The sequence below is a fragment of the Salmo trutta genome, chromosome 17 (genome assembly GCF_901001165.1).
Source record: "Salmo trutta chromosome 17, fSalTru1.1, whole genome shotgun sequence".
In the NCBI taxonomy this organism is placed as follows: domain Eukaryota; kingdom Metazoa; phylum Chordata; class Actinopteri; order Salmoniformes; family Salmonidae; genus Salmo; species Salmo trutta.
In genome coordinates this window covers 53655589-53799767 of record NC_042973.1, presented here as the reverse complement: position 1 = coordinate 53799767, position 144179 = coordinate 53655589, and the positions used below count along the sequence as shown (strand labels likewise).

General features: G+C 42.5%; 1 protein-coding gene across 5 annotated transcripts; it reads left to right on the top strand.

Annotated features, from left to right (window-relative positions):
- The first annotated feature begins 49839 nt into the window (after positions 1–49839).
- Positions 49840–134268, top strand: LOC115152421 (PHD finger protein 21A-like). Of its 5 annotated transcripts, none has more exons than XM_029697284.1 (17): positions 49840–50099; positions 59311–59363; positions 62522–62620; positions 69813–69845; positions 79450–79515; positions 100233–100391; positions 101202–101459; positions 113716–113997; positions 114208–114303; positions 117617–117668; positions 117779–117858; positions 118169–118229; positions 129496–129668; positions 130349–130504; positions 130905–130980; positions 131147–131250; positions 132472–134268. In XM_029697284.1, the coding sequence occupies exons 2-17, from the start codon at positions 59322–59324 to the stop codon at positions 133213–133215; spliced, it is 2481 nt and encodes an 826-aa protein (XP_029553144.1). In that variant the 5' UTR covers positions 49840–50099; positions 59311–59321; the 3' UTR covers positions 133216–134268. The 5 variants fall into 5 exon arrangements, with proteins under 5 accessions (XP_029553144.1, XP_029553147.1, XP_029553146.1 ...); XM_029697286.1 differs by having other exon boundaries at positions 49841–50110; positions 101205–101459; XM_029697283.1 differs by having other exon boundaries at positions 49841–50110.
- Positions 134269–144179: the final 9911 nt, after the last annotated feature.

The window sequence follows — 144179 nt, the reverse complement described above, 5'->3', positions numbered from 1 at the left end:
AAATGCATGGCTGCGCTCTGAAACTAATCGTCGGATTACTTTCGATTTCTAGAAAGTGTTTTACCTAATTATTTCGATCAATGGTGAGCTCACCTGTGATGTAATTAATTATACATAGTAATTGCTATTAGCTAATTCATATTGTAGTTTATGTCAGCCGAGAGTTAGAAAATATGACTGCTTGTGTTGGGCCAATCTTTCCTCAGTTAGCGCTAGGACAAATGTAGCCCACATTTTTCCGGTTAGGATGATTGTGTTGTGCTATATATACACTTCTGTGAATATCTAAACATTGCATCCAAAAATAAACTGCTCACATTCTGGACATAACTTTGTAAGGACTGTGTTTGTGTATATAGTTTCTGAAAAAAGTGTGGCCAGCTCAAATGCTGATTGTTGCGTCATTCGAAACTGGCCGTTCTAAATGAGCGTTCTAAATGAGTGTTCTAATCACACGGGGTGTGATCGTACGCTTCAGGGACCACTGTAGAACGATCACACCCCGTGTGATGGTACGTGTGAAAGGGTTAAAGCCTATTTATTTTTGTTACAAGCCGTGTTTCGTTAAAGCCTGTGTAAAGTTAATTTGTTTCAATGTACCGATAGGCACCTGCGGCTTATAGACATGTGCGGCTTATTTATGTTCAAAATAGATATATATTTTTAATTCAGTGGGTGCGGCTTATATTCAGGTGCGCTTAATAGTCCGGAAATTACGGTAATTTCTACGGGCATGTTAAATGTGCAACCAGAGGGGAAAAAAACTAGACCACCTTTACTCCACACACAGACATGTACAAAGCTCTCCCTCGCCCTCCATTTGGCAATTCTGACCATAATTCTATCTTCCTGATTCCTGCCTGATTCCTGCTCAATAAGAAAGTGGTCAGATGAAGCAGATGCTAAGCTACAGGACTGTTTTGCTAGCACAGACTGGAATATGTCCCGGGATTCTTCCGATGGCATTGAGGAGTACACCACATCGGTCACTGGCTTCATCAATAAGTGCATCGATGACGTTGTCCCCACAGTGACTGTACGTACATACCCCAACCAGAAGCCATGGATTACAGGCAACATCCGCACTGAGCTAAAGGGTACAGCTGCCGCTTTCAAGGAGCGGGACTTTAACCAGGAAGTTTATAAGAAATCCCGCTATGACCTCTGACGAACCATCAAACATGCAAAGCGTCAATACAGGACTAAGATGAGCCGGCTGAAGTGTAGACAACCTGGCGAGCCGGCTGAGGAGTAAAACCCTGGCGATTCGGCTGAGGCCTGAAGTGGGATGGCATGGGTGCCTACTGAGTCAACGGGGACAAGAAAGCTGGCTCGAGAGGTTAAGGTGTGGAAGCCCGATGAGCTGGCTTAGGAACCCCTGGTTCCATTGGCGGCGGCCCTTGGACCCGACGTCACCACCAACCGGAACGCCACCACTCCCAGATGCTTTGTTAGAAGGCTGCTGCATTCTGTAAGGACCGACCCTGGAGATGAAAAGCACGTACGGGGAGTCAACATTTAATAAGGACCAGACATGAAACAAGACAGGCACAGCGTCAGCACACGGTCCAAACAACAACATTCGACAATCAATGCTGAAGCGGAGAACAGAGTGGGGGAACAGACAGATATAGGGGAGGTAATGTCAGAGGTGGCTGAGTCCAGGTGAGTCCAATAATTGCTGATGCGCGTGACGGGGGAAGGCAGGTTTGCGTAATGATGGTGGCAGGAGTGCATAATGCTGGGGAGGCTGGCGCCCTCGAGCGCAAGGGGGGAAGTGTGGCAGCAGGCATGATACTTTGCCGCAAAACTCCCTGATCTTCTCAAAAATATATGTTTGTCTAGCTGTGTCCGGTCCAGGTGGTGCTTGTACAGGCAGGCCATCTATGGAAGGAAGGATGTCAGCGTTGCGCAGCAGCTGAAACCTGGTCCCGACTGAGTCCGAACGCTCCTTGGCTACAACAACACCAGGCTCCAGAGCATCAAAGTTGTGAAAGAGGAAATAACAAAAAAAATGATGTGAGATCAATAAAAGTAGTGCCAATCATGTTGGAGGTAAATTAAATAATCAAAACGTCTTGTTTGTGCTTTACATACAGTGCCTTGGGAAAGTATTCACCCCCTTGGCATTTTTCCTATTTTGTTTTCTTACAACCTGGAATTAAATTAGATTTTTGGGGGGTTGGTATCATTTGATTTACACAACATGCCTACCACTTTGAAGATGCAAAATATTTTTTCTTGTGAAACAAACAAGAAATAATACAGAAAAACAGAAAACTTGAGCGTGTATAACTATTCACCCCCTCAGTCAATATTTTGTAGAGCCACCTTTTGCAGCAATTACAGCTGCAAGTCTCTTGGGGTATGTCTCTATAAGCTTGGCACATCTAGCCACTGGGATTTTTACCCATTCTTCAAGGCAAAATTGGATTGAGGTCTGGCCTTTGACTAGGCCATTCCAATACATTTAAATGTTTTCCCTTAAACCACTCGAGTGCTGCTTTAGCAGTATGCTTAGGGTCATTGTCCTGTTGGAAGGTGAACCTCGGTCCCAGTCTCAAATCTCTGGAAGACTGAAACAGGTTCCCCTCAAAAATGTCTCTGTATTTAGCGCCATCCATCATTAAAAAATATATATACAGTGTGTGCAAATGAGGTAGTAAATAGGCCATAGTGGCAAAATAATTACAATATAGCAATTAAACACTGGAGTAATAGATGTTCAGAAGATGAGTGTGCAAGTAGAGATACTGGGGTGCAAAGGCGCAAAATAAATAAAATAACAGTATGGGGATGAGGTAGTTGGATGGGCTATTTACAGATGGGCTATGTACAGGTGCAGTGATCTGTGAGCTGCTCTGACAGCTGGTGCTTGAAGTTAGTGAGGGAGATATGAGTCTCCAGCTTCAGTGATTTTTGCAGTTTGTTCCAGTCATTGGCAGCAGAGAACTGGAAGGAAAGGCGGCCAAAGGAGGAATTGGCTTTGGGGGTGACCAGTGAACTATACCTGCTCGAGCGCGTGCTTAAAGTGGTCCTATGGACAGATACTCCAGTCTCCCCTGTGGAGCTTTGCAGCTCCTTCAGGGTTATCTTTGGTCTCTTTGTTGCCTCTCTGATTAATGCCCTCCTTGCCTGGTCCGTGAGTTTTAGTGGGCGGCCCTCTCTTGGCAGGTTTGTTGTGGTGCCATATTCTTTCCATTTTTTAATAATGGATTTAATGGTGCTCTGAGGGATGTTAAAAGTTTCTGGGTTTTCTTTGTCCCTGACCTGTTTGGAGAGCTCCTTGGTCTTCATGATGCCACTTGCTTGGTGGTGCCCCTTGCTTCATGGTGTTACAGACTCTAGGGCCTTTCAGAACAGGTGTATATATACTGAGATCATTTGACAGATCATGTGACACTTAGATTGCACACAGGTGGATTTTATTTAACTAATTATGTTACTTCTGAATGTAATTGGTTGCACCAGATCTTATTTAGGGGCTTCATAGCAAAGGGGGTGAATATATATGCACACACCACTTTTCCGTTTTATATTGTTTCGAATTTTTTTAATAAACAAGTTATTTTTTTCGTTTCACTTCACCAATTTGGACAATTTTATGTATGTCCATTACATGAAATCCAAATAAAAATCCATTTAAATTACAGGTTGTAATGCAACAAAATAGGAAAACTGCCAAGGAGGATGAATACTTTTGCAAGGCACTGCACCAAGTGTTGTCATCGATTCCTTGTAGAGACACCACAAAGCTGCTTTTGTCACATGGGATGGCAACAGCTTTCCACCAAGTGTTTGTGTCCTGGGTGGCATCCTGGTAAATACTATTGCATTATCCTCTGCGTTGTTGTTGATGAAGTTCACAACTTGCTGTAAGTCCTCATGGTTCAGGTGTAACCTGTGTTTGCTTGGGCCAGCTCTCTTTTTGATGGGAGGCATTAGACCATTCTCCTTGTATGACTGGTGGAGGAGAGTCAATCGTGTTCTACTGATGCTGAAAGACAAATTCCAGATACAAATATTTTGGAATTATTATACAATAGATAGCCGTAATCACCGTCAGACACACATCTGGCGAAGTGGAGTCTTTTGTTTAGACATGCTAGCTAAACAATGAATCATAATCATAATACATTGAGTAATGTTCCTAGCAATACAAACCGATTGTCATAGCTAGCTAAAGTTAACCAAATAGGTTCAATGTTAGCTAGTTAGCTAGCTAACATTAGGCTATTATGCTATAACTATTAGGCCATTAGGCTGTAACTAGCAATGCGAAATGGCATTCTGAGATAACATTACTACACACAGATCAAAAACGTAATGTTAGCTCGCGAGTCAGCCATCTAACATCAGCTAGCTAACTAACAGTAAGCTTTAACTTGGGGGATTTTGTTAAGACATGTAGCTAGCTAGCTAAACAAACAATGAAGCATAATCTCAATCCATAGAGTACTAGCAATGCAAACCGATTTCATAGCTAGCTAAAGTTAACCAAATACGTTCAATGTTAGCTAGGTAGCTAGCTAATATTAGGCCATAACTAGCAATGCGAAATGGCATTCTGAGAATGTTACTACACACATATCATAAACATAATGTTAGCTAGCGAGCCAGCCATCTAACGTCAGATAGCTAACTAACAGTAAGCTTTAACTTGCAATGAAAATAACTTTCTGACAAAAATAGAAACATATAATATCTGAAACTATAGCTAGACTCTTACAATGGAATATATGGATGAATGCTTCACGGCAGACTGCAACCCCTTTCATTAAATAAGACGTCCTGTGTCATTTCCGTTTTGTTTGTACAGCTTTCTTGGCCCGTTGTGTCAAGTCACTCTGGTTCACACTGACCATGTGTGATGCCATAAGAATCATCTTAAGCTTTAGCCCACACCCAACTCTGACCATTTTATTCACCCTAGCAGAGCTGGTTAGGCTGTTTTCATGTTATCAAGAGCATTGGTGACTGTAACTGTACTCCTGGCAACAATTTAATTATGTTTTATGCCGTTGTTAATTGTATTATTATGATAGGGCTCTGAAACCCATAGCCGAATGGCTTCAGACTGAGCATTTCACACTTGAAATGGCTACAGGCAGTGAACTCAAGTTAGGGTTAGGGGTTATATTTCACTTTATATTTTTACTAAACGCTGTTAGCCAAATTACTTGAAACCATGCTTGAAACGGAGCAAGTCATTCGGCTATGTGGAGAAATCATGTGGCACAATGGAATGAGCCACAATTGAAAGTTATGATGTAATTTACAATGCACGGCTGGAATGGGTTAAGTGTATATTCGATTCATTAAATTATTTTCATCGATACACTGGGTCACATTTATTTGGATGGTCTGGATTTTCCATCTGTCGATGCTCTACAGATACGTAGTCATACTATTAATAAACTATGTGTTGATAAGCAACTGCTTGCTACGGTTAGAGTAAAGTTTAGAATAAGGGTAAGGGTTAAGGTTAGTGTTAGTAGATAATTAGTTGAAATGTTACTGATAGTATCAAGATAAAGTGTTAACGTAAACTTATTAATTTTGGCAAACAGAGACACAAGTTATATTGTAGTAGTATGTCAGTGGCACTGAGTAACATACAAAAGCATGCTCCTGGTCTCCCGAGGTGTTTTATTACAGTTTTTTTCAATAACTAGTGCAATTTATGTGGTATATTTTCACAACTATTAGCACATAAAATCAACAGATCATCAAAATGGGACATGTTTCAAAACAAGTACATTTTCAATTGACTGAGTACAACAAACATATTCACAAAGTCACTTGTTCACTGCACCAAATCAATCCTACAATTGGCATACATATTCCATTAAGTATCTGCTTTTCACAATGCATTATTCATATAACTTTTGACATGATTTTCTTGTAATTTGTTAAAATACATACTAAATATGACTTAATCAATTAGCTCAAAACTGATAACTAGTAAAACAAATTGTATAGTCTATACCAAAAGTAAAGTCGATAGTTTACATATACACAGTGCACAAAACATTATGAACACCTGGGCCCAGATTCACAAAGCACTTTTTACAGAAAAACCTAAGAAGCTTCTTAAGAAAATTATTTGAATGGTTTAAAATAACCAATACTGAAACTTTCAGATAAAGTTTGTGAGTAAATTAAACATGTTCAATTGCTTTCATGAGGTTATTCTCTCACTGCCCAAAGTTTAAGACAAGGATTTAGCTATCTTGGAATTAAGAACAAATCCAATAACTTTATTTTCAAGAATCTAATTTCTTCTTAACCATTTGCTTAAGGAGAAACATAGGAAATAGGAGATTAACATTTCCAAGAACCTTTTTGAGGAATTGCAACTTTGCTTAACATTCTTCATAAGTCTATAGATAAAGAAAAAATGGCAGTTAAGGAGAAACTCATAAAACCTTAAGGTTATGTGAATCTCAGCCCTGTTCTTCCCATGAGATTCAGTAGACTGACCAGGTGAATGCTATGACCCTGTCATGATGTGCCCTGGCAAGGGTTCAGTCTCCTCGCTACCCGGATGTACTCCAGATTGCGGTGGTCAGTCCAGATGAGAAAAGGGTGTTTAGCCACCTCAAGCCAATGTCTCCACGCCTTCAGAGCCTTGACAACAGACAACAGCTCCCGGTCCCCAACATCATAGTTTCGCTCCGCCGGGCTGAGCTTCTTCGAAAAGAAAGCACAGGGGCGGAGCTTTGGTGGCGTGCCCGAGCGCTGAGAGAGCATGGCTCCTATCCCAGCCTCGGACGCGTCCACCTCCACTATGAACGCCAAAGAGGGATCTGGATGAGCCAGCATGGGAGCCGAGGTAAACAGAGCCTTTAGGTGACCAAAAGCCCTGTCCGCCTCAGCCAACCACTGCAGTCGCACCGGTCCCCCCTTCAGCAGTGAGGTAATGGGAGCTGCTACCTGAACAAAACCCCGGATAAACCTCCGGTAGTAGTTGGCAAACCCTAGAAACCGCTGCACTTCCTTTCCCGTGGTGGGAGTCGGCCAATTACGCACGGCTGAAATGCGGTCACTCTCCATCTCCACCCCTGAGGTGGAAATGCGGTACCCTAGGAAGGAGACGGACTGTTGGAAGAACAGACATTTCTCAGCCTTGACGTACAGGTCATGCTCCAACTGTCGACCAAGCACCCTGCACACCAGGGACACATGCTCGGCACGTGTAGCGGAGTATATCAGAATGTCATCGATATACACCACTACACCCTGCCCGTGCAGGTCCCGGAAAATCTCGTCAACAAAGGCCTGGAAGACTGATGGAGCATTCATCAACCTGTACGGAATGACGAGGTACTCATAGTGCTCTGAGGAGGTACTAAATGCCGTCTTCCACTCGTCCCCCTCCCGGATACGCACCAGGTTGTAAGCGCTCCTGAGATTTTTCTAAGGCGTCAAACTGCCGACGCGTTCACGTCACGTGACACATACACGTCATGTAGACGTAGTGTTCACGTTGTGTAACGTGGCACTGACATGTCACGTGTCAGTTTGCTTGTAAGTTTATTATGAACCATCTTACCATGAATGCCTTAAACATCTATATGTGTTATGCGTCATGTTAGTTTAAGTGTCTGTTAAGTTTAATATTAAAGATCTCACCAAATGTGTACATGATTTTGTAAAAAATATTTTCATTGCCAGAGTAATCTAATCAATTTCATTTGGCAATTTTAGCTAAAATAGGACTGTCACCTCAATACAAAAATGTAGGCTTGTTGATAGCGTAGCCAGCCGCCCCTACTGTGTAGATATGCCTATTTCTCACATCAATACAGACACAAGGGCTTCGTTGTTGGAGGTAGCCCTATTCAGAAATAAGAAGTAGCCTACAGTAGGTCTCTAGTGGCGCATTCAAAACAACTTGGAAGTCGGAAAATCTGACTTCAGTGCGTTCAAGACAACTGGGAACTCTGAAAAAAATGAGCTCAGCCTGGGATTTAAAAAAAAATGTATGATCATCCAACTCGGAATTCCAGATCAGAAACTCTGGCATCTTTCTCTGACCTGAAAATCACTGATGTCATGATTTCACCTTGTTTCCCCCCCACCCACCACCCAGTTTACTGGATTAACTGACACAATCACGGTCACCATGCAATCCTTAGGCTATACATTTCTGTGGAGATGTCTTATGGCTAAAAGCTAGGTTCGAACTGAGGGGGTATGTGAGAATATAGGCCTAACCCTTGTTATAGAGATGGGCAAAAAGCATACAGTGATGGAAAAAAGTATTTGATCCCCTGCTGATTTTGTATGTTTGCCCACTGACAAAGAAATGTATTTGAACAGTGAGAGACAGAATAACAACAAAAAAATCCAGAAAAACGCATGTAAAAAATGTTACAAATTGATTTGAATTTTAAATGAGGGAAATAAGTATTTGACCCCTTCTCAATCAGAAAGATTTCTGGCTCCCAGGTGTCTTTTATACAGGTAACGAGCTGAGATTAGGAGCACACTCTTAAAGGGAGTGCTCCTAATCTCAGCTTGTTACCTGTATAAAAGACACCTGTCCACAGAAGCAATCAATCAATGAGATTCCAAACTCTCCACCATGGCCAAGACCAAAGAGTTCTCCAAGGATGTCAGGGACAAGATTGTAGACCTACACAAAGCTGGAATGGGCTACAAGACCATCGCCAAGCAGCTTGGTGAGAAGGTGACAACAGTTGGTGCGATTATTCGCAAATGGAAGAAACACAAAAGAACTGTCAATCTCCCTCGGCCTGGGGCTCCATGCAAGATCTCACCTCGTGGAGTTGCAATGATCATGAGAACGGTGAGGAATCAGCCCAGAACTACACGGGAGGATCTTGTCAATGATCTCAAGGCAGCTGGGACCATAGTCACCAAGAAAACAATTGGTAACACACTACGCCGTGAAGGACTGAAATCCTGCAGCGCCCGCAAGGTCCCCCTGCTCAAGAAAGCACATATACATGCCCGTCTGAAGTTTGCCAATGAACATCTGAATGATTCAGAGGACAACTGGGTGAAAGTGTTGTGGTCAGATGAGACTAAGCTCTTTGGCATAAACTCAACTCGCCGTGTTTGGAGGAGGAGGAATGCTGCCTATGACCCCAATAACACCATCCCCACCGTCAAACATGGAGGTGGAAACATTATGCCTTGGGGGTGTTTTTCTGCTAAGGGGACAGGACAACTTCACCGCATCAAAGGGATGATGGACGGGGCCATGTACGGTCAAATCTTGGGTGAGAACCTCCTTCCCTCAGCCAGGGCATTGAAAATGAGTCATGGATTGGTATTCCAGCATGACAATGACCCAAAACACATGGCCAAGGCAACAAATTAGTTGCTCAAGAAGAAGCACATTAAGGTCCTGGAGTGGCCTAGCCAGTCTCCAGACCTTAATCCCATAGAAAATATGTGGAGGGAGCTGAAGGTTCGAGTTGCCAAACGTCAGCCTCGAAACCTTAATGACTTGGAGAAGATCTGCAAAGAGGAGTGGGACAAAATCCCTCCTGAGATGTGTGCAAACCTGGTGGCCAACTACAAGAAACATCTGACCTCTGTGATTGCCAACAAGTATTTTGCCACCAAGTACTAAGTCATGCTTTGCAGAGGGGTCAAATACTTATTTCCCTCATTAAAATGCAAATCATTTTATAACATTTTTGACATGCGTTTTTCTGGATTTTTTGTTGTTATTATTCTGTCTCTCACTGTTCAAATAAACCTACGATTAAAATTATAGACTGATCATTTCTTTGTCAGTGGGCAAACGTACAAAATCAGCAGGGGATCAAATACCTTTTTTCCCTCACTGTATGCTAGCACTTGTTTATTTCGCTGTAGGAAAAATAACGGTCCAGATGTTATAAAGCGATCTAGGCTATAACAATGATTAACCACACGATTATTTACACAGTCTACTAGCTTATCGACGGTCTTGTTCAGCCTCAACATCACAGGAAAATGTGGTTGGTTTATTAAATGGTCTGCAATTTAGAGCTATGCCTACTGCAAAATACCAAAAAGTTAGAATTGGTATAGGTCTATGCATAGACCAAACACCTTAACAGATAAAAAAAACATTTATTAATCAGGAGAATTCCATTGAATCAGGCTATTCATTTCAGTGCAGTTCAGTGCAGTTTCCTTATCTACACTGAAATATTATTTCAGTAGTCCTCTAATATGATTTTTTTTAAATCATAGCTCATTAGTACACCCTTGTGGTTTAATTATGATACAACAATGAATAATGTTGAACTAACAAATACCATCAAGGGATACTTTACAATTGTATCTCTTGTGATACAGCAATGAATAATGTTGAACTAACATACCATCAAGGGATACGTTACAACTTTAATGAACACCTTAATGAACACCTGGGAAAATGACTTCATTTTGGATCCTTCTAATAACCATTTCTTTGACCGGATTATATGGTGGGGACGCTATATTGATGATGTTTGCCTTTTTTGGTCCGGCTCAGAAGATGAACTTATTTCCTTCCACCAATACCTTAACAGCATTAACCCTAACATCAAACTAACTATGGAGTATAGCAAGGATAACATTCATTTTTTGGACCTCGACATCAGTAAAAATGACAAAGGTTGTTTGCACACATCAATCTTTAGGAAGCCTACAGATGGGAATACCATTCTGAGAGCAGACAGCTTTCACCCCAAAAGGCTAAAAGAGAATATTCCATATGGCCAATTCCAAAGAGTCCGCAGAATTTGTGATCAGGAAACAGACTATGTTGTCAAATCTGCTGAATTGGAGAATCGTTTCTTGAATCGGGGCTACAGCGTCCAGGTCCTGAAAGATGCAGGTATAAGGGCTGGATTACTTGACAGAGAGAACTTGTTGCGAAGGGGAGTGCCTCGTGATGCATCAGAGAGAGTGTATTTTGTTACAAAATACAGCACTGAAGCAGAGAACATTAAAAGAATCATTAAAATAATTGGGGAATCATCCAAAGTGATACGCTACTACGCCAAGTCTTTCCTGAGCCACCAGTCATAAGCTTTAAGAGATGTCCTACCCTAAAGGACAAATTAGTCCACAGTTATCTTCCGGGTGACTCTCAAAAAACTTGGCTTGGCCACAAACCCAAGGGCTCTTTTAAATGTAACCAGTGCAACCATTGCAGAAATATTGCACAGAAAAAGTATTTCGTTGATACAGCTTCCAAAATGGAGTATTACGTCAAGCATTTCATTAACTGCAAAACCACTCATGTCATCTATAGATTGGAATGTCCACAGTGCAAGGTGTTCTATATTGGACGGACAAAGAGACGCCTTCAAGATTGCCTAGCGGAACACAAGTACGCCATACGGGTAGGCAATGAAGACTACCCCATGGCAAGGCACTACAAGTCCTTACACCATGGCAACCCTGCCTCCCTACAAGCTATGGGTATTGATCATATCCCGGCCTCTATTAGAAAAGGGGACCGCCTTAAACAGTTAAACCAAATGGAAAGTTTTTGGATTTACAAACTACAGGCCACTAAATACCCGGGTTTGAATGAAGATATGGATTTCTCACCCTTCCTGTAGGGTTGTGATGGGTACATTTGCTGTCATCTAGTGGATATCTTTGCTCAATTGCCCTCAGCTATGTTTAGACTCTTGTTGTTCATGTTTTGCTGTGTTCTAGTGTACTATGGAATGTATTGCTTTCTTATTCTTGACACTTCGCCCAGACATATTTAAGGTTAGAACTACCTTTCTAAGTGTTCTGATACTTTTAGTTTGGAGTTACATTTTTATGATAACATAGCTACAGCATTTCACTTTAAAGTGTGTATACTATTGCTTACTAGGTGTGTCCAATCAATTTTAACCACTCCCCCTTCTAATTAGGGTTAATTGGAAAAGCTGTTAAACAGAGAACATTGTATTATTTCTTTGTACACCCTGATGAAGGCCATGCAGCCGAACGCGTCGGTTTTTTAAAAACATTGTTTCTATTGAACATGCCATACTAATAAAGGCATTTTAATCAATTATATGAAGAGTGCCTTGGTCCTCCTTTCTTTTTGAAGACCTTATAAAACAGCTGTGAAAACCAATCTGGCAATATCTTAGATTTAAATACATAAACGTTTAGATTTGTTTGGTACGTTTGTCAATTTACTTGCAAATGTGTGCTAAAAGTGAGGATGTTTCATAGTATTTCTGATTATCTTAACTCATCACCAGCAATAAATTACATCTTTTACAGAAAACCACGGAACCACTACTTCAATATAGGTCTACACTCAGATAAAAAGGTTCTATCTACAAACTAACCGGATTCTTCTGCTGTCCCCATAGGAGAAACCTTTTTGGTTCCAGGTAGAACCCCTTCTGAGTCTATGTAGAACCATTTTGGGCTCTATTCCACAGAGGGTTCTACCAAAAAGACTTCTACCTGGAACCAAAAAGTGTTCTCCTTTTGTAACAGCCAAAGAACCCTTTTGGAACCCATTTCTCAAAAAGTGTACTCAGCAAGTTTAGCCTGATAAGTTTACACCATTTCATTCTGTACTCACACATCTGCCTGGTATTCAAGATAACACTCAACATAGCACCAACACCTTTGAAGGTTTTCATCAACCTCTGCTCAGACTTAAATCGCAGTGTTCCAAGAATCTCCACCAGGGGGCGACTATAGTATCCTCAAACGGACAAAAAGGAGATACAAGAGGTCACCCCACACTTATTTTAGATCCCAAGGGGTCTTTATTTTCATACTGTATGCTCTTATTCTCATCACTATCTCCTTTGACATCTTCTCATGTATTTTCTTGGAACTCCATCCATACACACATACAGATAGACACACTACTGTAGCATCTTGTTTACATTTCTCACATTTTAAGCATCCATCTTTGGCCTTGGATGGATCATGTTGCAATGAGATGGGCACAGAGGTATGTATGTACAGTCCTTCTCAGTGTGGCAGCAAATTAGTTGAACAGGAGGAGAGGATGTGGTTGCTTGTCAAGGGAGAGCAGTGTGGATGCTGATTGGTTGCTCTGGCTAATCACTTCTTGACTAAAAGAAAGAGATTTAGAAATTAGTTTGACCTTGCCATAGTTCAACAGCTTAAAAGCCTACATTAACATAGTGCCAGAGATAGCAAACATAACATATGAAGAAGCCTCCCCATCCCCATTTACAATTTCATTCATCAATGAAATACATTATACAGATCACTGCACCTGTACATAGCCCATCTGTAAATAGCTGTAATGGAAATTATATGATTAAAGGTTTGACTAAATGATTTCACTCAGAAACTATATAACCTGTTGAAATGTATTAGTAATTATAAGGCTATAATAATATGTTAAAAACTATAATCCAATACTGTGTGTGAGGAGACTGTTTAAGACTAAGACACTGTTACCACTTCAAAATGAGCAGGGCAGAGTTGATAAGACGACCTTGGGAAAGGAACAGGAGAAGAGGCCTCCCTAAGTTAGGGAGAGAAACAACGGCCTGGGAACGGCTTAGTTGGCAGGAGATTAGAAGACAGGTGGCAAGGTTTGATAAGAAATGTATGTGTACTGTCGAAAAATACAGCCGCCTAAAGCGGGGTGGAGTTCTCTACTGATGCGAGTTCATTTGGGTGTGTGTGTGTTAATATAAAAGGCTTTGTACATTGTATGGATTTGAGAGCTCTCATAAATAAACGTTTTGACCATTGTAGGCTGGTTCTCTGTCTGCTTCATTCAACCTGAATCTTATGTAACCGATGTGAAATGTCTAGTTAGTTAGCGGTGTTGCGCGCTAATAGCATTTCAATCAGTGACGTCACTCGCTCTGAGACTTGAAGTAGGGTTTCCCCTTGCGTTGCAAGGGCCGTGGCTCTTGTGGCGCGATGGGTAACAATGCTTCGGTGGGTGTCAGTTGTTGATGTGTGCAAGGGTCCCTGGTTTGAGCCCGGGTTGGGGTGAAGAGAGGGACGGAACCTACACTGTTACATTGATGCTGTTGACCCGGATCATTGGTTGCTGCGGAAAAGGAGGAGGTCAAAGGGGGGGTGAGTGTAACCGATGTGAAATGGCTAGTTAGTTAGCGGTGGTGCGTGCTAATTGCATTTCAATCAGTGACGTCACTCGCTCTGAGACTTGAAGTAGGGTTTCCCCTTGCGTTGCAAGGGCCGCGGCTTTTGTGGCGCGATGGGTAACGGTGCTTCGGTGGGTGTCAGTTGTTGATGTGTGCAAGGGTCCCTGGTTCGAGCCCGGGTTGGGGCGAAGAGAGGGACGGAACCTACACTGTTACACTTACACACTCTGGGGGGGGGTCAGCAGACTGAGTAGTTTAATTGAAGTTCGGTTTAAGAACATTGATAACTTAATTCACGTAACAATAGCCCATCCAACTACCACATCCCCATACTGTATTTATTTACCTTGCTCCTTTGCACCCCAGTATCTCTACTTGCACATTCATCTTCTGCACATCTACCATTCCAGAGTTTATTGCTATATTGTAATTACTTAGCCACCATGGCCTATTTATTGCCTTAACTCCCTTATCTTACCTCATTTGCACTCACTGTATATAGACTTTTTGTTTTCTTTTTTTCTACTGTATTATTGACTGTATGTTTGTTTATCCCATAGGTAACTCTGTGTTGTTGTATGTGTCGAACTGCTATGCTTTATCTTGGCGAGGTCGCAGTTGCAAATGAGAACTTGTTCTCAACTAGCCTACCTGGTTAAATAAAGGTGAAATAAAACATAAAAAAAGACTATAGCACATTCAAATACATTTTATTGTAAACTATAGGCTACTCCTGTATCTGCCTTGTACAATACCATAATCATTTAATTAAGTGGTGTACCCATCCACATTTCCAATTTCATTTATCAATTAGATATATAATACAAACACATACAGTTACGTTACTGTAGAATAGCCTACTCCTGTATCCACACTTTATTTGGACACCATTATGATTTCATTGGTCTTGTCAGGCATGATTTTAAGGTCTTCGATTGAAGTTGTATGTTGTACCTCGTTCCCTTCTTCAGTGAACAGTAGTTATGCATCCACCATTCAGTTTGTGTGAATGTGTAGGCCTAGTGACAATGGAAAAATAAACCCAAATGTCCAGCGCAAAATGGCATGTAGGGGTGGTGTATTACAATGTCAAATATGTATATATCCCATAGTACAATGGCATGTTGGGGTAGTGTATTACAATGTAAAATATGAATATATCCTATATCATCACATGTGTATATTTTCATTTACAATTTAATTCATCCATTAAATCAATAATACTAGCACATCAAATTACATTATTGTACACTAGCCTACTCACCTATCGACACAGTAAATAATACTGCCTGCGTGCTTTCGACAATATGTTATAAACTCAAATAAACCAAATTTGCCTTATCTACACAGTAGACCTAAATATTTCCTAATGATATCACTACTTAAATATAGCCTACTGTAACGGTTGTCGTCGGGGATAGAGGACCAAAACGCAGCAGGAATGTGGATGCTCATCTTGATATTTATTTTAAATAAAGAGAACACCAAAACAACAAAACAAAGAACGCACGAACAACAAAACGAAGAACGCACAAACAACAAAACGAAGAACGCACAAACAACAAAACGAAGAACGCACAAACAACAAAACGAAGAACGCACAAACAACAAAACAGTCTTGTCACGCTCACACAGGCAAAACAATAAACAATCTCCCACAACACCAAACCAAACAATTACCCATATATAGGACTCTCAATCAGAGGCAACGAGAAAGCACCTGCCTCCAATTGAGAGTCCAACCCCCCATTAACCTAAACATAGAAATACAACAAACCAGAAAGAACATAGAAATACAAAACATAGAACATAGACCAAAACCCGGGAATAATAAATCAAACACCCTACTAAATAAATCACCACCCCGAACCACATAAACAAAATACCCTCTGCCACGTCCTGACCAAACTACAATAACAAATAACCCTTATACTGGTCAGGACGTGACACCTACTTACTTCTCAATTGGATCAAGGACATCTTGGTAATTCTTTTCATCATCTCTAAGGAAACTATCTGCTGCTTGTAAAAAAAGTATTTTTCAAATGAACGTCTGTGTTGCCGCCGAGCTCTCAAATACCGTGCCTGTCTCTCACTCTATGACCGGTCACTGCTATCCGGATTCCTTGAGACGTCCTTACCCTGAACCCTAAACCTCTAAACTAACACTAAACTTAACCATTTTACATTTATACTTGATAGAGGTAGGGACATCCCAAGGACCCCAAATAGCACAGACCCTCTGGGAAGGCCTATGAACTCCTCTATTCGACTGAAAGCCACGCACACAACTCTTATTGGTTGTCTGATGTAGGCTATTGGGAACTGGTAACAACACAGTCTGAGATTAGCTAACAACATTTCGATCTGTATATAGCGAGATAAGATAACATACAATGCCATGAGGTGTTGAGGGAAAGACAGATTACCTATAGATTGGACATAATATTTTCTAGGCAATTAGCAATAACAGGAAATACACAAGACGTAGGCTACACTCGGAGGCTACTTCGGAATGTCGGCTGGCACTGGAAAAACGGTGGGTTTCTAACATTATGGTTGAGATTCATTAAAATGCAGACATTAGTAAGGAGTTGGTATGACGACATGTTAGTTAACATTACACGCAGGCGTCACGCAGACGTTAGTAAGGCAGGCACACGGTGTTACGGTTGCCTAGGTTTAATTAATGCAGACGTTGGAAGTACTGCTCTGTTTGATTTTCAGGTTAAAAAAAAAGAAATTCAATCTGTAGATTTTCCCAAATACATTTTGTGCCAGGATGTAAAACAGCTGTTTTGTATATTTGTGAAGATATCAAAATACTTAAACTTACATGCAAAATACCTGCTGTTAACTTTAAAATGATTGGAATGATATATCCAAAGAGAGTGTAAAGAAGATTTTGGTTGCCTAGGGTTAATTAAGTCTCTTATCACCCCCCATAAACGTCTGACTGACATGACAGAGATGGAAACTTGAGTCTGAGACTCGACTCAAGTCGCATTTAAGTCGCAAAGTAAATGACTTGCGACTTGACTTAGACTCGTGACCAATTGACTTGAGACTTGACTTGGACTCTAGATGAGAGACTCGTGAACAATGCAAGTCAGTACTGGGCAAGTCAGTTTGTGTTGTGCATTCTGTCAGATAACATGGAACATGCGGCATTGTAACACAGAGACAGTTGTTTAATACAGAGGGCTGAAAAGTGTTCTAGAACGTCTGTGTTCCGCAAAAAAATATGCAGAAAATGACATATTTATTTCAATGGGAGGATAGTGGTTACTCATATTTGCACTTTGTCCATATTTGATTGAGAGGACATTGTGTATGCCATTGCTATATAGATCAGAACATTAAAACGCAAAGCAAAAGTTAGCTAGCATTTATCGTAGTATGTGAAATCATGTCATATTTAAATAATATGCTGTAAATTATATAATTATGACAGTGTTTTGCAACTAACTTTATTTATGATATTTTTTTATATATTTTTTAAGCACATTGACTGTTGACCTAGTGAACCACGTTAGTAAACTTAAAGAGCAACCATCCCTTTTAAAAAAAAATTAAATAGGTTATTGGACTGGTCTAGGTGTCATTATTAAAAAGGAGAAAATATTTCTTACATTTTTCTGGCCACTATGATGAAAAAAGAAGAGTTTTCTGAAGGAGTTTTATCCGTGCGCCCTCCAAAATTCCGTAAAAAATGTTTGTGTCTGGTGGTTTCTCCAAATTGTATGGACAATTTAGATTTCCAAGTGTTTAGATTTCCAAGCAAATAGAGCACAACTTTTCAGGCTTGGGTGAGATTTGTGCAGGTGAAGAGGCTTGAATTCACTGCTGCCTCTGTGCAGCCCAAACAATTCGTGGTGTGTGTGGTGCACATTTCACAAATGAAGACATGTGGCTAGTGACATGACTGAGTACAACATAGGATTCAGGACCAAGGATCAGTGCTACCTCAAGATAGGGGTGCCGTGTCTGCACTCTTGTCCATCGTATGAAAGGCCGCTTTGTTACAAGATGAGGCGTGTATGTTGTGAAATTGCCTGTGAGTGAGTACAACCTTCTTGGTAGTTAAGAAAGTTTAGCTCGTTTGGCTAACTTTAGCTGGTGGCATTATCTTGGAACCCATCATCGGGCAAATTTCACATTTTGTCCCAGTTTTCTAGACTAGATTGTAATTTACTGTTAATGAATGTTATCTGTGAACAGTAACGAATGGTAACTTTAGCCTATGTGCAGACTGTTGCTAAATTACCTAATGTTAGCTAAATAGATCCAACTACCTAGGAATCTAGGGGTCTTTTACTAACATCTAACGACTAGATAGCTGAATAAATACTCTGTAGCAGCAGCCACGTTTTCCATGATTTCCTACCTGGGCTGACGTTCTAGCTGAGGCCGCTCACCTTCTTCTACGTCATTGGAGATAAGCTGTTTTTAATGTGAGCGCCTAATAAAATTATTTAATGATGTATATCTTGAGTTATGTAAGTCATATGCGGGGAAAAAAGTCAGATGATGTTTCCACCTTCATTGGCTACATTTGAATTAATTGGAGGTGTTAACTTCCAAGATGCTTCTTTAACTTCTATGGGCTATGTGGGATGCTGCGGGACACCTGCGGGACAAGCCAGTGAAATATCAGGGCGGCAAATTCAAAACAACAAAATGTCATAATTCAGCTTTCTCAAACATACAAATATTTTACACAATTTTAAACATACACTTCTCCTTGATTTAACCACATTGTCCTATTTCAAAAAGGCTTTACAGCGAAAGCAAAACATTAGATTATGTTAGGAGAGTACATAGACAAAAATCACACAGCCATTTTACAAGCAAGGACATGTGTCACAAAAACCCAAAACACAGCTAAATGAAGCACTAACCTTTGACGATTTTCATCAGATGACACTCCTAGGACATTATGTTACACAATGCATGTATGTTTTGTTCGATAAAGTTCATATTTATATCCAAAAACAGCATGTTACATTGGCGCGTGATGTTCCGAAAATTTATTCCCACCAAAACGTCCAGTGAATGTGCACATCAACTTACAAAAATACTCATCATAAATGTTGACAAAATATCTAACAATTATTTAAAGAATTATAGATAGACTGCTCCTGGATGCAACCGCTGTGTCAGATTTTAAAATAGCTTTACGGAGAAAGCACATTTTTCAATATTCTGAGTACATAGCTCGCCATCACAGCAAGCTATACAGACACCTGCCAAGTTCGGGGTCACCTAAACTCAGAATTAGTATTATAAATATTATCTTACCTATGCTGGTCTTCATCAGAATGCACTCCCAGGACTGCTACTTCCAGGAAACAAAAATGATACACAGTATGATGGCAAAGGTAACACAATTTTGCAGCTTAATACATACTACCTGTGGTCTGAAAGAAGCATTTGATGCTGAGTTCGGAGCCAATAGTAGTGTGTCATCAAAGCTGTCATCAAGGCAAAGGGTGGCTGCTTTGAATAATCTCAAACATAAAATATATTTTGATTTGTTTAACACTTTTTAGTTTACTACATGATTCCATATGTGTTATTTCATAGTTGTAGAAAATAATCAAAAGAAAGAAAAACCCTGGAATGAGTAGGTGTGTCCAAACTTTTAACTGGTACTGTATACAGTCCCAGTAGCCTACATCAGACAACCAATAAGAGTTGTGTCCATGGCTTTCAGCGAATAGAGGAGTTCATAGGCTTTCCCAGAGGGTCCGTGCTATTCGGGATCTTTGGGATATCCCTACGTCAACCATTTTCATTTCTACTTCATTAAGTTTAGGTTAGGTAAGAGTTCTAGTGTAGGGTTCAGGGTAGGGACGTCCCAAGGAATCTGGATAGCAGTGACCGTGAGAGACGGGCACGGTATTTGAGAGCTCAGCGGCGTATGTTGGAAATTACAAGATTATGTTATAATACTTTTATTGCATCAAATGGTTGTTTTATGCAACAGAATAGAGGGTTCTTATAACTCTATTGTGTCTGTGTGAACTGAAAGTGGGCCTCTGGGAGATAACACTGACAGGAGATTTATGATGTCTTTTGGGTGATAAAACCTAAAGAGACTGCATTCCAGAGCATGAGTTAATGTTTCTGTTCTATAAGGAACCAGGGAGAGATGACCCCAGGGCCAGACCCTGGTCTGTACACAAAGAGTACTGTTTGTACAGCAGATACTGTCTGCTGTGAATTATAAGTATCTTTCATACAAATCTTAACCTTGTGACCCATTCCATACATCTGTTGTTCGTCATGTAGACTGAAAGGGGTGTATCTTGGCTATAAAAGACCTTTGTACTTTTGTCTCGAGGCTCTCATGTCACGTCCTGACCAGTAAAACGGGTTATTTGTTATTGTAGTTTGGTCAGGGCGTGGCAGGGGGTGTTTTGGGGTTTTATTCTATGTCCTTTTTTCTATGTTTTGTATTTCTTTGTTTTGGCCTGGTATGGCTCTCAATCAGGGACAGCTGTACTTCGTTGTCGCTGATTGGGAGCCATACTTAGGTAGCCTGTTTTCCTTTGGGTTTTGTGGGTGGTTAATTTCTGTTTAGTGTTGTTACCTGACAGAACTGTTTTGGCTGTCGTTCGTTTCTTATTTTGTTTAAAGTGTTCCATTAAAATATTATGATGAGCACTAATCACGCTGCACCTTGGTCTACTCCATTCAAAAGCCGTTACAGAACCACCCACCACCAACGGACCAAGCAGCGTGGAAGGGAGCAGCACCAGGAGTAGATCAAGCAGCGTGCTCGGGAGGTGATGGCATCCTGGTCGCTGGAGGAATTGGAGGGAAGAATAGACTGGACTTGGGAAGAGCTATTGAACCATTGCAACAGCCTGCCGGGGAAGCAGGTGGAGGTGAAGAGGCAGCCCCAAAAAAATTATGGGGGGGCACACAGGGAGATTGGCGGAGTCAGGCTTTAGACCTGAGCCAACTCCCCGTGCTTACCGGAAGCGGCGTGTTACTGGTCAGGCACCGTGTTATGCGGTAGAGCGCACGGTGTCTCCAGTGCGCGCTCATAGCCCGGTGCGCTACATCCCAGCCCCCCGCAAGTGCCGTGCTAGAGTGGGCATCCAGCCAGGTAGGAGTATGCCTGCTCAGCACATCTGGCCACCAGTGCGTCTCCTAGGCCCAGGCTACCCTGCGCCTGCTCTACGCATGGCATCCATCATGCCTCAGCACAGCCCAGTTCGCCCTGTGCCAGCACTCTGCCTGTGCAGGGCTACAGTTACAACCCAGCCAGGACGGGTTGTGCAGGCTGTGCGCTCCAGACCTCCAGTACATCCTCAAGACCCGGTCTATCCTGTGCCTGCTCCCAGAGCCAGGCCTCCTGCATGTCTCCCCAGTCTGGTGAGTCCTGTGCCTGCTCCCAGAGCCAGGCCTCCTGCATGTCTCCCCCGCCTGGTGGGTCCTGTGCCTGCTCCCAGAGCCGGGCCTCCTGCATGTCTCCCCAGCCTGGTGAGTCCTGTGCCTGCACCCAGAGCCAGGCCTACTGCTAGTCCCGCCAGTCCGGAGCCACCCGCCTGTCCGGCGCAGCCAGAGCTGCCCGCCTGTCCGGCGCAGCCAGAGCCGCCCGCCTGTCCGGCGCAGCCAGAGCCGCCCGCCTGTCTGGCGCAGCCAGAGTCGCCCGCCTGTCCGGCGGCGAGGGACCCCGCTCTAGAGGAGCCACCTAAGTGGGGTGAGCCAGTGGTGGAGCGGGGTCTGCATCCCGCTCCTGAGCCCCCTCCATAGGGGGGAGGATTTTGAAGGGGGGGGGGTGTAGCACAATAACCGTCATTGACGGTGACCACCCTCCCTTCCCTCCCTTTAGTTTGGGGTTATTGTTTTGTGAGTTTTTGTTTCAGGTGCATTCGCGGTCTGCACCTTTGGGGGTGGGGGGGTACTGTCACATCCTGACCAGTAAAAGGGGTTATTTGTTGTTGTAGTTTGGTCAGGGCGTGGCAGGGGGTGTTTTGGGGTTTTATTCCATGTCCTTTTTCTATGTTTTGTATTTCTTTGTTTTGGCCTGGTATGGCTCTCAATCAGGGACAGCTGTACTTCGTTGTCACTGATTGGGAGCCATACTGAGGTAGCCTGTTTTCCTTTGGGTTTTGTGGGTGGTTAATTTCTGTTTAGTGTTGTTACCTGACAGAACTGTTTTGGCTGTCGTTCGTTTCTTGTTTTGTTTAACCTCTCTAGGGCCGGCGGGATGAAATCGTCCCACCTACGTAACAGCCAGTGGAATCCTGTGGCGCGTTATTCAAATACATTAGAAATGCTATTACTTCAATTTCTCAAACATATGACTATTTTACACCATTTTAAAGACAAGACTCTCGTTAATCTAACCACATTGTCCGATTTCAAAAAGGCTTTACAACGAAAGCAAAACATTAGATTATGTCAGCAGAGTACCCAGCCAGAAATAATCAGACACCCATTTTTCAAGCTAGCATATAATGTCACATAAACCCAGAAGACAGCTAAATGCAGCACTAACCTTTGATGATCTTCATCAGATGACAACCCTAGGACATTATGTTATACAATACATGCATGTTTTGTTCAATCAAGTTCATATTTATATCAAAAAACAGCTTTTTACATTAGTATGTGACGTTCAGAACTAGCATACCCCCCGCAAACTTCCGGCGAATTTACTAACAATTTACTAAATTACTCACGATAAACGTTCACAAAAAGCATAACAATTATTTTAAGAATTATAGATACAGAACTCCTCTATGCACTCGATATGTCCGATTTTAAAATAGCTTTTTGGTGAAAGCACATTTTGCAATATTCTAAGTAGATAGCCCGGCATCACAGGGCTAGCTATTTAGACACCCAGCAAGTTTAGCCTTCACCAAACTCCGATTTACTATTACAAAAGTTTGATTACCTTTGGTGTTCTTCGTCAGAATGCACTCCCAGGACTTCTACTTCAATAACAAATGTTGGTTTGGTCCCAAATAATCCATTGTTATGTTCAAACAGCGGCATTTTGTTCGTGCGTTCAAGACACTATCCGAATGGTAAATAAGGGTTACGAGCACGGCGCATTTCGTGACAAAAAAATTCTAAATATTCCATTACCGTACTTCGAAGCATGTCAACCGCTGTTTAAAATCAAAATTTTTTATGCCATTTTTCTCGTAAAAAAGCGATAATATTCCGACCGGGAATCTGCAATTAGGTAAACAGACGAAAGAAAATAAAGCACGGGGTCGACTCGGGCACGCGCCTAAGCCCATTGTCCTCTGATCGGCCACTTGTCAAAAGCGATAATGTGCTTCAGCCTGGGGCTGCCTCGATATCGTTCAGCTTTTTCCCGGGCTCTGAGAGCCTATGGGAGCCGTAGAAAGTGTCACGTTACAGCAAAGATCCTCAGTCTTCAATAAACAGAGGCAAGAAGAACAACAACTTGTCAGACAAGCCACTTCCTGCATGGAATCTTCTCAAGTTTTTGCCTGCCATATGAGTTCTGTTATACTCACAGACACCATTCAAACAGTTTTAGAAACTTTAGGGTGTTTTCTATCCAAAGCCAATAATTATATGCATATTCTAGTTACTGGGCAGGAGTAGTAACCAGATTAAATTGGGTACGTTTTTTATCCGGCCGTGTAAATACTGCCCCCTAGCCCTAACAGGTTAAAGTGTTCCATTAAAATATTATGATGAGCACTAACCACGCTGCGCCTTGGTCTACTCCAATCAACAGCCGTTACATCTCAACAAATCATCTGAGGGTGATTCGTCAACCAACCATCATTATCGTAGAGCACTCAATCGATTCACTTTATATGTGTGTGCTGTATTGACCTGCTCCCTTATTAATAAGTGGGCCACTCTGTGGCCCAAAAGAGTTCTACCTATGCACGGAACGGGTTCTACATGGAACCAAAAAGGGTTCTCCTATGGGGAGCATGAAGAATCCTTTTAGGTTGTAGATGCACCTTTTTTTCTGAGTGTAGGCCTATATTGCAGAGGTGGTTCTGTGGTTTTCTGAAGAAAAAACAAACAATTGGGTTCCTTGTTGGTGGGAAGTTAAGATCATCAAAAATACTATGAAACATCCCCACTTTTAGCACACATTTGCAAGCAGACAAAGTAACCTCATATGCGTGCTGAGGCATGTGTGATCACTCAACATTCACAGGACCGACAAAAGACATGCTCACATGCAAACAAAAGATAACGTGTCTAACTTGCACCGTTATGCAATTATTAAGAGACTAGATACAAATAGTTAATCCTGGCTACCAATGTTCTAGCATTAATTTATTGAGGCAAGCAGATCAGAGATGTCAAGGTGGTACCCAAGCATATGCCATGTGTATATGTGACACACACACATATGTATGGTCATATTTTTGTATGTTTTATTTTGTTTGTTATTTTATGGAGCCATCCCTTGTATCATTTTCTACGCCTCCCAGGTATTTGCATTTAAAGTAATGTGTATGATTACTGCCGCTAGGTGGAGCTGTGATGTCAATGGGGAGCATTTGTGAGTTCTTGGAGGTTTCTTCTTCAATCTTGGAGAACATCTACTACTGAAAAAGAAAGTATCTCCGTCTCGTCATTTTACCCATATTAATTCAGGTATGTAATGTGCAAAAGTGTAATATGACTTTCAAAATATTAAGGTAGCATGGTAAACTACATAGTCCATGAGTTTGGTGATGTTTGAAGACAATTGAAGGGAATTTTAACCGAGTGAAAAACTGGTTTGTATTTTCGCCGTTGTAAGTAATGGAGGTTGGCTAGGTTACTAACGGTTTACATGTAAGAGAAGAGATTAAGATGGTGTCCGAACTTTCTGTAATTTATTTCAACAATGTTCTAAATCCTATTTGTTTTATTTTCTATGAACAAAGGCTCAGCTTAGTTCAGGTGGTTATGTAAATATTGGATGTCTTGATAAAATGTGTTACTGTTAATATTTGTATGAAAATAGCATTTAACAGTTCGCTAGCTTGATGCTTTGCCAAGTTAGATCTCTTTGCACACAACAGCAGCATCCAGGCCTCCAGAGTACACACCCTATCACCTTCTGTAGGGACGGGAGCCGCAGCTGTTTACTGAGGTAAACAATGCAATTGTATATACAATTATTGCATATACTGTAGTATTAAACATTTGTGATTGACTTAGTGTTGTCTATTGCTATTTTTGTATAATGTACTTTGAGATCACTGAAACGCCTCCTGATGTTGTCGAACCAGATCAGAACGCTTTCGAGGACCACCTTCAGGCATTGGCTGAGAAGGATTTGGAGGAATTTGACCAGGAAAAATGATTGTCCGCTGTTAATAATTTTCTTTTCAGGCCCTCCAAGAGATATGTAAGAGATGTATTTATAATAAGATGAAATATAATTGTATTTATTTCTATTGTCAATGAAGGTGAGCCTGAACATGGACAAGGTTCAGGAGAAACAGAAGGAAAACCACCAGAGGAGAATCAAGAAGGGGACCAAGTGCTTCGACATCCGGTCGAATTACTTGGCTTGGAAGAAGGATGAAAGGAAGGCGAGATCTTGCTGCTCTTTCGCTCCTAGCTGGGGTCACGATCCGTTCAGGTGAACATAGAAAATCTCAGATGATAACTATTCGCATTTGCCTCCTCGTTTGTGGGTGGCATTGCCATGTTGTCAGCAGTACCAACACTGGCCCAGGAGTTTCTCCAAATAGTAAATCTCAAAGCTAACCACTGTGTCATGTTAAGTAACCTCTGCTTCCAGGTAGGTGCTGTTAAGGTGTATGACTCCAGTGGTCATAACACCACCCTGGAGTTTCTCTCACAACTCACCTCTCTCTTATCTTTTCCAGGGACCATCCCTCACCTCCCTCATCAACCCCACTGACATAAAAAAAATACAGACAGGTATCCTTTTTTTTCTGTCTGCCGTTAACATTATTGCATGTCTAATCAAACATTTTAAATTAAATAATTCAATAACTGTATTTTTACATATCTGATCAACCTGTAACCTGTGTGTTTGCTTGTTTACGTCTCTGTCTCCTACCCTGATCCCTGCTGGGACAGGTAGTACATTCAGTGCTATTGGGATTTTTACGAATTATCTTTGAAAGACAGCGTCCTTAAAAAGGAACATTTCTTTTTTTGCTGAGTTTATATATATTTTTATTTTTATTTTTATTTTTTCATCATAATAGTGGACTTAATGAAATAATATTATTTCAGTGTAGATAAGGGAAGGCCAGCTAAAAATTAAAACATGCCAGCCAGACAAGCCAGTGTATGAATCAAATGTACAGTGCCTTGCGAACGTATTCGGCCCCCTTGAACTTTTCGACCTTTTGCCACATTTCAGGCTTCAAACATAAAGATATAAAACTGTAATTTTTTGTGAAGAATCAACAACAAGTGGGACACAATCATGAAGTGGAACGAAATTTATTGGATATTTCAAACTTTTTTAACAAATAAAAAACTGAAAAATTGGGCGTGCAAAATTATTCAGCCCCCTTAAGTTAATACTTTGTAGCGCCACCTTTTGCTGCGATTACAGCTGTAAGTCGCTTGGGGTATGTCTCTATCAGTTTTGCACATCGAGAGATTAAAATTTTTGCCATTCCTCCTTGCAAAACAGCTCGAGCTCAGTGAGGTTGGATGGAGAGCGTTTGTGAACAGCAGTTTTCAGTTCTTTCCACAGATTCTCGATTGGATTCAGGTCTGGACTTTGACTTGGCCATTCTAACAGCTGGATATGTTTATTTGTGAACCATTCCATTGTAGATTTTGCTTTATGTTTTGGATCATTGTCTTGTTGGAAGACAAATCTCCGTCCCAGTCTCAGGTCTTTTGCAGACTCCATCAGGTTTTCTTCCAGAATGGTCCTGTATTTGGCTCCATCCATCTTCCCATCAATTTTAACCAACTTCCCTGCCCCTGCTGAAGAAAAGCAGGCCCAAACCATGAAGCTGCCACCACCATGTTTGACAGTGGGGATGGTGTGTTCAGGGTGATGAGCTGTGTTGCTTTTACGCCAAACATAACGTTATGCATTGTTGCCAAAAAGTTCAATTTTGGTTTCATCTGACCAGAGCACCTTCTTCCACATGTTTGTTGTGTCTCCCAGGTGGCTAGTGGCAAACTTTAAACGACACTTTTTATGGATATCTTTAAGAAATGGCTTTCTTCTTGCCACGCTTCCATAAAGGCCAGATTTGTGCAGTATACAACTGATTGTTGTCCTATGGACAGAGTCTCCCACCTCAGCTGTAGATCTCTGCAGTTCATCCAGAGTGATCATGGGCCTCTTGGCTGCATCTCTGATCAGTCTTCTCCTTGTATGAGCTGAAAGTTTAGAGGGACGGCCGGGTCTTCGTAGATTTGCAGTGGTCTGATACTCCTTCCATTTCAATATTATCACTTGCACAGTGCTCCTTGGGATGTTTAAAGCTTGGGAAATCTTTTTGTATCCAAATCCGGCTTTAAACTTCTCCACGACAGTATCTCGAACCTGCCTGGTGTGTTCCTTGTTCTTCATGATGCTCTCTGCGCTTTAAACGGACCTCTGAGACTATCACAGAGCAGGTGCATTTATACGGAGACTTGATTACACACAGGGGGATTCTATTTATCATCATTATTCATTTAGGTCAACATTGGATCATTCAGAGATCCTCACTGAACTTCTGGAGAGAGTTTGCTGCACTGAAAGTAAAGGGGCTGAATAATTTTGCGCGGCCAATTTTTCAGTTTTTTATTTGTTAAAAAAGTTTGAAATATCCAATAAATTTCGTTCCACTTCATAATTGTGTCCCACTTGTTGTTGATTCTTCACAAAAAAATACAGTTTTATATCTTTATGTTTGAAGCCTGAAATGTGGCAAAAGGTCGAAAAGTTCAAGGGGGCCGAATACTTTCGCAAGGCACTGTATTTGCAAATTAATGGAGTGGAAATTAGCTGACTTTGTGATCTGTAAGGTAAGTAACATTAATGTCTGTGGGGGGTGATTTTTTTTTGTTTTACCCCGATGCCTGTTTATTCTTAAAGCAGAATATAGTAAATATTATTAATCGCAATGGGTAGCCTATGCAAATAAATAGGAAAACATTAAAAGCTTATTAATAGGACTATATTTAGCCTAAATGGGAACAAATATAACTTGGGGAAAGTCAAAGGATCCTAGTTGGACTATTGTTTGTCAAATCCAGATTAAATATAGGTCTTCATGTGTATCAAATCTGTAGGCGATTGTGAGCTAAATCAATGACCAATATAGCTGAAATGTTCAGGCTTCATCATGATCTGTGATCAAAACAGGTTGGGGTGTTTTCGGTTCCGTTTAGGCAAATTTTAAGAATGCAACTGCACTGACATTTTTGGTCTTTTGCCTTAGGCATAGCCTACCACTAATATTTTAAATTGCGGAGCATTTAATAAAAGTTTGGCGGAGCGCAAATATGATGTGGGGGACCGGGAGTTGTTAGCGGTGGTAAAATCCCTGAGGGTGTGGAGACACTGGCTTGAGGGGGCTAAGCACCCTTTTCTCCTCTGGACCGACCACCAGAATCTGGAGTATATCCGGGAAGCTAGGAGACTGAATCCGCATCAGGCAAGGTGGGCCATGTTCTTCACCCGTTTCAGGTTCACTATTTCCTATAGACCAGGCTCCCTGAGCACGAGGGCCGACGCGCTGTCCCGTCTCTATGACACTGAGGACTGGCCCATCGATCCTACTCCCATCATTCCAGCTTGTAGGCTGGTGGCACCGGTGGTATGGGAGGTGGACTCGGACATCGAGCAGGCGTTAAGGGTGGAACCTGCGCCTTCAGTGTCCCGCGGGTCGCATGTACGTGCCACTTGGTGTGTGTGATCAATTGATTCGGTGGGCCCACACACTACCCTCTTCGGGTCATCCTGGTGTGGCGAGGACAGTGCGGGGTCTCAGGGGAAGTACTGGTGGCCCATCTTGGCTAAGGACGTGAGGTTCTACGTCTCTTCCTGTTCGGTATGCGCCCAGAGTAAGGCTCCTAGGCATCTCCCTAGAGGGAAGTTACAGCCCCTCCCTGTTCCACAACGGCCATGGTCTCACCTGTCAGTGGACTTCCTGACCGATCTCCCCCCGTCTCAGGGGAGCACTACGGTCCTGGTTGTTGTGGATCGGTTGCCCGGTCTCCCTACGGCCCTGCAGACTGTGGAGGCCCTATTTACCCACGTCTTCCAGCACTATGGGGTGCCAGAAGACATTGTCTCTGATCGAGGTTCCCAGTTCACGTCCAGGGTATGGAAGGCGTTTATGGAGCATCTGGGGGTCTCGGTCAGCTTGACCTCTGGTTATCACCCTGAGAGTAATGGGCAGGCGGAGAGGGTGAACCAGGAGGTGGGCAGGTTTCTGCGGTTGTATTGCCAAGACCGGCCCGGGGAGTGGGCGAGGTAAATTCCATTGGCGGAGTTGGCCCAGAACTCACTTCGTCACTCCTCCACTAACCTGTCACCCTTTCAGTGTGTTTTAGGTTACCAGCCGGTCCTGGCACCATGGCACCAGAGCCAGACCGAGGCTCCTGCGGTGGAGGAGTGGGTGCAGCGCTCCAAGGAGACCTGGAGAGCCATCCAGGAATCCCTGAAGCAAGCCAGTGGATGGCAGAAGAGGAGTGCTGACCGCCACCGCAGTGAGGCCCCCGTGTTTGTACCGGGGGACAGGGACTGGCTCTCGACCCCGAACCTGCCCCTCCGTTTGCCCTGCCGGAAGCTGGGGCCGCAGTGTGTGGGGCCCTTCAAAGTCCTGAGGAGGATAAACGAGGAGTGTTATAGGTTACAACTCCCTTCCTATTAAAGTATTAACCCCTCATTTCATGTGTCTCTCCTCAGGCCGGTGGTAGCTGGTCCCCTGCAGGAAGGTGAGGTGCCGGAGGTCCCTCCGCCCCCTCTGGACATCGGGGGGTCTCCGGCGTACACCATACGGGCCATTCTGGACTCGAGACGCCGGGTGAGGGGCCTGCAGTAAATCGTGGACTGAGAGGGGTACGGCCCGGAGGAGAGATGCTGGGTACCGGTGGAGGACGTCTTGGACCCGTCCCTGTTGAGGGATTTCCATCGCCTCCACCCGGATCGCACTGCGCCTCACCCTCTGGATCGCCCTTGAGGCCGGTGTTGGCGTGCTGCGGGAGCCGCGCGTCGGGGGGGGGGGTACTGTCACGACTCCTACCGAAAGTGGCTCCCCCTCCTGCTCGGGTGGCGCTCGGCGGTCGTCGTTACCGGCCTACTAGCTGCCACTGATCCCTTTTTGTTTCCCCCTTCCGTTATTGTTTGCACCTGTTCTGTGTTGGGCTGATTAGCGGGGCTATATTAGCCAGTAGGCCCGCCTGCTCTTTGTGCGGGATTGTTACTCTGTATTTTTTCTTGTGTACACGCTGATTGTGTTTTGCTCCAGTGCGTGGTTTTGCGCCGACTGTTTTCGGTCCCCTGTGTTTGGGGCACTTTGTTTTGTGTGCGCACTGATCGCTGTTGGGGTGGCTTGTGTTTCGCCATTGTGCTCATTAAAAGCCACAACCCTGTATCGCTGCTTCCTGTGCTTGATTCCTCACCCACTACACCCAAGCCTTACAGGCTCCCAGTGTCACGCCCTGACCAGGTGAACTCTTCTATTTTGGTCAGGGTGTGGCATTTCTATAGTTTATTTTCTATGTTTTTGGTATAGCCTTGCTTTGGGGCTTATTTCTATGTTGGGTTCTGTCGATTCCCAATCAGAGACAGCTGTCGCTAGTTGCCTCTGATTGGGGAATCACATTTAAGTTCCTTTTCCCCCCACGATGTTTGTGGGGTGTTGTCTCTTTTTGTTGGAGCAGTAACGATACGTTTATTCTCTGTTTTGACCGTGTTATTTCAGTCTGTAATAAATAACATGTGTTCGCTCCCAGCTGCGCCTTGGTCCACTTCTTCCTTCCTGCACGACGATCGTTACAGAACACCCCACCGAACCAGGACCAAGCAGCGGGAGGATAAGGAGCGCGAGAGATGGGCTCGCGAGGGGAAGGAGTTCTGGACCTGGGAGGAGATCATGTCGGGGAAAGGACCCTGGCGGAAGGATTCCCAGGTCGAGGAGGTGATGCCAGCCGGTGGAAGGAGTCGCAGGCGGCGGTCGAGGAGGCCCGGAAGACACCCCCAAGAAATTTTTTTTGGGGGGGCTAATGGGGTGGTCCGGAAGGGCAGAGGAAGAGCCCAGACCACTGCTCTCGTGGGGGATAACGGCGAAGGAGGAGGCAGAGATGTGGCAGGTCCTGGAGGACCTGCGTAGGGACAGCGTGGAGGAAGAGCCTTGGGTGGCAGAGGTGCGCACGGTATCGCCAGTGCGCCTGCACAGCCCAGTGCGCTCTGTGCCAGCGCCCCACATTTGCCGGGCTAGGGGGAGTGTTCAGCGAGGACGTGTTGTGCCGGCTCAGCGCTCCTGGCCTCCGGTGCCCCTTCTCGGTCCGATGTATCCTGCGCCGAGGACGCGCACTGTGTCTCCGGTACGGCTGCACAGCCCAGTGCGTTCTGTGCCAGCGCTCCACACTTGCCAGGCTAAGGTGGGCGTTGAGCCAGAACGGGTGATGTCAGCTGTGCACTCCAGACCTCCAGTGCACCTCCTCGGTCCAGGATATCCGGCGCCGCTTATGCGCACTGTGTCGCCGGTGTGCGGTCACGGTCCAGCACGTCCTGTGCCAGCACCTCGCCCTTGCCGGGCGAATGTGGTGCGTGTCCACAGTCCAGTCCGGCCCATCCCTGCTCCCCGCACCAAGCCAGTGGTGCGTGTCCCCAGTCCTGTAGAGCCCATCCCTGCTCCCCGCACCAAGCCAGTGGTGCGTGTCCCCAGTCCTGTCCGGCCCATCCCTGCTCCCCGCACCAAGTTAGTGGTGCGTGTCCACAGTCCAGTCCGGCCCGTCCCTGCTCCCCGCACCAGGTTAGTGGTGCGTGTCCCAGTCCTGTCCGGCCCATCCCTGCTCCCCGCACCAAGTTAGTGGTGCGTGTCCCCAGTCCTGTCCGGCCCATCCCTGCTCCCCGCACCAAGCCGGGGGTGCGTGTCCCTAGTCCAGTCCGGCCCGTCCCTGCTACCCGCACCAGGTTGGTGGTGCGTGTCCCCGGTCCTGTCCGGCCCGTCCCTGTTCCCCGCACCAGGCCCACGGTGCGTGTCCACAGTCCGGCACGGCCTGTGTCCGGTCCACCGGTGACCAGTCCTGTTCCGGTCGGCGGCTCCGCTCCGGAGCCTGAGCATGCCGCTCCACCGTGGTCCAGTCCGGGCCAGAGGGGTAGGGCTAGGGTGGAGGCAGGGGGAGAAACACGCCCGGGGCCAGAGCCTCCACCGAGGGTGAGGCGCCCACCCGGTCCCCCCCCTAATAGACTTTAGGGTGGTGCGCCGGGAGTACGCACCGTTGGAGGGGGGGTACTGTCACGCCCTGACCAGGTGAACTCTTCTATTTTGGTCAGGGTGTGGCATTTCTATAGTTTATTTTCTATGTTTTTGGTATAGCCTTGCTTTGGGGCTTATTTCTATGTTGGGTTCTGTCGATTCCCAATCAGAGACAGCTGTCGCTAGTTGCCTCTGATTGGGGAATCACATTTAAGTTCCTTTTCCCCCACGATGTTTGTGGGGTGTTGTCTCTTTTTGTTGGAGCAGTAACGATACGTTTATTCTCTGTTTTGACCGTGTTATTTCAGTCTGTAATAAATAACATGTGTTCGCTCCCAGCTGCGCCTTGGTCCACTTCTTCCTTCCTGCACGACGATCGTTACACCCAGGTGTCTTTTATACAGGTAACGAGCTGAGATTAGGAGCACACTCTTAAAGGGAGTGCTCCTAATCTCAGTTTGTTACCTGTATAAAAAGACACATTGTCACGGTTGTTGTCGGTAAAGGAGGACCAAAATGCAGCAGGACTGTGTTTGTTCATTTTGAACATTTATTAACTCAAAATGAACACAAAACAACAAAACAAACTCACGATCACCGAACAGTCTTCTCAGGCTCACATACGCTAGACAAGAAACAATCTCCCACAAAACCTACACAAAACAATTACCCATATATAGGACTCTCAATCAGAGGCAACGAGGAAACACCTGCCTCCAATTGAGAGTCCCAAACCCAATCAACCTAACATAGAAATACATCAACCAGACTACACATAGAAATAAATCAACATAGACCATAACTCAAAACCCGGAAATAATAAATAAAACGCCCTCCTAACTAACACACCACCCCGAACTACATAAAACAAATACCCTCTGCCACGTCCTGACCAAACTAAAATGACAATTAACCCTTATACTGGCCAGGACGTGACACACATGTCCACAGAAGCAATCAGATTCCAAACTCTCCACCATGGCAAAGACCAAAGAGCTCTCCAAGGATGTCAGGGACAACATTGTAGACCTACACAAGTCTGGAATGGGCTACAAGACCATCGCCAAGCAGCTTGGTGAGAAGGTGACAACAGTTGGTGCAATTATTCGCAAATGGAAGAAACACAAAAGAACTGTCAATCTCCCTCGGCCTAGGGCTCCATGCAAGATCTCACCGCGTGGAGTTGCAATGATCATGAGAACGGTGAGGAATCAGCCCAGAACTACACGGGAGGATCTTGTCAATGATCTCAAGGCAGCTGGGACATGTTCACCAAGAAAACAATTGGTAACACACTACGCCGTGAAGGACTGAAATCCTGCAGCGCCCCGCAAGGTCCCCCTGCTCAAGAAAGCACATATACATGCCCGTCTGAAGTTTGCCAATGAACATCTGAATGATTCTGAGGACAACTGGGTGAAAGTGTTGTGGTCAGATGAGACCAAAATGGAGCTCTCTGACATCAACTCAACTCGCCGTGTTTGGAGGAGGAAGAATGCTGCCTATGACCCCAAGAACACCATCCCCACCGTCAAACATGGAGGTGGAAACATTATGCTTTGGGGGTGTTTTTCTGCTAAGGGGACAGGACAACTTCACCGCATCAAAGAGACGACGGACGGGGCCATGTACCGTCAAATCTTGGGTGAGAACCTCCTTCGCTCAGCCAGGGCATTGAAAATGGGTCGTGGATGGGTATTCCAGCATGACAATGACCCAAAACACACGGCCAAGGCAACAAAGGAATGGCTGAAGAAGAAGCACATTAAGGTCCTGGAGTGGCCTAGCCAGTCTCCAGACCTTAATCCCATAGAATATCTGTGGAGGGACCTGAAGGTTCGAGTTACCAAACGTCAGCCTCGAAACCTTAATGACTTGGAGAAGATCTGCAGAGGAGTGGGACAAAATCCCTCCTGAGATGTGTGCAAACCTGGTGGCCAACTACAAGAAACATCTGACCTCTGTGATTGCCAACAAGGGTTTTGCCACCAAGTACTAAGTCATGTTTTGCAGAGGGGTCAAATACTTATTTCCCTCATTAAAATGCAAATCATTTTATAACATTTTTGACATGCATTTTTTTCTGGATTTTTTGTTGTTGTTATTCTCTCTCTCACTGTTCAAATAAACCTACCATTAAAATTATAGACTGATCATTTCTTTGTCAGTGGGCAAACGTACAAAATCAGCAGGGGATCAAATACCTTTTTTCCCTCACTGTATGCCTATTTTAGATAAATCAACAAATAAAATTGATTAGATTACTCTGGCAATGAAAAATATGTTTTACAAAATCATGTACATTGCCTCCGGCATGATTTTTCAGACCCCTTGACTTTTCCACATTTTGTTACGTTACAGCCTTATTCTAAAATGGATTAAATAAATACACATTTCTCAGCAATCTACACACAATACCCCATAATGACAAAGCAAAAACAATTTTAAATATATTTTAGCAAATGTAAAAAGAAAAATTAAAAAAATGAAATACCTTATTTACATAAGAATTCAGACCCTTTGCTATGAGTAGAAATTGAGCTCAGGTGCATCCTGTTTCCATTGACCACATTTGAGATGTTTCTACAACTTGATTGGAATCCACATGTGGTAAATTCAACTGATTGGACATGTTTTGGAAAGGCACACACCTGTCCATATAAAGGTCCCACAGTTGACAGTGAATGTCAGAGCAAAAACCAAACCATTAGGTCGAAGGAACTGTCCGTAGAGTTCTGAGAAAGGATTGTGTCGAGGCACAGATCTGGGGAAGGGTACCAAAAATGTCTGCAGGAATCAAGGTCCCCAAGAACACAGTGGCCTCCATCATTCTTAAATGGAAGAAGTTTGGAACCACCAAGGCTCTTCCTAGAGCTGGCCGCCCGGCCATACTGAGCAATCGGGGAAGAATGGCCTTGGTCAGGGAGGTGACCAAGAACCCAATGGTCACCCTGACAGATCTCTAGAGTTCCTCTGTGGATATTGGAGAAACCTCCAGATGACAACCATCTCTGCAGCACTTCTCCAATCAGGCCTTTATTGTAGAGTGGCCAGACGGAAGCCACTCCTCAGTAAAAGTCTGATGAAACCAAGATTTAACTCTTTGGCCTGAATGCCAAGCTTCACATCTGGAGGAATCCTAGCACCATCCCTACAGTGAAGCATGGTGGTGGCAGCATCATGGTGTGGGGATGTTTTTAGCGGCAGGGACTGGGAGACTAGTCGGGATCGAGGCAAAGATGAACGGAGAAAAGTACAGAGAGATCCTTGATGAAAACTTGCTCCAGAGCGCTCAGGACCTCCTACTGGGGTGAAGGTTCACCTTCCAGAAGGACAACGATCCTAAGAACACAGCCAAAACAATGAAGGAGTGGCTTCAGGACAACTCTCTGAATGTCCTTGAGTGGCCCGGCCAGAGCCCGATCAAACATCTCTGGAGAGACCTGAAAATAGCTGTGCAGCAACTCTCCCCATCCAACCTGACAGAGCTAGAGAGGACCTGCTGAGAATAATTGGAGAAAGTCACCGAGTACAGGTGTGCCAAGCTGTTACGTCATACCCAAGAAGGCTCAGTGCTGTAATCGCTGTCAAAGGTGCTTCAACAAAGTACTGAGTAAAGGATCTGAATACTTGTGTAAATGTGATATTTCAGTTTTCTATTTGTAATACATTTGCAAAACAATCTAAAAACCTTTTGTTGCTTTGTCATTATGTGGTATTATGTGTAGGTTGATGAGGGAAAAAAACTATTTAATTAATCCATTTTAGAATAAGGCTGTAACGTAACAAAATGTCAAAAAAGTCAAGGCGTCTCAATACTTTCCGAAGGAACTGTACATGTAAACGTCAAGGCGTTCATGGTGATATCTTTCATAATAAATTGACACGTGAACAGTTTTTTAAAACTTTAACCTTTATTTAACTAGTTAAGTTAGTGCCTGTTGACAGCATCCGGTGAAATTGGAGGGAGCACAATTCAAATAAATAATCTTAATATTAAACATTTATGAACATACAAGTATCTTATATCGGTTAAAAGATTACATTCGTGTTAATCTAACTGAATTGTCCGATTTACAATAGGCTTTACAGCGAAAGCATACCATGCGATTGTTTGAGGACGGCGCCCAACATCAACATATTCTTCAACCAGCACAAGCTTCATAAAATCCCAAATAGCGATTTAAATAATCACTTATTTTTTGAAAATCTTCATCTGTTTGTAATCCCAAGGGTCCCAGCTACAACATGCATGGTCGTTTTGTTAGATAAAATCCTTCTTTATATCCCAAAAAGTCAGTTTGGTTGGCGTCATTGATTTCAGTAATCCACTCGTTCAACATGCAGACAAAGGAATCCAAAAAGCTACAGATAAAGTTTGTTAAAACAAGTCAAACTACGTTTCTATTAAATCCTCAGGTACCCTAAAATGTAAATAAACTATAATATTTCATACGGAAAGAAGTATGTTCAATGGAAAAGTAAAATTAGCAATTGCGCATCCTCTTCGTCACGCGCCCACAGACTGATTTCCAACTGTGACTCCCGGTATCAAAACTCAAAATTCTTCCTCGTTTTGGAAGAAAGAAGACTGAAACATTGAACAAAGACTGTTGACATCTAGTGGAAGCCATAGGAATTGTAATCTGGGAGCTGGAATTCTATAGGACCCATAGCTTTCCATTGAAAGAGCATGGGATCTAAAAAAAAGAGATTCTGGTTGGTTTTTCTTAGCATTTTCTGCTACCATATCAATTGTGTTATAGTCTAATACATTATTTTAACATTTCTGCTAAATTCAAAGTGTTTTCTATCCAATGACAGCAATTATATGCATATCCTGGCTTCTGGGCCTGAGTAACAGGCAGTTTACTTTGGGCGAGTCAGTCAGGCAGAAATTGAGGAAAAATAACCCTATGTCTAGTTTCCTGAATCGGTCACATTTTATCTCTGGAACCCCCAGGGTGACAAATCAGAGCAAGATTACTGAATGTAAGTACATTATTTACCTTAAGAGGTGAATGTAGCAAACCAGTTGCCGTGATAAAAGGGTTTTGTTGTTGTGCACTATCCTCAAACAATAGCATGGTATTTTCTTTCTGTATTAGCTACTGTAAATTGGACACTGCAGTTAGATGAACAAGAATTTAAGCTTTCTGCCCATATAAGACATGTCTTTGTCCCGGAAAGTTGGTTGTTGTATGCAACATTTTCTAGTCATTATGGCATATTGAGCAACAACCATCCCAGTTTAGGGACACCGATCCGACAGAGTTTAAAACATCTTCAGGCTAGGGTCTACCTAGAAGGTCAGCATCCCGGAGTCACCTCTTCACTGTTGATGTTGAGACTGGTTTTTTGCGGGTACTATTTAATGAAGCTGCCAGTTGAGGACTTGTGAGGCGTCTGTTTCTCAAACTAGACACTCTAATGTACTTGTCCTCTTGCTCAGTTGTGCCTCCTACTCCTCTTTCTATTCTGGTTAGAGCCAGTTTGAACGGTTCTGTGAAGGGAGTAGTACACAGCGTTGTACGAGATCTTCAATTTCTTGGTAATTTCTTGCATGGAATAGCCTTCATTCCTCAGAACAAGAATAGACTGACGAGTTTCAGAAAGTTATTTGTTTCTGGCCATTTTGAGCCTGGAATCGAACCCACAAATGCTGATGCTTCAGATACTCAAGCAGTCTAAGGCCAGTTTTATTGCTTCTTTAATCATAACAGTTTTCAGCTGTACTAACATAATTGCAAAAGGGTTTTGTAATGATCAATTAGTCTTTTAAAAGTATACATTTGGATTAGCTAACAACATGCCATTGGAACACAGGAGTGATGGTTGCTGATAATGGGCTTCTGTACGCCTATGTAGATATTCCATTACAAATCTGCCGTTTCCAGCTACAATTGTCATTTACAACATTAACACTGTATTTCTGATCAATTTCATGTTATTTTAATGGACAAAAACGTGTATTTTCGTTCAAAAACTAGGACATTTCTAAGTGACCCCAAACTTTTGAACGGTAGTGTATATTTAATCCATTTTAAATTCAGGCTGTAACACAAATTTTTTTATTAGTTGAGGGGTATGAATACTTTCTGAAAGCACTATACCTGAAGGCTGTGTGTAAAGTGTAATATTGAACTCAAAAGTTATAATTTTACTTCATCGTATGTGTACCACAGAACAATTCAAAGTTGAACCAAACTGTAAACTGAACCAAATTTAATGGGACATTAACAACATCCAGCGTGATATATTCAGTTAGTTAAATCTAGAATCCTTAGTCGCTACATCGATTTTTGAACATAACTTATAAACTAATGAATGCCTCATGAGCTTAGTTAAACTGTTGTACCCCATCAGAACCCAAAATATAAATGTTTTACAACAATGTTTGTAAACAAAGTAAATGTAAACACTGCATCATTTTTATATCATCGATGGTCAGTCCTTGCGTCGATAGCTCTGTCTATGAATTTGAGAGTGATTACATTTCTCCCGGCCCGTACCTCAGCTTTTGACCAAAACAGAGGTGGGTGCCGCTTTGTTGTTGTTTCACCTGCAGATTATAGCTCTAAGTAAATTTTGGTCCTCTGTGGCTCAGATGGTAAAGCATTTTGCTTACAATGCCAGGATTCTAGGTTTGATTCCTGCTGGGGCCACCCATACCAAAATATACAGTGCCGTGCGAAAGTATTCACCCCCTTGGCATTTTTCCTATTTTGTTAGGGGTCATTACATTGGGGGGTCATTTGATTTACACAACATGCCAACCACTTTGGTAGATGCTAAATATTTTTTATTGTGAGACAAACAAGACAAAAAAACAGAACTTGAGTGTGCATAACTATTCACTCCCCCAAAGTCAATACTTTGTAGAGCCACCTTTTTCAGCAATTACAGCTGTCTCTTGAGGTACGTCTCTATAAGCTTGGCATTCGAGGTCGACCGATTATTATTTTTCAATGCCGATACCGATACCGATTATTGTAGGGCCAAAAAAATCCTATACCGATTAGTCAGACGATTTCTTTTTATTTATTTGTAATAATGACAATTACAACAATACTGAATGAAAACTTATTTTAACTTAATATAATAAATACATCAATAAAATCAATTTAGCCTCAAATAAATAATGAAACATGTTCAATTTGGTTTAAAGAATGCAAAAACAAAGTGTTGGAGAAGAAAGTAAAAGTGCCATGTGCCATGTAAGAAAGCTAACGTTTAAGTTCCTTGCTCAGAACATGAGAACATATGAAAGCTGTTTGAGGTTCTTATAGGCACTTTAGTATTGCCAGTGTAACAGTATAGCTTCCGTCCCTCTCCTCGCCCCTACCTGGGCTCAAACCAGGAACACATCGACAACAGCCACCCTCGAAGCATCATTACTCATCGCTCTACAAAAGCCGCGGCCCTTGCAGAGCAAGGGGAACAACTACTCCAGGTCTCAGAGCGAGTGACGTCACTGATTGAAACACTATTAGCGCGCACCCCGATAACTAGCTAGCCATTTCCCATCGGTTACACCAGCCTAATCTCGGGAGTTAGGCTTGAAGTCATAAACAGCTCAATGCTTGAAGCACAGCGAAGAGCTGCTGGCAAACCCACAAAAGTGCTGTTTGAATGAATGCTTCCGAGCCTGCTGCTTCCTACAATTGCTCAGTCAGACTGCTCTATCAAATCATAGACTTAATTATAACATAATAACACACAGAAATACGAGCCTTTGGTCATTAATATGGTCGAATCTGGAAACTATAATTTCGAAAACAAAACGTTTATTCTTTCAGTGAAATAGAGAACCGTTCTGTATTTTGGCATCCCTAAGTCTAAATATTGCTATTACATTGTACAACCTTCAATGTTATGTCATAATTATGTACAATTCTGGCAAATTAATGATGGTCTTTGTTAGGAATAAATGGACTTCACACAGTTCGCAACGAGCCAGGCGGCCCAAACTGCTGCATATACCCTGACTCCTTGCACGGAACGCAAGAGAAGTGACACAATTTCCCTAGTTATAAGAAATTCATGTTAGCAGGTGTTACGTTCCCCAGTTTCTGTGTTGTAGTTTGTATATTTGTGAGTGTGTTTCAGGTAATGGCTTCCTGAAATTCTCCAAGCAGCTGATTGGTCGGCCCCATTGCTGATTGGAGAGCTGACCCCGCCCCCTCGTCAGGACGCAGCTGTCTCAATTAACAACCCCAATATAAGCCAGTGTGCTGTTGCTCAGGGAAATAAAGAAAGAGAGACAGAGATGATTGCAGAGAGATATTTGTTGGGAGACCCAGAGATAATGGTGGAGAGTTAAGCATGTTGGTGGTTGCTAAGACATTTGGTATGTACTTAGTTAGTTGTTGCTGAGAAACCTTATAATGTTCTGTGTTAGTTTGTTGCTCAGAGAGAGCTTCTTTAATGTCCTGAGTTAATTGTTTTTTTCTCAGTTTGTTGTGAAGACATTTGTTTGTTATTCTGTTTCCTTTGTTCCCAGGGGGGAAGGGGAAGGCACCTAGGGAGTGCTTAGGCAAGAGGCCCGCGGGCATACATATACCCGTAGTAATTTATTGTCTATGCACACTAGGAAAGACCTGGGCGGACCATCCCCTGTATTTTGGTTAGTGCACCAGGTGGTGCTAGTTAGGTAAGTAGTGGGTAGGCAGGTAAGGTAGAAGAGGGGGTTTTGATATTTACTTTCTTTGCTTTGGTTCCGTCCAGCCCCTTTTCCCCAAACTTACAGTGTGAAGGAATAAATTCCCTGTTAAACGGTATTCTCTGCCTTTGTGTCATCCTTGCTCACACCTACACTTCCCTACCTTTTTCACAGCACGGAGAGTTAAGTTGTAGTAGGGTGTTGCGTTCCCTCTTTCTAGAGGCATGCGTAACAGCAGGCAATATTAATTAAATATGCAGGTTTAAAAATATATACTTGTGTATTGATGTTTATGGTTAGGTACAAATAGGTGCAACGACAGTGCTTTTTTTGCGAATGCGCTTGTTAAATCATCACCCGTTTGTCGAAGTAGGCTGTGATTCGATAAGAAATTAACAGGCACAGCATCGATTATATGCAACGCAGGACACGCTAGATAAACTAGTAATATCATCAACCATGTGTAGTTAACTAGTGATTATGTTAAGATTGATTGTTTTTTATAAGATAATGCTAGCTAGCAACTTACCTTGGCTTCTTGCTGCCCTTGCGTAACAGGTAGTTACGCAGGCTCCTAGTGGAGTGCAATGTAAGGCAGGTGGTTAGAGTGTTGAACTAGTAACCGGAAGGTTGCAAAAACAAATCCCCAAGCTGACAAGGTAAAAATCTGTTCTGCCCCTGAACAAGGCAGTTAACTCACCGTTCCTAGGCCGTCATTGAAAATAAGAATGTGTTCTGAACTGACTTGCCTAGTTAAATAAAGGTGTACATTTAAAAAATATATATATATATATATATATATATAAAAAAAAACAATCGACCACAATCGGTGTCCAAAAATACCGGTTATGGAAACTTGAAATCGGCCCTAATTAATCGGCCATTCCGATTAATCGGTTGACCTCGACATCTAGCCACTGGGATTTTTGCCCATTCAAGGCAAAACTGCTCCAGCTCCTTGAAGTAGGATGGGTTTCACTGGTGTACAGCAATCTTTAAGTCATACCACAGATTCTCAACTGGATAGAGGTCTAGCCTTTGGCTAGGCCATTCCAATACATTTAAATGTTTTCTTTTCACCTGTATGAGTGTGTTCGTATTGTGTGGTTGTTGTTTGGTCCCGTGTGCGAGAGGTCTCATTTCCAGGGTTCTGACGAGATCGATAACGGAGCAGATGGTGAGATACAGACCGATTCCAAGTTCAGACCAGTGGGACGACAAATACCTACCGCCGAGTCTGTGTCACGTCCTGGCCAGTATAAGGGTTAATTAGTATTGTAGTTTGGTCAGGACGTGGCAGAGGGTATTCGTTTTATGTGGTTCGGGGTGGTGTGTTTTGTTGAAGGGGCATTTGGTTTAAGTATTCCGGGGTTTTGGGCACTGTTTGGTTTTCAGGTATTCTATGTTTAGTCTAGTATGTCTGTTTCTATGTTTGGTTAATTGGGGTTGGGACTCTCAGTTGAAGGCAGGTGTTGTCTATCTGCCTTTGATTGAGAGTCCCATATATTAGGGTGTGTTTGTGTTTGTTATTTGTGGGTGATTGTTCTGTTTTTAGCCTTGTGCCTTACCAGACTGTTTTTGTTGATCGTTCGTGTTTTGTTATTTTTGAGCCTGCACGTACCTGCTGCGTTTTGGTCCTCCTTCACCGACGGCAACCGTGACAGAATCACCCACCTCACCAGGACCAAGCAGCAGAGGAACGAGGAGGAAGGATGGACGTGGGCAGAGCTCAGGAGGAGCGTTTCCAGGGCGATGGAGGAGTTTAGGGAGACCGAGAGGCATCCCCAATAATTTTTTAGGGGGGGGCACAAGGGCTGTTTGACGGGGCAGGAGCTGCCCGCCAGTCAACAGTCACCAGAGCTGCCCGCCAGTCAACAGTCGTCGGAGCTGCCCGCCAGTCAACAGTCGTCGGAGCTGCCCGCCAGTCAACAGTTGTCGGAGCTGCCCGTCAGTCAACAGTCGTCGGAGCTGCCCGCCAGTCAACAGTCGTCGGAGCTGCCCGCCAGTCAACAGTCGTCGGAGCTGCCCGCCAGTCAACAGTCGTCGGAGCTGCCCGCCAGTCAACAGTCGTCGGAGCTGCCCGCCAGTCAACAGTCGTCGGAGCTGCCCGCCAGTCAACAGTCGTCGGAGCTGCCCGCCAGTCAACAGTCGTCGGAGCTGCCCGCCAGTCAACAGTCGTCGGAGCTGCCCGCCAGTCAACAGTCGTCGGAGCTGCCCGCCAGTCAACAGTCGTCGGAGCTGCCCGCCAGTCAACAGTCGTCGGAGCTGCCCGCCAGTCAACAGTCGTCGGAGCTGCCCGCCAGTCAACAGTCGTCGGAGCTGCCCGCCAGTCAACAGTCGTCGGAGCTGCCCGCCAGTCAACAGTCGTCGGAGCTGCCCGCCAGTCAACAGTCGTCGGAGCTGCCCGCCAGTCAACAGTCGTCGGAGCTGCCCGCCAGTCAACAGTCGCCGGAGCTGCCGGCCAGGCTGCCCCGAGCTGCCGGAGTGGCCAGGCCGCCCCGAGCTGCCGGAGTGGCCAGGCCGCCCCGAGCTGCCGGAGTGGCCAGGCCGCCCCGAGCTGCCGGAGTGGCCAGGCCGCCCCGAGCTGCCGGAGTGGCCAGGCCGCCCCGAGCTGCCGGAGTGGCCAGGCCGCCCCGAGCTGCCGGAGTGGCCAGGCCGCCCCGAGCTGCCGGAGTGGCCAGGCCGCCCCGAGCTGCCGGAGTGGCCAGGCCGCCCCGAGCTGCCGGAGTGGCCAGGCCGCCCCGAGCTGCCGGAGTGGCCAGGCCGCCCCGAGCTGCCGGAGTGGCCAGGCCGCCCCGAGCGGCCGGAGTGGCCAGACCGCCCCGAGCGGCCGGAGTGGCCAGACCGCCCCGAGCGGCCGGAGTGGCCAGACCGCCCCGAGCGGCCGGACCGGCCAGAGTGGCCCGACTGCCCCCCGGCGATGCCAGAGTGGCCCGACAGCCTGGAACGGCCGGAACCAGAGCCACCTCCAGATATAGGTGGGTTGGGGAGGGGGGGTGTAGCACAGTGCCGTCATTGACGGCAGCCACCCTCCCTTCCCACCCTTTAGTAGAGGGGAATTTTGGTTTTGTTGTTTGGGGTTGTTGTTTTTTTGTTTTTTTTTGTTTTTAAGGTGCTTCCGGGGTTAGCACCTTTAAGGGGGTGTACTGTCACGTCCTGGCCAGTATAAGGGTTAATTAGTATTGTAGTTTGGTCAGGACGTGGCAGAGGGTATTCGTTTTATGTGGTTCGGGGTGGTGTGTTTTGTTGAAGGGGCATTTGGTTTAAGTATTCCGGGGATTTGGGCACTGTTTGGTTTTCAGGTATTCTATGTTTAGTCTAGTATGTCTGTTTCTATGTTTGGTTAATTGGGGTTGGGACTCTCAGTTGAAGGCAGGTGTTGTCTATCTGCCTTTGATTGAGAGTCCCATATATTAGGGTGTGTTTGTGTTTGTTATTTGTGGGTGATTGTTCTGTGTTTAGCCTTGTGCCTTACCAGACTGTTTTTGTTGATCGTTCGTGTTTTGTTATTTTTGTACGTTAATTTTGATAGTTAAATAAAACTCAAGATGAGCCTGCACGTACCTGCTGCGTTTTGGTCCTCCTTCACCGACGGCAACCGTGACAGTCTGGTGGAGGATTCGTTCAATTACGAGGAGCCCATGTTAAATGAGACCATCTTTAATGTTTAGGAAGACTGTATCTTTAAATGAAGATCATAACGAAAATCCTAATCCGAAGTGTTATGATTGGAGATAGGCTTAGAACAGTCATCGATAGGTATGTGTTGACAGTATATGCATTTGTTTTGTTTGATGTCCTGAATTAGTTTGATTTTGTGTGACATTTCTGAATTAGTTTGATTTTGTGAAATTTCTGAATCCAATAAAAATATATGTATTATAGTGTATGTGAAATATTTAGCCTATCGGGTGGATTGTAATGGAAATTATATGATTAAAGGTTTGACAATGATTTCACTCAGAAACCATATAACCTGTTGAAATGTATTAGTAATTATAAGGCTATAATAATATGTTAACTATAGTCCAATACTGTGTGTGAGGAGACTGTTTGAGACTAAGACACTGTTACCACTTCAAAATGAGCAGGGCAGAGTTGATCTGTCCCTGTCTTCCTAAGGTAACGCTCCGAAAACCGTGCATGGGTGGGTCATTGACTCGTAAATTAAAGACATGTCCCCTGAAATTGGGGTTCCATAACAGGCCGGTAAATATCTAAGGTCGACAGTGACGGTGACAGAATCCAACCTACATTCCTTTTCCCATCTTTAGAATGTTGTGTAGAGAACTTTTAAAGGCGACGAAGTATTCTATGCAATTGGAAGAAAGGAATTGGGGGTAGAGCCACCTAGGCAATGTGTGTAGGGGGGGGGTCCGTAATGACCCTAGGTATCTGTGGCCACTACCAATGTAAACTATCTAATTTTGAGACCTAAAGGTTAAACTGGTCGAGATACATTAGGCAAGCTAATGCGCTTAGATCTAAAGGATAACTGATCTAGAGTATATTAGCGGGGAGGGTTGTCGAGATCTAACAGGGCGCTAAAATTGGTCCGACTATTCTATGGAAGAAGGGAAACCTAATATAGAAGAGTGAGATGCGGGATATTAAAGTCAACAGTTACAAGGAGTAACAGATAAATAGGCCGTTAACTAGGGCTTTACGACCCCTGGAAAATAGCTTATAGTTACAGACGTATGCGACCTAATGTCCGATCAACAGACACCTCTATAGAAAAAGTTTAGAGAGAGATAGAATTGGAAGATAATTTGTCACGTGTGAGATGAATATATTGTTCAGTCAACAGTCGCGAGAAAAGACAGGTATTGGTTCGTCTACGCATGAGATATAGACAATGTGTCAGGGTCCATACGAATAATTATTCTAAAATTCTAGATTGTGAGAAGAAGACACAGATTGTGAGACATAGAAGGTTTAAATTGAAACAGAGTAAAAGTACACACACATAGATTAAGGATAATAACAGATTATAGAAACACACGCATAGATTGTGCAACATAATAAATAGTTATTGAATAACCATGGGTGGCAAATCCTCAAAGGAGGTGCAGGAATTAACTGGAGATGAGCGGTATATGGAGTTAAATGTTCTAAAATAAATATTTATTTCGGTCCAATGTGGAGAAGGAAGTATGAATTTGATGGAAGTTTGGACGTAGAAAAGTTGGGACTAATGGTAAGAAAGATACATAAGGTATGTGGGGACAAGACAGGAAAACAGCACGTCGAGGGTTAGACATAGCCAGGGTGTGGCTGTCTGAAGCCCGGAGAAGAAGGCAAGAAGGCAACCGTAGAGAAAGAGAGAGAGAAGGTTTTCAAGAAGGATATCAGCAGGGGAAAAAAATGATGTGCGTGTGAGATAGGGTTATTGACCAGCTAAACCACTTCAGTGTTGCTTTAGCAGTATGCATAGGGTCATTGTCCTGCTGGAAGGTGAACCTCCGTCCCAGTCTCAAATCTCTGGAAGACTGAAACAGGTTTCCCTCAAGAATTTCCCTGTATTTAGCGCCATCCATCATTCCTTCAATTCTGACCAGTTTCCCAGTCCCTGCCGATGAAAAACATCCCCACAGCATGATGCTGCCACCGCCATACTTCACTGTGGGGATGGTGTTCTCGAGGTGATGAGAAGTATTGGTTTTGCACCAGACATAGCATTTTTCTTGATGGCCAAAAAGCTAAATTTTAGTCTCATCTGACCAGAGTACTTTCCATATGTTTGGGGAGTCTCCCACATGCCTTTTGGCGAACACCAAACGTGTTTGCTTATTTTTTTCTTTAAGCAATGGCTTTTTTCTGGCGACTCTTCCGTAAAGCCCAGCTCTGTGGAGTGTACGGCTTAAAGTGGTCCTATGGACAGATACTCCGATCTCCACTGTGGAGCTTTGCAGCTCCTTCAGGGTTATCTTTGGTCTCTTTGTTGCCTCTCTGATTAATGCCCTCCTTGCCTGGTCCGTGAGTTTTGGTGGGCGGCCCTCTCTTGGCAGGGTTGTTGTGGTGCCATGCACTAGAGGTTCTGGGGGGGGGGGGCAGTGCCCCTGTGACAACAATTTTGGGCCCCTTGTGGCCCCCCTAAATATGGAGTATGAAATCATTTTTACATAACACATTTTTGCTATCGTTCTTTATTTACATCCGTTATTAGACAGTGGCAATGCGGAACATGCTCTTTTGCCTGTTAATGCCTGCAATGCAGTGAAGAAAACGATATGACAACAATAACGTCTAATGTAACTGGCCCCTCTAACAGTACAACTGGCCCCAGCTTGGCCCCCCCAGTTGAAATGGTCTAGAACCGCCACTGGTGCCATATTCTTTCCATTTTTTAGTAATGGATTTAATGGTGCTCTGTGGGATGTTCAAAGTAAAAAAAAAGTTATAACCAAACCCTGATCTGTACTTCTCCACAACTTTGTCCCTGACCTGTTTGGAAATCTCCTTGGTCTTCATGGTGCCGCTTGCTTGGTGGTGCCCCTTGCTTAGTGGTGTTACAGACTCTGGGGCCTTTCAGAACAGGTGTATATATACTGAGATCATGTGACAGATCATGTGACACTTAGATTGCACACAGGTGGACTTTATTTAACTAATTATGTGACTTCTGAAGGTAACTGGTTGCACCAGATCTTATTTAGGGGCTTCATAGTAAAGGGGGCGAATACATATGCACGCACCATTTTTCAGTTTTACATTTTTTTGAATTTTTGAACAAGTAATTTTTTTCATTTCACTTCACCAAATTGGACTATTTTATGTATGTCCATTACATGAAATCCAAATAAAAATCAATTTAAATTACAGGTTGTAATTTAACAATATAGGAAAAACGCCAAGGGGGATGAATACTTTTGCAAGGCAAAAGTAAGTCGCTTTGGATAGAACAGAAGCGTCTGCTAAATGGCATATATTATTATTAGTTAAGTGATTTCATTGTTTAGAACACAAAATGCACATTAGCAAATGTACTTTATATGTAGTTTTACAATAATTAGTTTTTAGTTACTAGTGTGCCATTCAATTACAACTGTATTATTTTGGAGAGCCTTCATGCATGCATTGTAACAAATGGAAATGTGTTTCCTGAAGGAGGCACCGTTAGCTTTTATTCAAAGGTCATCACCTGCTCTTGGAATCTTTTGGGCGTGTTTAAAAAGTAAATTAGCAATGGTGCGTCATTATTTGCCCAATACAAACCAATCAATATGACACAGTATTATCCCTACAACCACATTGCCCATGATGGTGAAAATAATTTGAACACTTGACTAGCAACTTGTAGCCTCATTAATTTATCATTCAATGTTTTTATTTACAAAACAGGTGACACTAAGTCTATATATTAGTCTATTGAAAGAGAATGTCCTGTGTTTTATTCTCCATAATACTCTAATTTCCCATTAGTATGGTCAAGTAAACACAGCAGTCCAATTTTGTTGGATTGTGGCTCTGAGATTTTAATTTTAGGTTAATGACAAATTAGATTTCAGAGCGCACAGAATTATTTTACGGTCCAGAGACAATAATGGCCAAAGGGACAAGAAGCTTGCTATAGCATGTTTTAAAGTTTGATTATTGTAGTCTAAAGCATTCAGGCCAGGGGGTAGCCCGAACAGGCCTCGAACCTGGGTCCTCACGGCTGTCAGCCCAATACATTAGCCATTACACCAAGCGGTTCAAACCTTTTGCAATATTACAGTTGTATAGACATTTTAACTCATGCAGGGACAAACAAATCAAATGACATGCATGAGAGGATATAAAATAGATTTATGTTATATCAGTTTGTTTTTACTGTAACTTTTAAGTACAGGGTAGTATGTTTAGCCTGGTAGCGTGCTTACCCTGCAGTGGTGGAAAAAGTACCCAACTGTCATACTTGAGTAAAAGTAAAGATACCTTAATAGGAAATGGCTCAAGGAAAAGTTACCCAGTAAAATACTACTTGAGTAAAAGTCTAAAAGTATTTGGTTTTAAATATACTTAAGTATCAAAGTAAATGTAATTGGTAAAATATACATAACTATCAAAAGTAAAAGTATAAATCATTTGAAATTACTTATACTAAGCAAACCAGACGGCCCAATTTTTGTTTATTTATTTATCGATAGCCAGGGGGACACTCCAACACTCAGACATAATTTACAAACCAAGCATTTGTGTTTAGTGAGTCTGCCAGATCAGAGGCAGTAGGGATGACCAGGGATGTTCTCTAAATAAGTACTTGAATTGGACCATTTTCCTGTCCTGCTAAGCATTCAAAATGTAATGAAAACATACATTTGCTCCTTTTGGTCGTAATTTAAGGTCAGGGTTAGGCATAGTGCATGGTTAAGTTTTAAATCACATTTTAAGAAGATAACTTGTAGAAATAGGCGGAGTTTATGACTTTGTGACTGTGATAACTAGTGACGACCCGAGTGCTACTTCTCTCCAGATGAGTTTTACCGAGTTCACATCCGGGGTTTTTCCCTAGGCAATGGAAGGCGTAGCACCCCTGTTCCTTAGGCAAAGTGAAATAAATTCGCCGCACCATGACAAAAAATAGTTCGCTTTTCAAACACATTTTCGTTTCACCTTGCGATGACCCTCGACTCAAAATGTATAACTAACCATATACTATTCATTAATTAATCAATCTGGGATACAACGGCTACAATTGTCACCTTTTAGAAATCGTTTTCCTACCCCTTTCTTCTCGCTCCTCATGAGCGCATGGATAACTGTTGTGCTCAGGCTGTGGTGAATGAGATTGAAGAAGAGTTCTTGTTTTGTATCTCAGTTTCTCTCTTTTTGGACAAATTGAATTTAAACAAATACTACGGAGATCTCAGACTAATCAATGGAGGATATTTGAATATTCACATCAATTGTATCGGTGATTCGGTAGAGAGTATTGGGTTGTTTGTAAATATTTCATTAATATCTGAGGAGAGGAGGACTGCTGCTGTTCATGTGAGTGAAGGGTAAGTAAGTACACATAGGGATTTAAAAAAATATATTATTATAAGTTTCATTTTCATTGTTTAGAAACTTTGGTTGTTTTCACATGCGTTTGATCCTTCTACCCGTAATTAATCGTGTGTTAGGATAGGCAGGACGGTTTGAAGGATACCGTTTTTGTTCATAGCTATTTCTTATAGGAGTTGGATGATATTCTCTAGCTCAGTGGTTCCCTACCCTTTTCGGTTACTGTACCACCAACTGAATTTTGCTCTGCACGGAGTACCTCTGAAATACTCTCTCATGTGCATTTTTACCAGTAGGCCTATGGTCTCATGAGTCTTCAAGTACCCCCGGGGGTCCTAGTACTCCTGGTTGGGAACTCTAGTCTAGCTAGCGAAGTGCACTGCGATTGGAGGGCAGTGGACATAGCTAGCTAGAAAGGGGCCGATTCTAACTTGTAACCACCAAAGCATATTTGTGAGGATTTAGTTATTTATTTGAAGCCATCCCCAAAATATTGTTCTTATGTTATGCTACTGTTTTATTTTATAAGTTACTTATCTAGATTGACAGCTAGCTTGTTTGCTACAGTTTTGTGCCCGATGTAGTTAGCTATCGCTAACTAGTTTAGAGCTAGCTTGCTCTCTAGTGACTGGTGCACTGTGAAAACTCTCCCTGTGTTAGCTAGCCTCGCAAGCTGAAATTACCGGCTAACGTCGTTTGTTGTAGTTGACGAGGATGTCAAGGTATATCAACTGTAGTGATATCTTATTTTAGAAGGAGTTTTAAACTGTGAAATGGAACTGAAGTCTGACTCCTTGCCATTAGCTAGCAAATAATCTGATGATTTTCATTAGCTTGCACCAAATATGTAACAACAATTTACTAGCTACCTGGCTAACGAACGCGAATTGAACGTGTGCGCGCGGCTGCACTGCGCAACATGGCGATTTGTGCTCTTGTAAATGAAAGTTATAAAACACTCGTTCATGCTGAAATAATATGCATTTTCAGACAAAGACAATGCATCTGGTAGCATGGCATTGTGCAAAGGAGGTCCAAATAGTGCTAAATATGAGTTGTGGCCCTTATGTTAGGAGAACGAATCAATGTTTATGCTCATGGAGTCATTTTATACACTGCACGCTAGCCAGCAGATCCAACCGGCTTGCTTACAGCTGCACTAGGGTCAGACAGCAGAGGAGCCGGTTCAAATCAAATTTTAGTTGACACGTGCCGAATACAGTAGGTGTAGATCTTACAGTGAAATGCTTACTTACAAGCCCTTAACCAACAATGCAGTTAAAATAAATAATTAAACGAACATAATTAAAGAGCAGCAGTAAAATAACAATAGCGACGCTATATACAGGGGGTACAGAGTCAATGTGCGGGGGCACTGGTTAGTCGAGGTAATTGAGGTAATATATACATATGGGTAGAGTTATTAAAGTGACTTATGCATAGATAATAACAGAGAGTAGCAGCAGTGTAAAAGATGGGGGGGGGGGGGAATAGAAGCCTCTTGGACCTAGACTTGACGCTCTGGTACTGCTTGCCGTGCGGTAACAGAAAGAACAGTCTGACTAGGGTGGCTGGAGTCTTTTTTTTATGGCCTTCCTCTGACACCGCCTGGTATAGAGGTCCTGGATGGCAGGAAGCTTGGCCCCAGTGATGTGCTGAGCCATATGCACGACCCTCTGTAGTGCCTTGTGGTCGGATGCTGAGCAGTTGCCATACCAGGCAGTGATGCAACCAGTCAGAATGTTCTCGATGGTGCAGTAGTAGAACCTTTTTGAAGATCTGAGGACCCATGCCAAATCTTTTCAGTCAAAGAGGGAGTGGGTCGGGTAGAAGCCTCTTGGACCTAGACTTGGCACTCTAGTACCGCTTGCCGTGTGGTAACAGAGAGAACAGTCTGATTAGGGTGGCTGGAGTCTTTGACAATTTTTAGGGCCTTCCTCTGACACCGCCTGGTATAGAGGTCCTGGATGGCAGGAGGCTTGTCCCCAGTGATGTACTGGGCCGTACGCACTACCCTCTGCAGTACCTTGCGTTCGGATGCCGAGCAGTTGCCATACCAGGCAGTGATTCAACCAGTCAGGATGTTCTCGATGGTGCAGCTGTAGAACCTTTTGAGGATCTGAGGACCCATGCCAAATCTTTTCAGTCTCCTGAGGGGGAATAGGTTTTGTCGTGCCCTCTTCACGACTGTGTTGGTGTGCTTGGACCATGTTAGTTTGGTGATGTGGATACCAAGGAACTTGAAGTTCTCAACCTGCTCCACTACAGCCCCGTCGATGAGAATGGGGTTGTGCTTGGTCCTCCGTAGTCTCGGCCCGTTTGCTCCTCCCCCATTGTTTTCCAAGCAGAGCAGGCCGGCCCGTTGCCTTACGACGCCAGACTCCGCACAGATAGTGTGTACACATGCTGCTTCAGAGACAGTTAATTTTTTTATTTAAAATGTATTTAACCAGGTAGGCCAGTTGAGAACAAGTTCTCATTTACAACTGCGACATGGCCAAGATGAAGCAAAGCAGTGCGCCACAAACACAGAGTTACACATGGGATAAACAAACGTACAGTCAATAACACAATAGAAAAGTCTATATACAGTGTGTGCAAATGTAGTAAGATTAGGGAGGTAAGGCAATAAATAGGCCGTAGTGGCGAAATAATTACGATTTAGCAATTAAACACTGGAGTGATAGATGTGCAGAAGATGAATGTGCAAGTAGAGATACTGGGGTGCAAAGGATCAACAAAAAAAAGAACAATATGGGAATGAGGTAGTTGGGTGGGCTATTTACAGATGGGCTGTGTACAGGTGCAATGATCGGTAAGCTGCTCTGACAGCTGATGCTTAAAGTTAATGAGGGAGATATAAGACTCCAGCTTAAGTGATTTTTGCAATTCGTTCCAGTCATTGGCAGCAGAGAACTGAAAGGAAAGGGTATGACCAGTGAAATGTACCTGCTGGAGCGCTTGCTACGGATGGGTGTTGCTGTGGTGACCAGTGAGCTGAGATGAGGCGGAGCTTTACCTAGCAAAGACTTATACATGACCTGGAGCCAGTGGGTCTGGCGACAAATATGTAGCGAGGACCAGCCAACGAGAGCATACAGGTCGCAATGGTGGGTGGTATATGGGGATTTGGTGACAAAACGGATGGCACTGTGATAGACTGCATCCAATTTGCAGAGTATAGTGTTGGAGGCTATTTTGTATATTATTTTGGTATTTTATTAGGATCCCCATTAGCTGTTGCAAAAGCAGCAGCTACTCTTCCTGGGGTCCACGTGAAACATGACATAATACAGAACATCAATAGACAAGAACAGCTACATTATGGTGCATCTTTAGAAGTTTGTGAGAGTCTTATGGGCCAAGCCAAATTTCTTCAGCCTCCTTAGGTTAGAGGCGCTGTTGCGCATTCTTCAACACGCTGTTAGTGTGAATTTCAGGTCTTCAGTGACGTGCACGCAGAGGAACTTGAAGCTTTTTACCCTCTTCACTGCGGCCTGTCGGTGGATGGGGGCGTGCTCTCTCTGCTGCGTCCTGTAGTCCACGATCAGCTCCTTTGATTTGTTGACGCTGAGGGTGAGGTTATTTTCCTGGCACCACTCCGCCAAGGCACTCACCTCATCCCTGGTTTTTTAATTTAATTTATTTTGTATTTCACCTTTATTTAACCAGGTGGGCCAGTTGAGAACAAGTTCTCATTTACAACTGCAACCTGGCCAAGATAAAGCAAAGCAGTGCGACAAAAACAACAACACAGTCTCACATGGATAAACAAACGTACAGTCAATAACACAATAGAAAATCTGTATAGTGTGTGCAAATGAAGTAAGGCAATTAATAGGCCGTAGTGGCGAAGTAATTACAATTTAGCAATTAACCCAAATCCAGTCAGCTGATGTTCTGAAAGAGCTGCAAAATCGGGACCCCCACAAATCAGCCGGGCTAGATAATCTGGACCCTTTCTTTCTAAAATGATCTGCCGAAATTGTTGCAACCCCTATTACTAGCCTGTCCAACCTCTCTTTCGTGTCATCTGAGATTCCCAAAGATTGGAAAGCAGCTGTGGTCATCCCCTTCTTCAAAGGGGGGACACTCTTAACCCAAACTGCTACAGACCTATATCTATCCTACCCTGCCTTTCTAAGGACTTCGAAAGCCAAGTTAACCTGTTGGGGATAGGGGGCAGTATTTGCACGGCCGGATAAAAAAACGTACCTGATTTAATCTGGTTATTACTACTGCCCAGAAACTAGAATATGCATATAATTTTTGATTTGGATAGAAAACACCCTAAAGTTTCTAAAACTGTTTGAATGGTGTCTGTGAGTATAACAGAACTCATATGGCAGGCAAAAACCTAAGAAGATTCTGTACAGGAAGTGCCCTCTCTGACCATTTCTTGGCCTTCTTCACTCTCTTTATTGAAAACAAAGGATCTCTGCTGTAACGTGACACTTCCTAAGGCTCTCAGAAGGCGCCAGAACTTTGAATGATGACTGCAGCCCCATGGCTGAAAAACAGTAGCGCATTTGGATAGTGGTTGATCTGAGAACAATGAGACGGGCATGCACGTGAAGAGTCCATTTTAGATTTTGAGTCTTTGAACGGAAAGGACGTTTCCCGATCAGAATATTATCGCTTTTTTGCGAGAAAAATCGCATAAAAATGGATTTTAAACAGCGTTTGACATGCTTCGAAGTATGGTAATGGAATATTTAGAATTTCTTTGTCACGATACGCGTCCGCGTGTCACCGTTCGGATAGTGCCTTGAACGCAAGAACAAAACAGAGGATATTTGAACATAACTATGGATTATTTTGAACCAAAACAACATTTGTGGATGAAGTAGAAGTCCTGGGAGTGCATTCTGACGAAGAACAGCAAAGGTAATCCAATTTTTCTTATAGTAAATCTGAGTTTGGTGAGTGCCAAACTTGGTGGGTGTCAAAATAGCTAGCCCGTGATGGCGAGCTATCTAGTCAGAATATTGCAAAATGTGCTTTTGCCGAAAAGCTATTTTAAAATCGGACATAGCGATTGCATAAAGGAGTTCTGTATCTATAATTCTTAAAATAATTGTTATGCTTTTTGTGAACGTTTATCGTGAGTAATTTAGTAAATTCACCGGAAGTTTGCGGTGGGTATGCTAGTTCTGAACGTCACATGCTAATGTAAAAAGCTGTTTTTTGATATAAATATGAACTTGATTGAACAAAACATGCATGTATTGTATAACATAATGTCCTAGGAGTGTCATCTGATGAAGATCATCAAAGGTTAGTGCTGCATTTAGCTGTGGTTTTGGTTTTTGTGACATTATATGCTAGCTTGAAAAATGGGTGTCTGATTATTTCTGGCTGGGTACTCTGCTGACATAATCTAATGTTTTGCTTTCGCTGTAAAGCCTTTTTGAAAGCGGACAGTTGTGGTTAGATTAACCAGAGTCTTGTCTTTAAAATGGTGTAAAATAGTCATATGTTGGAGAAATTGAAGTAATAGCATTTCTAAGGTATTTGAAAAACGCGCCACGGGATTCCACTGGCTGTTGAGTAGGTGGGACGATTTCGTCCCACATACCCTAGAGAGGTTAACAAACAGATCACCGACCATTTCGAATCCCGCCGTACCTTCTCCGCTATGCAATCTGGTTTCAGAGCTGGTCATGGGTGCACCTCAGCCACGCTCAAGGTCCTAAACGATATCTTAACCGCCATCGATAACAAACAGTACCGTGCAGCCATATTCATTGACCTGGCCAAGGCTTTCGACTCTGTTAATCACCACATCCTCATCGGCAGACTCAACAGCCTTGGTTTCTCAAATGATTGCCTCGCCTGGTTCACCAACTACTTCTCCGACAGAGTTCAGTGTGTCAAATCTGAGGGCTTGTTGTCCAGGCCTCTGGCAGTCTCTATGGGGGTGCCACAGGGTTCAATTTTTGGGCCGACTCTCTTCTCTGTATATATCAATGATGTCGCTCTTGCTGTTGGTGAGTCTCTACGCAGATTACACCATTCTGTATACTTCTGGCCCTTCTTTGGACACTGTGTTAACAACCCTCCAGACGAGCTTCAATGCCATACAATTCTCCTTCCGTGGCCTACACCTGCTCTTAAATACAAGTAAAACTAAATGCATGCTCTTCAACCGACCGCTGCCTGTACCTGCCCGCCCGTCCAGCATCACTACTCTGGACGGTTCTGACTTAGAATATGTGGACAACTACAAATACCTAGGTGTCTGGCTAGACTGTAAACTCTCCTTCCAGACTCACATAAAACATCTCCAATCCAAAGTTAAATCTAGAATTGGCTTCCTGTTTCGCAACAAAGCATCCTTCACTCATGCTGCTAAACATACCCTCGTAAAACTGACCATCTTACCGATCCTCGACTTTGGCGATGTCATTTACAAAATAGCCTCCAACACCCTACTCAACAAATTGGATGCAGTCTATCACAGTGCCATCCGTTTTGTCACCAAAGCCTCAAATACTACCCACCGCTGCGACCTGTACCATCCAAATGAATGCTTTTGTGAGCTTCACGTCAGTGCCCTGAGAATGTCATTTCCAAGTTGTTTTATTTACTCTTGTGCATGCTAAGAACAACAATTCTAATTCAGGAGACAGAATTATAAGACAGAATTATTGGCTTTCTTTGACGTTGCAAGTTGATCCATAAACCAAGGTGGTTGTGCAGGATTCAAAGTGCCATCCCTTTGAAAGTAATACTATGGGCCTTTGAAACAATGAGCTTTACGCAGATTCATATCATCATTAGTTAGGCTTGGGTGGTATACCGTGTATATACCCAGGGGTCACATTAGCTTTCAGAAATCAGCATTTTAAAAACACAGACCATCATACAATCTGCGTTTTTAAACCATTTCACTTACGTTTTATATTGAACTTTGACATCTTTTTTTGCATGCAACTATTAGCTTACAATGAAAAAGACGATGTATGACCATCGTATTTCTGTTTATCATAGAAAGAATGAAGCAAGCTACATTTCGTAGTGTTTTGCTTGAAGGTAATCTTGCATTTTACTGGAGAACAGTAGCTACACATCAGTCAGAGCGCTGTCTGACTGATGAATGACGAGCAAACATTTTTCATCCGAGTGGAGAAGTGCTTAAATTAGTTTGAAGCCAAGCAGAAAATACAATGAGTTACATTTTAGATCTGCGTTTATAAAAAGCAGCAAGGTATTTCTATACCTTTTGTCTATGTGACCGGTGAAATGAGGAACACAATCTGCTTTCTCTCCTAACGTATTGCACAAGTTGACTGCAAGTATTCACTTAGAAAGTAGCTACAAATATTCAAAGTTTATAAAATAAAAACTTCAAAGAAATAGTTCCAACGGTATTGATAAACCATCTTGTGGCTATTTCCAAATAACCCAGTTAACGGTATCGGGTTGAATTAACACAGAATTCTGATAAGAATTCTGATAACTATTTCTTTGAAGTTTTTAATTTTGGTAGCTACTTTTTAAGTAAATACCTGCAGTTAAACATGTGCAATATGTTAGGAGATAAAGCAGATCACATTCATCATTTCATCCCTCACATTATTTTTCATTATGAAATTTACTGGTAGTCCCCAGTCACATGGCATTTGTTTACAAGCACACAAACAAGGAGAGACCGGAGCCTTGTGAGTCACTGACTGTTGTGCTGCATTCGACAGGCAATCTAATTACAGTATGGAATGCGCAACTAAATATTTGCCAGCTAGATACACTATTTATAAAAAGTATGTTTTTCACTCCTTCAAATTAGTGGATTTGGCTATTTCAGCCACACCTGTCGAATAAAATCGAGCATACAGCCATGCAATCTCCATAGACAAACATTGTCAGTAGAATGGCCTTACTGAAGAGCTCAGTGACTTTCAACGTGGCACCGCCATAAGATGCCACCTTTCCAACAAGTCAGTTTGTAAAATTTATGCCCTGCTGGAGCTGCCCCGGTCAACTGTAAGTGTTGTTATTGTGAAGTGGAAACGTCCAGGGGAAACAACGGCTCAGCCGCGAAGTGGTAAGACACACAAGCTCGCAGAATGGGACCACCGGGTGCTGTAGTGTGGGGTGGGGTGGGGGGGAGGACGACAACTCTATATTAATGCCCATGATTTTGGAATGAAATGTTTGACGAGCAGATGTCCACATACTTTTGGTCATGTAGTGTATCTTATACTATTAAGATAACTGTCTATAATGTGCTAAATGCTCTGCAGTTGTGCATTTGGTTTGCTAACTTAGTAGTTATCTAGCTGGTTAGCGTCTTCCAAAATCCTCGTCTTCCAGTATTACCAAAAATCCCGGGATGGCACAAGGTCGGTATGAATGTCTGACAATTTGGATACCGCCCAAGCCTGATTAGTCCCTTTAGATCTGTCAGGTGGGCAGTTGGAATTAGGGTCAGAGTAGCAGTGAACACAAGTAATATGCCATGTATCAGATTTTCTCACCTCCTGCGTCCTCTATCCTTCGTCCTCTCGCGCCTCCTATTGAAAATGGTCAAAGTGAATCGAGGAAAGTGAACGTGGATGGAAATGCGCTTTCTTGAAATGAGCCTGTCCTTCTCCGTTCACTCGTCGTTAGGTAAATTATGTTTTACAGGGGTGGATCCCTAAATAAATGTGTAAAGTGATAAAAACAAATGAAGTTAGTTGTGCAAGACATTTTATCGATTTAAAGCAAATAGCATATTGTTTTTAAACGTATGTTTTTCTCCTCTGACAAAACAAAAGCTGACTCAAAGGGGGTGTGGCAGATTTCAAAACTCTTCCACGATAGGATACACGTGAGTATCCTTGATGAAAGGTGGCTATCAAGGAGGGGAGGACACTTGCGTTTGCCTTCTAACGAATTGACATGCTCCTTCTCAACCGCTTATCGGTTTCCGGGTCACAGAGAAGAGGGGACGGAGGACGGTCTTTTGAGAAGCCCATAAGCGTCCCTCTTTATCAGGGTCATGTTCATTAGGCACCAAATGGGGGAAAATGGACTGCAACACGGGAGGGACTTCTTGGACTTAAGGCTCATTTTTGTTTTCTGTTCCGAAACCTTTGAAGACGTGTGCCCTAATAGAAATAACTTATTTTTAGTTTTGTTACTGAAAGGTGAATTGTTTCTTTGCTGTTGGAGTAAAGGTCAGTTACTGTGTTTTCTGTTTTGCATACAGCGGCTCTTTTAATGCTTCAATTGGATGGTATTCAACCTGGAGACGGTGTGAAGGTAAGAGTGGGAGTTAATTATCACATTTCTAAACTATTTTTACTATTCACAAGGTTACAACATTCAGCCTCTTGTATGTCCAAGGCTATGTTGATAAATATCCTAAAAGACTCAAACAAAAAGTGAATAGCATTTTTTTTTTTTTTTCAGGTCGTTTGACTCATAACTTTTTTTGCCAGGATGTACAATGCATTCGGAAAGTATTCATACCCACATTTTGTTATGTTACAGCCTTATTCTAAAATGGATTACCATTTTTCCCCCCTCATCAATCTACAAACACAATACTCCATAATGACTAAGCAAAAACAGGTTTTTAGATATTTTTGCAAATGTATAAAAAAAAGCATCACATTTACGTAAGTATTCAGACCCTTTACTCAGTACTTTGTTGAAGCACCTTTGGCAGCGATTACAGCCTCGAGTCTTCTTGGGTATGACGCTACAAGCTTGACACCTGTATTTGGGGAGTTTCTCCCTTTCTTCTCTGCAGATCCTCTCAAGCTCTGTCAGGTTGGATGGGGGCGTGGCTGCACAGCTATTTTCAGGTCTCTCCAGACATATTCGATCATGTTCAAATCTAGGCTCTGGCTGGGCACCTCAAGGATATTCAGAGACTTGTCTCAAAGCCACTCCTGCGTTGTCTTGGCTGTGTGCTTAGGGTTGTTGTCCTGTTGGAAGGTGAACCTTCGCCCCAGTCTGAGGTCCTTAGCACTCTGAGCAAGTTTTCATCAAGGATCTCTGTTGTCGTGGCTATCATTAACGTGATGACTGTTATCGAATCAACTATGTTTAATTGTTACTTGATTTAAATTAATCATGCAACAAATTTGGGGCACCAAAGGAAAGTAAAAAAAAAAAAGAAGATTTTTATGAGTTACCATCTCCCGAATTAAACTCTATAGATGTATAGATATCTCTTTCATCAACAACAGTCACCTATTAATCATTACCTCATATCGGTCTCATTTTGAACGTCGCAGACCACTTGAATCCAGAAGAACCCCAGCCTTTTCTGATCATTCAGTACTACACCAATTTGATTTAATTATTTATTTACTAACTAAATAATAACACAGAATACACACACACTTACATGATATATAAGTCCCTAGTGGACTGAAAAGTTATGACGGCTTGTTACACATATGGAGAGGGAGGGGTAGATAAGATGGAGAGTCAAATGTATCATACATTTGGAAACTACCCTCAAAATAATAATAATAATACTTTGCTCACAAACCACCGCCTGTTTGGGGTAAGGAATGTAATGTATTTACGTGTAGATGTCTTTGTCCTTCGTCTCTCTGAAACCAATCGATCCTTCTATGGGAAGTGGCTCGATGGATGTAAGGCTCTTGTTGTCCACCAGAGGTCACAATGTCCTTAGTTGTTCCGGCTTGTAGTGGATATTTCTTCAGATGCACCAATGATTGTCTGAGATGGGCTCGTCTCCTTCCTTTCTCGGGTAGACAGTTCAGTTCTAGAACCCTTTACATGCACAGCTGCAGACTGTCAAATGTTCTGGTCTAGTCTTTATCTTCACTCGTGTTGAGAGTTCCAGAGTTTCTAACCATTTCAATGTGTGGCCAACGCTCCACACTTTTCTGGTCTGATAGGTGAGGTTATCTTCTCACCTCGTGTTGAGTCTTAGCGTTTCAACCATTCGTAACATTCAGCTCACACTGTCTGTCTGCTGGTCTGATATGTTAATTCTTAGCGAGTCCTTTTAAGGTGTCAAAACATCTTCTGTGGTTAAGAGGGTCTGGTCGTAAGCTATTTACCAAGCTGATCTGAGGCCTTTGATCCTTGACCAGGAGAGTCATGACACTGTACTTTGCTCCTTTCATCTTTGCCTCAATCTTGACTAGTCTTCCAGTCCCTGCTGCTGAAAAACATCCCCACAGCATGATGCTGCCACCATGCTTCACTGTAGGTAGGGTGCCAGGTTTCCTCTAGACATGATGCTTGGCATTCATGCCAAAGAGATCAATCTTGGTTTTATAAAACCTTTTCTTGTTTCTCATGGTCAGAGTCCTTTAGGTGCCTTTTGGCAAACTCCAAGCGGGATGTCGTACCTTTTACTGAGGAGTGACTTCAGTCTGGCTGCTCTACCATAAAGGCCTGATTGGTGGAGTGCTGCAGAGATGGTTGTCTTTCTGGAAGGTTCTCCCATCTCCACAGAGGAACTCTGAAGCTCTGTCAAAGTGACCATCGGGTTCTTGGTCACCTCCCTGACCAAGGCCCTTCTCCCCAGATAGCTCAGTTTGGCCAGGTGGCCAGCTCTAGGACGAGTCTTGATGGTTCAAAACTTCTTCCATTTAAGAATGGAGGCCACTGTGTTTTTGGGAACCTTCAATACTGCAGAAATGTTTTGGTACCCTTACCCAGATCTGTGCCTCGACACAATCCTGTCTCAGAGCTCTATGGACAATTCCTTCGACCTCATGGCTTGGTTTTTGCTCTGACATGCACTGTCAACTGTGGGGCCTTATATAGACGGGTGTCTGTCTTTCCAAATCATGTCCAATCAATTGAATTTACCCCAGGTGGACGCCAACCAAGTTGTAGATACATCTCAACGATGATCATTGGAAACAGGATGCACCTGATCTCAATTTGGAGTCTCATGGCAAAGGGTCTGAATAGTTATGTAAATAAGGTCTGTTTTTTTTATTTTTAATACATTTACAAAAAATGTAAAACCAGTTTTTGCTTTGTCATTATGGGGTATTGTGTGTAGATTGAGGAAAATAATTAATTTAATACATTTTATAATAAGGCTGTAATGTAACAAAGTGGAAAAAGGGAAGTGGTCTGAATACTTTCCGATTGCACTGTATTCCCTTCAGGACTTATGTAATGTACTGTATTCAATGGACATGATTCTTTAACATGCAGACTAGACTATTAAACCCAAGCAATGATTATCACCTCCAGAGTATTTTGTTCCGAGTCGGATGGGGACAGTGTAATTGTTTGAACTCCGCATATTGCCATTAAAATGTTTTCCCTCATGGATTGTGTGACAGAGCTTTGGAAATCTTGAATCTTCTCTGGTTGCGATGACTGCAAGCTTGAAACCGCTGATTCAACTGTGAGAATTAAAGGTGCTGTTTTTTTAATGTTTTTACCATTCTCCTTCTGTCTCTACACAGGCTGAACGTTCCCCCGGACTGACTGGCACACTGACTGGCTCAATGATGGAATTACAAACATTACAGGAGGCCTTGAAAGTGGAAATACAAGTCCATCAGGTAGGAGGGGAAAAAAACAAGGTGTTCTCTTGTTCATCAGCTCAGTGTTCAGGCTCTTTTTTAGGCCTGCAAATGATGACAAAGTACTCTAATCAACTGGGCTAACTGTCAAGTTGAATCACCGCTATTATTAAGAGTCCTATCAAATAAAGTGAAAATGTATTGGCCGCTTACACAGTTTAGCAGATGGTATGGCAGGTGCAGAGAAATGCGTATTTTCCTATCAATCAATGCAGTAAATGTCCAACAAGCACACAATGATGAAACATTTTTAAATGCTAAAAATATTGTACAGCAGTAGATATGTAAATAGTATGTAAACATTATTAAAGTGACCAGTGTTCAATGACTATGTACGTAGGGCAACTGTCCCTGAGTAGCTGGCTAGTGACAGTGACTAAGGGACAGAGTTGGGTACTGGGCGGAGGCCGTCTAGTTTTGGCTGTTTAATAGTCTGATGGCCTAGGGATAGAAGCTGTTTATGTAATGTCCTCGGCTTCTAGATGATAGTGGGGTGAACAGTCCTTGATGAGCTTCTTGACCTTACTGTGACACCGGGTGCTGTAGATGTCCTGGAAGGCAGGCAGTGTGCCCCCGATGGTGCGTTGGGCTGACGGCACCACCCTCTAAAGAACCCTGCAGTTGCGGACCGTGCAATTGCTGTACCAGGCGGTGATACAGCCTGACAGGATGCTCAATTATTTTGGTATTTTATTAGGATCCCCATTAGCTGTTGCAAAAGCAGCAGCTACTCTTCCTGGGGTCCACATGAAACATGAAACATGACACAATACAGAACATCAATAGACAAGAACAGCTATATTATGGTGCATCTTTAGAAGTTTGTGAGAGTCTTATGGGCTAAGCCAAATTTCTTCAGCGTCCTTAGGTTAGAGGCGCTGTTGCGCATTCTTCACCATGCTGTTAGTGTGAATTTCAGGTCTTCAGTGACGTGCACGCAGAGGAACTTGAAGCTTTTTACCCTCTTCACTGCGGCCTGTCTGTGGATGGGGGCGTGCTCTCTCTGCTGTGTCCTGTAGTCCACGATCAGCTCCTTTGTTTTGTTGACGTTGAGGGTGAGGTTATTTTCCTGGCACCACTCCGCCAAGGCACTCACCTCATCCCTGTTTTTATTTATTTAATTTATTTTTTATTTCACCTTTATTTAACCAGGTAGGCTAGTTGAGAACAAGTTCTCATTTACAACTGCAACCTGGCCAAGATAAAGCAAAGCAGTGCGACAAAAACAACACAGAGTCTCACATGGGATAAACAAACGTACAGTCAATAACACAATAGAAAATCTGTATACAGTGTGTGCAAATGAGGTAAGGCAATAAATAGGCCGTAGTGGCGAAGTAATTACAATTTAGCAATTAACACTGGAGTGATAGATGTGAGGGAGATATAAGTCTCCAACTTCAGTGATTTTGCTTTTTTGCAATTCGTTTCGGTCATTAGTAGCAGAGAACTGGAAGGAAAGACGGCCAAAGTAGGTGCTGGCTTTGGGGATGACCAGTGAAATATACCTGCTGGAGCATGTGCTACGGGTGGGTGTTGCTATGGTGACCAGTGAGCTGAGATAAGGTGGAGCTTTACCTAGCAAAGACTAATAGATGACCTGGAGCCAGTGGGTTTGGCGACGAATATGTAGCGAGGACCAGCCAACGAGAGCATACAGGTCGCAATGGTGGGTAGTATATGGGGCTTTGGTGACAAAACGGATTGCACTGTGATAGACTGCATTCAATTTACTGAGTAGAGTGTTGGAGGCTATTTTGTAAATGACATCGCCGAAGTCAAGGATCGGCAGGATAGTCCGTTTTTACGAGGGTATGTTTGGCAGCATGAGTGAAGGATGCTTTATTGCGAAATACGAAGCCGATTATAGATTTAATTTTGCATTGGAGATGCTTAATATGAGTCTGGAAGGAGAGTTTACAGTCTAGCCAGACACCTAGGTATTTATAGTTGTCCACATATTCATATTCAAGTCAGAACCGTCCAGAGTAGTGATGCTAGGCGGGCGGGCAGGTGCTGGTAGCGATCGGTTGAAGAGCATGCTTGTAGTTTTTCTAGCATTTAAGAGCAGTTGGAGGCCACGGAAGGAGGGTTGTATGGCATTGAAGCTCATTTGGAGGTTTGTTAACAGTGTCCAAAGAAGGGCCAGATGTATACAGAATGGTGTCGTCCGCGTAGAGGTGGATCAAAGAATCACCCGCAGCAAGAGTGACATCATTGATATATATATAGAGAAAAGAGTCGGCCCGAGAATTGAACCCTGTGGCACCCCATAGAGACTGCCAGAGGTCCGGACAACAGGCCCTCCGATTTGACACACTGAACTCTATATGAGAAGTAGTTAGTGAACCAGGCGAGGAAGTCATTAGAGAAACAGACGAGAAACCTGTAGGCTGTCTCGTCGTTGTTTGTAATCAGGCCTACCACTGTTGCGTCGTCAGCAAACTTGATGAATGAGTTGGAGACGTGCGCAGTCATGAGTGAACAGGGATTACAGAAGGGAGCAGAGCACTCGCCCCTGTGTGAGGATCAGCTTGGCGACGGTATTGTTTTCTACCTTCACCAACTGGGGTTGGCCCATCAGGAAGTCCAGGACCCAGTTGCACAGGGAGGGGTACAGACCCGGGGCCCTGAGTAATGAGCTTGGAGGCACTATGGTGTTGAAGGTTGAGCTGTAGTCAATGAAAAGCATTCTTATGTAGGTATTCCTCTTGTCCAGGTGGAATAGGGCAGTGTGCAATGCAATGGCGATTGCGTCTGTGTATCTGTTGTGGCGGTATGCAAATTGTAGTGGGTCTATGGTGTCAGGTAAGATGGAGGTGATATGATCCTTAATTATCCTCTCAAAGCACTTCATGATTACAGGAGTGCTATGAGGTGAAGTCATTTAGTTCGGTTAACTTTGCTTTCTTGGTTACAGGAATGATGGTGGATGTCTTGAAGCAAGTGGGGACAACCAACTGGGATAGTGAGAAATATAATATGTCCATTAAAAACTCCAGCCAGCTGGTCTGGGCATGCTCCGAGGACACTGCTTTGGATGCAGTCTGGGCCGGCAGCCTTGCGTGGGTTAACTTGTTTAAATGTCTTACTTGCTTTGGCTAGGGAGATCAGGAGTACATAGTCCTCGTGAGCGTTGGGGGTCCACATCGGCGGCTCTGTTTACCTCGAAGCAGGTGTTTAGCTTGTCTGGAAGCGAGGCGCAGTGTCCGTGACGTGGCTGGCTTTCCCGTTATAATCCATGATTGTATGGAGTCCCTGACACATGCGTCTCGTCTAAGCTGTTGAATTGTGACTCCACTTTGTCTCTGTACTGACTTTTTGCCACTGATTGCCTTTCGGTGGTCATAGTTGGTCTGTTTGTAATAGCCAATGTTCTCAGGCACCTTGCGGTAGTTTGCATTTTCTGTTTTGCGTGAAGGCTGCCATGTCTCCCCGGTTTCTGAAATAGATACGTTTTCATCACAGTAGGAACAACGTAACCTACCGTAATTTCCGGACTATAAGCTGCAACTTTTTTCCCACGCTTTTGAACCTCGCGGCTTAAACAATGACACAGCTAATATATGGATTTTTCCTGCTTTCAATTTTTTTACATTTACATTTTAGTCATTTAGCAGACGCTCTTATCCAGAGCGACTTACAGTAGTGAATGCATACATTTCATAATTTTTTTCCCCCCGTACTGGTCCCCCGTGGGAATCGAACCCACAACCCTGGCATTGCAAACACCATGCTCTACCAACTGAGCCAGGAGATGACTTCAGTGTTTTCAGTGCACAGGAGGAGGAAGATTGTGACCAATGACTTTCTTGGTAGGCTACTGTTTACTGCAATTTTTTTGTTACAAGCCGTGTTTCGTTAAAGCCTATTTATTTTTACATTTACGTCATTTAGCAGACGCTCTTATCCAGAGCGACTTACAAATTGGTGCATTCACCTTATGATATCCAGTGGAACAACCACTTTACAATAGTACATCTATATCTTTTTGGGGGGGGAGGGTAGGGGGGGAGGGTTAGAAGGATTACTTAAAACATCATACATCTAGACGTTCCGCTAGCGGAACACCTGCTCCAATATCCAATGATGGGCGTGGCGCGAAATTCAAAGTCCTCGAAAATCCGAAAACTTCCATTTTTCAAACATATGACTATTTTACTCCATTTTAAAGACTAGACTCTCCTTTATCTAACCACACTGTCCGATTTCAAAAAGGCTTTACAGCGAAAGCAAATCATTAGATTATGTCAGCAGAGTACCCAGCCAAAAATAATCAGACACCCATTTTTCAAGCTAGCATATAATGTCACAAAAAACAAAACCACAGCTAAATGCAGCACCAACCTTTGATGATCTTCATCAGATGACACTCCTAGGACATTATGTTATACAATACATGCATGTTTTGTTCAATCAAGTTCATATTTATATCAAAAACCAGCTTTTTCACATTAGCATGTGACGTTCAGAACTAGCATACCCCCCGCAAACATCCGGTGAATTTACTAAGTTACTCACGATAAACGTTCACAAAAAACATAACAATTATTTTAAGAATTATAGATACAGAACTCCTCTATGCACTCGATATGTCCGATTTTTAAAATAGCTTTTCGGTGAAAGCACATTTTGCAATATTCTCAGTAGATAGCTCGGCCATCACGGCTAGCTATTTTGACATCCGCCAACTTCGGGGTCACCTAAACTCAGAATTACTATTAGAAAAATTGGATTACCTTTGCTGTTCTTCGTCAGAATGCACTCCCAGGACTTCTACTTCAACAACAAATTTTGTTTTGGTTCCAATAATCCATAGTTATATCCAAATACCTCCGTTTTGTTCGTGTGTTCAGGTCACTATCCGAAGGGTAACACGCGAGCGCATTTCGTGACAAAAAAAATCGAAATATTCCATTACCGTACTTAGAAGCATGTCAAATGCTGTTTAAAATCAAATTTTATGCTATTTTTCTCGTAAAATACCGATAATATTCCAACCGGGCAACGTTGTATTCATTCAAAGACTGAAAGAAAAAATTGAGAAGTCTCGTGACCGCGCATCTCCAGTCTCACTGTCCCCAGGCTGACCACTTACAAACTCTGCTCCTATACTTTGCCCAGAGACAGCAGACACCCCATTCCACTTTCTGGCGGCTTTAGAGAGCCAATGGAAGCCTTAGAAAGTGTCACGTTACAGCACAGATGCTGTAATGTCGATAGAGATGCAACAGAAGGACAACAACTTGTCAGACAGGGCACTTCCTGTATGGAATCTTCTCACGTTTTGGCCTGCCAAATGAGTTCTGTTATACTCACAGACACCATTCAAACAGTTTTAGAAACTTTAGTGTTTTCTATCCAAAGCTAATAATTATATGCATATTCTACTGCCCCCTAGCCATAAGAGGTTAACCTCTCTCGGGTATGTGGGACGATTTCGTCCCACCTACGTAACAGCTACTGAAATTCCAGTGGCGCGATTTTTGAATCGTTAGAAATACTATTACTTCAATTTCTCAAACATATGACTATTTTACAGCTATTTAAAGACAAGAATCTCGTTAATCTAACCCCACTGTCCGATTTCAAAAAGGCTTTACAACGAAAGCAAAACATTAGATTATGTCAGCAGAGTGCCCAGCCAGAAAAAATCATACAGCCATTTTTCAAGCTAGCATATCATGTCACATAAACCCAAACCACAGCTAAATGCAGCACTAACCTTTGATGATCTTCATCAGATGACACACCTAGGACATTGTGTTATACAATACATGCATGTCTGTTCAATCAAGTTCATATTTATATCAAAAAACAGCTTTTTGCATTAGCATGTGACGTTCAGAAAAAGCATAACCCCCGCAAACTTCCGGAGAATTTACTAACAGTTTGCTAAATTACTCACGATAAACGTTCACAAAAAGCATAACAATTATTTTAAGAATTATAGATACATTACTCCTCTATGCACTCGATATGTCCGATTTTAAAATAGCTTTTCGGATGAAGCACATTTTGCAATAATCTAAGTACATAGCCCGGCATTACAGGGCTAGCTATTTAGATACCCACCCAGGTCAGCCTCCACCAAAATCACATTTCCTATAAGAAAAATGTTCTTACCTTGCTTGTTCTTCATCAGAATACACTGCCAGGACTTCTACTTCAATAACAAATGTTGGTTTGGTCCCAAATAATCCATCGTTATATCCAAACAGCGACGTTTTGTTCGTGAGTTCTAGAATGCTTCTTCACGGTCTCGCGCATGGCGCATTGGCGTGTCAAAAATGTCTAAATATTCCATTACCGTACTTCGAAGCATGTCAACCGCTGTTTAAAACCAATTTTTATGCCATTCAACTCGTAGATTAGTGATAATATTCCGACTGGGAGTATGCATTGAGCCTAAACAGCCGAATAAAATTTCTCCTCAGGAGCGACTCGTGCACGCGCCTCATTCAAAGGTCCTCTGAGTCGACACTTACAAAAGGCGATAATGTGTTTCAGCCTGAGGCTCCCTCGTAAACCTTCAGGTTTTTCGCGGGCTCTGAGAGCCTATCGGAGCCCTGGGAATTGTCACGTTACAGCTAAGATCCTTACTTTTCAATAAAAAGATGCAAGACGCACGACTCCTTGTCAGACAGGGTACTTCCTGCTTGAAACCTTGTCAGGTTTTTGCCTGCCATAGGAGTTCTGTTATACTCACAGACACCATTCAAACAGTTTTAGAAAATTCAGAGTGTTTTCTATCCAAACCTGAACAATAATATGCATATTCTAGCTTCTGAGTTGGTGTAGGAGGCAGTTAAAAATGGGAACATATTTTTTCCAAAATTCTCAATACTGCCCCCTAGCCCAGACAGGTTAAGCCGCGAAGTTCAAAGCGTGGGAAAAAAGTTGCCGGAATTTACGGTAATCAAATATTCAAGTTATAATAATCATATACTATAATGATGAACATACAAACTGTTGTATATGCTATTCAATTTTATGCTTGCTCAGACTGAATGATGGCCACTGTCACAATTGGTTATGGGACAGGAGCACTGGGTTCAATACAGTTTAATGTTTTGCCTATAAGTTTCACTGTCCACAGGCTGAAGTAGTCATGCGGAATGTCCCCAAATGCATTTGTTATCCTACCCACATGTATCTCTTTCTTCTACAGAAACTGGTCACCCAGATGAAACAGGACCCACAGGTAAATACAATTTCAGTTAATAATTGTTTGGTTTTGTTTGTTTTCGGTAGACTGATGGTGCCGATAGAAATTGCAGCTCTGTTTCTAGCTCCTAAGCAACTTTGGAGAATATATTTAGTAGTTATTTCTTCCATTATTAGCCCAGAACGTTTTTTGAATTATTAAATACAGCCGGAAATAACTTTTGGATATTAGAGCGGCAGTAACTCCTCAGCATTCCGATCAGAAATACGACTTTCCCGAGTTGGATCCTTCGTTCGTAAACCCAAGGCAATTTAACTTATCCCCGAGGCTGCTCCAAGACACCGCCGGTAGAGAAGAGGTATTCGGAATGGACTTGTAGTCTGACTCAAGCCGTGCACACCATCCAATGCTTCCGAGTCTATTACTTGCTAATGTTCAGTCCATGGACAATAAAGTAGACCAGCTCAGGGCGAGGAGCTCCTTCCAGAGAGACATCAGGGACTGTAACATACTCTGTTTCACGTAATCATGGCGCTCTCAGGATATACTGTACTCATCTGTACAGCAGCTGAAATGGGCTTCTTCTTTGTGAGTTAATGAGGAAGCGGAACACCTCTCCGTTCAAATTTTTGTTAGAAAATTCAACTGGTTGGAAAATAATTCGAAATTGACAAAAACAGCCTATAGATCATTAGCAGGCAGTGTGTGTTAACTTCTTAGGGCTAGGGGGCAGTATTGAGAATTTTGAAAAAAATATGTGCCCATTTTTAACTGCCTCCTACACCACTCAGAAGCTAGAATATGCATATTATTGTTCAGGTTTGGATAGAAAACACTCTGAATTTTCTAAAACTGTTTGGTGTCTGTAAGTATAACAGAACTCATATGGCAGTCAAAACCCTGAGACAAATTCTGACAGGAAGTGGATACCTGATGTGTTGAATTACCTTTAAGCCTATGCCATTGAAACACACAGGGGCTTATTAATCTTTGAGCACTTCCTATTGCTTCCACTAGATGTCACCAGTCTTTACAAAGTGTTTTGAGTCTTCTACTGTGAGATCTGACCGAACAAGAGCCATGGAACGGTGATGGCCGATTAGACTCTGGCGCGCGAGTTCATGTTGGGTACTCTCGTTCCAATACGTTTTAAAAGAGAATGCAATCGTCCGCCTTGAATATTATTCATGTTCTGGTTAAAAAAGGCACTAATGATTTATGCTATACAACGTTTGACATGTTTGAACGAACGTAAATATTTTTTTCCCCCTCGTTCATGAAGTGAAGTCCGGCGGGCATAGATCATGTGCTAACAACACGGAGCTTTTTGGACATAAATGATGAGCTTTTTCGAACAAAACTACATTCGTTATGGACCTGGGATTCCTGGAAGTGACATCTGATGAAGAGAATCAAAGGTAATGGATTATTTACATAGTATTTTCGATTTTAGATCTCTCCAACATGGCGGTTAGTCTGTATCGCAAAGCGTATTTTTCTGGGCGCAGTGCTCAGATTATTGCAAAGTGTGATTTCCCAGTAAGGTTATTTTTAAATCTGGCAATCCGCTTGCGTTCAAGAGATGTAAATCTATAATTCTTCGAATCGTGCACACGCCTCATTCAAAGGTCCTCTGATCCGCCACTTACCAAAGGCGATAATGTGTTTCGGCCTGAGGCTGCCTCTTCAACCTTCAGGTATTTCCCGGGTTCTGAGAGCCTATCGGAGCCCTGGGAATTGTCACGTTACAGCTAAGATCCTTACTTTTCAATAAACAGATGCAAGACGCACGACTCCTTGTCAGACAGGGTACTTCCTGCATGAAACCTTGTCAGGTTTTTGCCTGCCATAGGAGTTCTGTTATACTCACAGACACCATTCAAACAGTTTTAGAAACTTTAGGGTGTTTTCTATCCAAACCTGAACAATAATATGCATATTCTAGCTTCTGAGTTGGTGTAGGAGGCAGTTAAAAATGGGCACATATTTTTTCCAAAATTCTCAATGCTGCCCCCTAGCCCGTACAGGTTAATTGGTTTCAAATTTGGCGCTCTTGATATTTCACCTGTTGTTGATAGGGTGCACCACGGGTGGCACGCTTGCGTCCCACATAGCCCCTAGAGGTTAACTGTCCTGTTGCGTAACAGTCACATTTTGAAACGTGAGTGCATTCTGACATCACGTGCATAAAACAACTCACAGTGGGGTGACCGTTAGAGATATTTGGAACCCACAAAAGGTTAACTATGCATGGTGTGATTGTGGTAGCATACAGGAACTCAAGCCCTTTTGCTCACCCGACCTAGAGTACCTCACAATCAAATGCCGATCGCATTACCTCCCCAAAGAATTCTCTTCGGTTATCGTCACAGCCTTGTATATTCTTCCCCAAGCCGATACCACGACGGCCCTCAAGGAACTAAACTGGACTTTGTGCAAACTGGAAACCGCATATACTGAGGCCGCATTTATTGTAGCTGGGGATTTTAACAAAGTATATCTAAGAAAACTCTGGTAGCATTTATATCAACTAATTGCCTGTAGTACTCACGCTATTGTTTTGATCACGTGGACTGGGATATGTTCTTTCTTGCCTCTGTGAGAATAACATTGATGTATACACTGACACGGTGACCAAGTTCATAAGGAAGTGTATAGGGGATGTTGTTCCCACTGACGATTTAAAACCTACCCAAACCAAAAATTGTGGATAGATGGCACTATAGCGCGAACCACCGCATTTAACCACAGCAAGGTGACTGGGAATATGGTCGATACAAACAGTCCAGTTATATGCCCTCCATTAAAAACATTAAATCAAACAGGCAAAACGTCAGTACAGAGAGTTGGAGTCGCAATTCAGTATGTGGCAAGGACTCCAGACAATTATGGATTACGAAGGGAAAACCAGCCACGTCGCGGACACTAACGTCTTGCTCCAGGACAAGCTAAACACCTTTGCCCGCTTTGAGGACCACCGACGCGGCCTGCTCCCAAAAGCCTGGGGGCTTTCCTCCTCCGTGGCTGACGTGAGTAATACATTTTAGAGTGTTAACCCTCGCAAGGCTGCCGGGCCCAGACGGCGTACCTAGCCACGTCCTCAGAGCATGCGCAGACCAGCTGGCTGGAGTGTTTACGGATATATTCAATCTCTCCCTATCCCAGTCTGCTGTCCCCACCGTTGGTTACCTGCACTTTCTTGGGTACAGGAACAAACTAAATGACTATTGCCCAATAACACTCACTTCTGTCATCATGAAGTGCTTTGTGAGGCTAGGTAAGACTCATATCATCTTCACCTTACCTTTATACCCTAGACCCACTGCAATTTGCATACCGTCCCAATAGATCCACAGATGAAGCAATCTCAATTGCACTGCACTCTGCCCTATCCCATCTAGAAAATACCTTTGAAAGAATGCTGTTCATTGACTACAGCTCAGCCGTAAGCACCATAGCACGCTCCAAGCTCATCATTAAGCTCGGGGCCCTGGGTCTGAATCCAGCCCTATGCAAATGGATCCTGGACTTCCTGACGGGTGGTGACGGTAGGAACCAACACCTCCACTACGCTGATCCTCAACACAGTGGCCCAACAAAGGTGTGTGCTCAGCCCCCTCCTGTACTCCCTGTTCACCCGTGACTGGGTGGCCACGCACGCCTCCAACTCAACCAACATGTTTGCAGATGACACGCCTCCCGAGTGGCGCAGTGGTCACACTGGAGATTCTGGGTTCGAGTCCAGGCTCTGTCACAGCCGGCCGCGACCGGGAGACCTATGGGGCAGTGCACAATTTGGCCCAGCGTCGTCCGGGTTAGGGGAGGGTTTGTCTGGCAGGGATGTTAATGTCCCATAGCGCACTAGCGACTCCTGTGGCGGGCCAGGCGCAGTGCATGCTGACACGGTCGCCAGGTGTACGGTGTTTCCTCCGACACATTGGTGCGGCTGGCTTACGGGGTGGGCATTGTGTCGAGAAGCAGTGCGGCTTGGTTGGGTTGTGTTTCGGAGGAAGCACGGCTCTCAACCTTCGCCTCTCCCGAGTCCATACGGGAGTTGCAACGATGAGACTACTGTAACTACCAATTGGATACCATGAAAAAGGGGTAAAAAAATAAATCAACTTTTGCAGACGACCTGGGCCTGATTACTAATAACGATGAGACAACCTAAAGGGAGGAGGTGAGGGCCCTTGCGGAGTGGTGCCAGGAAAATAACTTCTCCCTCAACATCAACACGAAGAAGCTGATTGTGGACTACAGCAGCGGGCGCACGCCCCGTTCCACATCGATGGGGCCGCAGTGGTGAAGGTGGGAATCGTCAAGTCTTCGGTGTACACATCACTGAAATATTAGAAATTAATTCACCCACACAGATAGTCTTGTGAGGAAGGCTCAACCGTGGCTCCTCAACCTCCGCAGGCTGAAGAAATTTGGCTTGGCCCCTAAGACCCTCACAAACTTTGACAGATGCACCATTGGGAGCATCCGGTCAGGCTCTATCATCCCTTTTTGTATGGCAACTGCACCGTTCCGAAACTGCAGGGCTATCCAGAGGGTGGGGCAGTCTGCCCAACGCATCCATGGGGGCACACTGCCTGCCTTCCAGGATATTTACGTCACCCAATGTCACAGGAATGTCAAAAAGATCATCAAGGACATTAACCACCCAAACCACGGCCTGTTCACCCCGCTATCATCCAGAAGGCGAGGTCAGTACAGGTGCATCAAAGCTGGGACCGACAGTTTACAGTACCAGTGAAAAATGTGGACATCTACTCATTCAAGGGTTTTTCTTTATTTGTACTATTTTCTACATTGTAGAATAATAGTGAAGACATCAACACTATGAAATAAAACACATGGAATCATGTAGTAACCAAAAAAGTGAAACAAATCAAAATATACTGCTCAAAAAAATAAAGGGAACACTTAAACAACACATCCTAGATCTGAATGAAAGAAATCATTTTATTAAATACTTTTTTCTTTTACATAGTTGAATGTGCTGACAACAAAATCACACAAAAATAATCAATGGAAATCCAATTTATCAACCCATGGAGGTCTGGATTTGGAGTCACACAAAATTAAAGTGGAAAACCACACTACAGGCTGATCCAACTTTGATGTAATGTCCTTAAAACAAGTCATAATGAGGCTCAGTAGTGTGTGTGGCCTCCACGTGCCTGTATGACCTCCCTACAACGCCTGGGCATGCTCCTGATGAGGTGGCGGATGGTCTCCTGAGGGATCTCCTCCTAGACCTGGACGAAAGCATCCGCCAACTCCTGGACAGTCTGTGGTGCAACGTGGCGTTGGTGGATGGAGCGAGACATGATGTCCCAGATGTGCTCCATTGGATTCAGGTCTGGGGAACGGGCGGGCCAGTCCATAGCATCAATGCCTTCCTCTTGCAGGAACTGCTGACACACTCTAGCCACATGAGGTCTAGCATTGTCTTGCATTAGGAGGAACCCAGGGCCAACCGCACCAGCATATGGTCTCACAAGGGGTCTGAGGATCTCATCTCGGTACCTAATGGCAGTCAGGCTACCTCTGGCGAGCACATGGAGGGCTGTGCGGCCCCCCAAAGAAATGCTACCCCACACCATGACTGACCCACCGCCAAACCGGTCTTGCTGGAGGATGTTGCAGGCAGCAAAACGTTCTCCACGGCGTCTCCAGACTCTGTCACGTCTGTCACGTGCTCAGTGTGAACCTGCTTTCATCTGTGAAGAGCACAAGGCGCCAGTGGTGAATTTGCCAATATTGGTGTTCTCTGGCAAATGCCAAACGTCCTGCACGGTGTTGGGCTGTAAGTACAACCCCCACCTGTGGATGTCGGGCCCTCATACCACCCTCATGGAGTCTGTTTCTGACCGTTTGAGCAGACACATGCACATTTGTGGCCTGCTGGAGGTCATTTTGCAGGGCTCTGGCAGTGCTCCTCCTGCTCCTCCTTGCACAAAGGCGGAGGTAGCGGTCCTGCTGCTGGGTTGTTGCCCTCCTACGGCCTCCTCCACGTCTCCTGATGTACTGGCCTGTCTCCTGGTAGCGCCTCCATGCTCTGGACACTACGCTGACAGACACAGCAAACCTTCTTGCCACAGCTCGCATTGATGTGCCATCCTGGATGAGCTGCACTACCTGAGCCACTTGTGTGGGTTGTAGACTCCGTCTCATGCTACCACTAGAGTGAAAGCACTGCCAGCATTCAAAAGTGACCAAAACATCAGCCAGGAAGCATAGGAACTGAGAAGTGGTCTGTGGTCCCCACCTGCAGAACCACTCCTTTATTGGGGGTGTCTTGCTAATTGCCTATACTTTCCACCTGTTGTCTATTCCATTTGCACAACAGCATGTGAAATGTATTGTCAATCAGTGTTGCTTCCTAAGTGGACAGTTTGATTTCACAGAAGTGTGATTGACTTGGAGTTACATTGTGTTGTTTAAGTGTTCCCTTTATTTTTTTGAGCAGTGTATATTTGAGATTCTTCAAAGTAGCCAACCTTTGCCTTGATGACCACTTTGCACATCCTTGGTATTCTCTCAACCAGCTTGATGAGGTAGTCACCTGGAATGTGTATCAATTAACAGGTGTACCTTGTTAAAGGTTAATTTGTGGAATTTCTTAACTTCTTAATGCGTTTGAGCCAATCAGTTGTGTTGTGACAACGTCGTTTTTTGTTGTAAAAGACCAAGTCCATATTAAGGCAAGAACAGCTCAAATAAGCAAAGAGAAAGGACAGTCCATTACTTTAAGACATGAATGTCTGTCAATTGGGAAAATTTGAATTTCTTCAAGTTGAGTCACAAAAACCATCAAGCGCTATGATGAAACTGCCTCTCATGAGGACTGCCACAAGACAGAGTTCTCTGCTACAGAGGATAAGGTCATTAGAGTTACGGTCCTCAGAAATTGCAGCCCAAATAAATGCTTCACAGTGCTCAAGTAAGAAACATCTCAACATCAACTATTCAGACGAGACTGCGTGAATCAGGCCTTCATGGTCGAATTGCTGCAAAGCAACCACTACTAAAGGACACCAAGAAGGCCAGCATCCCAGAGTCGCCTCTTCACTGTTGACGTTGAGACTGGTGTTTTGCGGGTACTATTTAACTTCTTAGGGCTAGGGGGCAGTATTGAGAATTTAGAAAAAAATATGTGCCCATTTTTAACTGCCTCCTACACCAACTCAGAAGCTAGAATATGCATATTATTGTTCAGGTTTGGATAGAAAACACTGAATTTTCTAAAACTGTTTGAATGGTGTCTGTAAGTATAACAGAACTCATATGGCAGTCAAAACCCTGAGACAAATTCTGACAGGAAGTGGATACCTGATGTGTTGAATTACCTTTAAGCCTATGCCATTGAAACACACAGGGGCTTATTAAAACACAGGGTCTGAATACTTATATAAATGTCATATTTCAGTTTTTATTTTTGTTTAAATTTGCACAAAAAACGAACTGTTTTTACTTTGTCATTATGGGGTATTGTGAGTAAATTGATGAGTAAATTGATGAGTAAAAACAATTTCATAAATTTTAGAATAAGGCTGTAACGTAGCAATGTTGAAAAAGTGGGGTCTGAATGCTTTCCCGAATGCACTGTATATACAGTAGAATATTAGTGAAGACATAACTATGAAATAACACACATGGAATCATGAAGTAACCAAAAAAGTGTTAAACAAATCAAAATATATTTTATATTTGAGATTCTTCAAAGTAGCCACCCTTTGCTTTGATGACAGCTTTACACACGCTTGGCATTCTCTCAACCAGCTTCATGAGGAATGCTTTTCCAACAGTCTTGAAGGAGTTCCCACATATGCTGAGCACTTGTTGGCTGCTTTCCAGTTGAATGCATTCAGTTCTACAATTGACTGACTAGATATTCCCCTTTCTTTCACTCTGCGGTCCAACTCATCCCAAACCATCTCAGTTGGGTTGAGGTCAGGTGATTGTGGAGGCCAGGTCATCTGATTCAGCACTTCATCACTCTCCTTCTTGGTCAAATAGCCCTTACACAGCCTGGAGGTGCGTTGGGTCATTGTCCTGTTGAAAAACAAATGATAGTCCCACTAAGCGCAAACCAGATGGGTTGGCGTATCGCTGCAGAATGCTGTGGTAGCCATGCTGGTTAAGTGTGCCATGAATTCTAAATAAATCACTGACACTTTCACCAGCAAAGCACCATCACACCACCTCCATGACTCACGGTGGGAACCACACATTCGGAGATCATCCGTTCACCTATTCTGAGTCTCACAAAGACATGGTGGTTGGAACCAAAAATCTCATATTTGGACTCATCAGACAAAGGGACAGATTTCTACCAGTCTAATGTCCATTGCTGGTGTTTCTTGGCCCATGCAAGTCTCTTCTTATTGGTGTCCTTTAGTAGTGGTTTCTTTGCAGCAATTTGACCATGAAGGCCTGATTCCCACAGTCTCCTCTGAACAGTTGATGTTGAGACGTGCCTGTTACCTGATCTCTGAAGAATTTATTTGGGCTGCAATCTCAGGTGCAATTAACTCTAATGAACTTATCCTCTGTAGCAGAGGTAACTATGGCTCCTTTCTGTGGTGGTCCTCATGAGGCAGTTTCATCATAGCGCTTGATGGTTTTTGCGACTGCACATTTTTGACGTTCTTAATTTTACACTTTGACTGACCTTCATGTCTTTAAAGTAATGGTGGACCGCCATTTCGCTCTGCTTATTTGAGCTGTACTTACCATAATATGGACTTGGTCTTTTACCAAACAGGACTATCTTTTGTGTACCAACCATACCTTGTCACAACACAACTGATAGGCTCAAACGCATTAAGAAGGAAAGCAATTCCACAAATGAACTTTTAACAAGGCACACCTGTTAATTGACATGCATTCCAGGTGACTCCCTCATGAAGCTGGTTGAGAGAATGCCAAGAGTCTGCAAAGCTGTCATCAAGGCAAAGGGTGGCTACTTTGAAGAATCTCAAACAGAATATATTTTGATTTGTTAATACTTTTTTTGGTTATCACATGATGCCAAATGTATTATTTCATAGTTTTGATGTCTTCACTATTATTCTACAATGTAGAAAATGGGTGTCCAAACATGACTGGTAGTGTGTGTGTGTGATTTATATATATATGTGTGTGTGTGTGTATGTATATATATGTATATATATATATATATATATATATATATATATATATATATATATATATATATATATATATATATATATATATTTCTCCAGACTATGCCAATAGCTCGTCCTAATATTTTATTATTACTGCCCTGTTGAATCTAGGAACACAAACATTTTCCCACACCGGCAATAGCATCTGATAAATGTGTATGCGACCAATAAAATTTGATTTGAAATGTTTCCACAAAATTATGACTAGCTCCAAATGGTGTTTTGACACCTGGATAGTTTGATAAAATAAATGTTTGTACTGATTTCTGTTCATTTGGAGATGTATGTGCATGCATCAGTGTGGAGACATAAATATTCGAATTTGAAATAAAGTAGTTTTGGTTGAAATGAACCAAACTGCCTTTTTAAGTGAACCTGGATGCAAATTATTGGAACTTGGTATGAAAGTGCCCTAAAAAGAGCTTTGCCTTCCTTTGCAGAATGCTGATCTGAAGAAGCAGCTCCATGAACTTCAGGCTAAGATCACTGCGCTTAGCGAGAAGCAGGTATTTCAGGAGATGATGCTGACACAACACAAGGCTGTCCCAGGTTGCCCTATATGAGAGCAGACACACCAATATTGATATGCGTTTCAAACGCATGATTTTTACAAATTAAAATGTGTAACCAGTTGGTCCTTTTAGACTCATTTGTTTCTTTAAACATCATATTCGAAGATACGCACAAATTAATCATGTATGTTTAAATGTTTTTCGTTTTAAGGCTTTATAAATCCCAATGAGTAATTTGTCACTCCCTCTGCAGAGCTGTGTGCATGGGCAAGTGAACACGGAATAGACACGCACACAAACATACTGTTTACACGGCTAATGTCTTGTGATGGATGCTCTGAGACAGAAATGAAAGCACATTATTATTTGGAATGTGTGTTCTCTTCCCAATGTGCTCTGTCTCTGTTAGCAGTATTCTGCCCACTGTGAGACTCACCTAGTGTGACTTCCACAACGACTTGTTTTCCTGCTGCTTTCTCCATCCTGTCAAGGGAGCTGACTAATCAATGTGGTTTGTGACACACTGACTGTTCTCTGGAACAATTCCAAGAACCTGGAATATATTCAATATATAGAGTGGTGGCTCTTTTAGTTAAAGGGATACTTTGGGGTCTACTTCCCCAGAGTCAGATGAACTTGTGGATCCCAGTTTTATGTCTCTGTCCAGTATGAAGGATCAGATACACATAGACTTCTATCCATTGCACTAGTTAGCATTGGCTTGCAATACTACCTCTAACATCCTTCATACTGGACACAGAGACTTAAAAATGGTATCCATGAGTTTTTCTGACTGGGGTAGTAGATACAGTGGCAAGAAAAAGTATGTGAACCCTTTGGAATTACCTGAATTTCTGCATAAATTGGTCATCAAATTTGATCTGATCTTCATCGAAGTCACAACAATAGACAAACCTAGTGTGCTTAAAATAACACATTATTGTATTCAATATAGACAAGAAAAATACATAATTTAAACATTCACAGTGTAGGTTGGAAAAAGTATGTGAACCTCTAGGCTAATGAGTTCTCCAAAATCTAATTGGCGTCAGCTAACCTGGAGTCTAATCAATGAGACGAGATTGGAGATGTTGGTTAGAGCTGCCTTGCCCTATAAAAAACACTTACAAAATCTGAGTTTGCTATTCACAAGAAGCATTGCCCGATGTGAACCATGCCTCAAACAAAAGAGATCTCAGAAGACCTAAGATTAAGAATGGTTGACTTGCATAAAGCTTGGAAGGGTTACAAAAGTATGACTAAAAGCTCAATGAGGTTAAAAAGAATCCTAGAGTGTCAGCTAAAGACTTAAAGAAATCTCTGGAACATGCTAACATCTCTGTTGACGAGTCTACAATTCGTAAAACACTTAACAAGAATGGTGTTCATGGGAGGACACCACAGAAGAAGCCACTGCTCTCCAATAAAAACATTGCTGTGCATCTGAAGTTTTCAAAAGTGCACCTGAATGTTCTACAGTGCCACTGGCAAAATATTCTGTGGATGGATTAAACTAAATTTGAGTTGTTTGGAAGGAACACACAATACTATGTGTGGAGAGAAAAAAGGCACAGCACACCAACATCAAAACCCCATCCCAACTGTAAAGTATGGTGGAGGGAACATCATGGTTTGGGCTGCTTTGCTGCCCCAGGGCCTGGACAGCTTGCTATCATCGACGGAAAAATGAATTCCCATGTTTATCCTAACATTCTCCTGCAAAATGTATTAATATCTGTCCGCCAGTTGAAGCTCGACAGATGGGTGATGCAACAGGACAACGACCCAAAACACAGTAGTCCTGACCTCAACCCGATTTGAGATGCTGTGGCATAACCTTGAGAGCCGTTCACACCAGACATCCCAAGAATATTGCTGAACTGAAACAGTTTTGTAAAGAGGAATGGTCAAAAAATTCCTCCTGACTGTTGTGCAGGTCTGATCCGCAACTACAGAAAATGTTTGCTTGAGGTTATTGCTGCCAAAGGAGGGTCAACCAGTTATTAAATCCAAGAGTTCACATATACTTTTTCCACCCTGCACTGGAAGTGTTTACACTGTGTGATTTAATAAAAACATGAAAACGTATAATTGTTTGTGTTATTAGGTTAAGCAGACTGTCTATTGTTGTGACCTAGATGAAGATCAGATCAAATTTCATGAACAATTTCTTTCAGAAATCCAAAGGGTTTACATACATACTTTTTCTTGCCACTGTAAATTGCCTAATTGCCAAAATCACAAAGTATCCCTTTTACGATCCAGGCTGTATCACATCCGGCCGTGATTGGGAGTCCCATAGGACGGCGCACAATTGGCCCAGCGTCGTCCAGGTTTTGCTGGGTTAGGCCGTCATTGTAAATAAGAATTTGTTCTTAACTGACTTGCCTAGTTAAATAAAGGTGAAAAAAAATGTTTAGTGTTGGGCTGTCACTGGAAAATAATTGGATCTTGGTCGACCGAAAGTTGTCTGTTCTTTCGACCAATCTAAGGTGTATTTTTCCTTATGTAGACACACCTTTAATAAACTCAACTATATGCATTGAGCTTGTCTGAGGGTTTAAGCGCACTGTGTGATGAAATAAGACACACATGACTCAAAAGAGGGAGCCAGAGATCAAGATAACCAGAAGGAAAAAAATCCTTAACCTTACCCAATCATCCTTCTCCTGTTGGCTTTCTAACGTTACACTCCTGAAGTTGCTGGTAATAAGCTACACGAGTAGTCGGCAACTTTTTCTCACATGGAATGCCAATTTATCTTACCATTTCCACTTATCTGCGTGCCAATTATGGTTTTCATATGCACATTTTCATGGAACAGTTTATTTTATAATGACGTCTTCGTATCTCAAAATCATTGTCGTGTTTAATCAAAATTAGATCCAAATGAAAATGATTCAAACCTAAAATAACTTATATTGCCATCTATGTAAAAATAGCCTACATTAAAGCCAACAAATAAAAACATTACAGCCTGCAGGCAGAAAATATCCTGATTCAATAGTAGAGAGAATGATTTATTTAAGTTTTTTTTTTATATCTTTCATCACATTCCCAATGGGTCAAAAGTTTTGCATGCTACCAAATACTAATTGAGTGTATTGCCTTTAAATTGTTTAACCTGGGTCAAATGTTTCGGGTATCCTTCCACAAGCTTCCCACAATAAGTTGGGTGAATTTTGGCCCATTCCTCCTGACAGAGCTGGTGTAACTGAGTCAGGTTTGTAGGCCTCCTTGCTCGCACATGCTTTTTCAGTTCTGCCCACACATGTTCTATGGGATTGAGGTCAGGGCTTTGTGATGGCCACTCCGATACCTTGACTTTGTTGTCCTTAAGCCATTTTGCCACAACTTTGGAAGTATTCTTGGGGTCATTGTCAATTTGGAAGACCTATTTGCGACCAAGCATCACCTTCCTGACTGATGTCTTGAGGTGTTGCTTCAATATATCTACATTTTCCTTTCTCATGATGACATATTTTGTGAAGTGCACCAGAGCCTGGATCTCAACCACATTGAGCACGTCTGGGACCTGTTGGATTGGGGGGTGAGGGCTAGGGCCATTCCACCCAGAAATGTTCGGGAACTTGCAGGTGGAAGAGTGGGGTAACATCTCACAGCAAGAACTGGCAAATCTGGTGCAGTCCATGAGGAGGAGATGCACTGCAGTACTTAATGCAGCTGGTGGCCACACCAGATACTTACTGTTACTTTTGATTTTGACCCCACCTTTGTTCAGGGACACATCATTCCATTTCTGTTAGTCACATGTCTGTGGAACTTGTTCAGGTTTTCTCAGTTGTTGAATCTTATGTTCATGAAAATATTTGCACATTTTAAATTTGCTGAAAATGAACACAGGTGACAGTGAGAGGACGTTTCTTTTATATATATATATATATATATATATCTTTCCTTTATTACCCTACCTACCCTCCCCCAATTGGAGCAAACTAGTCAACAACAATGCTGGAGGTATTTTATGGACAGTCTATTTTACAATAGTTTTATTTTGTTTGTTTTTAACTTTTGTCCTTCCTCAACCTCTCCCATATATTTATGATGTCCATCCGGTTTGATTTCCTTTTGCCAAACAATTTCCTAACCTATATACGTTTTACGGGCACAGTACACATTAGTTATCTTGTTGTTATTAGTCCCAACCTTCAGCTTCATTCAACCCCTCCCATCTATCTCTTAACACTATCCATATTGGATTTCTATTTGCCATGTTTTTCAACTGTGCTGTGATGTTTCACAGAAGCTCTGAACCTTTCCATTCTCATTGTTTCTACAGATTGTAAATTGAAAATATTTTTCTTTGCTAAAAGTATTATATTATTTATCGATTGACTATGACTTTTCAGATCGCCCATTTGTGCTATCTGCAGGGTTAGCTCCAGGTAAATATTGCAATTCTTCAGCCATTCCTGGACCTGTGACCAAAAACAAGCTATATATGGACAATACCAAAACAAATGATCTAATGTTTCTGCCTCTTCGCAGCAAAATCTGCAGAGCTGGGAAGGTTGTATCCCCCATATAAATAACATTCTGTTGGTTGCAGGAATTCCGTATTATAATTGATATTGAAAAATTCTACGTTTTGAATCCGGCGTCGTTTTGCGTATCAGTTCATAAACCATGTGCCATGGAATCGGTACGTCAAAAATCTAGGGCCGACAGACAAGTTCCTTACTTTTTGAGTGAAATACATAATCGTTCCGTATTTTATCGAACGGGTGGCAACCCTAAGTCTAAATATTGCTGTTACATTGCACAACTTTCAATGTTATGTCATAATTATGTATAATTCTGGCAAATTAATTACGGTCTTTCCTCCATTCCTCCATTTGTTTTTGTTTTTCCTCTAACTTACTCTGAGCCTCTATGGTACAATTTTTATTGCTATCAATCTGTTCTGTTAGATCTTCTATTTCCTTTGTAAGTATGGACTCCTTTGACCTAACTTGCTTTTGTTTTAGAGATGAGTACTGAATTCCATGACCTCTAAATGCACATTTAAAAGTGTCCCATACAATAAGCGGTTTTGCTGTACCTATGTTATGTATGGAAAAATTCAGTTATAAATTCCTCTGTCCTAGTTAACTTGTTTTTATCATCCAATAGGCTTTTATTCAATTTCCAATATCCTCGCCCACGTGGAAATTCAGTAAGAGTAATGTATATGCCAATTATCTGATGGTCCGACCACATTCTATCCCCTTTCAATTAGAGCTGGGCGATTTATATTGAGTTTTTTCAATATAATCGAGTTTGTTTTGCGCGATATGGAAAATGCCTGTATCGCAAGAATCGAGGTTCTGTTATAATGTTGTGACGATTTACAAATGCAGCATCTCACTGTCTCTTCTCTGTCGGCCCAGAGTTGAATCATGTCCCAATTGCTTGACAACACATTCACAGAGGTTACCCACAAATCACAACCCTAGACAGCCTTTCACAAATTGTAACCACGCTGGAGAAGTGTAGCGGCGGTAAGAGTTCCACCAAAATGGAAAGCGAGGAAGCCAACTCAGCCTCTCGTGAGGATGAAATCAACCCCAAAAAGGGCAGCAATGTTTTTTAGTAATATGCATTTTTAGTAAAATGTATGAAATGTATGCATTCACTACTGTAAGTCGCTCTGGATAAGAGCGTCTGCTAAATGACTAAAATGTAAATGTAAAATGTTCGGGTTTAAGAGGTCTGCTGTTCAGCAAACAAATGTCCTGTGCAAAATGTGTCTAAAGACAATTGCTACGAAAAGCAGCAGCACAACCAACCCCTTCCATCACCTGCAACTGAAACATGCGGTGGAATGGGAGGAATGCGTGAGACTACGCAATGCCGATTCCAGTCGCCCGATTCCCAAAATGTCTGCTAAAAGACAAACTACCATAGCTGTATCCTTTTCAAACGTTATCGCTTATGACAAGAAAAATTTGAGGTAGAAGGAGATAACGGATGCAGTGACCAATTACATAGCGAAATACATGGTTCCAATCTTTACAGTAGAAAAGCCAGGCTTTAGAAATCTGCTAGGTACAGTTGACCACAAATATCAGCTGCCAAGCCGCAAGTATTTCACGGAAGAAGCCCTGCCGCGATTATACACTGCTACCCGCGAAAGAGTCGCAGAGAAGCTGGCTAGTGTTTATTATTAGCTGTAACTAAGTTTGACAGTCCACTACATAAATGAAGACTAGAAATTGCAAAATGTCTGCCTCCGGACATCTTATTTCCCTGATGATCATACGGGTGAAGTAATAGCCCAGGGTCTCAGACTCTCTGGCATCGTGGAAGAGGAGCGAATACTGACAGGTGTGCATGACAACTGACAGCGGGAGCAACATGATAAAAGCATTGCGCTTGAACAACTGGACCCGCCTGCAGTGCTTTGGGCACAGGCTTCACCTCGCCATCGGTAAGTGTGACATTGGATAATTAAAGTGCATTCAAAAAGGTTATGTTCAGGCCAGCTGTAGGCTAATGTATTAGTAGTTGTGTCATTCTGCCAATCCAATAGCAAATAACCACAGGCTGTTTTAATAATAACAAATTAACTAATTAATGCATTTTAAATCAAATTATTATTTAAATTAGGTATTCAAATAGCTAGTGGTCAAACATTCCTAAACAATAGAATAGAAGTGTGTGTGTGTGTTGTTCATTTGTGTTGCACAAATAGGCTTTGAGGCCTTGTATATTTTTTAACATTTTAATTAAGAAAATTCAATTAAGAATTATGTCCTGCCCTTTTTTTAATTTGTTTAGAGAAAAATAAGAAATCGAGATTAGAGGTCGACCGATTATGATTTTTCAACACTGATACCGATTATTGGAAGACCAAAAAAAGCCAATAATGATTAATCAGCTGATTTTTAAAAATTACAAATAAATTAAAAAATGTATATATTTGTAATAATGACAATTACAACAATACTGAATGAACAATGAACCCTTTTATTTTAACTTAATATAATACATAAATAAAATCTATTTAATCTCAAATAAATAATGAAACATGTTCAATTTGGTTTAAATAATGCAAAAAAACAGTGTTGGAGAAGAAATTAAAAGTGCAATATGTGCCATGTAAAAAAGCTAACGTTTAAGTTCCTTGCTCAGAACATGAGAACATATGAAAGCTGGTGGTTCAATATTCCCAGTTCTTCAATATTCCCAGTTAAGAAGTTTAGGTTGTAGTTATAGGAATTATGACTCGTCGACTATTTCTCTCTATACCATTTGTATTTCATATACCTTTGACTATTGGATGTTCTTATAGGCACTTTTAGTATTGCCAGCCAAATCTCGGGAGTTGATAGGCTTGAAGTCATAAACAGTGCTGTGCATCAAGCATTGCTAAGAGCTGCTCGCAAACGTGGTAAAGTGCTGTTTGAATGAATGCTTACGAGCCTGCTGTTGCCTCCCACCGCTCAGTCAGACTGCTCTGTCAAATCATAGACTTAATTGTAATACACACATAAATACGAGCCTTTGGTCATTAATATGGTCAAATTCGGAAACTATCATTTCGAAAAGAAAATGTTTATTTTTTCATTGAAATACAGAATCGTTCCGTATTTTATCGAACGGGTGGCAACCCTAAGTCTAAATATTGCTGTTACATTGCACAACCTTCAATGTTATGTCATAATTATGTATAATTCTGGCAAATTAATTACGGTCTTTATCAGGAAGAAACAGTCGCAACGAGCCAGGTGGCCCAAACTGTTGCATATACCCTGACTCTGCTTGCACTGAACGCAAGAGAAGTGACACAATTTCCCTAGTTAATATTGCCTGCTAACATGCATTTATTTTAACTAAATATGCAGGTTTAAAAAAAATATACTTCTGTGTATTGATTTTAAGAAAGGCATTGATGTTTATGGTTAGGTACATTTGTGCAACGAATGTGATTTTTTTCGCGAATGCGCTTTTGTTAAATCATCACTCGTTTGGTGAAGTTGAAGTAGGCTGTGACTCGTTGATAAACTAACAGGCACCGCATTGATTATCTGCAACACAGAACAAGCAAGTTAACCTAGTAATATCATCAACCATGTGTAGTTAACTGGAGATTATGTGAAGATTGATTGTTTTTTATAAGATAAGTTTAATGCTAGCTAGCAACTTACCTTGGCTCCTTGCAGCCACAAGGTCCTTTTGACGCTGCACTCGCGTAACAGGTGGTCAGCCTGCCATGCAGTTTCCTCATGGATTGCAATGTAATTGGCCATAATAGGCATCCAAAATTGTTGTCAATTACCGATTGTTATGAAAACTCGAAATCGGCCCTAATTAATCGGCCGTAATCGGTTATCCCCTAATCGAGATATATATCGTGAATCGTCCAAACCTTTGGAAAAAATTGAGATATGGAATAAAAGTAATATTGTCCAGCCCTACTTTCAACACTTTTTAAAACACTTTTGGTGCCAACGAGAATGACGTAAGAAAGAAGTCAAGATGACTAGCTTGATTGAGCCTCCGCCATGTATATCTCACTAGGTCAGGATATTTAAGCCTCCATATATCTATTAGTTCCAATATATCCGTGACATTCATGATTTCCATAAGAGCATGGGGGTGATTTCCTTTGCGGTCCATTGAGGAATTTAAAACAGTATTATAATCTCCCACCATAATAGTCTTGTCTTGTATTGCTTGTAGGATTGATCATTTGTTATATATATTTTCAAAGAAGCGTTGATCATCATTATTTGGTCCGTAAAGGTTAATGAGCCATAATCTGTTTATGGTCCAATAACATATTTAAAATAATCGATGTACCTTGTGGATCTGTTTGGACACTTTGCAGATTTGGATCAAAATTACTGTTAATTAATATCGTCACCCCTTTTGAGTTTCCCCAAATTGTTTATTTACTAACTAACTAAATAATTGCACATAATTACATAAACACACACACAGAATACCTTACACATTGATTGCTACATAATGCAATGAAAAGTCCCTTGTGGACTAAACCCAATATGATGGCTTGGTAGACAATGGAAAGGGGTGGTTGACAGAATGCACCCACTACATACATACAGCTGAGAACTATGCTCATGGAAATGCGAATACTTTGCAGATGAAGTACTTAAACAGCTGCAGACTGAATGTTCCTGTGTAGTCTTCATTTTCTTCACTCAAGAAAGTTTCAGATTGTCTAGCCATTCCGTACCTTTCAGCTCACACTGTTGGTCTCGCTGGCCTATAGAGTGGTAACCATTTCATTGTGGGACGCACGTCCTCACGTTCTCTGGTCTTTAATTTTGTAGATTTCGTGACATTGTCCGCCTGCTTGGTCTCTAGTTTTAAACCATTTCTCAGCCATGTAGCCACCGCTTCACGCTGTCTGGTCTAATGTACATTTTCATTAGAAGTGGGTTTTATTGCGAAAAGTGGGCATTCCATGACACCGACATAATGTCTGTGCTCACGTAGGTGTGGTCGCTGACTGGGTAAGACTTTACATGAAAAACAATTCTCTCATTTATAAGGCTAACATCACGTTGAATCTTTTCACAAATAGTTTCATATTTAATCATATAAGTTCCCCAACATTTGGATGTGAATCTGATCACTGGGAAATATACACATTCAGAGATGTAACTAAGGACAGTATAACATCACAAATTAGAACAAATTCGACAGGATTGTTTAAGCCCCCCCTCCATTTCCAACTGTTTGGATTACAGAAATATTGTTTCACTATTCAACTTTTTTTATTTTACTGTTTTGGTGGGAGGAATCTCCTTGTGACAAAGAGGTTTCTTTCCCCTCAATCCTGCCAATTGGGGGGGGGGGGGGGGGGGGGGGGGAATCTGGCACCTATGATTCTAACCCAAAAGGGCAAGTCATGACACATCCTTACCCCCTTGCAACAGATGTGGGATACACACACACACTCAACCCCTTTCCCCCACACTCAACCATAAGCTCAGATGCTCAGGTTGTTACATCCCAGATCCCAACTCAAGAAAAGACCTGATTTATGATCGAATATACAGTTACAGCTGTTTGAGAAAGCATGCAAGATTGTGCAAAAATTTGAAAAAATATGCCATTGTCAAGTCCAAGGTGATGGAGATCAGATCCACCCCGCTTCCCTGAAACACAGACGCTGGTCCCCCGTTTGTGACCATTTCCCCAAACATCTCTGTGCAGTCAGACCTTTGATTATTTTGTGCCACCAGGGCCCCTCTCTTACTGCAGCTAGTGTTGCCAGCACTGCCACTTCCTTGGTGGAGGCACCCCACCGGAATCCCCACCGGCTAGGTACAAGGTCGTCAAGATTCTCATTAGCAGCTTTGAGAATTTCCTTGTATATTATGCTCTCCCATCAGGGGGCTTTGGCTTTGTAGGACCAACCTTGCCAGGCAGGCTCAGTAGGTCTCTGACCGCATTTATCTTTCTGTTTTGGCTACGTATAGGCAGCTTACAGCAAGCCCATAAAACAGATAGCGACTTCTCTTGAGTGTATGGGTTATTCAGGTGGGTGTCTAGGGTATAGGGTTGTGGACCATTCCCTCATCATAGGACAATAAATAAATTAGATGTATAATTCATTTTAAAATGTATATCCCTCATCTGCACAAAATTGAAAGCTCTCTCTCTCACAACCCTTGCTCACAGTCACACATTGGTTCTGGGATATGCAACCATTTCCTTTGTCACTCACTTAGCGCCACACTTTTCCAAACATCAAAAACGCACATCACACTACAGCAGTAAACATATACTTTGCACACGAATCGCCGCCCGCTTTGAGCAAGAAATCGTGAATGTATTTACGTGAAATACCTGGGTTCGCCGGGCATGTCTCGGTGAATGGGGCAGCCTTGGAAATGGGTTTGGGCTCTTTCGCAGCACGCTTGTAAGGCTCTGTTTCAAGCAGACCAACATAGTCCCTGTGCCCAAGGAAGCGAAGGTAACCTGCCGAAATGATTACCGCCCCGTAGCACTCACATCGGTAGCCATGAAGTGCTTTGAAAGGCTGGAATGGCTCACATCAACAGCATCATCCCGGATACCCTAGACCACAGATCCACAGATGACGCAATCGCACTCCACACTGCCCTTTCCCATCTGGACAAAAGGAACACCAAGTCGGTTAAGAACAAATTCTTATGTTCAATGATGGCCTAGGAACAGTGGGTTAACTGTCTTGCTCAGGGGCAGAAGGACAGACTATTACCTTGTCAGCTCAAGGATTCGATCTTGCAACCTTTCGGTTGCTAGTCCAATGCTCTAACCACTAGGCTACCTGCTGCCCCATGTTCATTAACTTCAGCTCAGCGTTCAACACCATAGTACTCACAAAGCTCATCACTAAGCTTAGGACCCTTGGACTAAACACCTCCTTCTGCAACTGGATCCTGGACTTCCTGATGGGCCGCCCACAGGTGGTGAGGGTAGACTACAACACATCTGCCACGCTGATCCTCAACACTGGGGCCCCTCAGGGGTGCGTGCTTAGTCCCCTCCTGTACTCCCTGTTCACCCACGACTGCGTGGCCAAACACGACTTCAACACCATTACGTTTGCTGATGACACAACAGTAGTAGGCCTGATTACCGACAACGATGAGACAGCCTATAGAGAGGAGGTCAGAGACCTGGCAGTGTGGTGCCAGGACAACAACCTCTCCCTCAATGTGAGCAAGACAAAGGAGCTGATCGTGGACTACAGGAAAAGGTGGGCCTAACAGGCCCCCATTATCATCAATGGGGTGTAGTGGAGTGAACTACAGTGGTTCCTCCTTTAAAAGTTGTGGCATACTGCAGCACACATTGCGGGCTGCAGCAGCATCCTATGGCACGTTATTTAATTGTCAGACATTTTTTACATTAATGCAAGTTAGTGCTAGGTTGACCACCAAAGGGCATCTTTGAGAAGCATTTGATAGTCTGCCTTATTGGCATTACTAGGGAATTTAAAACCTTTTTTGTAATAACATAGTACATGGTATTGATTTTAAGAAATTTGGCTTAATTAATTTGATTAATATTATGGTGTTTCTATTCTGAGAATATTTTTAAACGAAACCCTCAGGGTTTCCATTAGGATGGATTGGAAAATATTGCACTGTACAACGTGGCGGTCAGGAGTAGGCGACAACATAAGAGGATTGGAGGATTCTAAATTAATTTCTAAGTGGCATAACATTTCCTCACCCTAATTGTAGTGTTACCAATACTCATTTCGCCTATGGTAGACCTACAGGGTATCTAAAAAAAAATAATTCAATGATGTGATTCTCCGCCAAAAATAAATTAATATCTAAGGGGCATTTTCCGTTAGGATCTGTGAGAAAATCTGAGAATATTTAAGGGGCTTTTATATAATTCGAAATTAATTAATAATAATAATAATTGCTTTGTTGAAAAAGTAAGGATATTTTGGAGATTGCATTTTCTTTTAACCTAGAGGGAGCGAGAAAGGCAATTCTTCAACATGGGGTGAGACATTCTCACTAATTTGTAAATAAAGCCAGTTTGTTATTTAGAACTATTTATTTCTAGAGAAACCTAACTTGATTATTTAGCAGAGATCACTTTCTTATATTCAGTCAACACATATTTTAAGAATATTATGGAATATTTGAACATTTTAGTTTCTCCATGCTTGTCTTAGAGCAATGCGAAACAGTGCTGAAATTGACGTCCACAGCGGGAAGGCTATACACGTATATAACGATATTTTGGAGATTATTTTGTTTCCAAAAAACGACAGGGAGCAATTGTAATCTGAATAAAGGCCAAAATAATATTTATATGGGCCAAAATATAGCCCTGCTAATAGCCATAATGATGCTGTACAATGTGACCATGTGTGTTTGAAATAGTTTTCCAGTAAGCAACAATGTTTGCATTCATTAGACAACTTTGTTCCAATAATTCTGTAATTCAGTGATATTTATTCCATAGTAATTCATTATGGATCCATAACTAAATCAACATCTGCATTTTTAGAGTATTTTTATCATTATTTTATTAACAGAAGCATAAAGATGCTGATGAAGAAATACATTACTGTACAGTATATGCTTTTACATTTGGATAATAAAGCATTTCAAGCATTTTGAAGATATAAGCCACCTGCATTTGTTTATTAGGGGACTGTGCAGTCTGACAAGTAAACATAGCCTACAATACATATTGTAATAAACATGGGGAAAAGTGCCTAATTCCTTACATAAGGGAGAGCAGTCCATGTCCAGACTTTCTCGGTGATCTCAAGTACCTTCAATAATGGCTGTACTAAAGAATGCGGATACGTGGGAGACTGGGGTTCAATTCCCCGACGGGGAGGAAGGAGTATGCTATCCTTGTAAATAAGAATTTGTTCTTAACTGATTCCATATGTGTTATTTCATAGTTGTGATGTCTTCACTAATATTCTACAATGTAGAAAATAGTAAAAATAAAGAAACATCCTGGAATGAGTAGGTGTGTTCAAACTTTTGACTGGTACTTGCTTAATTAATTTGATTAATATTATGGTGTTTCTATTCCAAGAAAAATAAAAAACCCTAGAAAATATGGCGCTGTACAACGTGACGGTCGGCAGTACAGTACTGGGCTGTTTAGCTAAAGAATCCCCGTGTCGTGCGTGGGCAGGGCACGCGTGCGACTGGGTTTCAATTCCCCGACAGGGAGGAAGGAGTAGGCTGTCCTTGTAAATAAGAATTTGTTCTTAACTTACTTCTCTAGTTAAATAAAGGTTACACTAAGAGCATTTAGGCACCCTAATTTTTTAAATTCTAGTCTAACCAATACCCAAATGGAGATTAAGTGAAAATAAAAATCTCATTGATTTATCAAGACCAGTCGCCATGCTTGTCTCAGAGCAGCGTGAAACGGTGCTAAAATAGTTGTATGCTTTTTCTTCAAATCCTATTGACGTGACTCTCCGCCGATAATTACATATAGAGGATTGGAGGATTCTAAATAAAAACCAAAAGCCGCCTCATGGGTCTCCCGGTGGCGGCCGACACGGGTATCGAACCTGCATCAGCCAGTTATTTAATATAGCTCTAGGCTCCGAAGAAATAGACTCCAATTAAGCCCTCTTGTTGTTTGTAAAGTCAAATTAAAATGAAGATTATTGTTGAAATGAATTGCTCGACTGGTGTAGGTTTTCTTCATCTGTTGGTGTGCAACACTTGCATAACAAGTTTGCTATATTTTCCACACCAGCCACTGTTCACCTCCTATTGATTGCGCTGCGGTTGTCGCCAGTTGTTTTAATTAAATGTAACCTTTTATTTAACTAGGCAAGTCGGGTAAGAACAAATTATTTTATCCAAGGCGGCTTACCCTGGCCAAACCCGGATGACGCTGGGCCAATTGTACACCGCCCTATGGCACTCCCAATCACGGTCGGATGTGACAAAGCCTGTATTCAAACCAGGAACCGTAGTAATCCCTTTTGCACTGAGATGCAGTGCCTTAGAAAGGTCAGAAACATTTATTTGTTGCAAGTTGGGGGGGGGGGGGGTTCACACCTAGCTCGGCTATTAGACAATTCTTTAGTAAAGGTTGAATAGTCTATTGTTCAGCTAATAGCCCTTCCTAGAAACATTGTTTGCAGAATTCACAGCCTGCAACAGTACGCTTGTGGAAAACAAAATGCCTCCAGCTGTCGAAACACTAAATATCTAAGGGGCTTTTATATAATTATAATGCAGGGTTAATGATAATAATAATACTTTTCCCCCTTTCCACTTGTTAAATAGCCTGGATTGTTACTCCCATCTCGTTCCTCGCCCTCTTCCACGTTTCATTGTCTGCCTGAGTGGCTCGCTTGCTGGCAGGATATGGCAGCACATTCAGTTGTGAGTCAAGAATACAGCATAGCAAGTTTGTATGAAGGTCTGGTTATTCACAGGCAATAGTAATATGCTCTAAACTGCTCTGGTGACAAACAAACTTTGCTGCCCTTTTTTCAATCGTCCACATGGCTGGGATAACCTATTCAAGGTTGTAGAAACAATGTATTATTAGCTACAGTGCATTTGAACTCAATTGAGCTGCTAACGTAGCTAGCTAGTTTACATACTGTATAGATAGCTAGCTAAGTTAATTACATTGGACCAGCTACCTAACATCATATTAGCTAGCTATCTTGATTATATTTGTATTTTATGATGACTGACCGTGTTAGAATAAAAAAAAAACAAAGCTTAATAATGTTCTCTCTATCCATCTGTCTCTCGTCTGCAGGTATGTTTTGATGTGAGAGAGGAAGCCAGTTCCATCATCGCCACATCACCCGCTCTTAAGATAACCTTCGGGCCAACTGGGGGCCAAAGGCTGGTTAGGAGACACCGCTAGAGACACAGGCACTGTAGCACTGTATTTCATTAATCATATGCTGTCTTCCCTGCTCCTCTGCTCTTACCTCTTTCCCTTTCGGTCTTCTACACCTCTCCTTCCACCTTGTCTTTTTTCCTCTTTTTTTATAATGCACACCATATGTGCATTGAAGTGTACAGATTGAACTTGTATTTTAGAATATGATATTACAATTATAATATTTATAATGCATGTATGTATTTATAACACCTGGATAATGAACTTTCAATAAAGTGTTTCACATTCCCCACTGGTTGAAATTAAGTATCTCTTTGAAATACTATCCTGTGTCCTCAGATTAATGCAGATGAAGGGAGTTAGATATGCATAGGAAGGGAAGTTTACTGTTTTTTTTCTGTATATATGAATTACAAATAAGCCTTTACTTAAATCATGTCTCTAGTCTATTGCATGTGTAATCATTGATGTCCTAGGAGCAGGAGTGGTAAACACTGTTGAAGTGTATAAATGTAATACATACTTGCAGACACACCATCATTCAAAGAATGGAGTTTGATATGACTGAAAAAGAATGTCTCACAGAGATTCATACCTGAACCTCACCTTTATTTGCCAAGTAAGAGTACATGATCAGTGAATATATTCAATATACAGGCTACAATGTGGGGATCTCATGCGTGGTAATAACTGCATGTATATAGGACTTGCATCCTTGGCACAATAAAGTTATTATATTCTACTCAATCAATAGGCTTCATTAATGTCATTCAGTCTTGAAGTCAATACAACAACTATGATAGCTGAGGTTCATAGGTTCTGAACTAATATTCATACCACACGTTTTAGGGTCCATACGCAGATCCGCTACATACTGTAGCTAGCTACACATCCATAGGCATACATTTATTTTCATCCTCCACTACACAATAAGCAAGTAAATAGTTAGCTAGCTATGTTACTTCAGCTGCATTGCATGGCAAGTATAAGCAAGGCAAGCTTACACAATTGTACATTCAATTTACAGTAAATGCTTTAGCTAGCTAGATTCCTTACATCCACTGTTTCACAAGACGACATCCTGGTTTGCTGGTCTTCTCAGGAGTCCCTAAAACATTAAACAACATGAATTACAATTTCATACTCATATCATAACACTAGCTAGTTAGCTGGCTAATATTAGCTAGTCAGCGATTTTCGTAAATTAACTTTGTGACAAAAAAATGTGTTTGTCTCTACATTAACATATTTGTCACAGGTGTAGCCGTGTTGTATTGACCAAAACGCAGCCGGGATGTGAATGCTCATCTTTAATATTATTAGAATAAAGTGAACACGGGAAAAACAATAAACAAGAACGACTAATGACAGTTTCACAGGCTATATAGATACTTACAGCAGTGCGAAATGAAACAACCCACAACCCCAAGAGAAAAACACACACCTAATATATGACTCCCAATCAGGAACAACGATATCCAGCTGTTCCTGATCGGGAGTCACACAGACTAACACAGAAACAGAACAACTAGAAACTACATACAACACACAACTTCTGCCACGTCCTGACCAAATACTAAACAACTACTCCCTCTGCTGGTCAGGACGTGACAATATTCCTCTCAATTGTGTGTTTTTTGCTTGACTCGTTATGTTATAATTACTTACATTTGCTTCCACTGTAATGTTTTGTCAGCCATCTTTGCTGAAGAAAGTCACCAGGGACGGGGGGCTTGCGTCAAATTCGTCATTGGAACTACTCGATATGATTGGTCATATAAAAACCTTGGGACCCAAATGCATAATGAGTGCTCTAACTCCCCTTGCGGTGGTCTGGAGCAATGAAGCTGTGACGCTAGGTACCTCTAAGACCTGCGGTGTAAGCTCGCAACTTTTAAAGGAGGAACCACTGTATCATGGTCCAAACACACCAAGACAGTCGTAAAGAGGGCACGACAACACCTGTTCCACCTCAGGAGACAGAAAAGATTTGGCATGGGTCCCCAAATCCTCAAAAAAGTCTACAGCTGCACCATCGAGAGCATCCTAACCGGTTGCATCACTGTGGCAACTGCTCGGCAAGGTGCTCCAGGGGGTAGTGCATACGGCCCAGAACATCACTGGGGCCAAGCTTCCTGCCATCCAGGACCTATATACTAGGCGGTGTCAGAGGAAAGTCACAAAAATTGTCCAAGACTCCAGTCACCCAAGTCATAGACAGTTCTCTCTGCTACCGCATGGCAAGCGATACCAGAATGCCAAGTATAAGACCAAAAGGCTCCTTAACAGCTTCTACCCCAAGCCATAAGACTTTTTTATTTATTTAACCTTTATTTAGCTAGGCAAGTCAGTTAAGAACAAATTCTTATTTACAATGACGGCCTACCAGGGAACAGTGGGTTAACTGCCTTGTTCAAGTGCAGAACGACAGATTTTCGACCTTGGCAGCTCGGGTATTCAATCCAGCAACCTTTCGGTTACTGTCCCAACACTCTTATCACTAGGCAACCTGCCACTGAACAATTAATCAAATGGCCATCCGGACTATTTACATTGACCCCCCTCCATTTGTTTTTACACTGCTGCTACTCGCTGTTTATTATCTATGCATAGTCACTTTACCCCTACCTACATGTACAAATTACCTCGACTAACCTGTACCCCCGCACATTGACTCAGTACCGGTACTCCCTGTATTTAGCCTCGTTATTTTATTGTTACATTTTATAATTTTTTTACTTTAGTTTATTTGGTAAATATTTTCTTAACTCTTTCTTCAATTGCATTGTTGGTTAAGGGCTTGTAAGTAAGCATTTCATTGTAATGTCTACACCTGTTGTATTCGGCGCATGTGGCAAATAAAGTTTGATTTGATTGTCCGAAATGGTTCCAACAACTCTTCTCCTGTTGCCCTTCTTCGTAGTTGTCCGGTATCCGGTGACTTGTCCTGAAAGGTCCTGAACAGATCTTATGAGTTGATTTTCCTTCCATTCACTCATAACGATGCTTTTTTGAAGATAGGATTAGCCAGCTGTATCGATGGTTCCCCAATGGGGTGATGAGAGTAGGGTAATACGATGTGTTGAGCAGAGTAACAGGATGATCCTACTTAAATTCACTTTCGAAGATACCTTACTTAGGATAGCTAATCAGCCGTACTAGTGATTGTCCGGGAGGTGAGTTTGTCTCTACCTCATGTTGAGATTCAATGTTCAAACCATTTAAACGCGCAGCTGCTGCTTCACGTTTTTTCTGGTTCAATGTGTTTTTTTCTTAACTCATAATTTATACCTTTTGCTCGAAATGGGCGGTCCGGCAGGCTGGCACGCTCCCTGACCTCACTCCAGGGCGGTGATTACTCACTGTGCAAACTTATGGAAAACAATTATCTCTTATAACTTCTTAAATCACATCCCTTCCTTAACAAAAACACTAATCATTTTTAATATTACATGCACAACGCACAGTATGGAAACTTCAAGTATGTAGTGGGTATACTTTCCAAGTTACAGTATTTCCTTTATAACATTTGTAATGACATCACAAAAGAACAAACAAAATGACATTAGTGTTCTATAGATCGCCTCTGACCATTCCCCACATTATATACTAGAAATATTGTTTTTGAATGTGTTAGAGTTTCAGCGGGAAAAAGGTCTGTTGAGAGAAAGCACATTCCTTTGGTGAATTTTGAGAGCGCAGGCCTGGATCTTCTCCCTTGATTTACAACAGGACGTGAGTTGTTAAACCCCACTAGTTATTTCCATCCCCCTCTACGGGTGAGAGGGGGTCTGATTTAAGTTATTCATTGCAAATCTGATCTTTTTGGATTTTCGTGGGCAGTCATGACACCAGTGAGAGTCCGGACACCTGTTTTAACATCCCATCCAAAAGACGGCACCCTATGGAGGGGAATGTCCCCAAATGTAATCAAGGTTTGGTCAAATATTATATCTGTTTAGGCTTCTTGAAGTCAATTTGCAATCTATTTGTTTTATTATGTTCTGGCCCCCATGTCCATCCGCTAAAAAATAAAATTGGCCCGTGGCTGAATCTAGTTTATCACTGGTTATGACCATCAACGGTCACTTTACTTGAACAAAGAAAATACACTTTATGACAATGTCAAGAAGCATTATGACCATCATAATCATATAAGCCAGATAGGCCTATCGCGTACATGCCCTTATGTCAGTCATCAGTCAAAAAGAGGGTGCTTCGTCCTGCTCCTGAAATCTGCTCCTGTATTCATCCCAGTCATCAGCAACAGAGCATTGGGGTAGGGATGTCTGACATCAATTTGTGCGCAATTACAATGATAATTTAATATGGTCAGTTTCAGAAAATGTTATATAACATAAACATACTGTTGATAAGTAAGCTATGGTGTGGTAGGTTTTGTGGGTTTTGTCACTTATGTAGGGGTCGTAACCAGCCATAAAATAATGCCATGTCACAACAGGTTTAAATGTGTCATGAGTGTTATTACCATATTATGACAGGTTATGACAATGTCACAGATAACGTGTTATGCCATTGGGTGTCAAGTAAAGTGTGAAAGGCAGCTCTATGCATACTGGAGCTAATATGATGAGCAAAACAAAGAGAAGCAGCTGGAAGTATGCATTTCTGGAAGTATGCACACTTATTGGTTTGACACAGTGAATGCATATTCAATGGCCTAAGCCCTGTTCCATGCGTTAATATTTACTAGAAAGAATGAGAGTACTGCAACAGTACTTATTTCATACTTGCCTGTTCCTCTGCTCCCCAGTCGCTACCCCTCCTCAGAGCAGGTCTAATTCCCTGTCGGGAAGATCGTTTCGTGTTAGCGTAGTAGCGGAATTAGCTATAGAAATGACTTGGCATTGCTGCAGATGCTAATTTGGTATTTTGCTCTTGTGAGAACTGCAGTTGTCAAAGCGAAAGGTCAGAGCCCCCGGCCTCAAATTTAAGTCACAAAAGTTGGTTTGATCTTAAAGCCACATTTCGGGTATTCTTAACATGAATTAATCAACTATGTCAACGTGGAACAATGAAAGTGATTTGATTTGACGACCAATTGTTAGCAAATGTTGATATAAGAGACTTTTGAGTTGTTACCATAATACATTGTTAATCACCGGTTAGGGTAATGGCCAAAAAAGGGTACAGAACATTTAAAGGGAACAGTGACACTAAACTCAATTGGAGTTTTATTCAATCCGCTTTCCTTCATCCCCTCTTCTCTCCCCATCCTCTACACCCCTCCCGCTCTTGCCCTCTTCTCACTCCCCATGCTTTTCACCGCTCTTTTCCCACTCTTCTCTCACCATCCTTCACCCCTCTTTGACTCCCCCTCTTTCTCTCCCCCTCTCACTGCTGTCCTCCAGAAAAGCGTTGTGGAGCAGCTGAGGAAGGACCTGCTGGTGAAACAGGAGCCAGAGGTGACGGTGCAGGTGCCGGCTGCAGACAAACACATCCTCCAGATCCCCTCCTCTGCCACTCTGCTGGCCCTACAGCAGACCACACACACCCAGGCCCTGCAGCAGGTAGCCACACAAGTCCACAGACAATGTCAACCTTAGCTCAACTCAGCTGCTTGTTATGTTGCACAAAGGCTTGTGTCATAACTTTGCAGTAGCCTAGAAAAAATTCCTGAAACTTTCCCAGGTTTTTCAGAAATACCATTTGGATGATTGCTTGTTGGATAACTTATTCTCTCCTGCTTATTCCCTCCTGATTCAAGGAATCCTCCAACCAGGATTTCTGATAAACCTAGGCAGTTTGGGAAAGTTTGCAACACTAGCCTGCTCTGAAAAGCCCCAAACCTGTCAGTGTTCACAATTGTATACTACTATAAAGATAGAGATTGAAGAATCATGCTAAGAAAAAGTCCCTGATACTCTGGATGGTTCTCTGTACTTGCATTAGCTACGTTATCAGATGTCCTTCAGCCATGCCAGTTCTTTCAGGTTGTACTTCTTCGTTCATATGACCTCGCGGACCACGTTCCCCAACAAACACAGCCATGTTGTAAACCCTCCGTCATTCATGACTCTGTAGATTTATCTCCAGCTCTTAGTGAGATGTATGTGCTCGGTTGGCAGATTTCCTGCGGCGTTTGATATAATCGGGAGGAAAGATTCCCTCCTCCAGGGAATGGTTTCATAAAGGTAGCCTTAGTAGTGAGTCAATAGGCTTCACATTAGTTCATATTTGTTGGATTTAGCAATATTATGCTCACTTTTCCACTCCCTTTTTTGACCCCATCTCATCTCATTTCTCTCTCTTCTGTCTCTCTGCACTCCGATTTATCAACTATTTATTTATTTGTATTTTTTCTCTCCTCTCGCTGTCAGAAGATGCTGGCAGTCACCCCAGTCATCACCACTAAGACTCTACCTCTAGTGCTGAAAGCTGCCACTCCCACCATGCCTGCCTCTGTCGTGGTGCAGCTCCCCTCCACGGTCACTGCCATCAGCCACACCTCCAAGCCCGGCGCCATCATCTCTGACAACTCCAACTCCCGAAACACACCAGTCAACCTACAGGTGGCCAGCAAGTTGACCAATCAGGGTTCAGAGTCCGTGCGTCTGGTGTCAAAGAATCCACTTGTGGTAAGGGGCATTCACTTCCTGTACATTTTACAGTACTATTATTGTCATCCTTTGTAGTTCAACACTTTCAAACTCTTTCTCTTGTAACTGGTGGCAGTTTGAGATCCCCAGAGTGTGTTCAAATTAAGCAGTAAATATTCAACCAGTTTTTTTCTGTTTTACAAAGTCTCTTAGAGCAAGGTGGGTTGAACATGTTTGTATGGAAATATGCATGGTCAAAATTGAGAATGTCTCTTAATGAGGAGGTGCTTTGAGGCAGTGGTGGCACTTGGCACAAAGTCATCTTTCTCTCTGTAAAACTACCTGCGGAATTCAAATATTTTTTCAGATCTAACTGTTGTCTGCAGCTCCAGTAGAGAATACAGTATTTGCTGTGGTTTTGTCTCAGGTGCAGGCCACCACCACCCCCACCTCAGCACAGCCAGTCAAAGTTCCTCAGTTTGTCTCTCCTAGAATGACGCCTCAACCCACCTTTCAACCACAGTTGCATCCTAGTAAGACCTGCCCCCTAACCCTAATCCCCACCAATACTTTCCAATGTGTGAGTGGACACGAGGCGTTTAACTCAGACGTCACTAGAGGGCGACAGTGTACACAAGGACACAAACCCAGTGCAGTCACAGTCTTGGCTCCATGGCTCCAAGCTACTGTTTGCATTGTGCTGCTTTGTTCATACCCTTTCCTATAGTCTTCTTCTGCTTTCAGAATGATGTGTGCTCATGTTGTTGCTTTGGTCTGTGTTAATACCTTCCTTTGCGGCTGTTGAGTCTTTATGGTGAAAACCCGTTGTTTTGGCTGTCAGTGTGATAACCTGTTTTTAACCCTAGGTGTGAATGTGTGATTTAATGCCCTGCTATTAAGGTGTGTAAAGCCCCTGGGATCTCAGAGTCCCTCAACACTGGGCTCATTCTTACAGTTACACAAAAAAATAAACCCTGGAATGAGTAGGTGTGTCCAAGCCTTTGACTGGTACTGTAGAAAATAGTAAAAAATAAAGAAAAACCCTGCAGTGAGTAATTGTGTTAACTTTTGACTGGTACTGTATCTATATATGTACTTTAACCTTATTTATAGGGATATACAATTGCTCCTGTAGCAGATGATACATTATGGGTTAACTTCTTACATCTAGGGGTTCCGCTAGCGGAACGCCTCGCCAATATCCAATGGAAGAGCGTGGCGCGAAATACAAAACCTCAAAAATGCAATAATTAAAATTTTTCAAACATACGACTATTTTACACCATTTTAGAGATAAGACTCTCGTTAATCTAACCACATTGTCCGATTTCAAAAAGGCTTTACAGCGAAAGCAAAACATTAGATTATGTTAGGAGAGTACATAGCCAAAAATAATCACACAGACATTTTCCAAGCAAGCATATATGTCACAAAAACCCAAAACACAGCTAAATGAAGCACTAACCTTTGATGATCTTCATCAGATGACACTCTTAGGACATTATGTTATACAATACATGCATGTTTTGTTCAATCAAGTTCATATTTATATCAAAAAACAGCTTTTTACATTGGCATGTGATGTTCAGAAAATATATTCCCACCAAAAACTTCTGGTGAATTTACTAAATTACTCATGATAAACGTTCACAAAAAACATAACAATTATTTTAAGAATTATAGATACAGAACTCCTTTATGCAATCGCGGTGTCAGATTTTAAAATAGCTTTTCGGCGAAAGCACATTTTGCAATATTCTGAGTACATAGCTCGGCCATCACGGCTAGCTATTTTGACACCCACGAAGTTTCGGGCTCACTAAACTCAGAATTACTATTAGAAAAATTGGATTACCTTTGCTGTTCTTCGTCAGAATGCACTCCCAGGACTTCTACTTCAACAACAAATGTTGGTTTGGTTCCAAATAATCCATAGTTATATCCAAATAGCGGCGTTTTCTTCGTGCGTTCAAGACACTATCCGAAGGGTAACGAAGGGTGACGCGCCGGCGCGTATAGTGACAAAAAATGTCAAAATATTCCATTACCGTACTTCGAAGCATGTCAAACGCTGTTTAAAATCTATTTTTATGCGATTTTTCTCGTAAAATAGCGATAATACCGACCGGGAGACGTCGTTTTCGTTCAAAGACTGAAAATGTAAAATGGACTCTTCACGTGGACGCGCGCACCCGTCTCATTGTTCTCAGATCGACCACTATCCAAATGCACTACTGTTTTTCAGCCAGGGACTGCAGAGTCATCATTCAACGTTCTGGCGCCTTCTGAGAGCCTATGGGAGCCTTAGAAAGTGTCACGTTACAGCAGAGATCCTCTGTTTTCAATAAAGAGGCTAAAGAAGGCCAAGAAATGGTCAGAGAGGGCACTTCCTGTTTGGAATCTTCTCAGGTTTTGGCCTGCCTTATGAGTTCTGTTATACTCACAGACACCATTCAAACAGTTTTGGAAACTTTAGGGTGTTTTCTATCCAAATCAAACAATTATATGCATATTCTAGTTTGGGCAGGAGTAATAAACAGATTCAATCGGGTACGTTTTTTTTATCCGGCCGTGAAAATACTGCCCCCTATCCATAACAGGTTAACAAACAGATTACCGACCATTTCGAATCCCACTGTACCTTCTCCGCTATGCAATCTGGTTTCAGAGCATGTCATGGGTGCTCCTCAGCCATGCTCAAGGTCCTAAACGATATCATAACCGCCATCGATAGCAGACAATACTGTGCAGCTGTATTCATCGACCTGGCCAAGGCTTTTGATTCTGTCAATCACCACATTATTATCGGCAGACTCGGCAGAATGACTGCCTCGCCTGATTCACCAACTACTTCTCAGATAGAGTTCAGTGTGTCAAATTGGAGGGCCTGTTGTCCGGACTTCTGGCAGTCTCTATGGGGTGCCACATTGTTAAATTCTTGGGCCGACTCTTTTCTCTGTATACATCAATGATGTCGCTCTTGCTGCTGGTGATTCTCTAATCCACCTCTACGCAGACGACATCGTTCTGTATACTTTTGGCCCTTTGGACACTGTGTTAACTAACCTCCAGACAAGCTTCAAAGCCATACAACTCTCCTTCTGTGGCCTCCAACTGCTCTTAAATGCAAATAAAACTAGATGCATGCTCTTCAACCGATCGCTGCCCGCACCTGCCCGCCCGTCCAGCATCACTACTCTGGACGGTTCTGACTTAGGTATTTGTAGTTGTCCACATATTCTATGTGTCTGGTTAGACTGTAAACTCTCCTTCCAGACTCACATTAAGCATCTCCAATCCAAAATTAAATCTAGAATCGGCTTCCTGTTTCACAACAAAGCATCCTTCACTCATGCTGCCAAACATACCCTCGTAAAACTGACCATCCTACCGATCCTCGATTTCGGCAACGTCATTTACAAAATAGCCTCCAACACTCTACTCAACAAACTGGATGCAGTCTATCACAGTGCCATCCGTTTTGTCACCAAAGCCCCATATACTACCCACCACTGCGACCTGTACACTCTCGTTGGCTGTACACTCTCGTCGCCAAACCCACTGGCTCCAGGTCATCTGCAAGTTTTTGCTAAGTAAAGACCTGCCTTATCTCAGCTCACTGGTCACCATAGCATCACCCATCCGTAGCATGCACTCCAGCAGGTATATTTCACTGGTCACCCCCAAAGCCAATTCCTCCTTTGGCCGCTTTTCCTTCCAGTTCTCTGCTGCCAATGACTGGAACGAACTGCAAAAATCACTGAAGCTGAGACTCATATCTCCCTCACTAACTTTACGCACCAGCTGTCAGAGCAGCTCACAGATCACTGCACCTGTACATTGCCCATCTGTAAATAGCCCATCCAACTACCTCATCCCCATACTGTATTTATTTATTTATCTTGCTCCTTTTGACCCCAGTATGTCTACTTGCACATTCATCTTTTGCACGTCTATCACTCCAGTGTTTAATTGGTATTTTGTAATTACTTCGCCACCATGGCCTATTTATTGCCTTTACCTCCCTTATCTTACCTCATTTGCACACACTGTATATAGACTTTTTGCTACATTATTATTGACTGTATGTTTGTTTATTCCATGTGTAACTCTGTGTTGTATGTGTCGAACTGCTTTGCTTTATCTTGGCCAGGTCGCAGTTGTAAATGAGAACTTGTTCTCAACTAGCCTACCTGGTTAAATAAAGGTGAAATAAAATACAAAAATAAAATAAAAATCTGGAAATTATCATTTCGAAAACAAATCATTTATTCTTTCAGTGAAATACGTAACCGTTCCGTATTTTATCGATCGGGTGGCAACCCTAAGTCTAAATATTGCTGTTACATTGCACAACCTTCAATGTTATGTCATAATTATGTAAAATTCTGGCAAATTAATTACGGTCTTTGTTAGAAAGAAATGGTCTTAACAGGCGGTCCAAACTGCTGCATATACCCTGACTCTGCTTGCACTGAACGCAAGAGAAGTGACACAATTTCCTGCTAACATGAATTTCTTTTAACTACATACACAGGTTTAAAAATATTTACTTGTATATTGATTTTAAGAAAGGCATTGATGTTTATGGTTAGGTACATTTGTGCGACGATTGTGCTTTTTTCACGAATGCGCTTTTGTTAAATCATCACCCATTTTGCGAAGTTGAAGTAGGCTGTGATTCGTTGATAAATTAACAGGCACCGCATTGATTTTATGCAACACAGAACAAGCTAGATAACCTAGTATATCATCAACCATGTGTAGTTAACTAGTGATTATGTGAAGATTGATTGTTTTTTATAAAATAAGTTTAATACTATCCAGCAACTTACCTTGGCTCCTTGCAGCCACAAGGTCCTTTTGATGCTGCACTCGGGTAACAGGTGGTCAGCCTGCCACACAGTCTCCTCGTGGATTGCAATGTAATCGGCCATAATCGGCGTCCAAAAAGGCTGATTACCAATTTATGAAAACTTGAAATCGGCCCTAATTAATCAGCCATGCCGATTATTCCATCGACCTCTAATATGAATAGTTATTCCCAAACCTCTCCCGACTGTGTCTAGGGTGTTTTAGATTTCTTCACTCCCATCTATAATAGCCACCTACTATTAACCATTTTCCAAGGTAGCGCTGCCCACCTCCCCGGATAATAATTAATTGGTCACGGCACTTAATACCTTGAATTAGAACCTAGCGTCTGCAAATGTATTACTGGGGAATACGGATGACTTAATGTTTTATTCCAGTATTGCGCCTCAAATATCACTGTTGTTGATAACCCACATTACCAAAATGATTCACACTTTGTCTTCCTATTTCAACATAATCTTTCATGGTTCCCCCTCCCCATAGGGCATAAACCAACCTCTCTCCATATTGCTACTGCTACTACACGTAACTCAAACAGTGTTCAAATATATATTTTATTTTTTACTCACTAGCTTCTAGAACTCTCATCTTCCTAAAACTCACTAGCTTCTAGAACTCTCGTCTTACAAAAACTCACTGCAGCTGGGACTTTTGTCCCTTTTATAGATCTCGCAGGGGAATACCCCCACTAGGGACCTATCCAATTCGGAACCTACCCTACACTGTATTGTCACTCCTGGATCTCGCAGAGGAAAACCTCCACTCGGGACCTACCCTTGAAGGATCCCACCCTAGGCCTGTTTTTTAACTGGATCTCACAGAGGAAAACCTCCACTCGGGACCTATCCTTATGGAACCTACCCTACACCGGGCTGTATCACAGCCTGGTATGGAAACTGCTCTGCCCACAACCGTAAGGCTCTCCAGAAGGTGGTGTGGGCTGCCCAACGCATCACTGGGGGCAAACTACCTGCCCTCCAGGACACCTACATCACCCGATATCACAGGAAGGCCAAAAATGCTGCTGTCAACATACAGGCTCAAATCTCTAGCCACTTTAATAATTAATAATTGGATGTAATGTATCACTAGTCACTTTAAACAATGCCACATTACATAATGTTTACATACCCTACATTACTCATCTCATATGTATATACTGTACTCTATACCATCTACTGTATCTTGCCTATGCCGCACGGCCATTGATCGTCCATATATTTATATGTACATATTCTTATTCATCCCTTTACAATTGTGTGTATAAGGTAGTTGTTGTGAGATATTACTGCACTGTCAGAACTAGAAGCACAAGCATTTCGCTACACTCACATTAACATCTGCTAACCATGTGTATGTGACCAATAAAATTAGATTTGATATTTACGACCGGTCATTAAACAATGGGCCTACCGAATAAACTCAGGCTCTCTAGGTCCGTATCCTATAATTGTTCAGCCTACGATTCTCATCTCCCCAAGATGTCAAAATGAGTGGAAACAGGTTTAGGAACTGTGCCCACCTTGTTTGTTGCCAGCTTCTGCTCCACTCATCTGGACTCTCTGGTTTGACTACAAATCGTGGTGAACCCTGCTCGTGATGCCAACTGTTAGGTTCTAATTCTCGAAGTAAAAAACTTTACGAACACTATGAAAGCTTAACCTCTCTTGGGCAGGTGGGACGCTACCGTCCCACCCACGGGACACACTATTCAACAGCCAGTGAAAAATCAGAGCGCCAAATTCAAAACAACAAAATGTCATAATTCAAAGTTCTCAAACATACGACTATTTTACACCATTTTAAAGGTACACTTCTCCTTAATGTAACCACATTGTCCGATTTCAAAAAGGCTTTACGGCGAAGCATAAAGTTAGATTATGTTGGGAGAGGTACAACACAAGAAAAACCACAAAACCATTTTCCAAGCAGGAGAGGGGTCACAAATACCAGAAATTCAGCTAAAATTAAGCACTAACCTTTGACGATCGTCATCAGATGACACTCCTAGGACTCAATGGTAGACAATACATGTATGTTTTGTTCGATGAAGTTCATATTTTTATCCAAAAACAGCATTTTACATTGGCGCATGATGTTCAGAAAATATTTTGCCTCCAATACTGCCGGTGAATCAGCACAACAATTTACAAAAATACTCATCATAAACGTTGATAAAATATTCAACTGTTATTCAAAGAATTATAGATAACCATCTCCTTTATGCAACCGCTGTGACAGATTTCAAAAAAGCTTCACGGGGAAAGCACACTTTGCAATAATCTGAGTACTGCGCTCAGAAACATACACCAGGCAATACAGATACCCGCCATTTTGGAGTCATCTAAAATCATAAATAGCATTATAAATATTCACTTACCTTTGATCTTCATCAGAAGGCACTTCCAGGAATCCCAGGTCCACAATAAATGTTGTTTTGTTCCATAAAGTCCATAATTTCTGTCCAAATACCTCCTTGTTGTTTGCGCGTTCAGTAAGCTACTCCAAATGTAGGAAGCGCGCCCAAAATTTCATTACATTTACATTTACGTCATTTAGCAGACACTCTTATCCAGAGCGACTTACAAATTGATGACGAAAAGTAAAAAAAAGGTTATATTTACGTTCGTTGAAACATGTCAAACGTTGTATAGCATCAATCTTTAGGGCCTTTTTAACATAAAACTTCAATAATATTCTAACAAGACGATTCCAATGTCTTGAAAAACGTTTTGGAACACAGCTACCTCATCACGTGAAAGCGCGCCACAAAACTCATGTCATTTTCTGAGTCACCAACTTCCCGGCCTTCTTGTTCGCTCTCTGTTCACTGCAAAAGCCTGAAACTAGGTTCTAAAGACTGTTGACATCTAGTGGAAGCGTTAGGAAGTGCAAAATTAACCCTAAGTCACTGTGTGTTAGATAGGTAATGACTTGAAAAGACTACAAGCACCAGATTTCCCACTTCCTGGTTGGATTTTTCTCAGGTTTTTGCCTGCCATATGAGTTCTGTTATACTCACAGACACCATTCAAACAGTTTTAGAAACTTCAGAGTTGTTTCTATCCAAATCTACTAATGATATGCATATTCTAGTTCCTGGGCCCGAGTAGTAGGCCGTTTAATTTGGGTATGTTTTTCATCCGGCTGTGAAAATACTGCCCCCTACCCTAGAGAAGTTAACCAAGTTTATTCTGCCCAGATTTTCAATACAGCTGCATTAGACAAAAACATTTTCACACAGGCACTGATATTTAACCTTTCGTCATAGGCTGAGTCTCCTACCCATATGTACAAACATCATTCTTTTACTGCTAGGCAGGACACTAGTGATACCGGCCATAAACTTTTATTTATCCCTTAAGCTGATCTGACCTCAACCCCGCTCCATCACCAATCCATGGCTCTCTCCCCTTATCAATGCCTGCCACATGTAATCGCTTCCCTGCACTCAACACAAAATGTCAGTTGCACACACTATATACAGAGGGGAAAAAAGTATTTGATCCCCTGCTGATTTTGTACGTTTGCCCACTGATAAAGAAAGGATCAGTCTATAATTTTAATGGTAGGTTTATTTGAACAGTGAGCGACAGAATAACAACAAAAATATTGAGAAAAACACGTCAAAAATTTTGTAAATTGATTTGCATTTTAATGAGGGAAATAAGTATTTGACCCCCTCTCAATCAGAAAGATTTCTGTCTCCCAGGTGTCTTTTATACAGGTAACAAGCTGAGATTAGGAGCACACTCTTAAAGGGAGTGCTCCTAACCGTAGCTTATTACCTGTAAAAAAGACACCTGTTCACAGAAGTAATCAATCAATCAGATTCCAAACTCTCCACCATGGCCAAGACCAAAGAGCTCTCCAAGGATGTCAGGGACAAGATTGTAGACCTACACAAGGCTGGAATGGGCTACAAGACCATCGCCAAGCATCTTGGTGAGAAGGTGACAACAGTTGGTGCGATTATTCGCAAATGGAAGAAACACAAAAGAACTGTCAATATCCCTCGGCCTGGGGCTCCATGCAAGATCTCACCTCGTGGGGTTGCAATGATCATGAGAACGGTGAGGAATCAGCCCAGAACTTCACGGGAGGATCATGTCAATGATCTCAAGGCAGCTGGGACCATAGTCACCAAGAAAACAATTGGTAACACACTACACCGTGAAGGACTGAAATCCTGCAGCACCCGCAAGGTCCCCCTGCTCAAGAATACATATACATGCCCGTCTGAAGTTTGCCAATGAACATCTGAATGATTCAGAGGACAACTGGTGAAAGTGGTGTGGTCAGATGAGACCAAAATGGAGCTCTTTGGCATAAACTCAACTCACCGTGTTTGGAGGAGGAGGAATGCTGCCTATGACCCCAAGAACACCATCTCCACTGTCAAACATGAAGGTGGAAACATTATGCTTTGGGGGTATTTTTCTGCTAAGGGGACAGGACAACTTCACCGCATCATTTGACGGGGCCATGTACTGTCAAATCTTGGGTGAGAACCTCCTTCCCTCAGCCAGGGCATTGAAAATGGGTCGTGGATGGGTATTCCAGCATGACAATGACCCAAAACACACGGCCAAGGCAACAAAGGAGTGGCTCAAGAAGAAGCACATTAAGATCTTGGAGTGGCCTAGCCAGTCTCCAGACCTTAATCCCATAGAAAATCTGTGGAGGGAGCTGAAGGTTCGAGTTGCCAAACGTCAGCCTCGAAACCTTAATGACTTGGAGAAGATCTGCAAAGAGGAGTGGGACAAAATCCCTCCTGAGATGTGTGCAAACCTGGTGGCCAACTACAGGAAACGTCTGACCTCTGTGATTGCCAACAAGGGTTTTGCCACCAAGTACTAAGTCATGTTTTGCAGAGGGGTCAAATACTTATTTCCCTCATACATTTTTTTACATGTGTTTTTCTGGATTTTTTTGTTGTTATTCTGTCTCTCACTGTTCAAATAAACCTACCATTAAAATTATAGACTGATCATTTCTTTGTAAGTGGGTAAACGTACAAAATCAGCAGGGCATTAAATACTTTTTTCCCCCACTGTACCTTCCTCTTATAACCCTTAACTTCTGGTGTAGATCCTCTAAACCTCAGCACTCCATCAGTGACATAAGTATATTTTCATATTCTCAGAGCCAAACACTACATTGTGGTCTTGATTTCTGATGTGTCTTGTTCAATATTTTGGGTGGACAAACAAATTGCTCTGATTTCGGAGGCAAGAAAGGTCAGACTGGGCTCGCAAGTTGCAGTGTCTGGCATATCTAGGCAGTCTCAATTTCCTTGCTAAGCTTGGACAGTTGTGTCTGCAGTGATTCCTTTGCACGCTGTGATTTGCGGCTATCCAGTTTAGAACTGTTAATTTTGGTTGTAACAAAAATCTGCCTTTCACTTGTATAACTATGCCCCAAAATGGGTAAATAGCATTGCCAAAATCAATTCAGTTCCACGGAGCTCCTCAACTACACAGCCATCCTCGTCAAGAGCACACGTGACCTCCTGCTTGTAAGGGTTAGGAACACCAGCAAAGCCAAAAGGAACATCAGCAAAACCACCAAGGTCACCAGTTTTTTCTGGTTTGGATGGTGGTCCTTTTAGAAATGATTGACCGCTTACATTTCACAACCTATCGCAGGTTCATTTAACAGCTCAATCTTTGGGTTGTCACTTTTACTGACAACTTCCTTACCTAAGTGTTCATAGTTAAGTAGAGACTGTGATTATATACACTGCTCAAAAAAATAAAGGGAACACTTAAACAACACAATGTAACTCCAAGTCAATCACACTTCTGTGAAATCAAACTGTCCACTTAGGAAGCAACACTGATTGACAATACATTTCACATGCTGTTGTGCAAATGGAATAGACAACAGGTGGAAATTATAGGCAATTAGCAAGACACCCCCAATTAAGGAGTGGTTCTGCAGGTGGTGACCACAGACCACTTCTCAGTTCCTATGCTTCCTGGCTGATGTTTTGGTCACTTTTGAATGCTGGCGGTGCTTTCACTGTAGTGGTAGCATGAGACGGAGTCTACAACCCACACAACTGGCTCAGGTAGTGCAGCTCATCCAGGATGGCACATCAATGCGAGCTGTGGCAAGAAGGTTTGCTGTGTCTGTCAGCGTAGTGTCCAGAGCATGGAGGCGCTACCAGGAGACAGGCCAGTACATCAGGAGACGTGGAGGAGGCTGTAGGAGGGCAACAACCCAGCAGCAGGACCGCTACCTCCGCCTTTGTGCAAGGAGGAGCAGGAGGAGCACTGCCAGAGCCCTGCAAAATGACCTCCAGCAGGCCACAAATGTGCATGTGTCTGCTCAAACGGTCAGAAACAGACTCCATGAGGGTGGTATGAGGGCCCGACGCCCACAGGTAGGGGTTGTGCTTACAGCCCAACACCGTGCAGGACGTTTGGCATTTGCCAGAGAACACCAAGATTGGCAAATTCGCCACTGGCGCCCTGTGCTCTTCACAGATGAAAGCAGGTTCACACTGAGCACATGTGACAGACGTGACAGAGTCTGGAGACGCCGTGGAGAATGTTCTGCTGCCTGCAACATCCTCCAGCATGACCGGTTTGGCGGTGGGTCAGTCATGGTGTGGAGTGGCATTTCTTTGGGGGGCCGCACAGCCCTCCATATCCTTGCCAGAGGTAGCCTGACTGCCATTAGGTACCGAGATGAGATCCTCAGACCCCTTGTGAGACCATATGCTGATGCGGTTGGCCCTGGGTTCCTCCTAATGCAAGACAATGCTAGATCTCATGTGGCTGGAGTGTGTCAGCAGTTCCTGAAAGTGGAAGGCATTGATGCTATGGACTGGCCCGCCCGTTCCCCAGACCTGAGTCCAATTGAGCACACCTGGGACATCATATCTCGCTCCATCCACCAATGCCACGTTGCACCACAGACTGTCCAGGAGTTGGCAGGAGCATGCCCAGGCGTTGTAGGGAGGTCATACAGGCACGTGGAGGCCACACAAACTACTGAGTCTTATTTTGACTTGTTTTAAGGACATTACATCAAAGTTGGATCAGCCTGTAGTGTGGTTTTCCACTTTAATTTTGAGTGTGACTCCAAATCCAGACCTCCATGGGTTGATAAATTGGATTTCCATTGATTATTTTTGTGGGATTTTGTTGTCAGCACATTCAACAATGTAAAGATACAAGTATTTAATAAGATTATTTCATTCATTCAGATCTAGGATGTGTTATTTTAGTGTTCCCTTTATTTTTTTGAGCAGTTTAGTATGCCTCCATCTACAGTCATATCTCAGAGCACCACATTGGAATTACCTTTCCCTGGTCGGTCTCTTTTACACACATTTGTGAAGACCCCTAAGCTCCAATATGACACCTGATGAATGATTGGCTAACCTCTGACCCCTATCCTCCCGACTCAGGTCCGGGCGAAGCCCAACAGCGTGCCTATTGCCCCAGCGCCCCTTCGGCCGATGATGACGGCGCTCCAGCTGCTCCAGCGGGGCCCGGTGATGCTGACCAACAAGCTGAGCCCCTCCTCGCTGCCCTCCAGCGCTGGGCTCATTCACCAGGTGCGCATCATCAATGGCCAGCCCTGCGCCGCAAAGAGCGGCCAGCCCACAGGCATGTTGACGGGCATTGTCATCACGGCCCCGGCATCGGTGCAGACACTGCAAATCAGCGGCCTCGCCTCCGACACCAAGGTCAGCACAACGGTTTGGGTGGGAAGTTACGACACTATAATTGTATCGTCCATTTTCCGGGAAATTAATTAATTTTGTGAGGTCAGCAGGACAGTTTGGATGGGAAAGTGACTTGTTCCCTTTTCATAATTGAAGTAATTCTACATGTATAACTCTGTTACTTTCATCGTTCATGTTTTAAGAGCATTGTTTTCCTCCCTCTTTTTCCAGACTGTTAAAGCACGGGGGGGATTGGGGCAGAAGATGTTGGTCAGCAGGACCCCTCTGTCTCCAGCACCCAGACTAAAGAGAGAGGACAATCCTCAGGTACACTGGAGATGGAGCCTATGCTTTATTCTGAATTTGGGGTTAAACCTGCATAACAAATACATACCATACTTTTTTGAATGTCAGCCTACTGATAGAACCTTAAAGTTCTTCACAGATGACTCTGTAACGGGAGGCATGCTTTGCCAAATATGTAGTGTAAACATATAAAGTAATTTATAGCTACAGTATACACTACATGACAAAGTAGAGTGGCAAGAAAAAGTATGTGAACCCTTTGGAAATACCTGGATTTCTGTATAAATTGGTCATACAATTTGATCTGATCTTCATCTAAGTCACAACAATATACAAACACAGTTTGCTTAAACTAATAACACACAAACAATTATAAGTTTTCATGTCTTTATTGAACACACTGTGTAAACATTCACAGTGCAGGGTGGGGAAAGGTATGTGAACCCTTGGATTTAATAACTGGTTGACCCTCCTTTGGCAGCAATAACCTCAACCAAACGTTTTCTGTAGTTGCGGATCAGACTTGCACAACGGTCAGGAGGAGCTTTGGACCATTCCTCTTCACAAAATTGTTTCAGTTCAGCAATATTCTTGGGATGTCTGGTGTGAACTGCTCTCCTGGGGTCATGCCACAGCATCTCAATCGGATTGAGGTCAGGACTCTGACTGGTCCACTCCAGAAGGCGTATTTTCTTCTTTTGAAGCCATTCTGTTGTTGATTTACTTCTGTGTTTTGCGTCGTTATCCTGTTGCATCACCCAACTTCTGTTGAGCTTCAATTGGCGGACAGGTAGCCTAACATTCTCTTGCAAAATGTCTTGATAAACTTTGGAATTCATTTCTCCGTCAATGATAGCAAGCTGTCCAAGCCCTGAGGCAGCAAAGCAGCCCCAAACCTCGATGCTCCCTCCACCATACTTTACAGTTGGGATGAGGTTTTGATGTAGGTGTGCTGTGCCTTTTTTTCTCCACACATAGTGTTGTGAGTTCCTTCCAAACAACTCAACTTTAGTTTAATCTGTCCACAGAATAACATCCAGGTGTACTTTTGCAAACTTCAGACATGTAGCAATGTTTTGTTGGACAGCAGTGGCTTTTTCCGTAGTGTCCTCCCATGAACACCATTCTTCATTAGTGTTTTACGTATTGTAGACTCATCAACAGAGATGTTAGCATGTTCCAGAGATTTCTGTTAGTCTTTAGCTGACACTCTAGGTTTCTTAATTAACCTCATTGAGCATTCTGCGCTGTGCTCTTGCAGTCATCTTTGCAGGATGGCCACTCCTAGGGAGAGTAGCAACAGTGCTGAACTTTTTCCATTCATAGACAGTTTGTCTTACCATGGACTGATGAACATCAAGGCTTTTAGAGATACTTTTGTAACCCTTTCCAGCTTTATGCAAGTCAACAATTCTTAGTCTTAGGCCTTCTGAGATCTCTTTTGTTCGAGGCATGGTTCACATCAAGCAATGCTTCTTGTGAATAGCAAACTCAAATTTTGTGAGTGTTTTTTATAGGGCAAGGCAGCTCCAACCAACATCTCCAGTCTCGTCTCATTGATTGGAATCCAGGTTAGCTGACTCCTGACTCCAATTAGCTTTTGGAGAAGTAATTAGCCGAGGGGTTACATTTTCCAAACTACATATATTTTCCAACCTACACTGTGAATGTTTAAGTGATGTATTCAATATAGACATGAAAAATACAAGAATTTGTCTGTTATTAGTTTAACCACACTATGTTTGTCTATTGTTGTGACTTAGATGAACATCAGACCAAATTTGATGACCAATTAATGCAGAAATCCAGGTCATTCCAAAGGGTTCACATACTTTTTTTTGCCACTGTTATAGATATCTGCTCATCGAACATCTCATTCCAAAATTATGGGCATTAATATGGAGTTGGTCACCCCTTTGATACTATAACAGCCTCCACTCTTCTGGGAAGGCTTTCCACTAGATGTTGGAACATTGCTGCGGGGACTTGTTTCCATTCAGCCAAATTCAAATGTATTTATTTATATAGCACTTCTTACATCAGCTGATATATCTGCTGTACTGAAACCCAGCCTAAAACCCCAAACAGCAAGTAATGCAGGTGTAGAAGCACGGTGGCTAGAAAAAACTCCCTAGAAAAGCCAAAACCTAGGAAGAAACCTAGAGAGGAACCAGGCAGTGAGGGGTGGCCAGTCCTCTTTTGGCTGTACCGGGTGGAGATTATAACAGAAAATGGCCAAGATGTTCAAATGTTCATAAGTGACCAGCATGGTCAAATAATAGTAATCACAGTGAACAGGTCAGGGTTCCATAGCCGCAGGCAGAACAGTTGAAACTGGAGCAGCAGCACGGCCAGGTGGACTGGGGACAACAAGGAGTCATCATGCCAGGTAGTCCTGAGGCATGGTCCTCAGAGAAAGAGAAATAGAGAATTAGAGAGAGCATACTTAAATTCACACAGGACACCGGATAAGACAGGAGAAATACTCCAGATATAACAGACTGACCCTAGCCCCCCGACACATAAACTACGGCAGCATAAATACTGGAGGCTGAGACAGGTGGGGTCAGGAGACACTGTGGCCCCTCCACAAGAGCATTAGTGAGGTTGGGCACTGATGTTAGGCGATTAGTAGCTTTCTCCTGGCATCCACCAAAGCCAGATTCGTCCGTCGGACTGCCAGATGGTGAAGCGTGATTCGTCACTCCAGAGAACTGCTCTAGAGTCCAATGGCGGCGAGCTTTACACCACTCCAGCCGACGCTTGGCATTGTGCATGGTGATCTTAGGCTTGCTTGGCCATGGAAACCTATTTCATGAAGCTCCCAACGAACAGTTATTGTGCTGACGTTGCTTCCAGTGGCAGTTTGGAACTCGGTAGTGGGTGTTGCAGCCGAGGACAGACTATATTTTTACGCGCTTCAGCACTTGTCGGTCCAGTTCTGTGAGTTTGTGTGGCCTACCATTTTGTCGCTAAGCCGTTGTTGCTCCTAGAAGTTTCCACTTCACAATAACAGCACTTAGAGTTGACGGGGCAGCTCTAGCAGGGCAGAAATTTTACGAACTAGAGAGGTGGCATCCTATGACGGTTCCACGTTGAAAGTCACTGCGCTCTTCAGTAAGGCAATTCTATGAAGATTGCATGGCTGTGTGCTCGATTTTTTTATTACCTTGTCAGCAAGGATGTGGCTGAAATAGCCGAATCCACTAATTTGAAGGGATGTCCACATACTTTTTTTATATATAGTGTATATGTTCATGTTAGGAATTCTCCTCATAGAGGGCACCATTTATGGAGGGGGTTGTCCTAATACTCTTTTATTGTTTCCCCCCAGAAACTTGCCTTCATGGTGTCCCTCGGACTTGTTACCCATGACCATTTGGAAGGTAAGCACTGCCAGTTTCGCCTGAAGTAAATTCCAGTTCCTACATTCACCCGCATTCCCTATGAGTGTATACTGCAATGCCTGTATTAATATACTACTCTGTGGTTATAGAAATTCAGAGGAGGAGGCAGGAGCGTAAGCGAAGAACAACGGCCAATCCGGTGTACAGTGGAGCTGTGTTTGAGCCTGAGGTATGGACTTACACTGCTGTTCTTTTACTTATCAAACATTTTTGATAGTGTAACCACACATTATTACAACAGCCGATACACAATGTGTTTCTTATTAAATTGGATGCCAGTGCACATGCTTTTTAAAATGTGAGCATAATACGCACTGTTTTCAATGTGCATATCTGAATTAATGAAGGTAGGATCTGACCCTGTGTAGCATATGAATACCAAACAGGTTTTCTTTTTGAGTGAGTGACATGATAAACTTGCAGTCAAATCACAGCGGTATTTCTTCTCCCACATACGTGTTCCTATCCACGCTGTGCAGAGGAAGAAGAGTGCAGTGACCTACCTAAACACTCCACTCCACCAGGGCACCAGGAAGAGAGGTCAGTATCCACTCAACAACTGCACATACAGCTTCTCCAATGCCCAGGACATATACAGGTCACTGCCAAAATAATGGAATCACCAACATAACGTGTCTCAATAGGGCCACCAGAACAGCTTCAAAGCACCTTGACATAGATTCTAGAAGTGTCTGGAGCTCTATTGGAGTGATGCAACATCATTTTTCCACAGTTCTTCTATAGTTTGTTGTTTTGTTGCTGGTGGTGGAAAACGCTGTCTCAGGTGCCGCTCCAGTTAAGTGTTTAATTGGGTTCAATCAGTACCACTGTTCCTCTTGAAACACAGCAAGTTGAGCAGTCTTCATCACTGAAGCTCCTGCCAAACGTGCCCCAACAATCACCCCTCTTTCAATGTCACTGAAATCTCTTCTTCTAGCCATGGTAGCCAAAGTAATGGGCAAGTGGGCCTGCCCAGCATTTTTATACATGACCCTAAGCATGGTGGGATGTTAATTGCTTAATTAACTCAGGAACCACACCTGTGTGGAAGCATCTGCTTACTTTGTATCCCTCATTTACTCAAGTGTTTCCTTTATTTTGGCAGTTCCATGTACATGTTAATATAGATTCCTGAAAATGTAGGTGCGCGAGACAACTTTACCAGCATCGTAGCATACGTATCGATGAATCGTTGTGACATATGAAATACAAGTGATAGTGTAATCAATGTGTAATAACTATTGTGCCTAATCCTCACCGCAAATTCCACTATTGTGCCTAATCCTCATTGTGGCTAGCTTCACAACACACAACCCGGTCCGGTCGAGCCTCACTAGCCAGATGAAGCTAGCAGGCTGCTTATTACGTTAACATTGGTCAACAGGGTTAAGTGGCTGGCTAGCTATTTATTTTCATGAACTGAAGTTCAATTTCAATAGGCGAACAACAAGTGGCTACCTAGCTAATACTTAATCACAAGGATTCCTTAATCATTGCTAAGAATAATGAAAATGACTGCAGTTTCTACTGGTCATTGTTTTCAGGCTGGTTGTATTGGTGCTAGCTAGGTACCAAGCTAAAGCTAGTTAGCTACCCCAGAAGTTGCGGTCAAACAAATAATGCTTTATTACCAACGTGATATTGTAATGCATCGTTCGAGGCCGGTGTTTGCTTGTTTGCAGACTTTTTTGTACCACTTTGACAGTGCTACTGATAGTAGTGGCACTTGGCTTGCACATGCAAATTCAGAACACACAACATTCTATAATAGAACTGTGTTATTTGACATGTCAAAGGCTTATTTAACGCGTCAAATAGTGTTATTGTCAAATAGTGTTATTTTACGTGTATCTTTTTTGACACGCAAAGACCCAAACGGTGTTCCATAGTATGTCGTGAAGCTAATAGCAGTGACGCTATCTGTGTAACTCCGGTAGGGCAACATCTGAAAAATAGCGCACTTGGTAGTGTGTACCGGTGCTCGACCAGTCGCAAAAGCCAACATCACTCACGACAGAGAACGGTTGATTGTCAAGGGCATCGTATTCTATTATCTTGGCGTTAATGGATTTTGCCTTTGAGCTGTCTCGCTGAAATGTTCTTAGTCTTTCAAATGACTGCTCGACTTGTTGACTGCTCGATCCACACAGCAGACATTGTGGGTTAGGTTAAGAATTCTGTGTTGCACTGGAAGCGCAAAATTTTATGTGGCGTCATTACGTCATCTACCTACGTTATATAGGTATGCACGTCAGCTTTGACATCAGTTTTGCACATCGGCGTTAAACTAGACATCGGGCCGATACCGATGTTGGCATTTTTAGCTAATATCGGCCGATTCCAATATGTTCACCGATATATCGTGCATCCCTAGTAAAAATAATGTAATTGAACTTCGCTGTATAAAATAAAGGATATTATCCCCATTAAGGAGCGAGTAAGGATATGAAATGGCTAAGTTGAGCGTAAACGTGAACTTTTGAAACGGGTCCTATATTCTAGATTTTGAGTTTTTTGGCAACTTTAGTTGGGAATGATACAAACCTTACAATGTCTTAGAAATCAAAACATATATGGGCTGCATGATGCGACTATAGGCTATTGAGAAAGTCGCAAAAGAAAGCTTGCGCACTGTTCCTTGCCTCAGGCTGCACACGCTGTTCTCTCAAGTGATCATATTTTCAGCCATCAGACTATTCTCAATTAAATCTTGCCTTTACTAATATGTAACATTTGTTTCTATTTAAAATGGCCCATTACCAAATGGGCAGGAACATGGGCAGGGGGAAAACATGTCATCCTTATGCACGCAAATAGCTTTTTCAATCATGCCTGGTAGGCAACGTTTATTTCACTCCACCCATCAACCACTAAGGAGCCTGCAGCCTCTCGCTGTGCGACAGGTGATATTCCGCCCAACTCTGTATGCCATGGGCTCTCCAACGCTGTTCCTGTAGTTAACCTTGCTAATTTGGCAAACCAAGTGAAATCTGTTCGGGAACATCGATAGTTACATGTTTTCACAACGAAACATATTTCATTAAACTATTGACAGCCCCCCTCTGCACGCTCAAGAAAGGAATGAAGGAGAGAGGGGAGAAGACGGAAATGCATGGTGGTGAGATATTCTGTAGCTAAAGGTAATGTGTCAGCCTATTAATTATGAAAATATAAAAAATGCCCTATTACTAGGCTATTCAAAATCGAATACAAATTCACTATAATTGTAGGCTAACTCTGTAAGCTGCCCGGCACTATCAATTAACCAACAGCATCGCCTATATACGTTCTATCCCAGACTCATGGATAGAAAGTTTGGACTGGTTTAACTTCTTTGGGATAGGGGGCAGTATTTTGATGTCCGGATGAAAAGCATGCCCAAAGTAAACTGCCTGCTACTCAGGCCCAGAAGCTAGGATATGCATATAATTGGTAGAGTTGGATAGAAAACACTCTAAAGTTTCTAAAACTGTTAAAATAATGTCTGTGAGTATAACAGAACTGAAATGGCAGGCGAAACCCCGAGGACAAACCATCCCCCCCCCCAAAAAAAAATCATCCTACCACTGATTTCAATGGCTGGCACTTTTATAATAGGGCGAAATCATGCCCGATTGCAGTTCCTAGGGCTTCCACTAGATGTCAACAGTCTTTAGAAAGAGTTTCAGGCTGGTTTTTGGAAAAATGCGCCAGAAATTGTAGTTTTTGTAGGTGGCTCCCATTTTGGCTGTAGTGTTTCCAAGCGCGTGAATGAGAGCGCATTCTTTGGTATTTTTCTCCGGTAAAGACAATAACGATTCTCCGTCTTAAATTGTATAGTTTATTTGCGTATTAGGGTACCTAAGGTTTGATTATAAACGTTGATTGACCTGTTTGGATAAGTTTATTGGTAACGTTTAGGCTTCATTTTGTATGCATTTTGAAGGAGGGAAACCGAGTGGATTATTGACTGAAGCACGCCAGCTAAACAGAGTTTTTATGGGTATAAAGAAGGACTTAATCGAATAAAAGGACTATTTGTAATGTAACTGGGACCTTTTGGAGTGCCAACAGAAGAAGATCTTCAAAGGTAAGGCATATATTATATCTGACTTTCGTGTCGCAACTCCCTGGTTGAAAATGACTTGTTATGCATTTGTGTGCTGGGCGCTGTCCTCAGATAATCGCATGGTTTTGAAATCTGACATGGCGGCTGGATTAACAACAAGTTAAGCTTTATTTTGATGTATTGCACTTGTGATTTCATGAAAGTTTAATATTTATAGTAATTTGAGTTTGGCGCTCTGCAATGTCACCGGAAGGTGTCGAAATGGGTAGCGTCCCACTAATCCTCAAGAAGTTAAGGTGGACTGGTATAATAATACAGTCCACACTTAAAGGCGATACTAGAATTTTAATTTTGGAGTATAGCCTAGACCAGCGGTCCCCAACCTTTTTTGGGCCACGGACCGGTTTAATGGCAGACAATATTTTCACGGACCGGCCTTTAAGGTGTGGCGGATAAATACACAAAATAAAATTATACGACCGGCATAAAAACTGTGGTATTTTTTAAATATAATAATAAACGTGAATCCACTGTGTACTCGTATGCAACTTTATTAGCAGCATCCTCGTAACATCGCACCAACAACATAACATGAGTAACATCCTCTCTGCCCCCTAACGCTCTCTGGACGCTATGGTAACGTTTAAACATGCCTTAAAAATAAGATACAACACAAAAACAAATATAAAGTGCATGAAAAATACAACTCACCATAACGCTAAATCAGTGGGAGCCCTGAGCATGTTTCTCTGCAACGAGACGGTCCCATCTAGGGGTAATGGGAGACAATGACACCCGAAGTGTGTTGCTTATGTCCAGTCTACTCCGTAATTTTGTTTTGGTTGCTGTCACTGCAGAAAATCCCGCTTCACACAAATAGGATGTCGGAAATGGCAACAGGGTTTTCAATGCTGTTGTGGCGATCTCAGGGTATTCTGCCGTGACTTTAATCCAGAACACCAGCAGAGTTGTTGTCTCGAACATACTTTTAAGGCCGCCGTCATTTGCGATCTCCAGCAGTTGATCTTCTTCTTGCATAGACATGCTGGATTCACCTGGTTTGTTGACAAATGGGACGCAGATCCATTCTTTGGCAGTTCGTGGGTCTTTTGTGGTTGGGAAGTAGCGCTCAAACTCTTAAAAGCAAAGACAGGTGATCATGCACCACCTGGGACAATGAAGGCTCGGGCTCAGTCTCTTCCAAAATTCCCACGAATGTTTGAAACATGTCAAATATACCTCTGTTCACGCGCCGTCCCCACAAATCCAGTTTGGCTTTAAGTGCAGCTACTTTATCTGCCAACTTGAAGACAGTTGTCATTTTCCCCTGAAGTGACCGATTGAGTTCATTGAGCAGGTTGAATATGTCGCACAGGTAAGCGAGTTTTGCGACCTATTCCTTGTCACTGAAATGTGCTGCCAGCGGTGACTTTTTTTTCTGAGAGAAATCTCTGCAGCGGCTCTCATAATTCAAACACTCTGGCCAGCGATCTCCCTCTGGATAACATCTTATTTCTGTGTATAAGAGAAGGTGTCTGTGCTCCGCGTTCATTTTTCAAAATAAAACATTGTTCAGACTCAGATAATAAATAAAATGGAAATAATGTAAGTTATTTATTCTTTCACTGCGGCCCGGAACCAAATGACCCACGGACCGGTACCGGACTGAAGATCATGATTAGGTGATTATTGGAGTCAGGTGTGTTAGCTGGAGCTGGGGCAAAACTGTGACACCAATCAGGCACTCGAAGACTGGAATTGCCCAGCTCTGGCATAGACCATGGGTCACCAACCATTTCTAGCATGAGAGCTACTATAAAAAAAAATGTTACATGTCGCGAGCTACAATTTCTTCATTTTTTTATAGCTTTCAAAGTCTAGCTAGTTCTCCTCTCCCCTTCCGGGTTCTTTCTGTCAATATACCTGGTAAAATAATGGTTAATAAACAACTGCAAAGGGGGCCCTATAAAATCTGTTATTCTTTTCCCCAAATGTTTTATATTTTCCCAAATTATGTTCAATTTTTTCACTCTTAAAATTACAATTGTTCATAGAGAACCAATGAAATTGGATGTTCTGAGTCCACGTCAACTCTTAAATCACATCGGTATCTAAAATGGAGCCGGAAGAAATGGCAGCAGTTTTACGGACGTCTAACCAATTGTGCTATTATGTGGGGTTTTTTCTCGTTATTTGTAACTTATTTTGTACATAAGTTTCTGACACCATATCTTACAGCAAAAAAAATATTTCTGGATATCAGGACAGCGATCACTCCTCGGATTAGACAAATAATTTTTCTTCAACAAGCAGGAAGCACAGGATATACTGCGAACACCCAACAAGGCCGACATCCCGTTATTGGAAAGAGAAAGACGCAGGTACAGAGGACACAGAGTGGGGTGCCTCGTGAGGATCCGGAGAAGGCGAGTGGGAAAGCTTCCGTTACCGTCAATATTACTCGCCAACGTACAATCATTGGAAAATTAATTAGACGAGGTATGATCACGAATATCCTACCAACGGGACATCAAAAACTGTAGCATCTTATGTCTCATGGAATCGTGGGTGAATGATGACATGGACATTAGCTAGCAGGATATACGCTGCACCGGCTAGATAGAACAGCACACTCCGGTAAGACGGGGGGGAGGGGGGGTCCGTGCATATTTGTAAACAACAGTTGGTGCACAAAATCTAAGGAAGTGTCTAGATTTTGCTCGCCTGATGTAGAGTTGCTTATGATAAACTGTAGACCACACTATTTGCCAAGAGAGTTTTCATCTATACTTTTCGTGGCTGATTATTTACCATCGTTAGACGGACACTGGCACTAAGACCGCACTCAGTCAGCTGTATAAGGTAATAAGCAAACAGGAAACCGCTCACCCAGAGGTGGCACTCCTAGTGTCCGGGAACTTTAATGCAAGGAAACTTAAATCAGTTTTACCTAATTTCTATCAACATAGAAGAAAAAAAATATAGATCACCTGTACTCCACACACAGAGACGAATACAAAGCTCTTCCTCACCCTCCATTTGGTAAATCTGACCACATTTCTATCCTCCTGATTCCTGCTTACAAGCCAACATTAAAGCAAGAAGCACCAGTGACTCGGTCTATAAAAAAAGTGGTCAGATGAAGCAGATGCTAAACTACAGGACTGTTTTGTTATCACAGACTGGAATATGTTCCGGGATTCTTCTGATTGCATTGAGGAGTACACCACATCAGTCACTGGCTTTATCAATAAGTGCATCGAGGACGTCATCCCCAAAGTGACTGTGCGTACATACCCCAACCAGAAGCCATGGATTACAGGCAACATTTGCACTGAGCTAAAGGGTAGAGCTGCCGCTTTCAAGGTGCGGGACTCTAACCCGGAAGCTTGTAAGAAATCCTGCTATGCCCTCTGACGAACCATCAAACAGGCAAAGCTCCAATACAGGGCTAAGATTGAATCGTACTACACCGGCTCCAATGCTCGTCTTATGTGGCAGGGCTTGCAAACTATTACAGACTACAAAGGGAAGCACAGCTGCGAGCTGCCCAGTGACACGAGCCTACCAGACAAGCTAAATCACTTCTATGCTCTCTTCGAGGCAAGCAACACTGAGGCATGCATGAGAGCATCAGCTGTTCCGGACGACTGTGTGATCGAACTCTCCGTAGCCGACGTGAGTAAGACCTTTAAACAGGTCAACATTCACAAGGCCGCGAGGCCAGGCGGATTACCAGGACTTGTGCTCCGGGCATGTGCTGACCAACTGGCAGGTGTCTTCACTGTCCCTGATTGAGTCTGTAATACCAACATGTTTCAAGCAGACCACCATAGTCCCTGTGCCCAAGAACACAAAGACAACCTGCCTAAATGACTACAGACCCGTAGCACTCACGTCCGTAGCCATGAAGTGCCTTGAAAGGCTGGTAATGGCTCACATCAACACCATTATCCCAGAAACCCTAGACCCACTCCAATTTGTATACCGCCCAAACAGATCCACAGATGATGCAATCTCTATTGCACTCCACACTGCCCTTTCCCACCTGAACAAAAGGAACACCTACGTGAGAATGCTATTCATTGACTACAGCTCAGCATTCAACACCATAGTACCCTCAAAGCTCATCACTAAGCTAAGGATCCTGTTACTAAACACCTCCCTCTGCAACTGGATCCTGGACTTCCTGACGGGCTGCCCCCAGGTGGTGAGGGTAGGTGGCAACACATCTGCCACGCTGATCCTCAACACGTGGGCCCCTCAGGGCCAGCCTATAGGGAGGAGGTCAGAGACCTGGCCGGGTGGTGCCAGAATAACAACCTATCCCTCAACGTAACCAAGACTAAGGAGATGATTGTGGACTACAGGAAAAGGAGGAACGAGCATGCCCTCATTCTCATCGACGGGGCTGTAGTGGAGCAGGTTGAGAGCTTCAAGTTCCTTGGTGTCCATATCACCAACAACCTAGAGTGGTCCAAACACACCAAGACAGTCATAAAGAGGGCACAACAATGCCTATTCCCCCTCAGGAAACAATAAAGATTTGGCATGGGTGCTCAGATCCTCAAAAGTTTCTTCAGCTGCAACATCGAAAGCATCCTGACTGGTTGCATCACTGCCTGGTACTGCAACTGCTCAGCCTCCGACCGCAAGGCACTACAGAGGGTAGTGCGTACAGCCCAGTACATCACTGGGACTAAGCTGTCTGCTATCCAGGACCTCAGAGGAAAGACCTAAAAATTGTCAAAGACCCCACCCTCCCCAGTCAGACTGTTCTCTCTACTACCACGTGGCAAGCGGTACCGAAGCGCCAAGTCTAGGACCAAAAGGCTTCTCAACAGCTTTTACCCCCAAGCCATAAGACTCCTGAACAGGTAATCAAATGGCTACCCGGACTATTTGCATTGTGTGTGTGTGTGTGTGTGTGTGTGTGTGTGTCCCCCAACCCCTCTTTACACTGCTGCTACTCTGTTTACCGTATATGCATAGTCACTTTAACCATACCTACATGTACATACTACCTCAATTAGCCCGACTAACCGGTGTCACGCCCTGATCTATTTCTCCTGTTGTCTCCACCCCCTCCAGGTGTCGCTTATTTTCCCCAGTGTATTTATCCCTGTGTTTCCGATCTCTCTGTGGCAGTTCGTCTTGTATGTTTAGTCAAGTCAACCAGCGTGTTTTTCCCGTACTCCTTTCGCTATTCTCCTTTTTCTAGTCCTCCCGGTTTTGACCCTTGCCTGTTTCTGGACTCTGTACCCGCCTGCCTGACCATTTCTGCCTGGCTTGACCACGATCGTGTCTGCCACTCTGTACCTCCTGGACTCTGATCTGGTTTTGACCTTTTTGCCTGTCCACGACCATTCTCTTGCCTACCCCTTTGGATTATTAAACATTGTAAGACTCCAACCATCTGCCTCCTGTGTCTGCATCTGGGTCTCGCCTTGATAACCAGTGCCTGTATATAGCCTCGCTACTGTTATAGCCTTGCTACTGTATATAGCCTCGCTACTGTTATTATTCACTGTCTTTTTACTGTTGTTTTTTATTTCCTTATCTATTGTTCACCTAATACCTATTTTTTACTTAAAAATTGCACTGTTGGTTCGGGCCTGTAAGTAAGCATTACACTATAAGGTGAAACGTGACAAATAAACTTTGATTTGATTTGAAGACACATTCTTGGTGAGTGTAATTCCCCTTTAATTGCTCATCTGGCCCTTTAATTGGGCATGTAGTGAGTGAGGAATGTGCCATCTAATGTGCTGGTCTAGCATGGTTCTGTACAGCTGCTTCTCATTTCATGGCAAAGTTTGCAAATAGCAAATAATAGATACAAATGATACTTACTCATGATATACTTCTGCCAAGTAAGCCTACTTTGCGGTTAATATTTATTTGAGAAGGTTTTGGGGAAAGTATTTCTGTCAACCCACAAGACGGTTATAACATCAACTGGCTACACACGGAGTGATAGACAAACGGGCGCACCACACAGACCGACACAAGCAATTTTGTCTGAAAATAATTGGCAGATATTTTCTTAATTATTATTTTTTTAAACCAATAGTGGCTAACCAGGGGTGGGATAATGTTGCGTTGATTAGCTGGGAGCTTGCGGTGTCTGTGACTTGTGAGATTTGTTTATTACAGTTTGCGGTGGAACACGTGAAAATTACATGTACTTTCAGAATTTTTGACGAGCTACTCATAGGTGGGCTGCGAACTACTGGTAGCTCGTGATTGACCTGTTGGAAACCCCCTATTATTTTAATTCAGGTTTTATTTTTTGTGCTTGGGCTTTAAAACAACATCCATAATGACCATGTTTTCCACTAAGCTCCAACCTGTTGTTGAACTTCTTTCTTCAAATTGATCAATCACAGTGAGTTGGGTTAAAGGGACAATAGAGCTCTGAATACCAGGCCATTAGCGACCTGATGGTCACTAGCAAGTTGGGCACTACCAAGCATGTCCAGAGTGCATAAGAGGAGATTACCGTGACTCAACGATCGCGTGGAATTTTACTGCGGTCATGACACATGACTGCCAGTGTGGCGCCCTTACAAAAAAAGATTGCAGTTTTTAAAGTGCATTAACTCCAGTCGACTGTGGTATTTTGGAGGCAGTAATTGCAGAATAACTGCAGTGTACTGCACTGTAACTGCAATTACACTGCAAAATTACTGTAGTAAAAAAACAGTTATTTTGGAAGCAGTATTTCCAACATACTGCATTGTACTGCAGTTTACACTGCACTCTGATTGCAATCTTTTTTCGTAAGGGCAGTAATACAGTCACCGCAACAGCCCTAGTGGAGTGGGATTTTTGGAGTAGAGGACAGCTTTTGGTAACATAAAATCCTTGCCGGTCCCACTTCCATTCAAGGGGGCTATAGCAAAGTTTTTGCCTTTTGTCTTTAAATGTTGTGAAAGCAAGGAAGAGTTGGCTTCCCTTGCTAGAATAAGTTAGCTGGCAGCATGTCTAGCTGGCTAAAAACATAGCAAGCTAGCTAACTTTTTTAGCTTCCCACATCCCCATGTGAAATAATCAGATTTATAATATAAAAATATGCCCTGGCAAATATTCGTACTTGGTGTAACCTAAACATTGTCCCAGTTTGACATGCTACTTGTGTATTCATTCCCTAAATCATTTAAAAATAGAACGTCATCATGTTTTGGTCTGGGAGAAAAAAGCACATGGCTAGCTAGTTAGCTACAGCAGCTTCTACTATTTCACAATAGCCTGTTATCACTAGTTATTACTTTTAAACAAAATACCTTTTTGAGTGGATTGTTTTTTTGTTTACTGTTTGAACAGTCGCTGAAATTATATTTGGTTATCAATGAAAAATAGTCTACTTTGATGAATAACCTATAGATAAGATCAAGGAACCAAGCGACAACACTGCCCCTACGACTGCGCAATGAATGATATGGCGTGTATCAATTTCCACGTAGTAAAAAAGAATGTTGAATGCCGGAGCATATTACAAGGAGCCGCCCCTTTTGTGACGAAAAAGGACATGGCAACACTCAGAATCTTTCGTCTGCGTAGAGCTTGTAGTAAGTTTTAGTGCACTAACTCCGCTCTCTGTGCTTCTCCTACTCTTCCACCCTCAACTCAACACCCTCCCTTTTTCACATTAGCCAACGAGGACCCACTGTCAAAGGTATGTCGGACAGACGGTTTATTTGTTTGTTTCCTTCCCACTTTTTGTTTTTTGTTTTTCGTCTGTCTCATTTCACCCAGGTCGCCCTCCCAAATACAGCAGCGTTCCGAAGCTGGGCAGCCACACCCCGACCTCCCCCTCCAGCTGTCTCACTGCCTCCCCGGCCCCCGAGTGGCCCAACACAGGGGGGAGCTTCCCCTTCCATGTCCATCCCCACCACACTCTCCCCCTGCCCAGCCCCAGCTCTGGGGATGTAAGTAGCAGCTGGAGAGAGCACAGCAGCCTGGACTTTCTGGGGCTCTATCCTAACATACTGACTTCACCTATTCTTGCCCCTCCCTTTTTATATTGGTGGTATTGTCCACAGGCTATTACAAATACTTTAGTGGAGTTGAAATGTCCCAGTACCTCACATCTAAAGACCTAGACAAGTACAGACACGTTTTTATTGATTTACTCCCTACTGTCTGATCCTTCATTTTTGATGCAATCTTACAAAGTGAACAGTACTCCTCGCCTCAAATTCTGTACTCCCCCTACTCTCAAAAAGGAACAAGTGATACTGCCTGTATGAAATTGTTACTTTACCTATATTATTTTTAAGTAGGATCAGTTAGTTTAGATCTTCTTTTAAATGCCATTAAAAACATACTGCAGTATTAAAGTAGTTTATTACATACTTTAAACTAAATTTTTGAAATAGGAAATGCAGAATGGTATCCATAATGGCTCTAAGAATGGGCTTTTCCCATTTCAGTGTTGGAATTACACACATTATTTATTTAAGTGTTATCTTTAAAACAACATAGAAACCGTAATATGATTGGATGATCCACAAATCAACACACATGGCCCCTCTGCCCTGCCTCTGCACACATGATTGGTCAGGCCTAGACAGGCAATGAAACTGATTGGTGCAATTCATCCTGACAGGGAGACATCCATGAGGATTTCTGCACTGTGTGCAGACTCAGTGGCCAGTTGCTCATGTGTGACACATGCTCACGTGTCTATCACCTGGACTGCCTGGACCCACCCCTGATAACCATTCCTAAAGGCATGTGGATCTGTCCCAAATGTCAAGAGCAGGTAAACGCAGCACCGACAATCGAGGGGCTTGGTCCAGTGGTTCAGTAGTATAGATCTGAGAATTTGGCTGCTCTTTCAAAGTGGATAATCTATTGACATTGGCAGAGACATAGTTTTCCCCTCAGGCTTTCATCAGCTAGTCCTTATTTCTAGGCGAAAACATTACGACGATATGAGTGTTCCTTCATTTGAAAGCTTCAACATGATTCAGTATTGTTTTAAGTAATTCTTTCCCATTCATTTTGTTAGTGGAGGATGGCATCTTACACTCCCATCTGATTCATTTTGTTTGTTCTTTGTGACATCGCCAAAGGATGACCACAGCATTGTTCTCTTCCACGTCTAGGTAATGTCGTGACTTTGCAATCACAATACAACAAAGCTGTGCTCTTCTCTCCAGATATTGAAAAAAGAAGATTCAATTCAATGGCCAGGAACATTGGCTATTGTTCATTCCTATATCGCCTATAAAGAAGGTAGGAATAGCACACTAAAGACCTTGTGCCTCGACAAACATCAAATGTGTGGCTCCGTTTCAGTCAGCTGAAGCGGTGGTAGATGAGTTCCTTCACTGGAATCTCAAACAACCAGATTTCTTTAAAGTCTCACAGTTGTCTGTGTGTTGTTTCTGTTTCCTAAAAGCTAAAGAAGAGGAGAAACAAAAACTAATGAAGTGGAGTGCTAAGCTGAAACTGGAGCGAGAACAGTTGGAACAAGGGGTCAAACAACTCAGTAACTCCATAACGGTAAGCTCCATAGTAACCTCAAACCACCTTCATAGGTGAGTTGTTTTCAGATGGGTGTACTGAAATGGATGGAAGTATTTGAGATCTTGAATAATAGTGTGGCTTAGGTAATTCACGTAACTACCCCTATTGCTTACCAGGCTTTGATGCTCTCTTAGCTTATGTCATGTTATATCCAGGCTGTATCACAACCGGCCGTGATTGGGAGTCCCATAGGGCGGCGCACAATTGGCCCAGCGTCGTCTGGGTTTGGCCGGTGTAGACTGTCATTGTAAATAAGAATTTGTTCTTAACTGACTTGCTTAGTTAAATAAAGGTTAAATAAATTTAAAAAATGTCATAGAAACGCATCCAAAGATACATTTGCACACTGATAACAAAGCTAGCTTGCTAGTTACATAGCAAAATGCTTGCTAATCGGATAAAGTCTTAGTTTGCAGTTACCTTGCTATACTAATACTTTAGCTCATTTATAAAAACGATACATTTATAAAAACATCACTGGTAGTGCTATAATTAGAGAGAGTACAAAAATTGCCAGAGATGGAGACATCTAGCTTGTTAGGAAGCAAATGTGGATCTGTCAGGAACCAACATAATAAATGTAATTTAGCATATGCTTTTATCCAAAGCAACTTAGTCATGCGTGCATACATCTTACCTATGGGTGTCACCGGGAATCGAAGATATAGCTTAGACTAGTTCCTGGGAGTCTTAATCTGACTGAAAAGAATTTGTGTCACCAAATGGAGACATTTGACACCAGATGAGGTGCAGTGATGTAAAATATTTAAAAAAATAACAGTCTAAATATAGAGCCTTGTGGGACCCCACAAGCCATTATTGTATTTTGAAACTGTTCTTTTAAAAGGTAGACTCAGCGAAATAACGTTGCCATGAGCAGCACCGCAGATATTTCGATAAGCGAGATGCAAGACTTTGCTCTCACACAGTCACAGTATCTGTGCATGTGCACAGGTTCGCTTCACGCTGTTACTGCGTGGTAGCCATGGGACCAAAACAGTGAAGAAGTTGAACCTTGCGCTTCAACGCTCTTAGTTGTTGCGGAAATTGACCCAATATGCTGATTACTTTCTGCATCTACGTCATATCACTGAGTCTACCTTTAAGTCACTTAATTTATTGGATTAATTTAAGTGACTTAATTTATTATGTCCATTATTCTGAAATGCCCAACCCTGTTTCCTCCCCTCTAAATAGGAATGCATGGAGACCAAAAACACCATCATGTCTCGACAGAAGGAAATGCAAGTTTTGTTGGAGAAGGTCAAACACTTGGTCCGCCTCATTCAGGCTTTCAATTTCAGTCAAACCTTGGAGACCGAGGGTACAGGTGCCTTCACAGAAGACATTGGGGCCAAGGATGCAATTGTCCCAGCTGAAAATGCAGTAGACGCCATCAACACCCATGCTGTAGCAGAAGTCCATATCCAGTCTGTGGGTGGGGTAAAGGCTGAGGTCACAGCACTGAACAGCACCAATGTTGAAGCCGGGACGAGGGTTGTTGTAGCTGATGTTGCCACAGACAAGGTAGCAGGTGTCAGTGCTGAGGCTGCTGTTGACATCTGCGTTGAGCCTACTGCCGAGGTCAGCACCGAGACTGCAGTGGGCAGCAGTGTTGAACCTGTGGCTGAGGTCAATAATGCTGAGGAAGTGACGGAAGCCACCGCAGTAGTCGGTGCAGTGAACTCTACAGTGGCCACAACCAATGCTACCACTGACCTTGTGTGTACTGACATGAGCATGGATGAGAGCTGTACTAACAACACTAACACCATACCTGAGAACAAGGTCACCACCACGAACAGCACAGAGGAAGTGATAGAAGAGGAACAGGAAGAGAACACAAACATTGACAACAGCAGCACCAACAACAGCAAAACCTCAGAACCTTCCCAGCAATCTTTGCAAGCTCTTCTCGAGAGTTTGGACAATAAAGACTAACACTCCATCTCTTGGACTGAAAACCCCCCAACATAAAAAAGAAGACTTTAGCTTTCACTATTGAAAGTTGACCGAAATTGCCAATCTATATACATACTTGATTCCAATGTATATTCAGACTGTGTAAATAGTAGATCTACAGCCCAAGTCTGAGATTGCTATTGGATGCTGTAGGTTATTATACCACAAACATGGGTGAAAGGGTGGCTTGTGTACCAGTTTCATGCCAATTTAAGGATAGAAAAGAACAGTAGTAATGGTAAAAGTAAGATCATTTATAACATCACACCAGTGTGTGCCTGCAACAGTTCCCCTCAGAACTCTCATAGGGGTTGTATCTTAAGTTATCTTCTGTTCCTGGGGATGCAGGTTAGAGATGTCTAAAGACTGCGTGCTGAACAGAGACCATGTTTCTACGGCATTAACTGAGAGCAAAATAAAACCAAATGATAAGCAAAACAGCTGAGGGACAGGGCTTTGAAAAAGTGTCAGTATTTGTTAACAATGGGGAAACATTGAGGTGTTTGATCGTCATTGATAATCAAATAGGTAAAACAGGAGAGCTTTCAGTTATCCCAATACCTTCCTCCCCTTTCCCCATTCTCACTCTTACATGACCAATAACTATGGACCCATTTACACAAAACCTCAGGCAAAAAAAGAAGAAAGTAAAGCAGCATCCACGTGCTTTGGAAGTATGAGGCAAACTGCTTATAGAGCTGGCTGGTTAGGGCCTTGCTGAGGAAGACCCAGGTAACAAAGACGGTCATCTCAAAAGAGAGTGGAGTCAGTTCACACATGGTATCTTAAAGTTTTAAAATGGTGTAGATCCAGTGCAGTAATTGAGTTAAATTTGTGAGTCAGTGTCAACTGTGAGCACTAAATGTGAAATTGCAATAATATTGCATTGTCAAAAACAAACACGCAAAAATATATCTGCAGTGTGTTTCTTTTATAGGATAAGATATTAATTCAGGTCTTCCTAGTCCTCAAAAGTAAGTGCATTTCTGTTGTATAAAACAGTTGTTTGTTAATAAATGTTTTTAACTGGCATAGTTTATGCATTTAATTATCTTTTAAAAGAGGTGACCTTTGCATATTATGAAATGTACGTTTTTGTTTAATTCTGAACTGCCAAAATGCTATTGTATCCAAATATAGCAGGGACATGTCCACTAACTGTATGGAAAGATAAAGTACAAAATGTATTATTCAATACCATCTTGGGAATTGGCAATCCCTGGTAAATAAGTGCTTATTCAACAATCTCATCAAAATATCTTTATTTCCTGGAAGCTGGAGGGTTTGTTGTATCAGTCCATTTTGGTGGTTAAAGCACAAGCTTGCTGCATAACAAATAAGTGCTGAAAAGCTTTTTTGTATGTTACGTATGGAACAAAACAGATTATGCATTTTGTTTGTTGTCATGTAATTGAGTCCCAACAAAATATTTTTGTATGACCCAACTGATCTTTGAGAGTGAGTCTTGGGCCTTGTCCAGGAGAAATGTTCCCTCTCTCCTACCGCTGGAACATGCTTGGATAACAGAATTGACCGACGACCCTATCCCCAAAAACTCAATAGATTTGCGCTTCCTCTGGTATTTTTTTTTTGTAATGCTCTATCAACATAAACTCAGCAAAAAAAGAAACGTCCTCTCACTGTCAACTGCGTTTATTTTCAGCAAACTTAACATGTGTAAATATTTGTATGAACATAACAAGATTCAACAACTGAGACATAAACTGCACAAGTTCCACCTACATAATGTGTCCCTGAACAAAGGGGGGGGTCAAAATCAAAAGTAACAGTCAGTACCAGATGCATTAAGTACTACAGTGCATCTCCTCCTCATGGACTGCACCAGATTTGCCAGTTCTTGCTGTGAGATGTTACCCCACTCTTCCACCAAGGCACCTGCAAGTTCCCGGACATTTCTGGAGGGAATGGCCCTAGCCCTCACCCTCCGATCCAACAGGTCCCAGACATGCTCAATGGGATTGAGATCCGGGCTCTTCACTGGCCATGGCAGAACACTGACATTCCTGTCTTGCAGGAAATCATGCACAGAATGAGCAGTATGGCTGGTGGCATTGTCATGCTGGAGGGTCATGTCAGGATGAGCCTGCAGGAAGGGTACCACATGAGGGAGGAGGATATCTTCCCTGTAACGCGTTGAGATAGCCTGCAATGACAACAAGCTCAGTCTGATGATGCTGTGACACACCGCCCCAGACCATGACGGACCCTCCACCTTCAAATTGATCCCGCTCCAGAGTACAGGCCTCGGTGTAACGCTCATTCCTTTGACGATAAACACGAATCCGACCATCACCCCTGGTGAGACAAAACCGCGACTTGTCAGTGAAGAGCACTTTTTGCCAGTCCTGTCTGGTCCAACGACGGTGGGTTTGTGCCAATAGGCGCTGCTGTTGCCGGTGATGTCTGGTGAGGACCTGCCTTACAACAGGCTTACAAGCCCTCAGTCCAGCCTCTCTCAGCCTATTGCGGACAGTCTGAGCACTGATGGAGGGATTGTGTGTTCCTGGTGTAACTCGGGCAGTTGTTGTTGCCATCCTGTACCTGTTCCGCAGGTGTGATGTTCGGATGTACTGATCCGGTGCAGGTGTTGTTACACGTGGTCTGCCACTGCGAGGACGATCAGCTGTCCATCATGTCTCCCTGTAGTGCTGTCTTAGGCGTCTCACAGTACAGACAATGCAATTTATTGCCCTTGCAGCATGCCTAAGGCACGTTCACACAGATGAGCAGGGACCCTGGACATCTTTCTTTTGGTGAAGATATTTGGATTTTTACGAATTATCTTTGAAAGACAGGGTCCTGAAAAAGGGATGTTTCTTTTTTTGCTGAGTTTATTTGTCTAATGTTTTATAATTTGTGGGGCCAGTACCCAGGTTATTTCCATTTTTTGACCAAGTCGATCATGAATTTCCCAGACTGTTCATAAACTTTTTGGGTTGGGACCATTCAGAAGATCTGTGAAAGATCTTTTTTGAGCGAGCCTCAGGTTTTCTCAATTGAAAAAAAAAATATAATAATATTTACGCTATACTGTTGCTTTATATAGAGTGCAAAGAGGGCAACATGGAGTTGGGTCTTAAATGATTTACACCCTTGATAAAGATTAGCAAAAATTACTGTAAAATAAATAATGAAAATACTGAGCTATATTGTACACTCAACAAAATGGGGAAATTATATTATTTTAAACTAATACAATCGCTCAGAAAGGTTTTGTTTTAACAAGTAATCTTTTTTTTCTCAAAGGTAGGGGTCAAAATTATTGACACCCCTATTGTCAATAGCATTTTAATATCTCACCTTGTGAGGATAATGGCACTGAGCCTTTTTCTAAAATGTTTTATGAGTTGGAGAACACACTTGGAGGGATCTAAGACCATTCCTCCATACAGAGTCCTTCCAGATCCTCCTGGCAGAGGAAACTAGGTTTTGGCTCAAATGTCCTGATACTGGGTAAAGTTCATGATGCCGTTGACCTTAACAAGCGCCCCAGGACCTGTGGAAGCAAAATAGCTGCGTAACATAAAATATTCCCTACCATATTTTATAATAGGTATAGAGGTTTTTTCTGCTGATGCATTCTAATTCCAACGCCAAACCCACCACTGTGTGCGGTGTCGTGTCTTTGGCTATGCCGGATTAAGTGATATGACATGCTAACTTATAAAATTATTTCTCTGTAATTAATATTACCTGATTAATCTAATCATGTAAATGTAATTAACTAGAAAGTCGGGGCACCACAGAAGAACGTTTATAGAGCTGTTATCTTCTGAATAAACTCTTAAAATACTTAGTAATATTTTACATCGATAGCAGTCAATCTTATCTTATTTTCAATCTCATCATGAAAGTTATAAATTCTTGGTTATCTTCACGAACCCTGGCTAACAAGTTGAATCAGCAATACAAAATTGGGTTTAATTATTTATTTACTAAATACCTAACTAATCACACAGAATTACAAATACACAGAATTCATATGATGTCATACAGAATTCGCCCTGGTGAACGGAGCCTGTATCATGGCTGGTTACACAAAGGAAAAGGGGGTTGGGCTTGAATGAAAGAGCGGGAAGATTTAGGAACACAGAAACAGCAGCTATGCTATCGTAAATACATTATCTTATGCATTCTAAATTACCGCCCATTTGGAAAAGGAAAATGCAATAAATATTTACTCTGAGCTGCGCTTCGGTAGATTGGTCGTAGATGCTGGCCGTGGTTGGCCAACAGATCTTCCTGTTGTGTAGTGGAAGAATGTCAATGGTGGTGGTATCTTCGTCTGGTTGTTAGACTGGATCCGTCGTCCGTCCTTTCCTAGCCCACGTTAGCAGCGGCTAACTCAACGGCTAGGAAGTATCACTTCTGTAGTGAATAAGCTCAAAGTTCATACCAGTCGCCATCAAAGCTCACGCCGAGGTTGGCTTAGTTCTGTCCTTGATATGGTTTAGTTAACATGTCTGTCCTTATAACGTCGAGGCTGCAGACCTCTCGTACTGGAACCCGGAATGTCTTTTCGTCAAAGACTTATATAGTGGACAGGGGGAAAGGAGGGGTTTCATCGTTTATAACCCCATGTCTCTTCACAGGGTTGGCCACTGATCGGCAGGGCACTTTCCCTATGAAAACCCAATTCTCTCATTTGGAAGCTAAAATTACATTTAATCTCCTAACAAACAATTTCAATATCAAACATTTCAATTGCATAACAATTCCATGTGACTCTGATAACTAGAGGGTGTATACTTTCTCCGGTACAGTTTATGTCGTCCTGCCATCAATCATAATGTCTCAGATAACAATGAACTGACATACATACTCATTACGTTATCAAGCATATTTCCAACTGGTTTTATTAACAAAAGATGGTTCCTTTCCCTATTTGTTTGATGTTCCCAGACTCTCTATATTTAACACAGGCTATTCCAGTCCTTCAGTAGGGTCAGAGAGAGAGGGGAAGGGAGAAGGTATTTATGGGGGGGTCATAAACCTTACCCACAGGCCAACGTCATGACAGCGGCGAAAGAGCTATATTTTCATGTCTTTACCCAGTACCAGGACATTTTAGCCAAAACCTGGTTGCCTCTGCCAGGAGGCTGAAACTTGGCTGCAAGTGGAACTTTCAGCAAGACAATAACCCCAAGCACACTCCTGAGTTTATTGACCACAAAATCAACATTTTGAAATGGCCATCTCAGTCTCCGGACTTGAAACCCATTGAAAACCTGTAAATGAATTGAAGAGAGCAGTCCATAAGCGCAGACAAAGGATATCAAGGATCTGGAAGGATGCTGTATGGGAGAATGGTCTAATATCCCTCTCAATGTGTTCTCCAACTAATAAAACATTGTAGAAAAAAGGCTCAGTGCCGTTACCCTAACAAGATGAGGTATTGAAAACAGGGGTGTCAATAATTTTGATCCCTACCTTTTTGAGGAAAAAAAAGTATTACTTGTTAAACAAAATCTCGGTCACTGAGCAATTTGTATTAGTATGAAATAAGGTAATTTCCTTAATTTTTTTAGCATACAATATAGCTCAGTATTTGAATGATTTATTTTATAGAGTCATTTTTGCTCATCTTTATCAAGGGTGTCAATAATTTTGGACCCCACAGTACATCATGTTTACTTCAATCCATGACCAATCGACATATCGTTGGAGAATGTTTGCTGTTTAAATAACAGGGACTTGAAATAATTTAACAAATATATAACATTCAAGGGACTACATCTTCTTAACATTGCTTTTTTTATAGTTAGCTATATAATAAGTAGCATCTATATTTTCTCCTCTCATGATGAATGCTAAGTTGTTATAGAGATTCATTTTTTCTATTTCTTTTAACCCATCTTAATGTCCAAGGGAAAGGGATAGTGTGACAAAGATATGCAATCAACTGCAATGGCTATACTGTCTTATACTTCCTCATAGATTGAATGAAAGGGGTTCTTTGCCATGTGAGTCTTACACGGTACTCGTAAGGACATATCTACATCAAGACCGTACAGAATTGATTTCCTGGGTGTCCCATGTTTTTCATACTGTGTCCCTTGAATACAACAAAATATTCAGACATTGTCTTTGTAAAGCCTGAACGTATGTTACAGAGCAACTTGATCTTTCCCCTTTTTAGGTACCTCGAGTGCCTTTCTTCCAACAGCATATTTTGTCTCTTGACTTGCACTGTGACTTGTATTATTACCTTACTACACAAACATACTGGTCTATTTCTTGTCCTATGTTATTCCCATGTGATTTTATATCCACCCACAAAATTCAAGAATCTTCAGCAAATATATGTATCTGAAATATAGAGCACAATTGAATCAGCATAAGGAAAAAAACATTGGGCTTTAAGTTAAGTACGTGGAGTTGACTTTGTTTCAGGCTATTGGATATGTTTTATTTTCTACAAGTAGTCTGTATAGCAGCTGCCTTAAATGTATTTTTGTAATGTATTTTTGGTCCTTAAAAGGTGAATTAAATTTATTTTTAATGATCTGTATTGGGGAACACCTGTAAAATGCATGGGCAAATCTCTGTGGTTTCTTCATAGATGTACGCCACTCAGTACTTTGTTCAAATGTCACAGGAACTGGTACGATATTTGTGAAGGATTATTCACAAACTCTTAAACAGGTGTGACTTTTAGAATGTTTTTTTTGTGATGCACTTTTGGTTGAATTCCCAGACTAAAATATGTGATGTGTGTATATAATATGAAATAGAAATCTGGATTATATCCTTTTACCCTGAATTTACCTCTCTATTGTTGAGATTCTACATAGGCATGTTGTGGTAGTCTAGTCTCCTCAGCATTAAAACTCAGTCAGGACAGTGCCAGTCATCATTATTTGCCCCCTACTTGTGCACCTTTTTTCTTTTCTCACCCATTTGTCTCTGTCTTGCCGTAAGCTTGATAATATCAGGTCATATGAATTGAGCCTTGGCCTGTGTGCGTTTGAACAAATTAAACAGCACCCTGATTGGATAGACTTCTTGAAGGTCTAGTGCAGTCAAAAATGTGATTTTCCTGTGTTTTATAAATATTTCCAGTATGATGTTGGAATAATACTATGAAAATGATAATGCCATTTTAGTGTAAGAGCTGTTTGAAAAGACAGCCTGAAATTTCATCCTGCCTGGTGACATCACTAGGCGGTAAAGTTAATAGACAATAAGGAAGTTTCAAACCTCTGCCAATAATAGCTAGTTTTCCCTGTCCGACTCAGACCACTCCCAGACAGTCCTACCAAAATTATTGCATAAGAAATTGCTCTTTGCTAAGAAACTATTTTATTTATTGCTGAGCATTTTAATTGAAAACAATCACAGTAAGGTACTTAATTGTTACCTTGAAATTATTTGATATTGAGACAACTGCTGCATTGGATTTAAAAAAAAAAATTTAAAGGGCCAATCAGCAGTTGAAACAATAACAAAGCATTTTCCAGCCACTGTTTTGGTAAAAAGCTGAGGGATGGAGCTGGAAAAAGTAACCACTCTAAAATGAATAGACAGAGCTATGGATGCCAGGATTGACCATCCATGATATCAAAATTGTAGTTTTAATGTTTTGAGGCTTTACAGTGTTTATTTTACTTTGTTTACAAACATTGGAGTAAAACAAGTTTATTTTGGGTTCTAATGGGGAACGACAATTGAACTAAGCTCATGAGGCATTTACTTTCTAAGTTATATTCTTCAAGAATCAATGGGTACATATCATTAATTTATAAGTCCAAAAATGGATGTAGCAACTTCTGATTGCCCATTTAAACCCCCTTAGCAGCAGCTTTCCAATCATTTCAACAGAAATTATGCCATCTTATGCAAGTTTTTTTATACAAATGTTTGTCAAACTTTTTTAATATACATTACCTTCGGTTTTTATGTGAAATTAGTCACTTTTCTTTTTCCATTCTGGCAACATGATTCCATAACTATAGTATACAGTGGATGGATGTCTCAGTATAAGAAAATTGAAGCTTTTATTACAAATAAACACCATTTTATATGGCATCTCTGGTAATAATGTTATTGCTTAAATATAAGGCCCAGGGGGGTGTGCTATATGGCCAATATACCACGGCTAAGGACCGTTCTTATTCAAGAAGCAAAGCAGAGTGCCTGGATATACAGCCCTTAGCTGTGGTATATTGGCTATATACCATAAACCCCTGAGGTGCCTTATTGCTATTACAGTTGAAGTCGGAAGTTTGCATACACTTAGGTTGGAGTCATTAAAACTTGTTTTTCAACCACTCCACACATTTCTTGTTAACAAAATATAGTTTTGGCAAGTCGGTTAGGAAATCTACTTTGTGCATGACACAAGTCATTTTTCCAACAATTGTTTACAGACAGATTGTTTCACTTATCATTCACTGTATCACAATTCCAGTGGGTCAGAAGTTTACACACACTAAGTTGACTGTGCCTTTAAACAGCTTGGAAAATTCCAGAAAATGATGTCTTGGCTTTAGAAGCTTTTGATGGATGTATTTCAAGGCCTACCTTCAAACTCAGTGCCTCTTTGCTTGACATCATGGGAAAATCAAAAGAAATCAGCCAAGACCTCAGAAAAAAAATTGTAGACCTCCACAAGTCTGGTTCATCCTTGGGAGCAATTTCCAAAAGCCTGAAGGTACCATGTTCATCTGGACAAACAATAGCATGCAAGTATAAACACCATGGGACCATGCAGCCATCATACCGCTCTGGAAGGAGACGCGTTCTGTCTCCTAGAGATGAACGCACTTTGGTGCGAAAAGTGCAAATCAATCCCAGAACAACAGCAAATGAGATGCTGGAGGAAACGGGTACAAAAGTATCTATATCCACAGTAAAACAAGTCCTATATTGACATAACCTGAAAGGCCGCTCAGGAAGGAAGAAGCCACTTCTCCAAAACCGTCATGAAAAAGCCAGACTACGGTTTGCAACTGCACATGGGGACAAAGATCGTACTTTTTGGTCTGATGAAACAAAAATAGAACTGTTTGGCCATAATGACCATCGTTATGTTTGGAGGAAAAAGGGGGAGGCTTGCAAGCCGAAGAACACCATCCCAACCGTGAAGCACGGGGGTGGCAGCATCATGTTGTGGGGGTGCTTTGCTGCAGGAGGGACTGGTGGACTTCACAAAATAGATGGCATCATGAGGGAGGAAAATGATGTGGATATATTTAAGCAACATCTTAAGACATCAGTCAGGAAGTTAAAGCTTGGTCACAAATGGGTCTTCCAAATGGACAATGACCCCAAGCATACTTCCAAAGTTGTGGTAAAATAGCTTAAGGACAACAAAGTCAAGGTATTGGAGTGGCCATCACAAAGCCCTGATCTCAGTCCTATGGAAAATTTGTGGGCAGAACTGAAAAAGCATGTGTGAGCAAGGTGGCCTACAAACCTGACTCAGTTACACCAGCTCTGTCAGGAGGAATGAGCCAAAATTCACCCAACTTATTGTGGGAAGCTTGTGGAAGGCTACCCAAAACATTTAACCCAAGCTAAACAATTTAAAGGCAATGCTACCAAACACTAATTAAGTGTATGTAAACTTCTGACCCACTGGGAATGTGATGAAAGAAATAAAAGCTGAAATAAATAATTCTCTCAACTATTATTCTGACATTTCACATTCTTAAAATAAAGTGGTGATCCTAACTGACCTAAGACAGGGAATTTTTACTAGGATTAAAAGTCAGGAATTGAAAAAAACTGAGTTGACATGTATTTGGCTAAGGTGTATGTAAACTTCTGACTTCAACTGTATAAACTGGTTACCAACGTAATTAGAACAGTAAAAAATACATGTTTTGTCATACCTGTGGTATACAGTCTGATATACACTGCTCAAAAAAATAAAGGGAACACTTAAACAACACAATGTAACTCCAAGTCAATCACACTTCTGTGAAATCAAACTGTCCACTTAGGAAGCAACACTGATTGACAATACATTTCACATGCTGTTGTGCAAATGGAATAGACAACAGGTGGAAAGTATAGGCAATTAGCAAGACACCCCCAATAAAGGAGTGGTTCTGCAGGTGGGGACCACAGACCACTTCTCAGTTCCTATGCTTCCTGGCTGATGTTTTGGTCACTTTTGAATGCTGGCGGTGCTTTCACTCTAGTGGTAGCATGAGACGGAGTCTACAACCCACACAAGTGGCTCAGGTAGTGCATCTCATCCAGGATGGCACATCAATGCGAGCTGTGGCAAGAAGGTTTGCTGTGTCTGTCAGCGTAGTGTCCAGAGCATGGAGGCGCTACCAGGAGACAGGCCAGTACATCAGGAGACGTGGAGGAGGCCGTAGGAGGGCAACAACCCAGCAGCAGGACCGCTACCTCTGCCTTTGTGCAAGGAGGAGCAGGAGAAGCACTGCCAGAGCCCTGTAAAATGACCTCCAGCAGGCCACAAATGTGCATGTGTCTGCTCAAACGGTCAGAAACAGACTCCATGAGGGTGGTATGAGGGCCCGACGTCCACAGGTGGGGGTTGTGCTTACAGCCCAACACCGTGCAGGACGTTTGGCATTTGCCAGAGAACACCAAGATTGGCAAATTCGCCACTGGCGCCCTGTGCTCTTCACAGATGAAAGCAGGTTCACACTGAGCACGTGACAGAGTCTGGAGACGCCGTGGAGAACGTTCTGCTGCCTGCAACATCCTCCAGCATGACCGGTTTGGCGGCGGGTCAGTCATGGTGTGGGGTGGCATTTCTTTGGGGGGCCTCCATGTGCTCACCAGAGGTAGCCTGACTGCCATTAGGTACCGAGATGAGACCCTCAGACCCCTTTTGAGACCATATGCTGGTGCGGTTGGCCCTGGGTTCCTCCTAATGCAAGACAATGCTAGACCTCATGTGGCTGGAGTGTGTCAGCAGTTCCTGCAAGAGGAAGGCATTG

Coding starts and splice junctions, on each gene's coding strand:
- LOC115152421 (XM_029697284.1), top strand. CDS start 59,322: ATGCTTCAATTGGATGGTATTCAACCTGGAGACGGTGTGAAG. Junction 129,669..130,348: donor CCAGCCCCAGCTCTGGGGAT/GTAAGTAGCAGC, acceptor TCATCCTGACAG/GGAGACATCCATGAGGATTT. Junction 130,981..131,146: donor CTATATCGCCTATAAAGAAG/GTAGGAATAGCA, acceptor GTTTCCTAAAAG/CTAAAGAAGAGGAGAAACAA.